Source organism: Delphinus delphis, chromosome X, assembly GCF_949987515.2.
Source record: "Delphinus delphis chromosome X, mDelDel1.2, whole genome shotgun sequence".
In the NCBI taxonomy this organism is placed as follows: domain Eukaryota; kingdom Metazoa; phylum Chordata; class Mammalia; order Artiodactyla; family Delphinidae; genus Delphinus; species Delphinus delphis.
This window is the reverse complement of record NC_082704.1, coordinates 30,073,787-30,217,965: the sequence shown is the minus strand read 5'-3', so window position 1 is coordinate 30,217,965 and position 144,179 is coordinate 30,073,787. Positions and strand designations below refer to the sequence as shown.

The 144,179-nt window shown below is 36.0% G+C and overlaps 1 protein-coding gene, 1 non-coding gene and 1 pseudogene across 2 annotated transcripts; 1 reads left to right on the top strand and 2 right to left on the bottom strand.

Moving 5' to 3' along the window:
• Positions 1-36,844: 36,844 nt before the first annotated feature.
• Positions 36,845-128,538, bottom strand: LRCH2 (leucine rich repeats and calponin homology domain containing 2). Its single transcript, XM_060002925.1, has 20 exons — positions 128,193-128,538; positions 95,577-95,721; positions 92,076-92,202; positions 88,232-88,337; positions 88,012-88,148; positions 82,856-82,989; positions 78,705-78,792; positions 78,292-78,403; positions 77,991-78,088; positions 77,836-77,894; positions 76,084-76,191; positions 70,348-70,413; positions 62,035-62,083; positions 61,840-61,956; positions 52,925-52,969; positions 47,560-47,617; positions 46,686-46,798; positions 46,367-46,504; positions 46,136-46,213; positions 36,845-36,978 (listed from the first exon to the last, which is right to left on the bottom strand). The coding sequence occupies exons 1-20, from the start codon at positions 128,536-128,538 to the stop codon at positions 36,859-36,861; spliced, it is 2,244 nt and encodes a 747-aa protein (XP_059858908.1). The 3' UTR covers positions 36,845-36,858.
• On the bottom strand, positions 49,400-49,528 carry LOC132419082 (small nucleolar RNA SNORA35). The gene has a single exon (XR_009518096.1). It is a non-coding gene; the product is annotated as a small nucleolar RNA SNORA35 (small nucleolar RNA).
• On the top strand, positions 55,797-56,030 carry LOC132418869 (ATP synthase subunit f, mitochondrial pseudogene; annotated as a pseudogene).
• Positions 128,539-144,179: the final 15,641 nt, after the last annotated feature.

The window sequence follows — 144,179 nt, the reverse complement described above, 5'->3', positions numbered from 1 at the left end:
CCCTGTAACATTTATAGTATGTTCATTGAAATAATTTGTTTGAACAACTGGAGGAAACTGTCAGCATTCCAAAGGCAAAACACATTAAAAGGCATTTATTTTAATTTTCAGCACATAGTTAATATTTTTCTCCTCTGTCATCTTCTTTTTTTAGTTTTTCATGATACTAAGCTTCCAAAGTAGTTTATATTTGAAAAATAGTATAGACACATCAGAGCTGTACATGACTTTAAATTTTATATTTATTTTTACATGTGAGTTTCATAGGAAACCATTGAGATAGGAAGAACAGGAAGTATTCACCCCATTTTCTAGATGAGGAAAATAGTGCATTTTCCAAGATCACATAACAAAAAATTGTCTATCTTTTAGCAGAGATCAGGCTGTCTTTTAATGTTGTCTGTATTCCTATATTCTTCTATTTCCATTTAGAAGATATTAATTGAGCACCTAGCACCTAGCACTAAAAAACCAAGAGCTACATACTCTAGATACAAACATAAGACACAGTCCCTCTCCCCTCAAGGAAATTAGTATTTAGTATAGAAAACAGACATGTAAATAAATATTGCTAATACAGTAAGAGGTCTCCAAACTTTGTAGATAATAAAATTCACTGTTTTATTTTGAACACATCCTCTCAGTAGATGTATGTTCATTTATAAATTATACACCTACAGTGTCATAATTAGCTAATATCTTAAGGCAAAAAGCATTTTCAAGGTGAAGTTCACTTTTACTATACAGGATATAAATTCATATATCAAAGTCTTGTTAACTTTGAACACTGTAGGCCAACATTTTAGCAGGTCTTATTAGATCATCATGTTTTTTGGATTTCTTTTGTTTTGTATTTAAACTAATAATGTAGTTTGCAAAGAATGCTGTCAATTTCTTATTCAGTCATTCTTACATTATTAGTAATGTCATCAATATTCTTTGCAGGAATCTTTTAGAGTCATTTTGTGAGGGCTAGTTTAAAATTTGATGATGTGATTGAGAAATCTAACTGGGAACATGTAAACTGCAATATCTTACACGATGCTGAAATTTAATAAATGAGTGTTTTGGTCCATTCCTCTACACTTTTGCTCTGGGATACCTCAGAGATATTATATGACATCACATGTGACCCTCTGTTATCAAACAGACTAAGTGATGACAACATTATTTATATATATATATGCAATTATATATAATAAAAGATTCATTATTTTTTATTAAAATAAATATAAATTGACATTCTTATATGTATACTCAACAACAATGTCCACCTAAAACAACCCCTAGAGTATATTTCTCTAGCTTGACATACCACTGCACCAGTCCATGCGATGGTGAGAAAATGAATTTATAAATTTTGAAGTATTTTCCAACAAGGACTAAAAATGTTTTCTGTTGCTTTCTGATCCCTAACCAGAAAATTGTCTAGCCATGGTGTCTCAAATTCAATCCTCATGCCTTCTAGCTGAGCTTTTACTATATTTACTCTATAATTTTAAAGAACACTTAGGAAGAAAGAGTGTAAGAGATGGCCGTAAACTGGTTACCAGACTAATTAAATGGTTCTATTAATAGGCTAAGATTATCTCATGTGTTATTACTTTATTTAGAGACTAAGTTCCAAGTGACTGTACTTTGCTTTGAATCATATTATATTCTCAAGATTATAAATCTAAACAACAAACATGGTGTATTAAGCCAAACGTATTTAAGGCAGCATGATGTAATGGAAAGAGTTTTGAAGTCAGAGAGGCTTGAATTTAAATTCCAGCTCAGCCATTTAGGAGTTATGTGGCCTTGGGAAAGTAGCTTAATTCTCTGAACCTGTTTCCTCAGGTGTCGAATGGAAGTAGTATCATCTCCCTCATCAGGATTTTTTGTGAGTAAAACATGTCATTCAGTTAAGTGCTCAATAACTGAATATCAATTATCACTTAAAATAAATGAAATTATGTGCAAACGGTGCAAAATTTTCAGCTTAGTGTTGCATGGTAATTATACCTTCTGGGAAAGTTTTCATGAATGGGCTAGTGTAGTGGCTCATTCATTCAACTAATATTTATTGAGTACCAACTCTATGCTCAGCACTGTGCCACACTTTGTGGGGAATACAGTGCTCTCCTACTACAACATAGTAGGGTAGGTTAGACTCCTGTTAACAAATAAACATAAATATGCAATTGCACAAATGCAACAAAGGCTTAATTCTTGTTCACTTAACAATCCAGAGTGGGTATTCAGGTCACCAGGTAATCTTTCTACTTTCAACATATGGTTTCCAATGTTGCTTTGGTTGCCATCATTCTTTTCCATGGAAAGGCAAATAAAACTTGGAAGTGCACATATGGAGGTTCTATGGGCACGTCCTGGAATTGACATATGTAACCTCTGCTCCCATTCCATTGGAGAGAACTTAGTCAGATGGCCTAACCTAACTGCAAGGGAAGCTGGGAAATGTAGACTAGCTGGGTGCACAGGAAGTAGGACAGAACAGACTTTGGTAGACAGTTATCAGTCTGTAGTTGATTTTTGAACAGACATAAGAAAGACAACAATGTCTGTATGTATAGGAAATCAGAGTCTATAGAAAGGATGGGGAAACACACCACTGCTTTTGGAGAAAAGGTTCACAACCAAATCACTGTGTTTACATACCTTCCAATTTATTATACAAGCATACCTTGGAGATATTGCAGGTTTGGTTCCAGACCACCACAGTAAAGCAAATATTGCTTTAAAGCAAGTCACACAAATCTTTAAAATTTCCCAGTGCATATAGAAGTTACATTTACACTGTAGTTTATCAAGTGTGCGATAGCATTATGTCTAAAAAAACAATATACATACCTTAATTTTAAAAATACTTTATTTGCTAAAATGCTAGCCATCAACTCAGCCTTCAGCAAGTCACAATCTTTTTGCTGGTGGAGGGTCTTGCCTTGACGTTGACGGCTGCTGACTGATCAGGGTGGCGACTGCTGAAGGCTGGGGTGGCTGTGGCAGCTTCTTAAAATAAGACAACAATGAAGTTTGCCGCGTTGACTAACTCTTCCTTTCACGAACAATTTCTCTGTAGCATGCAATGCTGTTTGATAGCATCTTACCACAGTAGAACTGCTTTCAAAATTGGAGTCAATCCTCTCAAACCCTGACACTGCTTTATCAACTAAGTTCATGTAATATTCTAAATCCTTTGCTGTCATTTCAACAATCTTCACAGCATCTTCACCAGGAGTAGACTCCATCTCAAGAAACAACTTTCTTGCTCATCCATAAGAAGGAACTCCTCATCTATTAAAGTTTTATCATGAAATTGCTGCAATTCACTCACCTGGCACGTCTAATGCTAAGTCTCTTGCTATTTTCACCATATCTGCAGTTACTTCCCCCACTGAAGTCTTGAACCTCTAAAAGTCATCCATGAGGGTTGGAATCAACTTTACTCAAACTCCTGTTTATGTTGATATTTTGACCTCTTCCCATGACATGAATGTTCCTTTTTTTTTTTTTTTTTTTGCAGTATGTGGGCCTCTCACTGTTGTGGTCTCTCCCGTTGCGAAGCACAGGCCCAGCAGCCATGGCTCATGGGCCCAGCCGCTCCGCGGCATGTGGGATCCTCCCGGACTGGGGCACGAACCCACGTCCCCTGCATCAGCAGGCAGACTCTCAACCACTGCGCCACCAGGGAAGCCCAGGAATGTTCTTAATGGCATCTAGAATGGTGAATCTTGTCCAGAAGGCTTTCAGTTCACTTTGCCCACATCCAACAGAGGGATCATTATGGTAACTATAGCTTTACAAAATGTATTTCTTAAATCAGAAGACTTGAAAGTGAAAATGACTCCTTGTTCCATGGGTTGCAGAATGGTTGTTATGTTAACAGGCATGAAAACAACATTAATCTTACTGTACATCTCCATCAGAGCTTCCGGGTGACCAGGTGTATTTTCAATGAGCTGGAATATTTTGAAAGCAATTTTTTTTCTGAGCAGTAGGTCTCAACAGTGGGCTTAAAATATTCAGTAAACCATGTTGTAAACATGATGTGCTGTCATGCAGGCTTTGCCATTCCATTTATAGAGCACAGGCAGACTAGATTTAGCATAATTCTTAAGGGCCCTAGGATTTTCAGAATGGTAAATGAACACTAGCTTCAATTTAAAGTCACCAGCTGCACTGGCTCCTAACAAGACAGTCAGCCTGTCCTTTGAAGGCAAGCATTGACTTCTCTCTGGCTATGAAAGTCCAAGATGGCATCATCTTCCAATAGAAGGCTGCTTCCTCTACATTGAAAATCTATTGTTTAGTTGAGCCACCTTCATTAATTATTTTAGCTAGATGGTCAGGATAACTTGCTTCAGCTTCTACATCAGTATTTGCTGCTTCACCTTGCACTTTAATGTTATAGAGATGGCTTCTTTCCTTAAGCCTCATGAACCAATCTCTGCTAACTTCAAACTTTTCTTCTGGAGCTTCCTCATCTCCCTCAGCCTTCATAGAATTGAAGAGAGTTAGACCCTTACTCTGGATTAGGTTTTGGCTTAACAGAATGTTGTGACTGGTTTGATCATCTATCCAGCCACTAAAACTTTCTCCATTTCAGCAATAAAGCTGTTTTGCTTTCTTATCACTCATGTGCTCACTGGAGTAGCACTTTCAATTTCCTTCAAGACCTTTTCATTTGCATTCACAACTTGACTGGTGCAGGAGGCCTAGCATTTGGCCTATCTTGGCTTTCAACACACACCTTCCTCACTAAGCTTAATCATTTCTAGCTTTTGATTTAAAGTAAGAGAAATGTGGTGGTCCAGTGGCTAGGACTCTGCACTTTCATTGCCGAGGGCCCAAGTTCGACCCCTGGTCAGGGAACTAAGATCCCACAAACCACGCAGCCAGCAATCAATCAATCAATCAATCAAGTGAGAGAAATGTGACTTCCTTTCACTTGAACACTTAGAGGCCACTGTAGGGTTTTCAATTAGCCTAATTTCAATATTGTTATAGAGAGGAATAGGGAGGCCTGAGGAGAGGCAGAGTAATGGGGGGAATGGCTGGTCAGTGGAGCAGTCAGAACACACACAATGATTATCAAATAAGTTCACCATCTTATATGGGTGAGGTTCATGGCGTCCCCAAACAACTGCAATAGTAACATTAAAGATTACTGATCACAAACCACCATAACAAATGTAATAATAATAAAAAAGTTTGAAATATTGTAAGGATTACCAAAATGTGACACAGAGACACAAAGCGAGCAAATGCTGCTTGAAAAATGGTGCTGATAGACTTGCTTGAAGCAGAGTTGCCACCAAGAAAGAAATGTATGAAAAACACAGTATCAGCAAAATACAGTAAAATGAGTATGTCTGTAGTCCCATCTGTACCTTTACTCATTCAAACTGTCTCTTCCTCTTTTCCACAGGGATCGTAGAAGAACATCATACTAAAACAGATAATTTTCTCATGGCCTGGCAAGGTTTACAATTTTTCTTTTCTTCCCTATTCCATCTTTATGATCAAAGTGGCCTCCAGAAGAATTAAGCCTCTACATATTCTCTTTTCCCTCCCACATTCCCCAAGGCCATCTTGGCTATGTCCTATGTTCCCTAGAGCAACAGGGAGTAGTTTCTATCCCTGCAAATACATACTGTTCCCATGGAAAAGGAGAGAAAAGCTAATGCAAAGGGAATACAGAAAGCGAGAGAGAGAGAAAAGGAGAGAGACACTTGCTAAATAATTTCAGAGTAACTAAAAAAAGCTTATTTTCAAGTCTGTATCACAGATCTGATAGTCGTAGTTCACTGGAAAATAATCCAAAAATAATAACAGATACAAGAAGAGTTTCCTGAAATAGATAAAATCCTCTTTCCCTGAATGCAGTTGTCAAGCAGATGTCCCTTGTGAAAGAGGCTCTTATGTTGATTGGAAGAGCCTTCATTCCGCAGACTGTAATTATAGCTTTCAGTAAAGCTTGCAAACCTGTCCCTCCTGTATGTGTGTGTGTGTGTGTGTTTCTGTGTGTGTGTGTGTACATTTAGGTATTGTCCACTCTCCTCATACACACAACCACCACACTTCACTTTGACTCTTCTGGTGAAAGTAGCAATATCTTCTGGGAATTGAACATGTACAAAACCTAGTGAGACTGGGGTTGCTGGAAGAATGAAGTTCAGGAGGGAAGCAGACATGAAAGTGAGAAGTATGAAAGTTAGGAGCACAAAGTACACCCATATACAATGGTGAAGCAAATTCCATTAAGTCATTAGGAACTCATTATTGGGCCTAGAGAGAATTCTACTCTGTAATAGACTTTTAGTAAAATGCAAATACTTGTGTGAAGGATACTTTTAGATGGGTCCATTATTATCTTAGAGGAAACAGCTGACAAGCTAGCAAAGGGCAAGGTGGTATAGGAAGGAAAATCAAGCTAGGCGGGAAGGGGATGAAAGAGCAAAAGTAGGATGGTGGAAGTGGGGAGAGAGGCTGAACTAGGAGAACAGAAGGTACCAAAGATATGTGCTTGTCTGCTTCATAAATTTGATTAGGTCCATCTCCAGATCTTCTGGTTCCCCCTTTATTTTTCTTTTTCTGCAGATTCCTCATTCTATACTTCATTTCCTAATCACTGTTCTTTAATTCCTAATCCAGAAAAGGTCGATCTAGCAGATTGGAAGATGAAAAATCAGTGTGAAACTTCTGGGCACAAATAGAGGAGGTATACAAGAAGAAAGCCAAGTTATAAACAGGAAAGTATGAAGTACAGGCAAACATGTATTATGGCTTTTTTCCCCATTAGAGTGCTTCAATCTCAGTTTGTTTTCTCACCCCAAGTAACATTCACAATCAAAATTATATTAGACAATCTTTAGACTAGAAAAAACTGGGAGACAGTCCAGAGAAAGAACATTAAATTAAAATACATCTGGGAAGACTGAGTTATAAACCCTGCACATTACCCAACATAACCTAAATTAAACAAAAAGGAAATTGGCAGTGGAACTTCCAAAAGAAGGAACTTGCTTTGAGTTAGAGGGGGGAAAACACCCACGCCTTGAAACTCCTGAGCATCCTAGAAATCTTGAGGTTTTATTTAAAGTTTCATAAATTTATCATTTCCATTTTTAAATGTTTTCAAAATTATCAACCTTTTACAGCTTAAAGATTTCTTATCCTACCTTCCTAGGAATATATGATAAACATTTTTATATACATGTCATGACCTGAAAAATTCCAATAAAAATAGAGATCTTGTTACTAATGTCTTTTCTACCCTTGTTAAAATACTGCACATACTATATTATTCTTGGAAGGCACAGATCATGACCATAATTAAGGAAATGTTCTTCAGAACCCAGTCTTCTTGGACATTGTTTATTAGTGTGCAGTCAGCTGTGTATGCAGCTCCATGTCATAATGTTGGCTTATTTTCTCTTTGTTCATTATTTTTTTCTCCTCTAGGGGATTTATTCTTAGCATCTATTGAAATTAGAGAGTTTAGTGGAATTAAATAATAAATAAAAACAGCTTTGTCAGAAAAACAAAGAAATTTGAGGGAAAAAAACACTTGATTTATCTTGGTTGGGACTAATATAACAAACCCTTGGCTTCTAAGGAAAAAGGAACATTTTATCTAATTAACCCTTGCAAATCTTTCAAAGTTAAGGGTCAATCTGTGGGTTGATTTTCTCATTCGACTGAGAAATTAAATGGCTCAAGTCACTTCATAAAGCATATCAATGAGTAGGTACACAAATCCTTTGAGAACAGGTCTTCCCTAGAGTTTTAATCCAAGTTTGTTCAGATATAATGACTGCCAATGTATAGCCCAGGAAACAATTGATTCCTTCCTAGTTATCTTTAGGTCAAAGGACATATTTTGCTTTCTGCACACCTACTTGGAACTTGTATACATCACTCCAGTTTACTCCCTGTGATCCAAATAGGAATATGGAATAAAATAGAGGAAAAAAGCTTTATAAAAAAGAAGAAAAAATCAACTGAAATTACAACAGAAAATTGTACACTTTAGGTAACTCAAATTCAATATATCTAGAACTTAACTGCCCTATTCCAAATCTGCTTCTCCTACTACCTTCCTTATATTGGTAATGGCATCACCATTAATATGATTCAAGACAGAAAGCCTAGAATATTCTTGACTTCCCCTCCAATGCCAACATGTAGCCACTCATCAACTTCAATTGATTTTGCCCCTAAAATATCTCTCATATCAATTCCTTCCTCTCCTACCCACTGCCACTGACCTAGTCTGTGCCCTCATCATTTCTCACAAAAACCTGTCTGTCAGACTTCTTGCCAATCTTCCCTCTTATTCTGCCACACTGCCATCCACACGTCTCTCTAAAAGCCCAATATGAATATTCCTTTTCTTAGAAACCTTCCTTAGCACCATTACTTACAGAATCATGGCTAAATTCCTTAACATGGAGTTCAGGGTTTTTCATAACCTATCCTAGTCTACCTTTCCAACCTTATCTCCCAGTCACTTGTTTCTATGCATCATATATGCTAGCACTCAGAATTTTTTTCTCTTATATGGTTAGTTGAACCATATAATTTCAGGCCTCTATTTTTGTTTTTGTTTTTTCCCCTCATGATTTTTCTCTCAGCCTGGGATGTCCTCACCACTTTCAACCACTAATAAACCCTAACTCGTCTTGAAAGATCCAACTCTCAAATATCACCTTTGCTCCACAGCTTTCCTTTATTTCCTCCACAACCACCATCCCCACTCTAGGCACACAGAAAAGACTGCTCCCTCGTGTATGTTTCTATAAGCAATTTTCTTACAGTTCTTACCAATTTATATCATATGTGGATTATTTGTGTATACCAGTCATGGCTTATTGCCTGTTTCTCACAACCCTGCTAGGTATATGTCACCATGGTCTATACCAAATGACCCTGTTCACCCTCAAGCTATGGCTGATTAGACCAAAGAGGAAATAGTGCTTTACAATGGACAGATCTGGTGGTCACCACATTAACCTAGTGGTCAAGCTTGACCTCAACAATAATGGAATGGCTTCACATGATATGTAACCTAATGTGATGCTGTGGGAATTATACACACTCTCATGTTATCTTCTTGCTAGATATGTTTCACCTGAAACTCATCATAAGGAAAACTTCAAATAAATCCAGAATGTGTGACATTCTGCAGAACATCTAGCCTGGACTCTTCAAAAGACTTAATGAAATGAAAAAGAGGTAATGGGAGCCTCACATCTACTCTGAATCTTTAGAGCTATGAGCCAGACCCCTTAGAATTCAAGCCAGATAATAACTCCCTCCCTTGAATCCATCAAAGACTCAAATCCTCTCAGAAGTGCAATGGACCTACACCTGCTTGTCACCATCCACTAAGGGAAAGCCAGGATTACTTATAACTATCAACCAGCTTAATCCACACATCTGTCATCTTTGTATGAATATAAGTTCATTCAGCTGTCCATTCTCCTTCTAACAATTATTTTCGCCTGACTGAATCTACCACTGGTCTCTTTAATCTCTTACCTCTCCTTTTAAACCTCCAAAATATTTTAACAAACTGTGATACAATTTAAGCTCCTTCACTGACTGCAATTTCCTTCTCTAACCTTAATTTAAACAGGTTTATCTCTGGATAATACTTCTCTTGCTATACAGCCAGGTAGAGGCTGCTATTTCTCCTACAGTCAGTTTAGCTCTGGGTAAGTGATGGGACCAGTGTTCTCTTCATTTCATATTACTTTTAGAGCCTCACACATCTAGTTGCCTGTGAAAACCCTGGTTTACGCCATCTAGCTCTAACCACACCTTTTTTGGTTGTGGAACTACCAATTCCTGCTAATATTCCTCCATTCAACGAAGATTTGACTTATGGTTAGTTCAGAACACTTTTCCGCTTCAAGTCCTGACATTTTAGGGTATTTCAAATCTATGTTAATGACATATCCATCATTCTGAACTTTCAGTACCTTAATCTCTACCTCCCATGACTTCTACCCCATTTCAGCCATATACTTCCATGGCAACACTCTGGACCTTGTAGTCACCCAGAACTAATTACTTCTGAAATAAATTTGGTCACCATACCATTTGAGAATATTTTCAGGATTCTCACCCTACCAATATCTTTGCTTTTCTTCCCTATCAAATTTAGATTTCATGTTCTATCTATCACTTCAACCTTCTGTTGTCAGTATCCTCAACTCCCATGTTTTGTGGCCTTACACTTGCTTGGTGCACCATTCTATATAAAAGTGATTTTAATCAGATATGTTAATTGTGCTGTCAAAATTTTCTCTATTCTTTAGTCATTTTTGAGGGGTCTTCTTAATGAATCAAACACTAAGAAAGATATATTAAAATACGATGGTAGATTTGTTAATTTTTAAATTTTCTATCTAGAGATTTTGCTTTATATATATTAAGGCTAAGATACTGGGTACACACAAATTTGGACTTACTATACCTTCATGGTAAGTTGAGACTTTTTTTTTTTTTTTTGCCGTATGCGGGCCTCTCACTGTTGTGGCCTTTCCCGTTGCGGAGCGCAGGCTCAGCGGCCATGGCTCACGGGCCTAGCCGCTCTGCGGCACGTGGGATCCTTCCCGACTGGGGCACGAACCCGTGTCCCCTGCATTGGCAGGCGAACTCTCAACCACTGCGCCACCAGGGAAGCCCCAAGTTGAGAATTTTATAATGTGTTAACTGTTGCTAGGACTGTGTCATACTTATTGTCTATTTTGCCTCAGTATAATACATAAGCTCTTTATTGTTAAAAGTTGCCTGCTAACTTTACCATGATTTTATGACCTCAGTGTTCAACATCAGTGTATCTTTTTTTGGAGGGGGGTGGCATGCCGTGCAGCCTGTGGGATCTCAGTTCCCTGATGAACCCGGGCCCTCAGCAGTGAAAGCTCAGAGTCCTAACCACTGGACCACTGGGGAATTCCCTCTCAGTGTATCTTACAGACAGCATATAATTGTCTATCTTTTTTCTTTTATATATTGATTCAATCTGACAATCTGTGCCTTTAACTGGAAATATAGCTTCGTTTACATTTATTGTCTAAAATTATTTTCTACTTTTTGTCTTGCTTTTCTCCATATTTTGTCTTTTAAAATAACAGCATTATTGAGATATAATCACACATGATAAAATCCACCCTTTTAAAGTGTACAGTTTAATAGATTTTAATATAGATACAGAGTTGTGCAGCCATCAATACCATGAATTTTAGAATATATTCATCACCACAAAAAGAAACCCCCACATGCAGTAGTATGTACACCCAACCCCCTTTTTCACCCTGTCAGTCCTACGAAACCATTAACCTATGTTCCATAGGTTTGTCTATCCTGGACATTTCATGTAATTGGAATCATATAACGTATGGTCTTTAGTGACTGCCTTCCTGGCATTTTTTCAAGGTTTATCCATGCTGTGGCCTGAATCAGTTCATCATTCCTTTTCACTGCCTAATAACATTACATTGTATGAATATACAACTTTTTGCTTATTCATTCATCATTTAATAGGCATCTGGGTTGTTTCTGCTTTTTGGTTATTATAAATAATGCTACTATAAACATCCATGTACAAGGTTTTGTTGTGGACACGTTTTCATTTCTCTTGGGCATATACTTAGAAATAGAATTGCTGGGTAATATAGTAATTCTATGTTTAGCCATTTGAGAAACTGTCAGACTATTTTCCAAAGTATCTGCAATATTTTATGTTCCCGTCAGCAATATACGATGGTTCAAATTTCTCCACACCTGCACCAACACGTGTTATTATCTGTCCTTTTGATTATAGCTACCCTAGTGGGTGTGAAGTGGTACCTTATTATGGTTTTGTATTTATAAATGTAAATGTAAATGCAATGTTTTCTATATATCTTATGTCTTTTTGGTTCCTCTATTCCTCAATTACTGTCTTCTTTTCTCTTAAATAGATATTTTGTAGTATACCATTTCATTCCCTTGTTTCTTTTAATCTCTTTTTAGTTATTTTCTTAGTGATGGTCATGAGAGTTACAATTAATATCTAACATTAAGCCAATATAGTTCAGATTAGTACCAACTTAATTTCAGTAGTATTCAAACACTTTGCTCCAATATTTCTCTGCCCCTCCCCCATCTTTTTTTCTATCATTGTCATACAAATTACATCTTTATACATTATAAGCACATGAGTGCAGTTTTCTAATTACTGTTTTACACAGAAGTCTTTTATGTCAGATAGAAGAGTTACAAACAAAATTGCATTTACACTGACTTCTATATTTATCTATGTACTTACCTTTAGGGTGCTCTTTATCTCATGTGGATTCAAGCTCCTATCTAGTGTCCTTTCACTTCAGGTTTTAGTATTTCTTGTAGGGCAGGTCAGCTAGTGACAAATTCTATGTTTTTAATCTCAGAGTATCTTAATTTCTCCTTCACTTTGGAAGAATAATTTTGCTAGTTATAGAATTTTTAATTGAATCTTTCTTTTAGCACTTTGTCATTTCACTGCCTTCTGGCTTCCACTCTTTCTGATGAGAAATCAGCTGTGAATCTTATTAAGCATCCCTTGTACATAATCAGTCACTTTTTTCTTGCTGTGTTCTTTTTTCTTTTTTATGGTCAGACCAATTGGTCTGACTTTATATAATAAACTATTTAATAAAATGAACAATTAAAAAATGAAGCATATGATTCATTCCTTTATAGTTGTTCTTTAGTAAAACAGGCATGTGATATGCTCCCTGGACCTAGAACCATACAGATACTCCTTGGGACCACAAAAGAAGAAATCCTAAAATGCGACTGTGGTCCCTGCTCATAGAATTGCCTGTGTCATTAATAGAAGTCTGGAGAACCAGGATTCCCTTCAGGTCTCCAGGGCAACAGTCCAGGTGACCAATCAACTCCTAGGCCTAGGCTCATTGTTGGAGGTGTAAATGTTGCTATGACTACTGAAACCTTGGTGACTGAACTAAACAAAAAGTAGAGCCTGCTCAGTCTCCTAAGACTACAATAAGCAAGTTTGTAGACATGTCTGTGGGTTAAAGATGGTAAAAGTAGAAGAGGTATGCAGAGTTGGAAAGGGGCTGGGTTGGATGTGTTTCCCTGGATGAGATTTCCAGATCAATTTACCAGAAATGGACAGTTTCCTGAGAGAGGCCCTTGAAGTAACAGAAGGGTAGTAGCAGGAGTGGGAGATTACGTCTGGCACATAGTAGGTATTCAAATTTTGTTGCATACTAACCCCTGAATGTTTCCTTTGATCCATTCTGAAAGGAGTAGGACTTTCTCCCCACCTCGCCTAGGAAATTGGCTACTCCCTGTGTCTAAAGAGAAAGGTCTATGTGTCTCCCACTGTGTTAGGTACTGAGTGAGGTACTGGAGATCAAGGCAGAATAACAGAACTCCCTTTTCTTGCAGAGTTTTCAAAGGGCCCTGGGACTTAAGAAGATGGTGGACAGGTTACCTCTGTTTCTATCCCTTCCCTTAGCCTTCAGCTTGACCTTTTCACCCTCCTGTTCTCCTGAAGTCACCTCTGAGATCTGCTCCATCTTGTTAGGGGCTCCTCAAGAATGCAAACAGGCATGGAGGGAGCAAGAAGCAGCCCTTGTTCTCACAAGCAGAGATCAGCCTCCTAGTGCCCCTCTTGCTATTTTCAAGTTTCCCTCATTGTCTTTTGACAGTTTGACCATGATTTGTCTTGGAGTAGATCTCTTTGAGTTTATCCTACTTAAAGTTTGTTAAGCTTCTTGGGTGTGTAGACCAATGTTTTTGTCAAATTTGGGAGTTTTATGTGTAAGTAAGTGTGTTTGATGGTGTCCCACGGGTTTCTATTCATTTTTTTCATCTTTTTTTTTTCCTGTTCCTCACACTGGATAATCCCAATTGTCCAATCTTCAAGAATTCTGATTATTTTTTCTGCTAGCTCAAATCTGTTTTTGAGCCTGACCCTAATGAAATGCACTTTCCAACTGTGAAATTTCTATTTGGTTCTGTCTTATAAATTCTATCTCTTTATTGATATTCTCTATTTGGTGAACATCATTCTCATACTTCAACTCTTGAGACATGGTTTCCTTTAATTCTTTGAACATATTTATAATTGCTTATTTATATTCATTGAGTAGTATATCAAAATTCAGGGCTTCCTCAGGGATAATTTCTATTGACTACAATTTTTATGTATATGCACCATACTTTCCTGTTTGTGTGTCTTCTAATTTCTTGTTATTGAAAATTGGATGTTTTAAATAATATAATGTGGCAACTCTGGAAATCAGATCTTCCTTCCCCAGGGTTTCTTGTTGATTATTGTTTAGTGACTTCCCTAACTAACTCTAACTAATTCTTTAGAGTCTATATTCTTTGGCTTTTGTGGCCATTGAAGTCTCTGTTCAGATAGCTGAATGGTTAGCTAATGATTGAACAGAGATTACCTCCATCACCTCAAACTAGTAAGCTTCCCACCCTTTGCTGAGGTGCTGTTTGTTGAAAAATGCCTTCAATACTGGCAGTTTACAACCCCGCCTTAGCCTTTATTTCCTGTTTTTTACAGAGCTTCAAGGTCAGTCAGATAAGAGATTAGGGTCTTCTCAGTTCTTTCTTGGGTATTTGCTCAGATGTGCACATGTTCATGGCCACCTAGATCCTCAGGGATATGTCAGAACTTTTCAAAGATCCCTATGGACATTTCATTCCCCAGATTTTTAAGGTTTTTGGCCTGCTGTCTGTTTGCCCCAACTATTAATGGTCCCCTCAGGAGACTGTGATAGACAATTGCCTCTAATTTTTTTTTTAATGAAAAATGTCCTAAGGATAAGGTTTTCCTCATCGAGCAAGCCAACAGTTGGGTCAAACAAAAGCCAGTCCTGATAATGAGGATTTCCCAGGGAACTGCCAAAAAGGTCAAATGCTGACATTTCTCTGGGTATGAGGCTCTTTGGGGAGCTCGAAATCCAATCTTCCCCCTTCTGTGTCTGCTAGGCTACAGTTATTCACAGCTACACATGGTCCTGAGACTGCTGGTTTTTAAGGCTACCCCAGAACTCAGGAAAGGAGGATGGGAATAGGGAAAGTCAAAACTTCACAGTGTTGTTTTACTGAGATTCAGCTGTTTTTTAAAAAATAAATGCTCCTTGGATTTTTACAAGCCTTTGGTAAACTTTCAGAGCTGTGAAAAAGCTAATTTTGACATTTCTGCTGTATTCTTATTTCCTCTGTGAAGGAATGGATTTTCAGAGGTCCTCACTCCACCAATGTGGAAGTGCTTCTCTCATCATCCTTCCATTTTGACTGACTTTCTTTCTCATACAACTTCCTCCTCTTATTTTAGAATATTTTTCTTTAATCTTTTAGCTTTTACTCTAGGCATTTTCTCATGCATGCTTAAAGTCTAAAGTTAAAAAAAAAAACTTACCTTTTCCTGAAAAGACAAGCATCACAGAACATTAGCTCCAATCACACCTCCCTCTCAAGGTATGTTAAGTATGGTCTGGTATTTTAATTTTATCCTATATAGTCTTTAAATTAGCCATTGTTGTTATCATTTAATAGAGTCAATGTTAGTTTTGATTTACCCATATATTCACCTTTACTCTTATTTATCATTTGTTCTTGAATCTCAGATGATCTTGGGTCATTTTCCTTCTGCCCAAAGTGCTTCCTTTAAAGTTTTCATTAATGTGATTCTATGGGTGGTAAACAATATTAGTTGTTACACATCTATAAATATTATTTTGTTCTAGTTTTTAAAAAATGGTCTCACTGACTATACAAATCTAGGTTGATAATGATTTTCTATCAGATACTCAGGATATTATTCTATTGTCTTCTAGCTTTCATTGTTATTTTAGAGAAATAAGCAATCAGCATAGTCACTGATGCTTTGTAGCTCTTTTCACTCTAGGTGCTTCATCTTTTGCTTTCCCTCTGGTATTCTGTATTTTATCACAAGATTTGTATGAGTGGATCTCTATTTACTTTGCTTGAGATTTGCTGGGCTCTTTAATCTAAGAATTGTTGTCTTTTATCCATTTTGGAAAATTTCAGGTTTCATCTACTCAAATGTTCCCTCTCACCCATTTTCTTTCACCACTCCTTTTGGAAACCCCATTACATAGAGCTTAGATCTTTCCCCTTTTATCTTCCATGTCTAAATTTCTCTTTTTCTCACTATGATGAATTCCAGGTAATTTCTTCTTCATTCTCTCTTCAGCTACTTCCAATATGCTCAAAATCTGTTCACTGGGTTTTTAAATTCAGTGATAACTTTATTTCTAGATCATTTTGATACTTTTTGAAAAATCTGCTTAGCCCATTTTATAGTCTTTGGTACTTTACTCATACTGTCAATTTCCATTTTTAATTTCTTCAAACATTTTCAAAAATCTTATTTTATATTCCATGTCCAATAATTCCAATATCTAAAGTATTTTCATGTCTTAGTCTGTTTTCTATTATCTCTGCTGAACCCTTGTTTTCTTGCGGGTTGTTTTTGAAATCTGATTGTGAGCTCATATTCTATAGATCCCTATCTGTGGGAATTTGAGATTGAAGATACACTCCTCTAGAAAAGATACTCTTTTGTTTTGTTCAGTTACCTGGAAACACCAACAATCAGAGTATAATTTAATTAAATTCTATGCTTGAGGTTTTGGGAATATACACAAAAAAATGTGCAATAAGTCACAAGCCCATGCTGGAGATGGTTAATTTGAGGTTATTAATACTTATGAGAGTTTTTTTTTTTCTTTTCCACTCAATGTCAAAGTCAAGCCAGGAAAGTTTCCTCTTCCGTTTTTGTACATCAGACAACCCTTTGAAGCCTCATGCCACATTCTCCTTTTGTTGGCTTTTGGAACGCCAACTTTGAAAAATGTCAAATTTTATCTCCTATCCTTAAGTCCCATGCAACTGTCAAAACAGAAATTTTGTCAGAAACTATCAGGCTGATCTGCACTTACGGACGCCTTATTATCAGCTCAGCAAAGTTTTCAGCAATATATATTTTATTTTATTTTTTGTAGTATGATCCCTTTATAACTTTATTTTGGAGGATGGCTACTTTACCACTTTTTGTTATATATATATATTTAATCCAGCACTTTTAAGGAGGTGGATGGTTCTAATGTTATTTCTCTTATAATAACATAGGAAACAGATATCTTGAAGTACTGTTCTAAACATCTAAATATCATTAAAAATTTTGAATTGCACTGATACCAATATTCCAGACAAAATTCTGATTGTTCTATTTTTGCTTAACAATTTTTTTCATACATAATTGAAATGAATTAAGCTAAGCAAAAGGAGCCTTTCATGGCATACCTAAAATACATAGAAAGTATTTACAAGCACCCTAAAACACTTTAGAAAACACCTACTTACCATTATCTAGATGATTTTAAATCAATCATATCTGTATATCAAGCATTCCTCCACATTTTCATCATAACCAGGAGCCTAGAAACATGCAGGTAAATAGATGGAAAGAAGTGAATGAGAATTACAAAGTATTTTGGTCTAATTTGTCAGTCTGTCTGACTATGCTGAAGACTTGGCAGAAACCAAGCTCGTCCAAAATAGTACTCATTATTAATATCATTGTTACCAAAAATTGTACCTTCAGTGTTTTCAGGATGCTGGGCAATGTACAGAGAGACTAGCAGGCAGCTTCTTGTGGCAGTTTATAGAGCAAATTTAATGTCTTTTTATTGGTCTTACCAGGTAGGCAAGTCAGGGAAAACCTTATTCTTTTTTTTTTTTTTTTCAGTATGTGGGCCTCTCACTACTGTGGCCTCTCCCGTTGTGGAGCACAGGCTCCGGACGCGCAGGCTCAGCGGCCATGGCTCATGGGCCCAGCTGCTCCGCAGCATCTGGGATCTTCCCGGACTGGGGCACGATCCCGTGTCCCCTGCATCGGCAGGCAGACTCTCAACCACTGCGCCACCAGGGAAGCCCCCTTATTCTTAATGTATCTTATTCCTGAAAAAGTTATTTATAAAACTGCTCATGATTATTTTATTTGTGATTAAGAAATGTGCCTAGATCCTCGCTACTCAAAGTCTGTTCCATGGACCATCAGCAACAACCTCACATAAAAGCTTGTTATAAATGCAAAATCTCAGGCTTTTCCACAAACCAACTAAATCAGAATCTTCATTTTAACAAGATTCCCAGGTAATTTTTATGCACATTAAAGTTTGAGAAGCAGTGGCCTAGATGATTCTGGTAGGTTCATAGCTGGTTGACAAACAATACTCATAGTGTTGATTGCTATCAATAGTGAATAAGGTCTCAAGCAGAACACCACATTGATAAAACGCTGAACACCACAATGTATAAACACTTAGATGAAGACATAAATGGTGTGCTTATAAAATTTGGAGGTGATAATTGTTAACGTGTAGATGGCAGAATCAAGACTCAAAAATATTTTGGAAAGGTCTGACAACTAACAAATAAAATATAAAATATATTGAGAAGAAATGTAAAGGTTCAAAAAATTGGACAAATACAGAAGAGGGGACTCTGGTTTAATACTAGTTCATATATAAAATACATAAGCAAGACTTCCAAAGATCATGTCAATGATGGAAAATGAGCACAATTACTACCTTTCTTCCCAAAATTAATTTTAGAGAAGCTATACAGGTAAACACAGAGCCCTCAAAACTAATTTTGAAAATCCTTGAAAATGCCCTGTGAATATGTGAAAGGGACCGAAGTCTGGTACAAAAGTTAGTTGGAGGCAGCAGTGAGGGGAACAGTAAGGAAAAGAAGAGACATCTGTTTTTAGTATTACAGATCTTTGCTATCATTTCCTTCTTTTTCATTTATTTATGAGCTTTTTTATTAACATGTTTATTGTAATATAATTGCTATACAATGGTGTGTCAGTTTCTGCTTTATAACAAAGTGAATCAGCTATATATATACATATATCCCCATATCTCCTCCCTCTTGTGTTTCCCTCCCATCCTCCCTATCCCACCTCTCTAGGTGGGCACAAAGCACCGAGGTGATCTCCCTGTGCTATGCAGCTGCTTCCCACTAGCTATCGATTTTACATTTGGTAGTGTATACATGTCCATGCCACTCTCTCACATCGTCCCAGCTTACACTTCCCCCTCCCTGTGTCCTCAACTCCATTCTCTATGTCTGCGTCTTTATTCCCGTCCTGCCCCTATGTTCTTCAGAAACTTTTTTTTTTTTAAGATTCCATATATATGTGTTAGCATGTGGCATTTGTTTTTTTCTTTCTGACTTACTTCACTCTATATGTCAGACTCTAGGTCCATCCACCTCACTACAAATAACTCAATTGTTTCTTTTTATGGCTCAGTAATATTATTTATATATATATATATATATATATATATATATATATATATATATATATATATGCCACATCTTCTTTATCCATTCATCTGTTGATGGACACTTAGGTTGCTTCCATATCCTGGCTATTCTAAATAGAGCTGCAATGAACATTGTGGTACATGACTCTTTTTGAATTATGGTTTTCTCAGGGTGTATGGCCAGCAGTGGGAATGCTGGTTCCTACGGTAGTTCTATTTTTAGGTTGTAAGGAACCTCCATACTGTTCTCCATAGTGGCGGTATCGATTTATATTCCCACCAACAGTGCAAGAGGGTTCCCTTTTCTCCACACCCTCTCCAGCATTTATTGTTTGTAGATTTTTTTGATGATGGCCATTCTGGCTGGTGTGAGGTGATACCTCATTGTAGCTTTGATTTGCATTTCTCTAATGATTAGTGACGTTGAGCATCCTTTCATGTGTTTGTAGCCAATCTATCTTCTTTGGAGAAATGTCCATTTAGGTCTTCTGCCCATTTTTGGATTGCGTTGTTGGTTTTTCTGATATTGAGCTGCTTGTAAATTTTGGACATTAATCCTTTGTCAGTTGCTTCATTTGCAAATATTTTCTCCCATTCTGAGGGTTGTCTTTTGGTCTTGTTTATGGTTTCTTTTGCTGTGAAAAAGCTTTTAAGTTTCATTAGGTCCCATTTGTTTATTTTTGTTTTTATTTCCATTTCTCCAGGAGGTGGGCCAAAAAGGATCTTGCTGTGATTTATGTCATAGAGTGTTCTGCCCAGGCGTTCCTCTAAGAGTTTTATAGTGTTTGGCCTTGCATTTAGGACTTTAATCCATTTTGAGTTTATTTTTCTGTATGGTGTTAGGGAGTGTTCCAGTTTCATTCTTTTACATGTAGCTGTCCAGTTTTCCCAGCACCACTTATTGAAGAGGCTGCCTTTTCTCCATTGTATATTCTTGCCTCCTTTATCAAAAATAAGTTGACCATATGTGTGTGGGTATATCTCAGGGCTTTCTATCCTGTTCCATTTATCTATATTTCTTTTTTTGTGCCAGTACCATACTGTCTTGACTACTGTAGCTTTGTAATATAGTCTGAAGTCAGGGAGCCTGATTACTTCAGCTCTGCTTTTCTTCCTCAAGATTGCTTTGGCTATGAGGGTTTTTTTGTGTTTCCATATAAATTGTGAAATTTTTCGTTCTAGTTTTGTGAAAAGTGCCATTGGTAGTTTGATAGGGATTGCACTGAACCCATAGATTGCTTTGGGTAGTACAGGCATTTTCACAATGTTGATTCTTCCAACCCAAGAACATGGTATATCTCTGCATCTGTTTGTGTCATCTTTGATTTCTTTCATCACTGTCTTACTGTTTTCCGAGTATAGGTCTTTTACCTCCATATGTAGGTTTATTTCTAGGTATTTTCTTCTTTTTGTTGCAATGGTGAATGGGATTGTTTCCTTAATTTCTCTTTCTGATCTTTCATTGTTAGTGTATAGGAATGCAAGCGATTTCTGTGCATTCATTTTGTATCCTGCCACTTTACCAAATTCATTGATTAGCTCTAGTAGTTTTCTGGTAGCATCTTTAGGATTCTCCATGTACAGTATCCTGTAATCTGCAAACAGTAACAGTTTTACTACTTCTTCTGTGATTTGGATTCCTTTTATTTCTTTTTCATCTCTGATTGCTGTGGCTATAACTTTCAAAACTATGTTGAATAATAGTGCTGAGTGGGCAACCTTGTTTTATTCCTGATCTTAGTAGAAATGGTTTCAGTTTTTCACCATTGAGAATGATGTTGGCTGTGGGTTTGTCATATATGGTCTTTATTATGTTGAGGTAAGTTCTCTCTATACGTACTTTCTGGGGGGTTTTTACCATCAATGGCTGTTGAATTTTGTCAAAATCTCTTTCTGAATCTGTTGAGATTATCATATGCTTTTATCCTTCAATTTGTTAATATGGTGTACCACACTGATTGATTTACTTATATTGAAGAATCCTTGCATTCCTGGGATAAACCCCACTTGATCATGGTGCATGATCCTTTGGATGTGCTGCGTCTATGTTCATCAGTGATATTGGCCTGTGGTTTTCTTTTCTTGTGACATCTTTGTCTGGTTTTGGCATCAGGGGGATGGAGGCCTCATAGAATGAGTTTGGGAGTGTTCCTCCCTCTGCTATATTTTGGAAGAGTTTGAGAAGGATAGGTGTTAGCTCTTCTCTAAATGTTTGATAGATTTTGCCTGTGTAGCCACCTGGTCCTGGGCTTTTGTCTGTTGGAAGATTTTTAATCACAGTTTCAATTTCAGTGCTTGTGATTGGTCTATTTATATTTTCTATTTCTTCCTGGTTCAATCTCAGAAGGTTGTGCTATTCTATGAATTTGCCCATTTCTTCCAGGTCATCCATTTTATTGGCATATAGTTGCATGTAGTAATCTCTCATGATCCTTTGTATTTCTGCAGTGTCAGTTGTTACTTCTCCTTTTTCATTTCTAATACTATTCATTTGAGTCTTCTCCCTTTTTTTCTTGCAGTCTGGCTGATGGTTTATCAATTTTGTTTATCATCTAAAAGAACCAGCTTTTAGTTTTATTGATCTTTGCTATTGTTTCCTTCATCTCTTTTGCATTTATTTCTGATCTGATCTTTATGATTTTTTTCCTTCTGCTAACTTTGGGTTTTTTTTTGTTCTTTCTCTAATTGATTTAGGTGTAGGGTTAGGTTGTTTATTTGTGATGTTTCTTGTTTCTTGAGGTAGGATTGTATTGCTATAAACTTCCCTCTTAGCACTGCTTTTGCTGCATCCCATAGGTTTTGAACTGTCATGTTTTCATTATCATTTGTTTCTAGGTATTTTTTGAGTTCCTCTTTGATTTCCTCAGTGATCTCTTGGTTATTTAGTAGCGTATTGTTTAGCCTCCATGTGTTTGTATTTTTTACATTTCTTTTTCCTGTAATTGACATTTAGTCTCATAGCATTGTGGTCAGAAAAGATACCTGATATGATTTCAATTTTCTGAAAGTTACCAAGGCTTGATTTGTGACTCAAGATATGATCTATCCTGGAGAATGTTCCATCAGCACTTGAGAAGAAAGTGTATTCTGTTGTTTTTGGATGGAATGTCCTATAAATATCAATTAAGTCCATCTTGTTTAATGTATCATTTAAAGCTTGAGTTTCCTTATTTATTTTAATTTTGGTTGATTTGTCCATTGGTGAAAGAGGGGTGTTAAAGTCCCCTACTATGATTGTGTTACTGTTGATTTCCCCTTTTATGTCTGTTAGCATTTGCCTTATGTATTGAGGTGCTCCTATGTTGGATGCATAAATATTTACAATTGTTATATCTTCTTCTTGGATCGATCCTTTGATCATTATGTAGTGTCCTCCTTTGTCTCTTGTAATAGTCTTTAAGTCTATTTTGTCTGATATGAGAATTGCTACTCCAGCTTTCTTCTGATTTCCATTTGCATGGAATATCTCTTTCCATCCCCTCACTTTCAGTCTGTATGTGTCCCTAGGTCTGAAGTGGGTCTCTTGTAGACAGCATATATATGGGTCTTGTTTTTGTATCTATTCAGCCAGTCTTTGTCTTTTGGCAGGAGCATTTAATACATTTACATTTAAGGTAATTATCAATATGTATGTTCCTATTACCATTTTCTTAATTGATTTGGGTTTGTTATTGTAGGTCTTTTCCTTATGTTTCCTGCCTAGAAAAGTGTCTTTAGCATTTGTCATAAAGCTGGTTTGGTGGTGCTGAATTCTCTTAGCTTTTGCTTGTCCATAAAGGTTTTAATTTCTCCGTGAAATCTGAATGAGATCTTGCTGGGTAGAGTAATCTTGGTTGTAGGCTTTTCCCTTTCATCACTTTAACCATGTCCTGCCAATCCCTTCTGGCTTGCAGAGTTTCTGCTGAAAGATCAGGTGTTAACCTTATGGGGATTCCCCTGCATGTTATTTGTTGCTTTCCCCTTGCTGCTTTGAAAGTTTTTTCTTTGATAGTTTGATTAGTATGTGTCTTGGTGTGTTTCTCCTTGGATTTATCATGAATGGGATTCTCTACGCTTCCTGGACTTGATTAACTATTTCCTTTCCCATATTAGGGAAGTTTTCAACTATAATCTCTTCAAAGATTTTCTCAGTCCCTTTCTTTTTCTCTTCTTCTTCTGGAACCCCTATAATTCGAATGTTGGTGCCTTTAATGTTGTCCCAGAGGTCTCTGAGACTGTCCTCAATTCTTTTCATTCTTTTTTCTTTATTCTGCTCTGCAGTAGTTATTTCCACTATTTTACCTTCCAGGTCACTTATCCATTCTTCTGCCTCAGTTATTCTGCTATTGATTCCTTCTAGAGAATTTTTAATTTCCTCTACTGTGTTGTTTATCATTTCTTTTTGCTCTTTAGTTCTTCTAGGTCCTTGTTAAATGTTTCTTGTATTTTCTCCATTCTATTTCCAAGATTTGGGATCATCTTTACTATCATTACTCTGAATTCTTTTTCAGGTAGACTGCCTATTTCCTCTTCACTTGTTTGGTCTGGTTGGTTTTTACCTTGCTCCCTCATCTGCTGTGTGTTTCTCTATCTTCTCATTTTGCTTCACTTACTGTGTTTGGGTTCTCCTTTTCACAGGCTGCAGGTTCGTAGTTCCCATTGTTTTTGTTGTCTGCCCCCAGTGGGTAAGGTTGGTTCAGTCAGTTGTGTAAGCTTCTTGGTGGAGGCAACTGGTGCCTGTGTTCTGGTGGATGAGGCTGGATCTTGTCTTTCTGGTGGGCAGGACCATGTCTGGTGGCGTGTTTTGGGGTGTCTGTGTCCTTATTATGATTTTAGGCAGCCTCTCTGCTAATGGGTGGGGTTGTGTTCCTGTCTTGCTAGTTGTTTGTCATGAGTTGTCCAGCTCTGGAGCTTTTTGGTCATTGAGTGGAGCTGGGTCTTAGCGTTGAGACAGAGACCTCTGGGAAAGCTCTCACCAATTGATATTACATGGGGCCAGGAGGTCTCTGTTGGTCCAATGTCCTGAACTCGGCTCTCCCACTCAGAGGCCCAGGCCTGACACATGGCCAGAGCACCATACCCTGTCAGCCACACAGCTCAGAAGAAACGGGAGGAAAAAAAGAAAGAAAGAAAAAATAGTACAATAAAATAGTTATTAAAATAAAAAATTAAAAAAAACGAGCAACCAAACCATTAAACGAATCCACCAATGATAACAAGCGCTAAAATCTAAACTAAGATCATCATATAAATCAGAAACTAGTCAGTCGCATACAGCAAACCCCAAGTCTACAGTTGCTGACAATGTCCACCACCTCAATTTTGGGATGATTCATTGTCTATTCAGATGCAGGGTACATCAAGTTGATTGTGGAGTTTTAATCCACTGCTTCTGAGGCTGCATGGAGAAATTTCCCTTTCTCTTCTTTGTTTGCACAGCTCCTGGGGTTCACTTTGGTTTTGGCCCCACCTCTGCATGTAGGTCACCCTCTCGCATCTTTTCTTCACCCAGACAGGAGGGGGTTAAAGGAGCAGCTGATTAGGGGACTCTGGATCACTCAGGCTGGTGGGGAGGAAGGGGTATGGAATGTGGGGCAAGCCTGCAGTCGCAAAGGCCAGTATGACACTGCAACAGCCTGAGGCATTCCATGTGTTCTCCCAGGGAAGTTGTCCCTGGATCACGGGACCCTGGCAGTGGTGGGTTGCACAGGCTCCCGGGAGGGGAGGTGTGGATAGTAACCTGTGCTTGCACACAGGATTCTTGGTGGCTGCAGCAGCAGCATTAGCATTTTATGCCTGTCTCTGATGTCCACACTGAGAGCTACAGCTCACGCCCTTCTCTGCAGCCTGTTTAGGTGGTACTCTGAATCCCCTCTCCTCGCGCACCCCCAAAACAATGGTCTCTTGACTCCTAGGCAGTTCCAGACTTTTTCCCGGATTCCCTCCCAGTTAGCTGTGGTGCACTAGCCCCCTTCAGGCTGTGATCATGCAGCCAACCCCAGTCCTCTCCCTGGGATCTGACCTCTGACGTCCGATTGTCAGCTCCCAGCCCCCACCCAGACCAACAGGTGAGCAGACAAGGCTCTCAGGCTGGTGAGTGCCAGTTGGCACCAATCCTCTGTGTGGGAATCTCTCTGCTTTGCCCTCTGCACCCCTGTTCCTGTGTTCTCCTCCATGGCTCTGAAGCTTCCCCCTGCCCACCCCGTCTCTGCCAGTGAAGGGGCTTCCTAGTGTGTGGAAACTTTTCCTCTTTCACAGCTCCCTCCCAGACGTGCAGGTCCCATCCCTATTCTTTTGTCTCTGTTTTTTCTTTTTTCTTTTGCCCTACCCAGGTACATGGGAAGTTTCTTGCCTTTTGGGAGGTCTGAGGTCTTCTGCCAGCGTTCAGTAGGTGTTCTGTAGGAGTTGTTCCAAATGTAGATGTGTTTTTGATGTATGTGTGGGGAGGAAGGTGATCTCCACGTCTTATTCCTCCACCACCTTGAAGGTCCTCCTGTAATTAATCTTCAAACCACCTAGCCATTGGTAGAAAATTTTTCTACCACATTCTGCAAATGATAGAAAATTATTCTAAGCAAGTGCTCCACAGAACATTTGCACATTTAATTTATAGGAAAGGTTAATTGCATTGCTCTGTTAGCATGGCCTGCTTGAGTGCTGAATCCAGGGGGCATAAATGATTTTTAAGTACCTATTTTTACTTTTAAAAAACTAATATTGTTTCAACAAATAGACCTATAGAACAAAATAGAGAGCCCAGAGATAGATACACATATATATGAGAATTTGAAATATGATAAAAGTGGTACCACAAATCAAAGGAAAAATTATGGATTATTTAGAAGGTGGTGTTGAGAAAACATACGCTCAATATGAAGAAAAAAAAAATGACTATTGCCATTGTGTTGCAATCTTAAAGTCTCTGCCTCTCAAGTATGTCCCTGTAGTCAAAACAGATCTACTCTGACGAATAATCTTTCCTTTTCTACAGAAATTGTCTTTATAAAACCATAATAATAATAATAATATGTCCCCAATCACAACACATTTAAAAAGCATGTTAAATATAAGGCGTTTTAAACATAACTACAGTACAAGGCCAAGTAATATTTCTGCTTTGGCACCACTACATGCAATAAGCAAATCAGCCCCCTTACAATCTCACAACTTTTATTACAGCACCTGCAAGCTCTATGTACTACCATCCGTTAATATTTTTGAATAGAGTATCTATTGTCAATTGCTTGTAGAGTATATTATTTTAACGAAGAGAAGTGAACAAAATACTTCTTTGATGCCTTACCAAGCTTCCAAATTAAAAAAAAACCAAACATGTAGATGCATGCTCGATCATATATATCTAATCACAACTTAATCTTGTCATATGATGGATAATCTGTCGGATAGGTCAAGATAGGAGCTCACTCACATTTTTAGTCAAATGACAAAAATTATTAGTAATTATTCCTTTTCTATTTATCATTACTGTGATTACATTTCCCTTGATCTCATTCAGTGAGAGACACCAGTGCCTAATGGAGACTGGGAGCTATTTCTCCTAGGTTTATAAGCCCTATGTTTTAGATTCCAGAATTATCTCTATGAGAAAACTAATCATTCTACCAGTTACAGTTCATTTTATTAACTACTTTAAGTTTAAAGTTGAAATCCTTTAAAACTTTGTGCTAAAGTTTAAAAACCCTAGGAAGATCTGTCATAAGAATTATTTGAATCATTGGAAATTCCAATCTTCGGAAAACATTTTACTCTAAATTCTCGGACATAATTTAGGCAGGATGGGATCAAAGTACCGTTTATCTCATTTCTTAAAGCCTTCTCTCTCCAAGATTACAATTCATCAATTTTCTAAATATCTCCTCAAAATTGTCCTCTCCTCCTCCCTCCTTTCTCTCCCCATCTCTCAAAAATGCTCTTTAAAAAACACAAATGGCCTCCTTTTAACTATTACTTAACTCCCTATTTTCACACAATTGAGGACTTAACTACATAAGAATTTTACATAATTTAATGAAAAACTTTTGACCTGTGAATATATAGATTGGAGCCATCTATGAACTATGCTATATGATCTAGATATAGTTCCCAGGATTTAATATTTCTTCACAGCCTTTATTCTAAAACTATCTTGAAATTGGAATAGGTAAGAATGACCCCATCTCTAAGTAATTTTATGTAGTCTTAGATTATTTTGATATATAATTCATTGACTGAACAAATACTAGGGAAATAATTTTTAACATCATGTATGAGAGTGTGTAAAAAAGGAGCTTAAACTAATGGGGGGGGGGCAGTTGACAAAGGGAGCCTTAAGAAATCCTGCACCTAAATGATGACTTGGGATTTGTCAAGTTCAGTGAGTAGGGAGGAGAGGTTCACGAAGTCATTTCATTTAGTTATCTGGGGATATTAATTGATTTATTCATAACTCAAGTTTATACTGAGTTCCTACTACGTGCCAGGCACTGTGTTACCAGCTAAAGATACAGTAATGAACAAGACATATCAAATAGATCCCTGCCTTAATGAATCTTACAGTCTTATAGGGAAGTATTATTAACACATAAAATAAAATGTCACATTGAGAAGTACTATGAAAGAAATAAACAGCGTGTTATGTTATAAAATAATAAGGGAGAACTTTCTGAGGAGGAGACTTTCAAGCTGAATAATAAGCAGCAGCCATGGGGAAATTGCATTTCAGGCAGCATACAAAGGCCTTGATACACTGGAGAGATCAATAAACAGAAAGGAGACCCATGTGGCTGGAGCATGGGGAGTTGTAAGAAGAGAGGTAGTGGAGTTGATGTTGGAGAGGTAACCCAGGGTTTATTATAAGTGAGATGTTTTAAGTACGGGGATGACATGATAATTTATGGCTTTAATGGGTCACTTGAGTTTGCAATATGGAGTATGAACTGGAGAAGCAAGTGTGGAAGCCAATTAGGAGTCTATTGCAGCAGTCCAGACAAGGCATGATGGTGGCTTGGGCTACAGTCCTGGCAGTGTAGATAGAAAGCATGAGACAAAGTTGATATGTATTCTGAAGAGTAAAAGTGACAAGTCTTATGAATGACTTGAACATGAAAAATAAAGTTAAAAAAATTGACAATGACTCCCTCTTTCTTGTCATAAGCAACTGAATCAATGATATTAACATTTATACTTCTATGGGTATGAATGTGTTTGAGGCCAGGGTGCAGAATAAATAGTTCTTTATTGGTCATTCTAGGATTGAGACATCTGAGATACAGTTAAGTAGGCAATTGAATACATACATATGAAACTCTGTGGAAAGGGTTGAGCTAAAGATAAAAGTTATACGTCTGTAGAACAGTGGTTCTCAACCCTGGCTACAAATGGGAATAACGTGGGAAGCTTTTAAAAATACTAAAGCCCAGGTTCCATCTCCAGAATTTCTGATTTAATTGGTCTGGAATGGGCATTAACATTTTTCAAAAGCTCCCTAGGTGATTCTTTATGCAGTTAGGGCTGAGAAGCATTGACATATAGATAGGAATGGATTAGCTCTCCAAAGGAGAAAGTGTAGACAGAAGGGAGGCACAGGAATGAGACCTAAGGAGCAAAGGTTTTCAAATTGAGATTCATGAGCCATCTACATCATAACCTTTTAGGGTACTGGTTAAAGCTATAGATTCTGGGCCTTCCCTGGTGGCGCAGTGGTTGAGAGTCCACCTGCCAATGCAGGGGACACGGGTTCATGCCCCGGTCCGGGAAGATTCCACATGCCGCGGAGCGGCTGGGCCCGTGAGCCATGGCCGCTGAGCCTGTGCATCCGGAGCCTGTGCTCTGCAACGGGAGAGGCCACAACAGTCAGAGGCCCGTGTACTGCAAAAAAAAAAAATCTATAGATTCTTAGGCTTAATTCAGAGGTGTTAAAAAAGAACTTGGGAGAATGAAGTCCAAGAATCTGCATTTTAACAAGCTTTCAAAGCTATTTTAAAGTACACTAAAGTTTGAGAACCATTCGTCTGGAAGTAGGGCTGGAGTAGCCAGGAGGATAGAAGGCAAACTGGAAGGATATAATGTTATAAAGAGGTGAGAGAGGACAATGTATCAAGGAGGGAGGGGCCAACTATGATGAAAGCAGGTGAAAGATCAAAAGAGATGGGAACAAAGAACTGACGTTATCTTGCAATATGGAAATCATGGTAATTTTGATAAGAGCAATCAACGTCAGTGAAGAGATCAGGTAAGAAGCTAGAATAGGGTGGATTGAAGAATGAGTGAAAGGTGAGGAAGTGGAGACAGCATAGAGTACTCTTCTAAGAGATCTGGGTTTTTAGCCAAGCAGAAAAAAGGTCAGTTGCTGGGAGTATTGTGGGAGTTTTACGGTTGTTTTCAAATGAAACTAGCATATGCTTTTATGTCGATGGTAACAATCAAGGTAGAGGGGCAGAAATCAAAAATGCACGAAGAATTATCAACCAAAAAAGTGAAGTACAAAAGAGGGTTTTTTATCCCAGAGAATATGTGGCCTTTGATAAGTAGAAAGACACATATTCCACTGTAACAGTATTGAATAATCTAATAGGTGTAAGGGCAGCTAAGATTACAAGTGGAAAGATTATAGAGTCCCCAGTTGATGGTTTCTATTTTCTCAATGAAGTATTAAAACAGATTAATCAACTGAGAGACTGTGGGAATAAATTTGAAGAAAGGATATACATTACTTCTGGTTGGCTCACTGAGATAGCATTCCAGCTCAAAACTCAAGTGATCTGTAGGAACTGTATTAAACTCAATTTGTTGCTATGGAAGATAATTAGTAACTCCTGGCTTAAAGCCATCTCTTCTGCTTTATGACGGGTATCTGGAATTTCAACTGAGCAATTGTTAGACTTTAAAATAGATGATACTCATTCATAAAAGAATTTTGGTACCTACCTACAGGTAATCCTGTGGCCAACCAATATAAGGTTTCCATCTGAATTAGGATACAATAATTTCCACAACAAAATCTTTATCTACATGTTTAATATCCAAATGGAGGAAACCTACTTCGCATGAGGTGCTGTGGTAGGCAATCTACACAATTCTCATTTCATCTACTCAACTCTATGCAGTAGCCACACAGACAAATGAAGTTAGCACATACAAAGTTCCACAGCTACTAAAGGAATTGGGAATTAAACGGTCTGTCCTGCAAAGCCTGTGCTCAACACATAACAGAGATTACTACACTTAAGGTTCAGTGAATGCAGTGTTGACTGATCTCCAAAGCCTAAGGAAACAACATTCTTGATATATTCATGTATTTTCTTATCTGGCAGGAGGCTCAGAGCTAAGTTTTGAATAAAATTGTAGTAACTGACTTGAGTCTGGATTTTCTATCTATAATTGTTCTACCATCCTATTCATTACTTGGCTCTTATTCTCTATTAACTGGATACATGACAGTTTTTATTGATTACTTTTATTGCAAACCGTCATATTATTTTTAAGAGTAGGCTGAGGTATAAATCAAATAGTAAGTGATAAACTCTGTCTTTATATTTCTAAGAGTCACAGAAGGCTTAGAAAACAGAACTCTTAAGGCACTCTATATAGAATACTGCGATTGTGAGCCCCTTCAAGGTATAGGTATCTGTCTTATTCATCAGTGCATACCTGGCACCCAGGACACAATGCTTGGCAAGTAATAGATACTGAGTATTTCCTGAGTGATTTAAAACTCAAGTGTTGAGACATGCCACGGTGCCTGTTATTATTTCAAATTTCTCATTAAATTTCTCCAATACAAGAAAAATAACTAAAATTCAAACATGTATATGGACTAATATTTTGTGTAGGACTATACAGAAAATAGATATATACATATACCACAGAAAAAATATAGTCTAAACTACAAAAATAAGCAAGTGAAGGATTCATAACAATTAATTCCTTAGGAGGACTAAAGAACTTTATTTCCTGCAGGTGATGTGGTAAAATAAAGTTTCTTTGATGTTGGATAGAATTAGAATCCTAGATTTTCCACCTATGAAATGGGTAAACTTGGGTAAATCACTTAACCTCTGGTCTAATTTTCCTCATCTGTAAAACTAGGATAATTACAGTACCCATCTCATAGGGTTATTCTGAGAATTACATTACATAATGCTTGAAAACATTCAGTACAATGCTATGCACATAGTTAAGAACTCACTAAATATTAGATCTTACTATTTAGAGTCCTACCTTATCCCTTTATCAACAAAACCTTATTTTATCAAGTCTGGCTAGAAAACACGTGGGTCTAGGCCTAAGGGCAAAACAGGATCATTTGTGGTAGTCTCTTCTTTCATTCCTGTAGATTAACCAGGCTGAAAGTACAGAAGCACTTTTAAAGAGACACTTTGGTTTAAGAAAAGATCTAGCAGAAAGAAAACCATTTCCATTTGCATTTATCACTTGCAACTTTGCCATAGAAAGAAAGAGAAAACAATTTGGAAATAACTGACAAGTCAAATAAATAAAAGATCAGTTAAAGAATTAGATCCCTACTGATATAAATATTACCAATAAGATTTTCAAATAATATCAAAAGCACCTAGAAATGAGTATAGAAAACAGTGAAAAATTTCCTAGTACTTTATAATTTGTTTAAAAAAATACTTTTAACATTTCCATAGGCCAAAATTACCAGAACTTGAGTTATATTTATGTTATATCTACAATAGAACCATAAACATAAAAACATTACATTTAAACTAACATGAATTATTCTAAAACTTAACACAGAGAAAGATTTCAAAGCTAATTGCTTTAGAAATAAATTATTCCAGAAAAATATAAAATTTTAGGAAATACACCATTTTCTACATAGACTATTTTACAAATCTGTGGAATGGATATATTAACTTCCTCCATGCAAATGTGATGTACAATCATTCAAAATAAACAGAATTGCTTTTCAAAGAAACATGATTGTTGGGACCAACTAGCAGAAATGAATATTCAATGACAAATGTAGTACTGAGAGGTAAATTTTAAAAATTAGCTTGCAAAATATGAGCAGGAAAAACGATAAATTTTAATAGGTGGTAACCTCACTGACATCAGCCTTAGCGATGTTTTTGTGGATGTGACTCCAGGTAAGGGAAACAAAAGCAAAAATAAACAAATGAGACTACATCAAACTAAAAAGCTTCCACACAGCAAAGGAAACCATAATCAAAACAAAATGGCAACCTGCTGAATGGGAGAAGATATTTGCAAATCACAAATCTGATAAGGGGTTAATATCCAAAATATATAAAGATCTCATATAACTCAACAACAATAACAAAAAAAAAACTGAATTAAAAATGTGCAGAGGATCTAAATAGACATTTTTCCAAAGGAGACATACAAATGGCCAACAAGTACATGAAAAAATGTTCAACATCACTAATTATTAGGGAAATGCATATCAAAACCACAATGAGATATCACCTGCCTGTTAGAATGGCTATATTGAAAAGACAAGAAATACAAGTATTGGTGAGGATGTGGAGAAAAGGGAATCCTTGTACACTGTTGGTGGGATAGTACATTGATGCAGCCACTATGGAAACAGTATGGAGATTCCTCAAAAAATTAAGAAAAGAACTACCATATGACCCAGCTATTCCACTTCTGGGTATTTATCTAAAGAACACAAAAACACTAACTTGAAAATATATATGCACCCGTATGTTCACTGCAACATTATTTACAATAGCCAATATAAGGAAATAAGCTAAGCACCCATGATGGATGAATGGATAAAGAAGATACGGTTTATATACACAATGAAATACTACTCAGGCATAAAAGAGAAGAAATTCTGCCATTTGCAACAACATGGATGGACCTTGAAGGTATTATGCTAAGTGAAATCTAAAAAACAAACAAACAAAGAAAATAAAACAAAAACAAACTGATAGGTACAGAGATCAGACTAGTGGTTACCAGAGGGGAAGGGGGTTGGGGAAGGGCAAAACAGGTGAAGAGGGTAAACTGTATGGTGATGGATGGTAACTAGGCTTGTGGTGGTGACCACTTTGTAGTGTATATATATAGATGTCGAATTATAATGCTGTATACCTGAAACTTATATAATAAAAGAAAAGAATCACTGCCCTAAGGTATAATTTTAATTACTACTTTATAAATTATACAGCATTACTTTGTATTTCTTTGCAATAGAAGTGACTGAGATATCTGAACAACAAAGTTCTAGAAAATTCAATTTGCTAACTAAAAAATCTATTTCTCTTTATGTACATACCTAATGCATTTCTCATCTACTTAGGTAGCTACTTGATGCATATTAATGGAGCACAGTAAAAATCAATCTATTCCTAACTTTAAATGACAGGAAATGCAGAGACTCCATACAGGATTAACCCAAGGAGGAACACACCGAGACACAAAGTAATCAAATTGACAAAAATTAAAGATAAAGAAAAAACCTGAAAAGTAACAAGGGAAAAGCAACAAATAACATACAAGGGAATCCCCATAAGGTTATCAACTGATTTTTCAGCAGAAACTCTGCAGGCCAGAAGGGAGTGTCCTACCTTTTATTTTATGTAAAGGTTTATCTGACATTTATGTTATATCCAATCTATCTTAAGGTGACATCATTTTGTGAAGATATCTGAGGAAATCATTGTTTTTTTAAAGAAAACATTGTCTACTAAAAATATGATGTAAAGAAAATCTAGACTCAACTTACTTTGAATATCCTCTTGAAGTCTATTTTTCCATACTAGAGAACATAGACACAAGCTATCAAATACCTACAAAAAATGAATGCTGTGATGTTAAGAGAAGAGGTAGAAAGGGAGAAAAGAAATCTCAGACTTTAATTTTTTTGTTCAACTTTATCCACAGTTTGCATCAGTAATATACATTTAGTGTTCCATTTATTTTTAAATGCATCAGAAAATCAATCATAATAGATCTGTGACCAATACAAACATTTCTGAATTCTTCAAAAAATTCAGTTAGAAAAGTCAATAAACTAGCATTCTGTAAAGATAATTATGAAACAAATGGTAATGTATTTTTACTCCTTATTTCAATTCTAACATATCTGACATCACCTCTTTCTTGTGTGATACAGGAATAAAATTTAGCAGAAGCAGCTATCTACTGCATGTTTTAGGTCCTAATAAAATATTTTAGTTTGATTATTTAACCTTCTTCAAATCACAAATCCAATTCAAATAATGATAATTATTCTTAATTCAATAACTGATGAAGTAAATATATAATAACCATAAAGACCATTTAGAATAACTTTACACTTACTCAAAAATACTAAAAGAAATACATCAGAGCCTTGGTATAATGTGTGCTTGGGGACTATGCTGTGAAACTGCCATAGAGGTGATGTTGCCTTTTGCCACTACAGTAAATAAACTGCCATGGTATGGACCTCAGATAGACCCATCTTAAATGGAATTCTGCTTTGCAGTAAAGAATGCTACAAAGGTTCTGGTGTATTTTCTCTTTAAAGTAATAACTAATTGACAAGTAAGTGAAATGCAATAAGGAAATGGCCTATAATTTCACTAATATTTCAATGATATGAAACATGAAGATACTTGTAAAATAATTAACATCTAGATTGATTAACAAGAGGAATTCTACAGCATGATAACTATGAAAGCAGTATGAATGATTGCTGTAGCTTTTAATGATCGCTTTATTTGTAACACTGTCAAATTTTTACATTAAAAACTAACAACTAAGGTATTTGTCATTTCTTACCTTTATTACCCAAGTTTTCACTAGAGAGATTGATTATGTCAATGCCGTTTTTTAAGATCCAACTGAAAAATAATAACTAATTAGCTCAAATATTTAAAGTAATAAATTACTAATAATTTAATTTTTAAACCTTTTAGTCATAAGAAGCTTTAATTCTTTAAAAGCTTCAATTTGACCCTTGGGGAATGTAAAGAACACATCTGTATCCTAAAGCCAAAACTTAATCATATGGCTTCATGCCGATTGATCAAAAAAGTAGAGTTGTTCCTAAACCAACCCTTACTATACCATTTGGCACAATGGTTTTTACCTTTTATATATACCTTTGAAATACCCAGGCCAACATTTTTAGTAAGTTGCATCCATATTAAGAGGTAACAAGTGCAAATAATCACATATTTAACATATGATACTTGCTTGACTACTACAAAAGTAATTATAATTATACTAAGGTTTTTCTATAGCAAACTGAGTTATTCATCACAGTAATGGTTTTGAAAAATTCCTGCACTACTACCAACGCAAATTTATCCATCTCTAAATTAAACAAGGACTTTATGTAACAGTATACTTATGAAAAGATTTATAGAATGGTTTGTGTTTATTTCAACATCATGTTGAGGATCAATTCAGATTTACAGGTTCCACAAATGGACATATTTTCTAATAAAAACCTATTCCTCAATTGCTGCTCTCTGAATCTGAATGTAACCAAAGGCAGCACACTGATGTAATAACGTTCCTGAAAGTCAAGATATAAATCCAAACTTTGGCAGTTTTATCAAAATGTCCTTGACAATTAATTACTCTGCTAATTTGCAAAAACCCTACTGCTTTGTGTAACATTTTCAATACAGAAATAAAATACTCTTCAAATAATACATTTTAAAAGATGATTAAGTTCTGCAAAATTAAATAGCATAAATTAAGCATATTAACATTGTTTTTCTGACAACATGAAATAACCAATTTACGAAAACTGCAATGGACTAAATAAAAAACACAAATGTCACAATGTGAGGCACATTTATCCTCACATATTACTGAACTTACAAAATCTACTAAAATATTTTAAAATTCCATTGATTCCATTAATACATAAAAAGAAATTGCAAAAATGCTTAAGACTATATAAGAGTCATCAATTACACAGGCACTTCACATGTAAACAATCTACAGTACAACTGAAAATATTTTGGCACCAACCTATAATACTAAAAGAATTTAATATAAAGCCAGAGTTCTATAATTTCTACTCACTTTTTTCTAGAAAACTAAGACCAAAGATTGAAGAAATTATGTATAAACTAGAATTACAAGCATATTAAATAACTCAAATATAGAATTGTTTTAAATTGGTAAAAAATGATTACCTTATCCACATGTTCACCAGTATGCTATGATAAAAAAAATTAAACCTAATGTGATTATTGAATTGAAACCACATTTTAAATTTAGTATTAATCTGATTATTGAAAAATAATCAAGGTTATCAGCTGACTTAGTAAAAAGAGAATTTGAATTTATCAAAAACTCTTAAGTTGATCCAGTTTTCCCCCAAAAGAAGTTTGGGCAATGCAAAATTGAATTTTAATGTTTTAACATAATATTTATTAAACCTAAGGCTTGATGTAATAAAATTATTTTTGATTAGACATCCTTATTCATAAATTTGAGATATTTGAAATCACTTCAAATGAAACTAGACACTTATGATTTTTAAATGTTATAATCAAGCCGTAGAAAGCTGAGATGCCTTGGTTGTAGGTAATTCAAGAAGAGCCTGAACTGTGACACCAACTTTCACAAGACCTCTTTCTTCCAAAATATGATGAGGCAAACAGAGTCTTTCCTGAAAAAAAAAAACAAATGATATCTGAACATTTGCTTTTTAATAGTGTAGCAAAACCTGAAAAAGTCAGAACTGGGTTTTTAAAACATGCTTTTTATGAAACTTCAAGTTAAAAGTACACAATTCTAATTAGATTAAAATCTAATTTTAAAATGTCTGTTTCAATACATTTTTATGGTATGGAATTCTATTTTACAGGTTGTATTTTGACCTGAAGTTGATCTGATACACACAATAAGCAAATATTTTAAAGTGAGACAGTGGTGCTAAATGTTCCCTAAGCTTTCATGCTACAGCAGAAAGAGCACTACATTTCCAGCCAAGGGATCTAAGGGCCATATGAAGTACTAAAGGTACTAAAATTCCCTGAGACTCTGTTTCTTCAACCTGAAAATGGAACTGTGTGAGAAACAAACAGAGCAGTCTATATACGGAACCACTTTGTAAACTGTTCAGTCCTATACAAAACTAGCCACTCTGGTTCTTTCTATCAGTTCTGAGGTTCCATGGTCTGTGATGTATACAGCACTTCAGTACTTTTTATTGTCTTAAGGTTACTTCCCTCCAGCTTCTAGTGATGTGTTGCTTCTTAGTTCCAATAGTCTAGAGTTTAATAAATAACAAATGTCTTCTCTTCTAAGTCATCACGTGTGTCATTTGATATTCACAACTCTATGAGAAAGAGGGTTCAGAGACAACTTTGCATTAGGTTTCATTAGCCTTCACCGATCCTCTTCTAACAATCTTAATGTTTCCAACGGTTCTGTCTTCACCCTCTTCTCTTTTCAAACTATATCCTCTCCTTGGTATTCTCAAAGCCTCATCAAAACTACAAGGGTTTTAACTGAAGGTCTGCATGCATGTGCACAACAAATAAATTTGGTAGCATTTTTGAAGAAACAATGCATTCTACTGCTTCAGGTGGGACACTCGCTCATCTCAGGAAAATAAGAATGGATACACTGGGTGGCAAACAGACCATCTACAGGTCCCATCTGGTCCATAATTTGTTTTAGTTAGCTACCACAGTGTTTTAAAAATCTAGAAACATTACTTTTTTTTTTGCAGTACATGAGCCTCTCACTGTTGTGGCCTCTCCCGTTGCGGAGCACAGGCTCCGGACGCGCAGGCTCAGCGGCCATGGCTCACGGGCCTAGCCACTCCGCGGCATGTGGGATCTTCCCGGACCGGGGCATGAACCCGTGTCCCCTGCATCGGCAGGCGGACTCTCAACCACTGCGTCACCAGGGAAGCCCACTTTTTTTTTTTAATTCAGTGTTTCTAGAAACATTGGAAGCCTTGGCAAGACAGGGCCCTTATTCCCAAATAGTAACAACTATATTTTCCATCCTGGTAACTTTCAAATCTTTATTTCCTGCCAAGATCTCTCTATTGAGCTCCAGATACAAATGTCAACTTGATACAGCCAAATGGATATCCAACAGACAAATCAAAATCAATATGTCCACAACAGAACTACTTCTTACTAAATTAACTTCTCCTCTGTATTCTATACCTCAGCGAGTAATACACTATTCAATCTCTCTCAACATAAACCTGGGAATCATAGTAGTCTCTTTCCTCCTTACTCCCGTAAGTCAATCACCAAATACTACTGATAATATCTCATTTATCAAGAGTTCTCAAAAACTATCTTCTCACTCCATTTTCACTGCAACATTTGTTGCCCTCCTAATATTTTGCTTATTTATTCAAAAAATCACTAAAATATATATTAGAAAAGAAAAACAGGTGTCACATCAATGACCTCAACTCTCATCTTAGAAACTAGAAAAAGAAAAGCAAAGTAAACCAATGGTAAGCATAAAGAAGGAAATAATGAAGATGAGAGAGGAAAACAATAAAATTAAAAAACAGAAAATAATAGCAAAAAAAAAATCAATGAAACCAAACATTAGTTCATTGAGAAAATTTTTTCAAATTCATAAATCCCTAGCTAGATTAATCACAAAAAAGAGAGAAAATACAAGAATTAACAATATCAGGAATAAAAGAAGTGACACCACAAGAGAGTCTACAAATACTAAAATGATAATAAGGGGGACATTATAAACAACATTATAACAATAAGTTTGACAAACTACATGAAATGGACAAATTCTTTGAAAGATACAGTATACCAAAGCTCATACAAGAACAAACAGAAAAATAGAATAGCCCTATATCTAATAAAGAAATTGAATTGTAGTTAAATACTTTCCCACAAAGAAAACCCCTTGCCTAGATGGCTTCAAGGTTCAATAATGAATTTGACTAAATAAAGAAATAATAGCAATTCTACCCAAAATCTTCAAGAAAAGTGAACAGCAGGGAATACTTCCTAACATGTTCCATGAGGTCAGCATTCCTGGACACCAAAACCAGGCAAAACCATTAAAAGAAAGAAAACAGAAGACTAATAACCCCACTAACATAGATGCAAAAGGGCTAAACAAAATTTTAGCAAATTGAATCCAACAATATAAAAATAACAACAACAAAATCCATCATGACCAAGTAGGGTTTATCCCAGCAGTCCAGGTTTGAGTTAATATCTGAAAATCAACCAATGTAATTCACAATGCTGTGAAAGAAAAAATATGTTAGCAGATGTAGAAAAAGCACTTGACACAACAACATCCATTTGTGGTAAGAACTCTCAGAAAACTAGAATCATATTTCTCATAAGGAACCTGTATCTGGAATATATACAGAAGTTAATAATAAAAAGGAGACTAATTCAATTAACAAATGAGCACAGGATTTGAAAAGACATTTCTCCAAAGAATATATACAAATAGTCAATAGGCACACAAAAAGATGCCCAACATCATTAATCATTAAGGAAATGCTAATCAAAACCACAATGGGGCTTCCCTGGTAGTCCAGCGGTTAATACTCCGTGCTCCCAATGCAGGGGGCCCGGGTTCGATCCCCGGTCAGGGAACTAGATCCTGCATGCTGCAACTAAGACCTGGTGCAGCCAAATAAATAAATAAATATTTTTTAAAAAAACCCACAATGAGACCACTTCAGACCCACTAGTATGACTAGAATCAAAAAGGTAGACAAGGGCTTCCCTGGTGGCGCAGTGGTTGCGAGTCCGCCTGCCAATGCAGGGGACACGGGTTCGTGCCCCGGTCCAGGAAAATCCCACATGCCACGGAGCGGCTGGGGCCGTGAGCCATGGCCGCTGAACCTGCGTGTCCAGAGCCTGTGCTCCGCAACGGGAGAGACCACAACAGTGAGAGGCCCGTGTACCGCAAAAAAAAAAAAAAAAAGGTAGACAATAATAATTGTTGGTGAGGATTCAGAGAAATTAGAACCCTCATACATTGCTGGTGGTAATGTAAATCAGAAAATAACTTAGAAGTTCCTCAGAAAGGTAAACATAGAGCTACCATATAATCCAGCATAGAGCAACCATATAAACTACCATATTACGTAGTTAACTAAGAGAATTAAAACATTTTCAAACAAAAACGTGTTCATGAATGTGCATAGCAGCATTATTCATAATAAACAATGAGTGGAAACAGCCCTAATATCCATCAACTGATGAATGGTAAACAAACTGTGGTATATACATAGAGCCCTAAAAAATGAGGTAGAGCCATATTTCAGAGATAGAGACTCCAGTTCTAGATCACCAAAATAAAGCAAATATTACAATAAAGTAAGTCACATGAACTTCTGTTTCCTAGTGAATACAAAAGTTATGTTTACATTATACTGCAATCTATTAGTGTGCAATAACACTGTCTTAAAACAAACCTTAATTATAAAATACTTTCTTGCTAAAAAATTCTAATCATCATCTGACAATGCAGGGTTGCCACAAACCTTCAATTCGTAAAAAATGCAGTATCTGTGAAGCACAATAAAGTGAAGTGCAATAAAACTGGGTATGTCTGTACTGCTTTATGCTACAACATGGATGAACCTTGAGAGTATTATGCTAAATGAAAGAAGCCAGACACAAAAGACCCCATAACATATGATGTCATGAATATGTGATGTCCAGAATAGGAAAATTCATAGAGGTAGAACAGGAGAGGGACTGTTAACACGTAAGAGGTTTCTTTCTGGGGTGATAAAAATATTCTACACTTAGGGAATGTGAATTGGCATAGCCACTATGGAGAACAGTATGGAGGTTCCTTAAAAAACTACAAATAGAAATACCATATGACCCAGCAATCCTACTACTAGGCATATACCCTGAGAAAGCCATAATTCAAAAAGAGTCATGTACCAAAATGTTCATTGCAGCTCTGTTTACAATAGCCAGGAGATGGAAGCAACCTAAGTGTCCATCATCATATGAATGGATAAAGAAGATGTGGCACATATATACAATGGAATATCACTCAGCCATAAAAAGAAACGAAATTGAGTTATTTGTAGTGAGGTGGATGGACCTAGAGTCTGTCATACAGAGTGAAGTAAGTCAGAAAGAGAAAGACAAATACCGTATGCTAACACATATATATGGAATCTAAGAAAAAAAAATGTCATGAAGAACCAAGGGGTAAGATGGGAATAAAGACACAGACCTACTAGAGAATGGACTTGAGGATATGGGGAGGGGGAAGGGTAAGCTGTGACAAAGTGAGAGAGTGGCATGGACATATATACACTACCAAATGTAAAATAGATAGCTAGTGGGAAGGAGCCGCATAGCACAAGGAGATCAGCTCGGTGCTTTGTGACCACCTAGAGGGGTGGGATAGGAAGGGTGGGAGGGAGGGAGACGCAAGAGGCAAGATATGTGGGAACATATGTATAACTGATTCGTTTTGTTATAAAGCAGAAACTAACACACCATTGTAAAGCAATTATACTCCAATAAAGATGTTAAACAAAAAAATGAGCTTGTGAAAAAACTAGAACTCAGGCCCACCAGACCTACTGAATCACAATCTGCACTTTTACAATCTCCCCAGTGTACCTGTGTACCCATGAATAGTTGAAAGGTACATTTCTACCTCCACATGTCTTTTCTGTCTGAGAAATAAACACATTTTATCCAGTTTCATATAAATAAAACACTCAAAAATGCAAAAAGCAAAAAAATATTCTACACTTAGACTGCTGCCCAACTCTGTGAATATACTAAAAATCATTGAATTATATACTTTAAATGGGTGAATTTTATGGTATGTTAATTATATCTCAATAATAATGTTTAAAAAAAATGTGTGTAACCAATCCCAGGCCTAAAAAAAGATAACTTCAATCCATACTTTTCAACACATATAAAAATTAACTGGACCTGCACAGAAGGGGAGAGGTGGCACATCCAGACAGGGGCCTCAGGAGTGTGGAGTTCTGGAGTTTCATACCATGTTGATGACAGGCTCTTAGTGCCCCAGCCACGCCTCAGGTCCGTGCCTCTGAGGTGGGAGAGCCAAGTTCAGGACACTGGTCTACAAGAGACCTCCCAGCTCCACGTAATATCAAACGGCGAAAATCTCCCAGAGGTCTCCATCTCAACACCAAGACCCAGCTTCACTCAACGACCAGCAAGCTACAGTGCTGGACACCCTATGCCAAACAACTAGCAAGACAGGCACAACCCCACTCATTAGCAGAGAGGCTTCCTAAAATCATAATAAGGCCACAGACACCCCAAAACACACCACCAGACATGGACCTGCCCACCAGAAAGACAAGATCCAGCCTCATCCACCAGAACAGAGGCACTAGTCCTGTCCACCAGGAAGCCTACACAACCCACTGAACCAACCTTAGCCACTGGGGACAGACACCAAAAAAAACGGGAACTATGAACCTACAGCCTGCAAAAAGGAGACTCCAAACACAGTAAGATAAGCAAAACGAGAAGACAGAAAAACACACAGCCGATGAAGGAGCAAGATAAAAACCCACCAGACCTAACAAATGAAGAGGAAATAGGCAGTCTACCTGAAAAAGAATTGAGAATAACGATAGTAAAGATGGTGCAAAATCTTGGAAATAGAACAGACAAAATGCAAGAAACATTTAACAGGGACCTAGAAGAACTAAAGAGCAAACAAACAGTGATGAAAAACACAATAAATGAAATTAAAAATTCTCTAGAAGGGATCAACAGCAGAATAACTGAGGCAGAAGAATGGATAAGTGACCTGGAAGATAAAACAGTGGAAATAACTACTACAGAGCAAAATAAAGAAAAAAGAATGAAAGGAATTGAGGACAGTCTCAGAGACCTCTGGGACAACATTATAGGCACCAACATTCGAATTACAGGCGTCCCAGAAGAAGAGGAGAAAAACAAAGGGACTGAGAAAATCTTTGAAGAGATTATAGTTGAAAACTTCCTTAATATGGGAAAGGAAATAGTTAATCAAGTCGAGGAAGCACAGAGAGTCCCATTCAGGATAAATCCAAGGAGAAACACACCAAGACACATATTAATCAAACTATCAAAAATTAAATACAAAGAAAACATATTAAAAGCAGCAACAGAAAAGCAACAAATAACACACAAGGGAATCCCCATAACGTTAACAGCTGATCTTTCAGCAGAAACTCTGCAAGCCAGAAGGGCGTGGCAGGACATATTTAAAGTGATGAAGGAGGAAAATCTAGAACCAAGATTACTCTACACAGCAAGGATCTCATTCAGATTTGATGGAGAAATTAAAACCTTTAGAGACAAGCAAAAGCTAAGAGAATTCAGCACCACCAAACCAGCAAAACAACAAATGCTAGAGGAACTTCTCTAGGCAGGAAACACAAGAGAAAGAAAAGACCTACAATAACAAACCCAAAACAATTAAGAAAATGGTAATAGGAACATACATATCAATAATTACCTTAAATGTCAATGGACTAAATGCTCCCACCAAAAGACATAGACTGGTTGAATGGATACAAAAACAAGACCCGTATATATGTTGTCTACAAGAGACCCACTTCAGACCTAGGGACACATACAGACGGACAGTGAGGGTATGGAAAAGATATTCCATGCAAATGGAAATCAGAAGAAAGCTGGAGTAGCAATTCTCATATCAGACAAAATAGACTTTAAAACAAAGACTATTACAAGAGACAAAGAAGGACACTACATAATGATCAAGGGATCGATCCAAGAAGAAGATATAACAATTGTAAATATTTATGCATCCAACATAGGAGCACCTCAATACATAAGGCAAATGCTAACAGACATAAAAGGGGAAATCGATAGTAACACAATCATAGTGGGGGACTTTAACACCCCACTTTCACCAATGGACAGATCATCCAAAATGAAAATAAATAAGGAAACACAAGCTTTATTTGGTACATTAAACAAGATGGACTTAATTGATATTTATAGGACATTCCATCCAAAAACAACAAAATACACACTCTTTTCAAGTGCTCACAGAACATTCTCCAGGACAGATCATATCTTGGGTCACATATCAAGCCTTGGTAAATTTAAGAAAATCGAAATCGTGTCAAGTATCTTTTCTGACCACAACGCTATGAGACTAGATATCAATTACAGGAAAAAATCTGTAAAAAATACAAACACTTGGAGGCTAAACAATACACTACTTAATAACCAAGAGATCACTGAAGAAATCAAAGAGGAACTCAAAAAACACCTAGAAACAAATGACAATGGAAACACAACCACCCAACACCTATGGGATGCAGCAAAAGCAGTTGTAAGAGGGAAGTTTAGGGTAATACAATCCTACCTTAAGAAACAAGAAATATCTCAAATAAACAACCTAACCTTACACCTAAAGCAATTAGAGAAAGAAGAACAAAAAACCCCAAAGTTAGCAGAAGGAAAGAAATAAAAATCAGATCAGAAATAAATGAAAAAGAAATGAAGGAAACAATACCAAAGATCAATAAAACTAAAAGCTGGTTCTTTGAGAAGACAAACAAAATTGATAAACCATTAGCCAGACTCATCAAGAAAAAAAGGGAGAAGACTCAAATCAATAGAATTAGAAATGAAAACGAGGACGTAAAAACTGACACTGCAGAAATACAAAGGATCATGAGAGATTACTATAAGCAACTATATGCCAATAAAATGGACAACCTGGAAGAAATGGACAAATTCTTAGAAATGCACAACCTGCCAAGACTGAACCAGGAAGAAATAGAAAATATGAAGAGACCAATCACAAGCACTGAAATTGAAACTGTGATTAAAAATCTTCCAACAGGGCTTCCCTGGTGGTGCAGTGGTTGAGAGTCTGCCTGCCAATGCAGGTGACACGGGTTCGTGCCCCGGTCCAGGAAGATCCCACGTGCCATGGAGTGGCTAGGCCCGTGAGCCATGGCCGCTGAGCCTGCGCGTCCGGAGCCTGTGCTCCGCAATGGGAGAGGCCACAACAGTGAGAGGCCCGCGTACCGCAAAAAAAAAAAAAAAAAAATCTTCCAACAAACAAAAGCCCAGGACCAGATGGCTTCACAGGCGAATTCTATCAAACATTTAGAGAAGAGCTAACACCTATCCTTCTCAAACTCTTCCAAAATATAGCAGAGGGAGGAACACTCCCAAACTCATTCTATGAGGCCACCATCACCCTGATACCAAAACCAGACAAAGATGTCACAAAGGAAGAAAACTACAGGCCAATATCACTGATGAACATAGATGCAAAAATCCTCCACAAAATACTAGCAAACTGAATGCAACAGCACATTAAAAGGATCATACACCATGATCAAGTGGGGTTTATCCTAGGAATGCGAGGATTCTTCAATATACGCAAATCAATCAATGTGATACACCATATTAACAAATTGAAGGAGAAAAACTATATGATCATCTCAATAGATGGAGAGAAAGCTTTCGACAAAATTCAACACCGATTTATGATAAAAACCCTGCAGAAAGTAGGCATAGAGGGAACTTTCCTCAACATAATAAAGGCCATATATGACAAACCCACAGCCAACATCACCCTCAATGGTGAAAAACTGAAACTATTTCTACAATTACTTTAAAAGCAGCTTAAAATCATTCATTAGATAGCTGTTACAGTTGAAGCTGGGACTCAGTAGAAGGTACCAAGGGAAGGTATTCATTTTCATGTTCAGAAAGCATTACTCATTCCTACTGTGAAGAAGAATCCAGTTTGCATGCAATAAATTAATAATTAAATGATCATTTTGTTAGAAAAATAATTACCTGTGAGACACCCAGCTTTTTACAAGCATCAAGAAAATTTTCTACATTTCTTCGACATTTTGCCATGCTAAGTTTAGGCTGTAAAGTAAGAAAAAAAGGTATATTTTCAGGTATATTTATACAAAATTAATAAAAACTGAAAATTAAATTTATTGAAGTATATTATTTAAAGATTGTTTCAAGAAGCTCTATCTTCCTTTAGAGAACTAACAAATTGCAGACAAAACTTACCACTGCTGGTGATGGCACATGAATACTAGCTACAGAGCGTGGCCTTATGTGATTGGCTAAATGGCAAAGAACAACCCCATCCATCAGTGCAGCTCCAATGTCATCAGGCAAAATTACTTTTAACCTGGATTCGAGATTCTACAAAAGAAACGGGTATAAATCACAGATATTCTATCTAAACATATATGTTATATATTTATGCAACTAATCATTATGTAATCTAAAATTTTAAAGAGTACTGAAAATAAAATATACCTTGTTAATTTTCCACATTAAACCCATTTCTATAAAGGAGACCTGAAAGGTCAATATGACTTACATTGCGAAGTTGTCGTATTTGCTCTCGTTCTTCCCGTAGATGTTCCATCTTTCTTCTCATTGTAAAACCTGGATCTGCTGCCCCATATTCCTGACGAGATGAGCGGCTAAAAGCTATAAAACAGAAATTTCCTAGCTTATTACAAAGCTAACAGGAAGGATCAACCATCGGTGGGGAAAGAGACATGATAAAAAGAACCAGAACAAAATGACATAAAACACTATTATTATTAACAAATTCTAAATATTTTTTACAGAATATAACTGAAATCTGCTTATTTGCATAATTGAAAGTAACAGGGAAGACAAGTGTAACAATTTCTACCACCTATACATGTTCTTACTTAAACATATATTATTAGAAACTTATGATCCAGGTTAAGAATTATTACTGAACACAAATCAGCCTTTATTATCTTTAAAGAAAAAGGAAATTATTCTTGAAGGTCAATACAGTTATTCACGAATAAAAACTATAATTCAATACCTTGCCAAGTAACATGGATCCATTTTCTTTTGGGCTTGCCAAATGCGAAAAGATCCCTTTTTAAAACCACAATATAATGGAGTGCTATAATTTCAAACAGTGTTTGGTCTGCTGGCAGAGTGGTCATTCTAATAGCAGTCACAGTAGAGTAGAAATAAGACTGCAGTATATCTAAGGCAAAAAGCTGAGGTTTCAGGAGCTTGAAAGTAAAGAGGAAGAAAGAAATGGGGAATGGGAATTGGAAAGACAAATAAGGTTAAGAGAAAATTACTTTTAGGAGAGGGGAAAGAATCTATGTGTACTTAAAACTATGGAATCAATCCCATTTAAGCTGAGAAACTCGTTTCATATATAGTCAATAAATTTTATTTGCAGAATATATATTTACCTGATCTAGGCTTCAAGCCAAAGGGACCATGTGAAAAAGCATCAGTTCTATCATAATCCTAAAAACAAAAAACAAATAAAACCTCTTTTCTTTCAAAATAATCAAGGTAGTTATTCATATCCATTCCAATTTTGAGAAGTATTTTTTTCCATGATTAGTGTAGTAGAGAAAGGTAAACTGCATTTCAATTCAAATTGATATATTTCACTTTTAAAAGGTCTATAAATATTTGCTAATTGACTTCTCCCTCATAGTATAAGGAAAATGAAAATTATTGAAGCATATAAAATAGATATTTTTTGAATGAAGAACCAGATTAAAGTCTCCCCCAAAATGAAAAAAAGCTTCAATGAAAAGATAAGTGAAATTAGTAAAACTTACTCAGTGCCTACTGTGGACTTGACCCTTAGTGGATAATCTGAGGCAAATATACACATTCATACTAATAGGGGCTGCAGAGTGATAGATAATAAAGTATTATTTCTTCTATCTGAATGCACATTGTTTCAAAGTGCTTTCACACAGTAGTGTGCTTTGGAAAGAACTGTGGTATATTTTAAAAATCTGAACTTAGAGTCAGAAAGTTTAGGCTAAGCCTTGAGCAAAACATATAATTTCTCTGTAACTGTTCCTTCATCTTTAAAATGGGATGTTGTAAAGATTAAGTGAGATAACTAAAAGAAAACACTTTGTAAATTATAAGATGGAAAGATAATGTAATTTTAGCAGCATCTTATTTAATCTGTACAACAACTGAAGTAGCCAGAGTTTGGGCTTCAGTCACTTCTCTACCATTTATCGACTGGAGTCTTTAGGAAAAGTTATCAGTCTCTGCAGCTGTAAAATAATGAGGATACTACCCAGCTCATGGGACTGCTCTTAGGTTTAAATGTATAGGCAAGCACTTTGTTAATAGTAAAGCACTATACTAATTGTTTTTATCATTTTCCTTTCACAGATGAAACTAAAACAATCAGAATTCTGTTGACTCTCTTAATTTTCTGATTAACATATGATAAGCAATTCAAGTTGAAAGTCAGTTGAGCTACTAAAATACATGCTCACCACCCTATCCCTCTACAAGTCTCAGTTTGTCTTGATTACTTTGGTTAAGGTGTTATGAATTTCCAGACAAAATTTTCACTTATCCAAATGTAAGGAAAAATGTATTATAAAAGCAATATAATTTATTTGAGAAAACTGGCACTGATACTCTCCCCGTGAGCACAGATCATAAAATCATAAAGTACCTAGTTAAATAAGGCAGCACTTACATTTGTTATAACTGAAAGTAAAAAAAGGATTTACAAAAGCATGTGACAAAGACTAATTTTAGGATATCCTAATTTAAATTATTTTCTAAAAGAATGCAAACCATTTTCCTGCCATATAAATAATTTAGAAACATATTTATAAAATTAATGTCCACGTCCATTTAACAGTTTTATAATGCAACTCACCCAAAACAATAGACAAAGAATCCTGGCTTTTTAAAAAATTAACATCACCTATATAAGATGAAATACTGGCTAATTAACCAAAGTTATATGGTGAATTTGGATCATCCAAACGTTCAGACAAAGTTCTGAATTCACCAAATAAACACATAATCATCTATTTACTAATGCCAATACACTTTTAGAATACTAAAGTAATCTGAAGTAGAAGAGATACTGTTTAGAATTTTTTAAATTTATCTCTTATTGTGAAGCAATAGGTTTAACTAAATTAGAAGAGTTAATCATTCAAACCACCAAAGTATTTGATTGAGATCTCAGAAACTCTAACTTTCATCTACCCCTTCTCCCCATGCTCCTCCTTAGGTCTAAGATACTAGGAAAGGTGTACCCTCCTGTCGATAGGAACAACCCACTACAGGGATGTTTCTCGTGGAAAAAGGAAGTTTTTCTTGCATTGCTTTCAGACCTAACTGGTTATGAGAAAAACCAAAGGCCATTGCACAATGCTGAAGTACTTTTTTCAAATTTAAAATCTGAAAGCTGTTCTTATCATTGATTTCAAAATATGGATGAATTATAAAACCTAAAAAAATGTATAAAGTGAATTATTTTCTGTGATCTATAGGCATTTTTCAATAACTAATTTAAGTGATATTGATTACGAATATTTGTTCAAAAATATAGTGTTCTTAGAATTTTTTATAGGCTAGGTTTGTATAAATTAACCTACTATGGATTTTTAAATATGGGTGAATAAATTACACTTAAAAAAAAGAAAGATGAGGTTAGAGAGAAGAGACAAAGAAACCTATGTAAACACATTTAAAAACAGAACTTGTACCTCAGATGATACTGGAGATTGTGGTGACATATTAGCATTATCACTGTCTTGCTAAAATATAAAAACAAGAAGATGAAAGATGAAATTAAAATATGAATGATGATTTAGACATATAAAAGGAAAACTGAAAAATTTTTGATTAACTACTAAAGGAAGAATCTGGAAAATGCCATCTACCACCTTGCCAAAGTGTGGTCTGTGGACCAGTAGCATCAGCATCCTCTGGGAGCTTGTTAGAAATGCAGAATCTCAGGCCCCACCCAAGACCTACTGAATCAGAATCTGTATTTCAGGTGATTCATAAGCCCTTTAAAGTTTTAGAAGTAGTATCTACTTACATCAAATATTTTCTTATAAATATATTTCCTTTAAATATCACAAATGAAAAACCTTTCTATAGAAAATAGCCATGTGTTAAGATTAATTCCTGATGGGAAATGGCAACAATATGTTACAATCTGAGACAGGTACATGGAAGCATGCAAAAATTCCATCACGCCAAATAATAACATTTACCTGGAAAATTATGTGTATCTAACATAGGCTTAGAAATAATGACAAAGAATTAATTGAATTGCATAAAATACTACTAAATGGTCCATGTTTTTTCAATGATTACTACTAAACAAATACAAAATTCTTAACATTTAATCTTGAATATGCATACCACAGACGACATGTATTCATCATCAACAAATGATTACTATCTACTATATGTCAGACACTGGTGCTAGACACTGGGAACACTGAAATTTGGTAAAATATCATCCACTCAAGGATCTCTCAGTCTAGGGGGAAAACAGATTCATTTACATGGGTAGTACAACCTTCTCAGTATAAGGATAGAGCTATGCATGATATATTATGAGGCACAGATAAGGGGCACTTGGGGAAACAGTGGGGGTGGTGGATAAAATCAAGTTTCCTGAGAAACTAAAAAACTGAGTAGATGTTTAACAATATTCCAAGATGAGAGGACAACAAGGACAAAGGCACAGAAGTAATAACAGCCACGACATGGAAGCAACCTAAATGTCCATTGACAGATGAATGGATAAAGAAGATGTGGCATATATATACAATGGAATATTACTCAGCCATAAAAAGAAATGAAATTGAGTTATCTGTACTGAGGTGGATGGACCTAGAGTCTGTCATACAGAGTGAAGTAAGTCAGAAAGAGAAAGACAAATACCATATGCTAACACATATATATGGAATATAAGAAAAAAAATGTCATGAGGAACACTCTTGCACTGTTGGTGGGAATGTATATTGATACAGCCACTGTGGAGAACAGTATGGAGGTTCCTTAAAAAACTACACATAGAACTACCATATGATCCAGCAATCCCACTACTGGGCATATACCCTGAGAAAACCATAATTCAAAAATCATATGTACCCCAATGTTCATTGCAGCACTATTTACAATAGCCCAGAGATGGAAACAACCTAAGTGTCCATCATCAGATGAATGGATAAAGAAGATGTGACACATATATACAATGGAATATTACTCAGCCATAAAAAGAAACGAAATTGAGATATTTGTAGTGAGGTGGATGGACCTAGAATCTGTCATACAGAGTGAAGTAAGTCAGAAAGAGAAAAACAAATGCCGTATGTTAACACGTATATATGGAATAAAAAAAAATGTTTCTTTAGAACCTAGAGGCAGGACAGGAATAAAGATGCAGACGTAGAGAATGGACTTGAGGACATAGGGAAGGGGAAGGGGAGGCTGGGATGAAGTGAGAGAGTAGCACTGACATATATACACTACCAAATGTAAAATGGATAGCTAGTGAGAAGCTGCTGTACAGCACAGGGAGATCAGCTTGGTGCTTTGTGCCCACCTAGAGGGGTGGGATAGGGAGGGTGGGAGGGAGGCCCAAGAGGGAGGGGATATGGGGATATATGTATATGTATAGCTGATTCACTTTGTTGTACAGCAGAAATTAACACAACATTGTAAAGCAATTATACTCCAATAAAAATGTTTTAAAAAAAGCAATAAATGTAAGGATGAGTGCAGAAAACCTTGTAATTCCACATTTTTGGACAGTATGGTGAAAGGAAGGCAAATTGTGAGTTGAGGCTGATTTGGTAAGCAGGAGCTTAATGAAGAAGGACCTTGAATTTACCTTCTAAGTGATGAGGAGACAGTGAAGGTTTCTAAGCAAGGGAATGGCCTGATCATATTTGTGTTCTTTGAAACAGTCATTTGCAGCAGAGAGGTGAATGGACTGGAGAGAGGGAGAAGATCAAGGATGCTATTGCAGTAATACAGGCAAGAAATGAGGAGGGCCTGTGCCAGAGCAGAAATGCAGGTGGGGAATGTATTCAGAATATTTCTGTATCAAAAAAAAAAGGTTTTGGTAACTGATTAGATATTGAAGCAGGCAGGATCAAAGTGGATATAATATATAAAGGGACAGGGAAAATATCCAAGCTGAACTTCTAGCTCAGGTACAACAAACGTTTTTTTGGTGATTCCATTTCCTAAAATTAAAGGAGTTTTCAGAAACCCTGCCAAGTATCCAACATCAAATGAATTACCAATCCTTCCAAACAAAAATACACAAAGCTTAAGTATTCATGGTGATGAGACTGTATCATTTCAAAAATGCCAGGCTGCTGTACAGCTTAAAATGATGAGGTAGAAAAATTTATAGTAATGCACAAACAGTAGAAATCTGATTTTAAGTGTTGAAATAGTATACAGAGCTGTGAAAAGAGATTAACAAATTCCAAAGGAAAAATCTCAATTGACCACCAGGTTGATTTAAGAAGATAAAATATAGGAAAATGTAAAAATTTTAAATTAATTAGTTTCAAGATGAATGTTAATAAAATTCTAAAGCTGAACTACAAGGGACAGATGGAAATTACATGATTAAATTAATAATTGTCTAACAATGCTCAGTTTTTATTATTGGAAAAAACTTGTGCATTAAATCAATAACAAACTGAAAGATGAATTATATTTTACTCTGATTGAGCCAACTACATGTGAAAGTAAATATTTTAAACAATTGCTAATATTACCCTGTTTTCTCACCTCATCGTTTTCATTGCCACTTGAACTCTTCCTTGATGATTTATACTGAAAAATATTTAAATCACATTATTTTATTTTTCCTTGAACAAATAAATTCTCTAACTAGTAAATTATATATGAGGTTTATTCACATTTTGGTACTTTTATTAAATTATCTAAATTATATATAAAATGTAAATTATATGTAAAGATAAATAAACTGTTTAATTACATAACCAGTTTAAACAGTCCTACTACTTACTAATAGCTAACACAAAACAGTACTTTCTATGTGCAAGGCATTGTTCTAAGTACATACATCAAGTAACATTTCCTTCCTAAACCAATCCATTTCCCATTCATTCAGGTTTGCTATCTGAGTGCTGTCTTAAATCCTCCTTTTTCTTAATCCACTATTTACAAAACATCAAGAAGTCAATTCTTTCTGTAATCTCTCTCAGACTTACTTCTTCTGAATTCTCTCAAATATTATTCTGTTCTAGGCCCCACTATCTCACGCCTAGCCTGTAATCTCACCAGTCAAAAATGTCATCCATTTTTAAGAAACCTACTGATGTTAGGTTAAAAAAATACTATATTAAGTGGATATATTGACCATACAATAACAGTAACAGTGATAATAACACTTATACCAGTGCTTACTATACACCGCACACTGATTGAAGTGTGTTACATGTATGAACCCATTTAATATTCTTAACCCTGAGGTAAATAGTATTGGGTTGGCCAAAAGGTTCATTCAGTTTTTTCTGTAAGATGGCTCTAGCAGCACTTAGTTGTCTTTAACTTCATTCAAAACAGTTTTGTTAGATTGTATGTGACAGCTGTCATATCAGCTTGCATTTTAAAAAAGACTTATCAAAATTGGTAAATTTTTGTATAGCCATTTTAATATTAAAGATGAAACAGGGCTTCCCTGGTAGCACAGTGGTTGAGAGTCCGCCTGCCGATGCAGGGGACACGGGTTCATGCCCTGGTCCGAGAAGATCCCACATGCCGCAGAGCGGCTGGGCCCGTGAGCCATGGCCGCCGAGCCTGTGCGTCTGGAGCCTGTGCTCCGCAACGGGAGAGGCTACAACAGTGAGAGGCCCGTATACCGCAAAAAAAAAAAAAAAACAAAAAGATGGAACAAAAGAGCAACATTTTCAGCATATTATGCTTTGTTATTTCAAGAAAGGTAAAAACGCAACCAAAATGCATAAAAAGGTTTGTGCAGTGTATGGACAAGGTGCTGTGACTGATCGAACGTGTCAAAAGTGGTTTGTGAAGTTTTGTGCTGGAGATTTCTTGCTGGACTATGCTCCACAGTCGGGTAGGCCAATTGGAGTTGATAGCCATCAAATTGAGACATTAACCGAGAACACTCAACGTTATACCACGCAGGAGATAGCTGACATACTCAAAATATCCAAATCAAGTGTTGAAAATCATTTGCACCAACTTGGTTATGTTAATCGCTTTGATGTTTGGGTTCCACGTAAGTTAAGTGAAAAAAACCTTCTTGACCGTATTTCTGCAGGCGATTCTCTACTTAAACGTAACGAAAATGTTTTGTTTTTAAAACAAATTGTGACAGGAGATAAAAAGTGGATACTGTATAATAATGTGGAATGGAAGAGATCGTGGGGCAAGCAAAATGAAACACCACCAACCATGCCAAAGGCTGGTCTTCAACCAAAGAAGGTGATGTTGTGTATATGGTGGGACTGGAAGGGAGTCCTCTATTATGAGCTCCTTCCGGAAAACCAAACGATTAATTCCAACAAGTACTGCTCCCACTTAGACCAACTGAAAGCAGCACTCAATGAAAAGCGTCCAGAATTAGTCAACAGAAAACGCATAATCTTCCATCAGGATAACGCAAGACCCCATGTTTCTTTGATGACCAGGCGAAAACTGTTACAGCTTGGCTGGGAAGTTCTGATTCATCCGCCATATTCAGACATTGCACCTTTGGGTTTCCATTTATTTAGGTCTTTACAAAATTCTCTTAACGAAAAAAATTTCAAATCCCTGGAAAACTGTAAAAGGCACCTGGAACAGTTCTTTGCTCAAAAAGACAAAAAGTTCTGGGACGATGGAATTATGAAGTTGCCTGAAAAATTGGAAAAAGTAGTGGAACAAAAGAGTGAATATGTTGTTCAATAAAGTTCTTGGTGAAAATGAAAACTGTGTCTTTTTTTTAAAATTAAAAACCAAAGGCACTTTTCGGCCAACCCAGTATTATCTCCATTTTATACTAAGGCACAGAGGTAATATGCTTAATATCACAAATTCTAGAATGTAAAACAGTGCTTGTTTTTAGGAGCAGGAATCAAGGAAATACAGTTATGACAACCACTAAAGTTCTTCTGATTCCTCCTCGCCAGTAATTATCCTGCAAATCAGTGGCAGATTGACCTTTTCAAAATACTACGTGCAACTCATGACTCTTCTGTTGAAAAAACCTAACTTTCAGATTATGTCCAAATTTCTCTGCCTGGCATTCAAGGTTCTAGTTAATAGCCCCCTTTACTTACGCAGCATTATCTTCCATAACTCTTGGAAAAATAGATAACCTACCTGATAGCTCAACCACAAACTGGAGGATGAGCAGCATTAGGGATGACAAATACAAGACCTAAATTCCTCCACTGTCTCTCCTATGACTTATGACAACTATCACTAATCTACCAAGGTGCTCTTTACAGCTGATTCCAGACATAGCCTCAATATACTTTCAATCCAATGTTCCAGATAGCCACTGAATAGAGTTGACATGTGTGAATAAACCTATTTGCCATCCTTAGGCACAATGTCACTGACGACACTTGTTCTTGTTCTACTTCAACAAAAAAGTGACATTTAGACAGTTGGACACCAGGACCCCAAGATGGCATCAGGCATACTAGTGAAGGCGAAGAAACTCATGGATGTCAAAACAGGGGAGCTGCCCAAGCTTGATACTGATGCAGGATTTCACCCCTAAAGGCACTGCTGGAGAGCTTCAAAGAGGTTACTATGAGTATTACAAGTATTTCACTGGACTTTCCATGCTTATGTGCTTTTCAACTACTGCCTTTCTTACAAGGAACTCAAACATGAGCAGTTATGCAAGTACCACTGAAAAGGAGGAGCAGTCTGCATTCCTGACCATGACCTTCTTTGCCCAGCAGCCCTGATCTTTGCTGAGTCCTTTCATATCCTAATTGAGAATTAACATCTGAAAAAAGATGACTGGTAGGGACTTCCCTGGTGGTGCAGTGGTTAAGAATTCGCCTGCCAGTGCAGGGGACACGGGTTCGAGCCCTGGTCCGGGAAGATCCCACATGCCACGGAGCAACTAAGCCCGTGTGCCACAACCACTGAGCCTACACTCTAGAGCCCACGAGCCACAACTACTGAGCCCATGTGCCACAACTACTGAAGCCCAGGCACCAATAGCTCATGTTCTGCAATGAGAAGCCACCTCAGTGAGTAGCCCCCACTCGCCACAACTAGAGAAAGCCCGTGCATAGCAACGAAGACCCAACACAGCCAAAAATAAATAAATAAAATAAATAAATTTATTTAAAAAAAAGATGACTGGTAGAAAAACAAAAAAACAAAAGAATGACATTTTAGTGAATAATAAGCTAATATTTATTAGTGTATACTCTGTGGCAAGTGCTGTTCTAAGCACTTTATATTATTAAATAATTCAGTAGTTATAATAATCCTATGAAGGAAGATACTATTAGAGTCATCTGAAGATAAAAAAAAAAGTAATAAGCTCAGCAAGATTAGATAATTTGCCAAAGTCACTCAGTTAGTAGATATCTAAGTAAGGACTGGAACCAAAGTGGTTTGATTTCTGAGGTCAAAGCTCTTAACTACTATGCTATACTCTCATCCCTAAATCTTAAATGATTAGTAGGGATTTTTCAGGAATAAAAGAATGGGCATGCTCAGAAGAAGGAAAGCACAAAGGAATAAAAAAGCTCAGCCTATGTAAAAAAGAGTAGCTAGTAATGAGTGAATTGTGGCAGGTAATAAAACTTAAAGATGTAGGTAAGGATGGCCGTGAAGTTTTTTAAAAGTCCAAATTTTATGTAAGTTATAATGGGGAGCCCATAAAGAATTTTAAGCCAGGGATTTCTCTAAGGACTGTGAAACTAGAGAAAGGGGGACCATTAAGAAGTTATTACAAATGCCCAGACAAGAAAGAATGAGGGTTCCAACAAAAGCAAGGGCAGTAGATATGGAGATGAGGTAATGAATTGGAGAAAGATGCATAATTAGCATCCTGATGACCAATAAGGTAAGAAGAAAGAAAGAAAGCAAAATCAAGGAGGACTGACGTATAGAGCTTAGAGAACTGGGTGGGTAATACTACTACTAACTAAAATAAAGAACAGAGAGGAGGAGCAAGTTCCATGGTGGTGCGGCAGGAGGGGGAGACATATTGATTTGAAATACATGGCATCCAGACAATTAGAAATACAGGTACAGAGAACAGGAAAAAAAAGTTATGAGATGTAACTTTAGACCCAGGAGAATACGAGACATCTGGAATCATAAAAGCTTCAGAGAGAGTAACAAAAGATGAGACCCCTAAAAACAAGCAGAAGAAAAATCAGAAGAAAAGTTAGCCAGGAGCATCAAAAAGAAAAAAGAAGAATCAAGGAAGGAAAATGAGGCAGAAACCAAGCAAGGAGTTTTGAGAAGAAAGATGTGGTCATCACTGTCAAATGCTACACTAGATTTTGCCATTAGTAGGTACATGTTAGGCTCTAGTGAGGGGCTATTTCCATGGAGAAATGGAGGTAAAAGACAGACTGCAGTGGGTTAAGGAGTGATCAGAAACTGCAGATCTAGAAATGGCAAGTTTGGCCCTAGAAGAAAACAAAGAGATAAGGCAACAGCTGAAAGGGGAATCAGGGATAATGGTAGAGGTCTGAGCACATTTATAAGATGGAAGGTAAAGAGAAAGGACATAGAAGAGTGAACGGATAATTGATAAAGGAAAGAAACAGAGGATGATACAGTCGAGAACTTAGATAATGAGACTTGTATTATTATTACTCAACTGCTATTCTAATTTAAAATATCCATTATACATGAAAACTTAGGAAGATACTTAGTTTTACATTACTGCACATATTTAAAGGTCCTAAAATCCAAATCAGAATATATACATAGATTTTTAAATATTCTATAAGTCCAACTTCTTACTAATTCAACTCAGCTGTCAGTTAACATTAGTTGGAATAACTGAAGTTTTATTATATCTAAATTCAAATACTACAATAAAGGCCTGTTCAGAAACACAAAGATCAGTTCATCTCTGAAGCTTATATTAATTTCACAGAAGGGACAGTACTTGTGCACAAACTCTGACTCAGAACAAATCAGGTTATTTCAGAAGCCCAGTTGGCTTCCCTATTCCGGTATAAAATTAACCATGGTCAGAGAAAATATACAAAAATATTTTCCTTGGGGTTAGCCATTAAGTTAAAATATTGTACTATATTTATGAAATCAGATATGTATTTTAAGAGTCATTATAATGTTTTATCACAAAAGTAGTGAGATACATTTGATGACAAATATATATGGCATTTAAATAAATCAAATAAGCCTTAAAACTAATTTGGTATAGTTATTCTGATTTTTTTAAACTTTATTTAGAAATGAATCATCAAATGCATTTAGAAATTTGTGTTGTCATTCTTACAAGAAATTAAAGCTACTAATTTACATTGAACATTGTCGAAAAAAGGTTAGATTTTCATACTTTGTTGTATATCTTATTCAAATGATATTAATAAATTTCTGTAAAAGATTTTTGTAAGGAACGGCACCAAAAACAGAGGAGAGCTTAAACAAGCTTTATTTGGGAACGCTCCCGGGCGAGGTTCACTGGTCCGAGAGAAAGGGGCCAGAGAAGTCGCGCCCAGGTGTGGGCACGAACAAAATTTATAGGGGCGGACGCAGGGGAGGTGCTTGCTGTGTGAAGCAGCCCTTTTTTGGTAATCTCTCGGGTGTTGTGGCAATGTCAGGTATCGGTTGCATCAGCCTCAGAGCCGTTGGTTCCACCCCTCGGGGAGCGGGAAGACCGGGGCCGAGTGGTGTGGCAATGTCAGGTGTCGGTTGCATCAGCCACTTTGGCGGGGGTTCCGTCTGGCTCCCTGGGCCCTTCCCCGGACCTGCTGGCCTTACAATTTTTAATAAAGCAATGTATTTTCTGGAATACTTTCACTCTGAGAAATTCAGTGATTTTACTTCAGCAACAATGACATTAAATTTTATTTACTAGAATAGTAATCTACACAAGAGCGGCTGGGAGTCTAAAAGAGTTAATATAACTCTCCTACAATGATTTACTTATATAATCTAACCTAAATTATCTTCTTACTCACATACTCTGGCCACTTATGTTGAAACTTTTTAAAATTTAGTTTCAGGGGCTTACCTGAAAAACATACCTCCCAAAATCAGTCCTAGCAACTATGAAACTGGAGAGCTAGATTTCACACACACACACACACACACACACACACACACACACACACACACTTACTTTCAATAAATCTTCTAAATAACAGCATCATGAATAATTTACCATGGGACACAAACAAAGAAATCCTGTGGTTCAGTCATTTATATATGTTAGGATAAAGTTGCACAAAAGGTCTGTATGTTTCATAACAAAGCAAAGCTAAAGGAGCCATCACTGAGTGAGCTTAGTGATAATCTGATATATATCTCTAGAGTAGTATACTTCAACTATAAATCCAAATTAAGTTCAATACTATTATCTTATGAATAAGCCTTTTTATTCTTGAGATAAGTGATTAAGAGAAATTTCTTTTTGAAAGAAAGACACTTCATAGATAATATTTTAATCATGAAAATACTGGCAAATCTGAATAACCATTTTGACTTCACTTAGAGAGTAGTATCTCAGTTTTATAATTTTTTTTTAACACCTTTGGAAAAAACTGTTGACTTTATTTTTTTACAGTGTCCTAACACTGACATCTTCTGACTATTGAGGAGAACTACATGTCTCCTTAAAATATTTCCCAGTTACTGAAGCTTATCTTTGCACCTACTTTATTAACTATAGTAGAAATTAACATTTGTTGAATGATGATTATGGACTCTTCAGATATTATCTCCTTTGATCTCTTAGCAACTTAAAAAATAGCAATATTATGGAAGGTATACTTAAGCCATAAAAAATAAAATATTTATCAACAAATGATACTATTAAATCAAATAACTATTTTTTAAAGGTTCACTGAGGCTTCTATTAAGACTTTACTGAGAAGTTTACTTGAGTTACAATAAAATATTTAAAAGACAATAAAACTGTATTTATCTGAAAGTGTGTTCATTTGATATTAGGCTATCCACAGCAGATCAACAGGCAGCATAGCATAGGTTCTCGGTTCAAGTCTTGACTCAGCTGCTTATTAGCTAAGTGGCTTGGAGCATTTTACTTAGCCTCTTTGTGCCTTAATTTCCCCATCTATAAAATAGGAATGACAATAAATGCACTTACTTCTTACTAAGTGCCATGCAAGTATTTTGAAAAACAGTCAGAATTTGTATGCTTTTACTATATTAATAGATCAAATAAATATCAAATCTCTTTTATTAGTTAGAAATACTAAAATTTCTACCACATCATCAGTTATTCATCAAGTTTTATCTGTTAACAAATTTTCTTTAGTGAGTTTGTTCAAGTGCCATAAACTAAAAGAGGGGACTTACAAATTAATAAATGCCAGAATGCAAATATAACTGAAGATTTGTAAAGGGTACTGACCAGGATTCTGCTAAGAATGTCTTTCCTTTTTTCCCTATGTCTTTTATTTCTTCATTATCTCTCATATTGACCAGGTAACATAAGGCTCATTAAAAGGATTCAGTAATTATTTGTTGAAGGAGTAAACTTATCACAGACTAAGACATATAACATTTTTGCTTTGGTCATATGATACTACTTCCAAATGTATGTTACACTCCCGTAATAAGGAAACTGATCAATGTGCATAGAGACACACTTTTACCAAACTGAGAAAAGCATGAAATATAATCCTATTTATTAGTGATATAAACTTCAAATTACCTATAATTTAACCTAGAACTATGTATTTATGTATTTATTATTAGATAAAAATTAGGTTTTGGGAAACAGAAAAGGTCCACAAAAACAATAAAATTTGCTATGCATAGAGCAGGAGCTTGGTTGCACTGAGTCAGAAATTCCAATAACAAATTCTAACTAGTATTGAAGATTACTCCAGTTCTAATGACTGGCCACTACAAATACAGCAGACCTTAATCACAAATTAGACAATATTACAATATTTACAAAGGTGTACACAATGAAATTTCATTAAAACCCTTCTAACTAGAAATTTGAGATAATTCAGATGGTCTGAGCTTTTAATTTATCTAAGATAAAATGCCATCCTAAGAAATATATTAAGGTAATAAGAAAAGAAAATGGGGGAAAATGCTTTCAGGCATTTTTAGAATCATGTAAATAGCATTTATTTACATAGAAACAGTTAAATGCTAATTGTAAAAATGTGTCAACTCTTTACTGAAACAGATCCAATGAAAGACCTTTTTTGGGCAATTCTTTTAAAATACTATTACATATTGCTACAACTAGCAGTGTAGCAAACATTCATGTTTCTTGTAAAGTATCTGGCAAATCACAATTCACACTGATCTACTCTTAATTATTTTGAATTACTGAAATTTTATGGAAATAACTGGCTCATATATGTATACCACATACATGTAGGAAATCAAGATAAAATAACACATCTACTATACCTAACTAGAGAGTTATATTCTGTCATATTAATGTAAAACAAAATGGATAAAGTCAAAACTAATAATTACAGAGTAAATTTTAAAACTTAATAAAGTACCTTGAAATATTCTTTTCTAATCTGTTTGCTCCGCCTCCTTTCTTCACTCTGCCAGATTATAGGCTGAGATTCTGGCCACTGTTGTTCATCTATTTGATCCTTTTGACTTTCTAAGGGCTGTAATAAAATAATTTCTTTTAACTAAATAAATGAGAACAAAATATTAGATATAACAGTAATTTAATTTCTTCTTACCTGCCATGTGAGGGGTGATAATGGTGAATTAACTTCATCTGCTGAGACACTAAAAAATTAAAGATGCCTTAATATGTATATCTTAAGACATAGTCAAAACACAGGATATTTATTATATTAAAATAATTACCAAAAACTAAAAAAATAATAATAATTTCTTTAGATGATCTGTATGAAACTTCAAGTGGCCTAATATACATATAATTGTGGTTCCAGAATAATATAACTCAGGTGACAGAAAAGATATTTAAAGATAAATAAAGACCACAAATTTTCAAATTTCATGAAAACAATAAACCCACAAACTTGAGAAGCTCAATGAACTCCAAGCAAAAGAAATATGAAGAAAACTACAACAATAATCATAATCAAATTAAAAGCAAATGATAAAGAGAAAATGTAAAAAGCAGCCAGAGAAAAAAGACACAATAGGTCCAGTGAAACGAATACTGACAACAGAGTTCTCACAGGAAACAACGCAATCCAGAAGACAGTAGAAAAACCTCTTTAAGGTACCAAAAGAAAACAAAAGTATCAACGTAGAATTTTATACTAGCAAAGATATCTTTCAAATATGAAGGTGAAATAAAGACTTTTTTAAAAATTTTGGCTGTGCTGCACAGCTTGTGGGATCTGAGTTCTCTGACCAGGGATTGAACCCAGGGGCACAGCACTGAAAGCGCCAAGTCCTAACCACTGGATCACCAGGGAACCCCAAAGACTTTTTTAAACATTACAGAAACTGAAAGGATTCAACATCAGAACAGCAGTAAAAGTAATGTTAAAATATCTCTTTCAGGTAGAAGGAAAATGATATACATGGAAATACAGAGCTATACAAAGGAACAAAGGGCACTGGAGATGGTAACTAAAGGGGTAAAGATAAAAGACATTATTCGGATTATTTAAATCTCTTTAAAGAAACAATTGACTATTTAGAGCCAGAATAATAACAATGTAATATGTAACACAGAAGTAAAATGTATGGCAACAATACCACAAAGGCCAGGAGGGAAGAAACGGAAGTATACTCTTGTAAGGTTCTTATAGGACATATAAAATGACATAATAGCACTTGAAGGTAGACTGTGATAAGCTAAATATTATACTTTAAACCCAGAACAATCACTAACATAACAACAAGTTGTAGCTAAATAAGCCCACAAAGGAGATAAATAGGAATTTTAAAATTTAATTCTAAAGACAGGAGAAAAAGAGGAAAAATGGCTACAAAGAATGGATAAGATAAAAATTAAACACACAATAGTACAGCAGATTTAAATCCATGAATACCAATAGTTTCAATTAAATATTAACAATCTGAACACCACAATTAAAAGTCAGATTGTCAGATTTGATAGAAAAGGAAGATACTACCATATGCTAACAAGAAACCCACTTTCTCCATAAAGACACAAATAGGTTAAAAATAAAAGGAAGAAGAAAGATATATCATGTTGACACTAATCAAAAGAAAGCTGAGGGGCTTCCCTGGTGGCGCAGTGGTTGAGAGTCCACCTGCCGATGCAGGGGACGCGGGTTCGTGTCCCGGTCTGGGAAGATCCCACATGCCGTGGAGCGGCTGGGCCCGTGAGCCATGGCCGCTGAGCCTGCGCGTCCCGAGCCTGTGCTCCACAACAGGAGAGGCCACAGCAGTGAGAGGCCCGCGTACCACAAAAAAAAAAAAAAAAAAAAAAAAAAGAAAGCTGAGGTGACTATATAATATCAAAAAAGTACACTTCAGAGCAAAGAATATAACCAAGAATATTTAAAAAGTCATTTTATAATGACAAAGGTGTAAATTCACCAAAAGGACATTACAATCCTAAACATTTATGCATCTAATAACAGCTTCAGAATATATAAAGGAAAAATGAAAGAACTTTAAAGAGAAAGACAAATCCACAATTAGTGTTGGAGATTTCAAATAGTCTTCTCTTAATAACTGATAAAACCAACATTGTAGTGCGCCCAGGTGGTGCTGGGGTGGTAAAGACAAGAAATGAACAAATAAAGAAGTATATATTGAGAATGTCAGATGGTAAAAAAGTATATATTTACAATGTCAGACGGAATTAAGTTCTGTGGAGAAAAATAAAGCAGGGTCTGGGAAAAGGGACAAAGGAGTGGAGGAGACATGCTCTTTTATATAAGTTGTTCAGGTAATCCCTTGCTGATGAAGTGAAATCTGAGCAGAAATGTGAAGACAGGGGAATAAGCCATATGGTTATCTGAGAGGAAATCATTCCAGGCAGAGGCAAAAGCTTTGAAGGGGTGGGAAATGCTTGGAGTATTGGGAGTCAGCAAGGAGGCCAGTATAACTAGAGAAGGGCTAAACAGCAGGAAGAGCGTAGGAAGAGGAATACAGTAGGGAGCCAAATGATGTAGAGGTTCACAAGTCCTTAAAGGACTCTAGTTTTTACTCTGAATGAAATGGGAGGTCATTAGAGAATTCTGAAGAATGACATGATCTGATTTACATTTTTAAAATACCAATCTGATATATTTTTTTGAAAACAGACTAAAGGAAAGCAAGGACAGAAAGGAGACCTGTTACCAGGCTGTTATAACTGAAATAAGAGATTGCTAGGGCTAGGGTGGTAGGCATGGAGGTGGTAAGACATGATTAGATTCTGGGCATATTTTGAAGGCAGAGTCAACAAGATTTGCTAAAGGATTAGTTATGGGGTGTGAAAGAAAATTACAAGTTAAGGATGACTCTGAGGTTTTTGAGCTGAGCAACTAGAAAGATGGAGTTGACATTTTCTGAAATGGGGAAAAAGGCAGGAAGAGCAAGTTTAGAGGTACAAAGAGAAAGATTAAGAGTGTTATTTTGGAAAGTTAAGTTTCATATGCCTATCATACATCCAAGTGGAGGTGCTGAGTAGGTAACAGGTAATACAACTCTGCAGTGTGTACGTGTATGTACATACATACACACATGTACATGCAAATGTTCATGCACATATATAGAAAATTGGTTTAAAGGGGAAAATACCAAAATATTAAGACTTCTCATCTCTGGGGAGTAGGATAAAAGATGATATTTATTTTTTCTTTGTGATAAAATTTTCCTATTGTTTTTAACAATAAAGCTACATTATTCTTATAATCAGGAAAAAACTAAAAGATTTTTCATTTTTTTTAAAGAAGAAATTGGTGATTGTTCTGAAAATGAGAAAAGTGGAAGTAATAATTCTGTAAAAAAAAAAAAAAAAAAGGCCAGGATTGAATATCACAGTTTTGAAGTTTGGGTAGCTGGGGCTTTCTCAAGAGAATGTTATAAACCTGGTGAGAAAGCTTAAGACAGAAATGAAAGGAACTGAGAAAGAAGGTAATAACAGAAAGTTCAAGGACAACAAAATATGTAAGATAAAGAATCAGTATTCAAAAAGGGAGAGAGTGGGTTAAATCCAGTTAAATGAAATTTGACAGAGATGAATATTTCTAGACTTGGGTATGAAAAGTTATCTTATGCCTGAACTGAATTCTAAAAGCCTAAGTGAAAAATGGAAGAAGAAAGGGTAATCCCAGCAGAGATACCAGGATATAGAACACAGACATGTGAAACTATTTTGTAATAAAGAAAGGAGTACTACTATTCCTAGCCAGAAAAGGTGCCAGTGGAACAGTACATTGGATGAGGCTCTCAAGCTAGGCAGAAATTCACTTCAATCTGGTGGGTTAAGCCAAACGTTTTAAGCTTTATCCTAAAAGTTAGAAAGAACCATTAGAAGATAATAAATGGGAGTCACATAGTCAGGCTTGTGTTTTAGAACCATCACTCTTATACCACCAGTACAGAAAACAGATTTAAAGGTAGGCCAAATTCAAGAAAGGAGGTATGTCTGGGGCCTGTTGCAGTGATCCAGGTGGAAAAGACGGGGGCTGAACCAACACAACCGTAATAGGAATGGAGAGATTGGGACAGACGCAAATAATGTTAAGACGCTATAGTTTTCTGTGACTGAATGGATTGGGAAGGGTGCATAAGAGAAAGGAATTTCCAATTATTCCAAAGTTGACTATATAAATAGTGGCACATTCACTCAGGCAAACTATACAAGATAATAAACAGATTTGGGAAAAGTAAGTCCAGTTTAGACTGTGAGGTAGTTAGGAAAACATATCAGTGAAATGTATGCATCTGGAGCAAGCAAAGTGCTCTTGTTGCCATATATTAAGACTTGGGGTTCTGGAGCCAGACAACCTGGTTTTAAATCCTCACTGTACCATTTACCAGCTGTGTGACCTTGAACAAGCTAAGGTAATTTCTGAGTCTCAGTTTCTCACCTATAAAATGGGGATGACAATAGTAACAATAACTCAGAGTTATTGTTTTTCATAGAGTTATTATGAGGATTAAATTACATCATACATCTAAAGCACTAAAAATGGTATACATATTAACAAGCATTCAACAAATGTTAATTCTCTCTGTGTGTTCTTCTGTACCTACGCCCTAGCCTTGGACTTTTTTACTTCCAGAGGAATGACTCAGGAGTTGAGTCTGATGCAAATTTTCAAACCACCAAAAAGAATAAATAGAAACTTTTGATGTCTTCTAGTTCTCTGGAATTCATATAAGTGGATTAGACTACATATTCATATAGAAGAATTTAATAAAACCCGATTGAAAGGAAATAAAAATGACCCAAAACCGATGGGATACAACAAAAGCAGTTCTAAGAGGGTAGTTTAGAGCAATACAATCCTACCTCAAGAAACGAGAAAAATCTCAAATAAACAACGTAACCTTACACCAAAAGCAACTATAGAAAGAACAAACAAAATCCAAAGTTAGTAGAAGGAGAGAAATCATAAACATCAGAGGAGAAAAAAATGAAACAGAAATGAAGAAAATAATAGCAAAGATCAATAAAACTAAAAGCTGGTTCTTTGAGCTGGTTCTTCTTTAAACAAAATTGATAAATCTTTAGCCAGATTCATTAAGAAAAAAAGGGAGAGGACTCAAATCAGTAAAAGTGGAAATGAAAATGGAGAAGTTACAACTGACACCACAGAAATACAAATGATCGTAAGAGAGTACTACAAGCAACTATATGCCAACTAAATGGACAACCTGAAGGAAATGGAAAAATTCTTAGAAAATTACAACCTTCCAAGACTGAAGAAATAGAAAATATGAACAGACCAATCACAAGTAATGAAATTGAAACTGTGGTTAAAAATCTTCCAACAAACAAAAGTCCAGGACCATGGTTTCACAGGTGAATTCTATCAAACATGTAGAGAACAGTGAACACCTATCCTTCTCAAACTCTTCCAAAAAACTGCAGAGGGTGGAACACTCCCAAACTCATTCTACAAGGCTACCATCACCCTGATACCAAAACCAGACAAATATATCACACAAAAAAGAAAACTACAGGCCAATATCACTGATGAACACAGGCGCAAAAATCCTCCACAAAACACTTGCAAACAGAATCCAACAACACATTAAAAGGATCATACACCATGATCAAGTGGGATTTATTCCAGGGATGGAAGGATTCTTCAATATATGAAAATCAATCAATGTGATACACCATATTAAAAAATTAAAGAATAAAACCATATGATCATCTCAATAGATGCAGAAAAAGCTTTTGACAAAATTCAACACCCATTTAAGATAAAAACTCTCCAGAAAGTGGGCATAGAGGGAATCTACCTCAACATAATAAAGGCCATATATGACAAACCCACAGCAAACATTATTCTCAATGGTGAAAAACTGAAAGCATTTCCTCTAAGATCAGAAACAAGGCAAGGATGTCAACTCTTCCCACTATTATTCAACATAGTTTTGGAAGTCCTAGCCAAGGCAATCAGAGAAAAAGAAATAAAAGGAATCCAAATTGGAAAAGAAGAAGTAAAACTGTCACTGCAGATGACATAATACCATACATAGAAAATCCTAAAGATGCCACAAGAAAACTAGAGTTAATCAATGAATTTGGTAAAGTTGTAGGATACAAAATTAATAAACAGAAATCTCCTGCATTCCTATACACTAACAACAAAGGACAGAAAGAGAAATTAAGGAAACAATCCCATTTACCACTGCAACAAAAAGAATAAAATACCTAGGAATAAACCTACATAAGGAGACAAAAGACGTGTATGCAGAAAACTATAAGACTGAAAGAAATCAAAGACGACACAAACAGGTGGAGAGATATACCATGTTCTTGGATTGGAAGAATCAACATTGTGAAAATGACTATACTGCCCAAATCAATCTACAGATTCAATGCAATCCGTATCAAATTACCAATGGCATTTTTCACAGGACTGGGACAAAAAATTTTACAATTTGTATTGGAGCCACAAAAGACCCCGAACAGCCAAAGCAATATTGAGAAAGAAAAACGGAGCTGCAGGAATCAGGCTCCTGGACTTCAGACTATCCTACAAAGCTACAGTAATTAAGACAGTATGGTACTGGCACAAAAATGGAAATACAGATCAATGGAACAGGATAGAAAGCCCACAGATAAACCCATGCACATAAGGTCACCTTATTTTTGATAAAGGAGGCAAGAATATACAATGGAGAAAAGACAGCCTCTTCAATAAGTGGTGCTGAGAAAACTGGACAGGTACATGTAAAAGAATGAAGTTAGAACACTCTCTAACACCATACACAAAAATAAATTCAAAATGGATTAAAGTCCTAAATGTAAGGCCAGACACTATAAAACTCTTAGAGGAAAACCTAGGCAGAACACTCTATGACATAAATCACAGCACAGCAAGATCCTTTTTGACCCACCTCCTAGACAAATGGAAATAAGAACAAAAATAAACAAATGGGACCTAATGAAACTTAAAATCTTTTGCACAGCAAAGGAAACCATAAACAAGATGAAAAGACAACCCTCAGAATGGGAGAAAATATTAGCAAATGAAGCAACTGACAAAGGATTAATCTCCAAAATATACAAGCAGCTCATGCAGCTCAATATCAAAAAAACAAACAACCCAATCCCAAAATGGGCAGAAGACCTAAATAGACATTTCTCCAAGGAAGATATACAGATTGCCAACCAACACATGAAAGGATGCTCAACATCACTAATCATTAGAGAAATGCAAATCAAAACTACAATGAGGTATCACCTCATACCAGTCAGAATGGCCATGATCAAAAAATCTACAGTAAATGCTGGAGAGGGTGTGGAGAAAAGGGAATCCTCTTGCACTGTTGGTGGGAATGTGAATTGTTACAGCCAGCCGCTATGGTGAACAGTATGGATGTTCTTTAAAAGACTAAAAATAGAACTACCATATGATCCAGCAATCCCACTCCTGGGCATACCCAGAGAAAACCATAATTCAAAAAGACACATGCACCCCAATGTTCATTGAAACACTATTTACAATAGCCACGTCATGGATGCAACTTAAATGCCCATCGACAGATGAACGAATAAAGATGTCGTACATATACACAATGGAATATTACTCAGCCATAAAAAGGAATAAAATTGGGTCATTTGTAGAGACATGGATGGACCTAGAGAGTGTCATACAGAGTGAAGCTAGAAAGAGAAAAGCAAAGACAGTATAGCAACGCATATATGTGGAGTCTAGAAATATGGTATAGATGATCTTATTTGCAAAGCAGAAATAGAGACACAGACATAGAGAACAAATGTATGGATACCCAGGGGGAAAGGGGTGGGGTGCGAGGAATTGGGAGACTGGGATTGACAAATATACATTATTGATACTATGTATAAAATAGACAACTGATGGGAACATACTGTATAGCACAGGGAACTCTACCTAATGCACTGAGGTAACCTAAATGGAAGGGAAGTCCAAAAGGGAGGGGATATCTGTATGTGTATGGCTGATTCATTTTGTTGTGCCTTGGAGGCTAAAACAACAGTGTAAAGCAACCATACTCCAATAAAAATTAATTAAAAAAAAGAAAAAAGTGAACAATACATAGAGAATAAACACAATCAATGATGAAGAAACACATTATTCTTGACAGTAACAGTAATACGATATATGTTTGCTAAATGGATAAATGAATCTGTCATCAAGACAAAATGCAGGTATGAGTACAAAAAGATCAAATCAGCATTTTTGGATTTGTTTAAATCAAAAGTCAATTAAACCTGTGCTGTATAACACATTTCTTTAAAAAAAAAAAGCACACTTCTTCTCTAAATTATCTAGTTATATTAAATTGATATCAATTATTCAATTAAAGCCCACATATAGGAACATTACTGTTAAAGGATCAACTTTCATTATAAAATATTAACTATAAGTACTAAGATATTTTTATACCTCTTTTCGCATTCCACAGTTTGTTTTGGCTTGTTTCTTGTGACAGAAGTTGAATGATTAAGAATCCTAGAAGTAAATCAACACATTAATTCCATAGTATATTAAAGAGAATAGTGTATATACATGATATAAAAGATGTCCATAAATAACTGCATCTGGTCCATGAAGATCTTTGCTAGAAAACAATATTTAAATGTTATTTCGATCAGATGCTCATAAGCGCACTGGCTATTATGAAGGAATGAAGTTCACCAACTCTTCCATGCATCTTCTCTTATAAACCCTTTCTCAAGGCTTGGATATCTTCAAGCCATGCTATTTCCCTGTGCATATCTAACTTTTGGCTGAGACAGAAGATAAAGAGATGCAGATTGTTTAGGTACCATCACAACTGATTTAGTTTTCCCAGGATAGCAAATGACAGGATCATGCTGATGTAATATCATTTTGCCTAATGCCAATAAAACTTAATTCAAAATGCAAAGCCAGTGCTAAAGTTCAATTCTTTAAAAAAAACTCCACAAGTTTATTAAACTTTTAATAACCAAATGAAACAGTCTTCGAAGAAAACCAAAAAAAAAAAAGAAAAATAAAGAATGATAAACCACTGTATGAGAGAACTATTTGTCCATAATTTTATGTAATTCTAAGTGTTAATCTCAAAGTCAAAAGTAATGAATTATTAACTATCTTTCTTTAATATAAGTAACATATTTAAGAGTTCTTAATATTTACCCATTTACTATAGATATAAATGTTATCTTAATTTTTAAGTTTAGTTTTATAAGGAGTAGAATATCTGCCTTTTATTCAAAATAATATCATCAGATGTCAACTATCAAAAGAATACACAGGAGAAAAGAAATTCCAAATTAAAGCTACATATTAACTATTAAAACACATAATGAAATAAATATAAGTGGGTAATTCCAGAAAGATGGTTAACATAAAGAAACCAATTTCCATTACCCCAGTTTCCTCACTAGCTTAGATCTAGTAGAGCCTCAACAGGAAGAAGTCCCAGTGAGGGGCAAAGGTCAACTATCACAAGCAAAGCAGTGTAGCTTTGCACCAAACAATTTCGAGATTACTGACACCTTTGTGTGGGCAGGCACTAAAATTGTACTGAATCCCCAAATACAGAAGAATTTAGATAATAAATTATCTAAGACTATGAGGAAAAATTACATCATTAAAGAGTGATTTTTAAAAAAGGAAGTAAATCCTAAGAGTTCTCTTCACAAGGAAAAATTTTTTTTCTATTTCTTTAGTTCTGTATCTATATGAGATGATGGATGTTCACTAAACTGCTTGTGATAATCACTTCATGATGTATGTAAGTCAAATCATTATACCAAACACCTTAAACTTATACAATGCTGTATGTCAACTGTATCTCAATAAAACTGAAAGAGAAAAATATCTTAATTTAAAAAGGAGATATAGCAGTGTGAAATATCTGGGGGGGCAATGTCAGAATTATTCCCTGGGAAGGGGAGGTCAAACTACAGTGCCCTTCACTGCAGTAAGTTCTGAATTCTCCCCATACCATACTCACTAGTGTTGTGATTATTTATGTGTATAAGTCATATTGGAGCAGAAAGAAAAAAAGTTGAGAACTACTTACCTATAAAATATATTTTACGTACTTGAAAATTCTCCTATGAAAAATTTTGTGTATAATCAATATTTAATATTTTACTCTGTGATACTCAAAGTTAAAATAAGTGTCTGTTTTATCTGAATACCTCTTCTAGATTATTAAGACACTTCCCCAATCCAGGTACCAGTACTGAGTTTTAAGTAAAAGACTATTTAATTCTATATAATTCAGCTGCATCAACCTGGCCCCTTAATACTTAAGGCGTCCACAAACTCTAGATACCTTGATGCACGTCCTGCTGCTCTGGTCCTCTGGAAGAGTTTTTCACTGAATGATGCTCTATAACATAAAGGTCTCCGTCTGTATTCACATTTCACGTACATCAACCAAACCAAAAGATGGAAGAAGTAAGATGTTTTGGGAGAGGATAGGGAAGTCATTAGTAAAGCAAGCAGAAAAGAAAGAATGGATAGATTTTAAGGGTTGAGAGAACTACCTGATTAGTTATAACAAGCTGGAGATTAACATGATGCTCCTCAAATTAGAGTTCACGTGATCAGAAAAAAAAAAACACATGAAAAGGTAATGTACATAATTTCTATAATTCTAAACCAAAATAATAAACTGCTCAAAATCTGATTTTGCTTTCCATGATCCTTAATTAATTATACTTCAATATAACTTTTCATAATTACTTTTTTAAATTTAGCTATATCACATAGCACTCAGAAGCACATGTTTGTACAGTAAGTAAAAATTCTCAGGACACACCTAAAAGCAAATAAAATAATTATTAAAAGTAAAGACGTAATAGAAAATACTACAGAATAAGTTAGAAGGAATGAACATGCAATGGGAACCAGTCAACTGAAGCTATTCATTGCTTGCATGTATTATAATCCTTTCTTTAGGATTATAATCAAACAAATTTTAAGAAGCCAGTTAAACATCTACTTAATCAGCCATGTAATAAGAAAATCAGTATAAGAAGAGCAGTAGCCACTTCTCTAATGTTAACATACATAAGTAGAGTTGGTGGAAATTTGAAGAATTGGCTAAGTAATTTACAGAGCAACATTATTTTAAAATAATGAATTTTTAAGACAATAGTTTTTTATTTAGCTTCCCAAATTATAGTGAAGATAAAATTATGATTTGTGGAGATAAAATTATGATTTGTGGAACAGCTATTTTAATATAGACAAAGTCATTGATTCAGGGGGACTTCAATACACTCAAACACCAGTAGAAATAATCCAATAGTTTGACAAAGGGGATAAAGATTAGTTTTTAAAAATTTAACAATAAACTGTCAATACAAAGTAGTTTAATCTATGCATCTCAGACAAAGAAGGGGCAGTCTTCTAAATAACTAGGCTTCAGACTTTGAACACTCATGAGTTATCTACTTGATGGTTTATTTGGTGATCCTTTTCCCCACCCTTTTTGATCATTAATTCTGTGTGATATCTTCTTGTTACTTTCCTAGGACAGTTTCATCCACCGAGTACTAGTATAAACCTTCTTTAAGAATCACAGATATTTTAAAAAACAGTGCAAACTAAACAAGTGGCAAAGCTGCTCTAAGAAAATCATCACTAAACTCAACATAAGCAATTTTTAAATTGCCTCTAATTTTGGAGTACAAGCATGGCTTCTTTTAGCTGAGAGTTAACACTGCATTTACCTTTGACTAGTAGCTAGCTAAAGAGCAGTTAAATAGTAAGCATACAGTCAAAGTAGGAGTCTTAAGTGGTACTTCCTGATATACAAAGATAATCTTACCCCAGATAAACTATTTTAAATCAAGACTAACAATAAACAAAGAAAAACATTACAATGATTATGTTAAAACTTAAAAAGAAATTTTACAACTCCTGGTTGACTTGCAATTTTAAATAGCATTTCAGATTCTTCATTAATAAAGTTGGAATCTAAAACAATACAGTGTGAAAGGGAAAAACTACAACCAGAGAAGGTATACAAACTCACATCCTCTAAGGCATATATTCTTATACAAGATTACTTTTGACTTTTTGGACTCACTCAAATTTTAGTATTGTAACAGTAAACAAAAAATTTTAATTATCTACATCTAAGACATATAAGCAATAGCAACATATTTTAGAAGGAAGGATGAGATCATTTAATGGAGAAAACAAATTCAGCATAAAAAAATTCTGGGATCTAATTTAAATTGTCTACAGATTACAAATTTTAAAAGTAAAATGTACTCCTTACTTTATGAACAGATATTATAAAATTTTAATGCCTTCAAAAATTAGACATATTTATAACATTAATGTCACTGTATATTAATATTTAATCCAAAAAGCTCTTATGTTTGTATGCACTAACATCTGAAAAGGAGGATGAAGTAGAGAAACAGCTCAGAGAGAGAGGAATTAATTTTGTATAAATCTCAAAAAATAACAGAAATTATGTAGAGAGAACAAATTAACTAAATTAATGGTTCCTATTAGCTTTAAATTTGTTGATCTCATTTTCAAGCAATTATTTAACCAGTAACAGTATTACTGAGTACCTACTATGTACAGTGCTAGGCGCTGTTTTGTTCTGATTACAAAACTATCACAAAAACAAGACCTATGAAACATCATTTGATGTTGTATCTAGGCTAGAAAGAATAATTTGTCAGAGGGATAGATGAAAAACTAATACAATAGGAGAAAATTGAAAATATAGAAATGTTATATGTGGCAATGTTAAAATCTAAAATTATGCACTCAAATGCTATTCTTAACACAATGAGAGAAATGGATATTGTTGTGGGTTCTTATAAAATCAGTATTCTCTGTCCATAATGATAAATGCAATTTTTTCACCTGCTAGGTAGAGGAGGTAGAAACTCAACTATTTTTTAAGCTACACAGAGCAGGTGGTGGCTTGCTTCATCAAACCTCTTAAACCAATGGGGAGATCAATACTTTAATTATACTGAAGGGGGAAAACACACACAACCTCATAAGTAGCCAATTTTTAAAAAGCCCAGTTAAAAATGAATCATAGGAAAAGATTAGAAGATAAGATTCACAGAAAAGGGTGACAGAAAGTTATGGCAGAAGAAAAACGTCAATTGAGAGTGAGGATACATTAGATATAGATATAGAAGGGATAAAGATGAGTGATATTTTCTAGTATGGTTTTCAATTCTATAAATGCAGTAGCAGTGCAAAAAAAAGATACTGAGTGATTATTTTTTAAAAATAGTGGCCCCTAAAACCACACATCTGTCATTGAATAAGTTTTAATAGTAATTATTTTTCAAAGCATCTTTGAAATGCCAGTATACTTTTTTAAGCTTCCCAAAACATGGTCATGTGATCCATAAACATTTATTGCTTTGAATAAGTAAAATGCTTAGTAGTTATCCATGTTAAGTGCACCAAAATTATTCTTTTAATTTTCTCAAAACAAAAAAAATCTCAGATCTGCTTTATTATTTCAAAACTATAAATTCAGTACTCTCAGTACATGAAGATGGCAATAAAGCTGACCCTCAGCAGCACATAGAACTTTTTCTGTATTAAAAATGGACCTGCACTGATTTTACACTCATTAACACAATGTCCTCCTCATTGCCAATAACACGCATTTGGAGAAAGCCCAGCCAGAGGGAGAAATGCTCCTTGACCAAGAAACAGACTAAAGTGAACCTGTGACTCTCAAATCGTCACACTGATTTAATCAACGATTATATAATTCAGTTCAATTTTAAGGAGTTTACACATATCCCAAGTAACTCAAAATCTGATAAAAAGCACACTATATACTTGTGACACGTACTTGGAAAAAAATGCTCATAACATATTTAATGCTACTGTGAGCTAAGGTGAATATCAACAATTATTATTATTTAGCACCAGGAATAAAAAAGAGATATCAAAGCAATAATTAAATATAATGACTAGATGAGTATAAAGTATTCTGTTAATTGTATATGTAACTTTCTATTTCTCTCCTAAGAATTTCCTATTGTCTTTTAGTAGTTAGTCCCTTGAAATAGATCTTAAGATGGTCCTATTATTTACTGTTTATTTGATAATCTTTAAATACTCAGATTTAATGATTATAAAAGTTGCCCACTTAAATCTCATTATTGAAAAAGATACCTGTTCTTCTGCTCTTGCTGCAATAACTGAGCAGCTATTTTCCTCAAATCCGTTACTTCTTTCAAACCATCATCTTCTTCCTCGGCAAGTAATTGCTCTTTCCCAAGTCTGAAAGGTGACACAAACACGGTTATCCAAAAAGTAAGGCAGATGATATTTTATGCCAGCTTCCAAATGTAGAAACCATTTTTTATTTTTAATAGCATGTGAAAGCTAAAGCCCTATAACGTCCTTGTATTTAAAATGTTAAAATAAGAAATAAAGAATATTTAAGGAATATAAAAACATATCTATCCTCTCAATAGGCAACGTGGCATACTGGTTATATTAATATAATTAATGGCTAAAAGGTAAACTGCACCACCATTTTGTAATTTCTGAAATGTGTAATGGCCATAGTAATTTAACAATGCATATTCTCCATCTTGAGTGTAATAAAGACCACAGAGCTCTATTTGGCCTATCTTTAGAGATAGAAAATGTTATGAAAATCTCTCATTTTATCAAGCCACTCTACTCTTATCAGTTTATTCATTTTGATTTTCAAAATCTCTATGTAAGATGTTTAAGTAGTAGAAATGCAAAATAGATTGACAGACTGGCAATTTGCCAAAAAACACTCATTAAAATATATAGTTTTATCATTCAAACAGAACAAAGAAATTTTAAAATTGTCCTCCAAAGTCTAGTAATTTTACCCCAAAGGTATTTCATTTAAAAAATGGTACCAAGCCTAAGACTCTGTATCTTTACCATATCTTGCATGCCACTGGAGACTCAAGTATAGGCAACTGTCCTCATGAGATAAGGTGAGAAAGTAAGAGATGAACGAAATATAGAGTACAAGACAAAGCACTGTATCTCCCTATGGGGTACCAGAGATGATTAATTAATGACTGTTAAAAAGTTACCAATGAGGTCATTTGGGGGAAGCACAATGCAGAGAAAAGAGAAAAACTTGGGGATCAGAGAGAGAGAGCTAGGTTCACACCCGAGGTTCTAGTGGACACTAGCTAAGTAGTTCTAGACAAGAAACTTCAGTCTCCGAGCTTCACCTTCCTCATCTGTAAAAATGTGGACAATATCGATCCCACAGGATTTAGTGAAGATTAAGAAACATGGCAAAGCACATAGCACAGATCCTGGTATATGGTAGGTATTCAACAAATGCTCCTTCCTTCCTGCAGCTATGAAGTAACTTGAAGGAGTGACTGAAAAATGTGGTAGGTCATATTCCATCATTTCATAAGATAAATGATACAGAAAAGATCCAAAGTACAATTATTTTAATAAAATAGAGAAGTAAATACCCTTAAAATTACCATAACCAGTCTGATGAAACAGAAAGTGTATTAGACCAAGAGTCAGAACACCTGAGTTCCAGACATTTGAAACTCCAAGCCTCAGTATCCTTATTGGTTAAATTATGCCAATACCATCTGTTTTAAAGAGTTGTTAGATAGCTCAAATGAGGCAATGTATGGGAAGGTACAGTATTCTTCAGTAATAATAATGGGTGATATTATAATTACACTTATAGGGGAAAACAGAGTATATACTACACTCAACTTATATGTTCAGTATAATTTTCAGTTTAATTGAGGAATGCAGACAGATGAAATATTCACAAATTAACTATCTGAACTTAACAGGTAAATGAACAAAAAAAATATTCGTTCAAGTAGAAATATCTAAAGAATATTTCAAGTATTAGTAAGTAACATTTCAATTTGAGAATTAGTGTGTGCTTACCTTTTTTCATCTCCCAATTCTTCATTTTTCTGAGATTTTTCAGGGCCTTTTTCTTTTCCCTTATATAAAAGAAAGTTATCATTTTAAAATGTATTGTTCACTTTTGTGAGATTAAGGAGAACATGTTATTAATACTTGTTCAAAGTTTGCTTTACCTTAAGGAAAGTGACAAATGATCCAATAGGTGCATCTCCCTGTTCAGGAACTGCTACATCATCTGTGTTGGGGTCAGTAAAATCATACACCTCCTGGTCTAAGTATAGATTAATATTTATTAGAAAATATGAATAGTAAACAGTATTCTCTGACACTGCAGTGCTTAGAAAAAAGTATATTTTCCCAATAAAAGAGTTGGCCAAAGATACTATAATTTTTAAAGGCCATTTTAAATAAAATATTCATTTTTAATAAGAGCTATGTACATGATATAAAAATAGCAGACACCATATGAATTACCTTTCTGAGAATCAGGTTTACTTCCTACTGAGTGACTGTCATTTCTTGATGTCTGCTCTCTATTTGATTCCGAGACTTGAGAATGAAGGCTGATTGTGTCGTCATCTGATGGCTGAACAGAATAAGCAAAAAGTAAAAATGAGGCGTTTTAAACATATGATAAGGATTAAGTTGCTTTAATATCACATCTTAAGTATAGAACATCTGATTTAAATCTCCAGTTTTCAAACCAAAAATTAATATGAGGTTTACTGTTCTGCTTTTTAAAATGTGCATGTCTTTTTTTCATTTGAAGTCATAAAATGCATGATGATCTTATTTTTAAGCAAAAGAAATCAAGTGTGTGCAAGTGTCTATTTCAAAGCTCTAATAAAATTTTAAAATAAAACAGTTCAGCAATAGAGAAGACTCACTTCCGTTGTAGACAATCGTTTCTCTCCATTATCACTTCCAATTCCAGAGTCAGGGCCATGATTTTTATTTGGATAAAAATCTTCCATACTATGGAAATACAAATTCTAAGGGCAGTTAGGGTTTTCTTCTTAAATAGATAATACATAATTGACCTAAAATTTCCCTAGATAATACAGTCTTACACATTTTTGATATGTAGGATCCTTAAAGACATGAGGAGAAAAATATCAGATCATACAAAACACTTTATTCATGTCCCTCATGTAATATTTTTCTTTCATGTGCTCTGTTGTAAAAACTTAACAATAGCTTATTATTTCTCCTGAGAGATTCAGAAAAGCAGACAGCCCTGCTAGAAAATCATCTTGATAAAGACCTATTTTTATCAGTTTGACAAATTTCACCACAGAATGCTGAAATGTTTTTTAACTTTAATTCATAGAGTTTTTTCTTCATTATCTTTAAAAATATATTTTAGATTTGTAAATAAGGCCCATTTAGTAATTAAGAAAACAGAAAAAAGGCAAAAAAAAGTCTGTGACTCATTGAATAAGCAATTGTTTTGGTGTGAGGATAGAGCTGTCCTTGCAAATTTCTGAATTACAGTATGCCACCCAGGTTGCAAAATATTTTTCACTTTAATTTGCAAATTTACTATACACTCTACAGTGACCACTGATTATGTGCCAAGAATTGGGCTAGGTGCTTTAAAGGTAATACCTTATACATTCCTTGTGAAAACTCTAGCAGGTTAGTGGTGCTTTTTCATTTTATGGAAGAGGAAAGTGAGGCCAGGAGGGGTTGAAAAAATTGCCCAATGACACGCAACTTGCAAATGGCAGTCTAAATTTGTTCCCAAGATTATCTAACACTAAAGTCCCTAATCTTAATCACTATGCTATACTCCCTCCCCAAATACTGATTTTATACTTTTCAAAAGTATATCAACAAACTTAGGGAAGCAATTACCAAGTGTCAAGGCACTATGCTGAACACCTGAGATGAGATGAATTTTAAAATGTTTGGCTTCAAAGGGCTCTCAGCCCAGAGGGGAAGGGAGTATGTTTATATGTTTTGAAGAATATGACAAAGGTAAATATAAAGTGCTGTGAGAAAAGAGAGATTAACTAATTCTCCTTGGTAAGGTTAGGAAAGGCCTCATCCAAGAAAGTGGCATTTGAGATGAATCTTGAAGGATGAAAAGAGGCAACAATTGCTAGCATTTGTTGAGCGTCTACATTGTGTTAGATACTATGCCAGGTACACATCATATTTTATTTATAATCCTTACATTATACAATTTACGCATTATTTCTTTTTACAAATGAAGATAATACAGCTTATAAAAGTTAACTTCCCAAGGGGAAAAATTATGACATTTACTGAATATTATTCATTGAACTAGTTGCCAAGCACACATTTAATTCTCACAACAAGCTTATGAAGTGTGTATTGCTAACATTTTAAATAAAGAAACAGGCTCAGAGAGATTAAATAATTTACACAGCCCACACAGGAATTAAGAGAGAGGTTAAACCATGATTAGAACTGAAATCCATCTGACTGCACTGCACAATAATGCATCCATGTACTATACTAAAATACATTGGTGTATTCGTAATAGACGATAATGATAATAATAAGCTATTTGTTGAGGAATTATTATGGATAAGACATTGTGTTAAGTACTCTATATACATTATTTCATTTAATCCTGACAGCATCCATATGGTTATTTCCCTTTTCATATATAATAAAGCTGAGAACCAGAGATATCATGACACAAGGACATACAGTTATTAAGGGTCGGAGAAGAGCTTCACAGGCATATTATGTCTGACTCCAAAAGCTGATGATAAGTATAGCTACTGTAATGCCTATGTAAAATAAAGAGTTTACAAAATAGTCAAGGCACAGAAAGTAGTAAGAACCATATAGCCAAGAACATGAGTGTGAAACTCAAAGTACGAGAACTGTGAGTGAGAGATAAGCACACTCAAAAGCCAACTTATAAATAAACTCTATTGACCTGCACTGTCCAATACAGTAGCCACCAGTCATATATGGCTATTGAGCATCTGAAATGTGACTAGTCCAAATTGAGACATGCTATAAATGTAAAATACATACTAGATTTCAAAGATTTAAAAGGAAGAAAAAGAATGTGAAATAACTTACTAATTTTTTACATTTAATTATAAGTTGAAATGACATGATATATTGGGTTAAGTAACATACATTATTAAAATTAATTTCACCTGCTTATTACTTTTAAGTGGGCTACAAGAAAATTTAAAATTACTTACGTGGCTCACATTGCCTTTCTATTGGACGGCACTGCTAGAGAACATCTCCAAAATATATCTCAATTCTGTCCACTCCTTTTAATCTCTACTGCAATAACCCTATTCAAGACCCCTTGATCTCTTGGCAGTACCACAACAACCTAACTAGTCCCTGTACTTCTACTCTTGTATACTTCCAATGTATTCTCTCTGTAAGAGCCAAAATAGTTTTTTTTTAACATAATTCAGATCATGTTATTCTCCTGTTTATAACTGTCCAATGACTTCCCACTGTACTTTAAATAAAATTCAAACTCCTTACCACAGCCTCCAAAGCCCCCACATGACTTCAGCCCTGACTACCTCTCCAAAATCAACTTGTACCACAATGCTGGCCTCCTTTCAGCTTTTTAACACAGCAAGTTTCTTCCTAACTTAACGCCTTTGCACATGGCATTATTTCTGCCTGAAATGCTCTTCCCCCCACTCTTGCCACAGCTAGCTTGCTTTTCTCCTTCCACGTCTTGACTTAAAACCTCACCTTCTCAGAGACATTCCCTGACCACACTCCTGAAACCTGTTCCTTTCTTTCAAAGCAGTCACCACAATTTGAAATTATATGTGTGTGTGTGTGTGTGTGTTCTTGCTTTATTTACTGACTGACATCCTCCACTAGAATGTGAGCTTCATGAGAGCCAAGGCCAATGTGTATATAATTAAATAAAAGATACCCTGAACCTGCCGGTAGGCATTCAACTGATATTTATTATTTATTTATTTATTTATTTATTTATTTATTTTTGCGGTACGCGGGCTTCTCACTGTTATGGCCTCTCCCGTTGCAGAGCACAGGCTCCGGACACGCAGGCTCAAGCGGCTATGGCTCACGGGCCCAGCCGCTCCGCGGCATGTGGGATCTTCCCGGACCGGGGCATGAACCCGTGTCCCCTGCATCGGCAGGCGGACTCTCAACCACTGCACCACCAGGGAAGCCCCAACTGATATTTTTAAAATAAATAAATGACTAATACAATGAATGCTGTTACTAAAGTAATTTTTAAATAAACATAAAGCATACTAATAGAGATTAGTATATGAATTAATTCTAATTTTTATAGAATTGTTTGGTCTACTATCTTTTATAATATTAAACAAAATAATCTTTGGGAACTAAATTTAATGTTCTGATATTTAATTCTACTGAGGCAACAAAAATATTCAAGAAAAAGTCCTATTTGTGAATTCAAGAACTTGCACTGTTAACAACAGTATACTCTCATCCAACTCCAAATTATTTTCCATGCTACTAGACGGAATTATGTTTTCATGAAATTGTTCAGACCAATCTACATCTCGAAAGGATGAATTAAAAACAAAATATCAAATCTAACATTTCAAAATCTCATGAGTAGAAAAACACCAATATCATAGAGAACATCAATGGTAACTCAACTTTGATCCAGACATAAAGAATATGAAGGTGAAAGGTATCCCGAAATGTCTTGCTCTTCCACTAACCTCAGTTCAAAGTCAAATTCTACTTGTTATTTGAAACGTACAACAGAGTGATCACAGGAGTAAATTAACAGTTGTCAAGTGCTGAGAAATTAGTGTTTCTGTACTATAATGTCAAATCTTTACATTTTACTACTAAAAGCTTTAATAATAAATTTTTGAGAAAATTCCAAATGTATTCTAGTATACCAAAAGTTCATTCTATGATGGTGATATTTCACTTCAGCCAATTATTTAACACTGGGCCAATCAGTCTAAGTATATTCAGTATACCTGAGATTAATAAATATCTTTTATATAGAAAGAAGACACAATCATCATGAAATGAGACTGTCAGAATATTACATTACCTGTCTGTGAGAGGTTGGGAGGGCATTCTTTTACTCAATGATGGAAGATCCAGAGAATCTGGTTTCTTATCCATTCTGCAACATGCTTGGATATTTAAGTATTTAAATATGTGTACTTTACCTTTTAAACATATCTGTCAGTAAATAACAAAGATTTAATTATATAGGTCCAAATATAAATGTCATCTACCAATTTATTGATAAATTTTAATAATCTCAAATTATTCGGAGACATAACAATCATGAGAGATACTTTGCATATTTAAATAATTTGTACTTCTGACACTAGGTGAAAAAAATCTGACAACACTGATACCAACTAAAATTCTATTGCGGTCTCTGTTCTTATTAGAAAAAATAAGTTAATTTTTCTGTATTTCACTGGGTTTTTTGTTAAAAGCACAATGTACAAACCACTAAACAATATAAAATTTATAATTCATGAAAGTTGCCTTTATTCGAAAAAAATGAAAAGAAATATATTCATTGTAGTGGTGAGAACAGAAAATAATAATCCATGTAATTCTTTAAAGTAATCTCATCAGAATCACTAAGTCATTTGGGCTAAACACTGGAAGAAAGCTAATCAAAAGAATGCAAATATAGGAAAAATGAATTTGTTGAAAGGTGTGACGGTAGGCCAGTTAGAATAAAATAAAGCTTTAAATGGTCAATTCAACTAAGACAATATCCTGAAAAGTTATTTTCATTGGTGATAAAGAAAAGGAATAATGAAGGGAAAAATACTATGTGAAAGAAAATATTCTATATAAAAAAGATAGACAATGCACAGTAGGGAAACAGTAAGTCAGCTTTACAAAGGTTAACTACAGTCACCATAAGTGTTATCGAATAAATATTTCTCAAAAATTAGAATAAAAAATGTTTTGTTTTACGGGCACACATAACCTAGCAACACACAAAACAATGAACAAAGAAAACAGTAAGAAAAGTACATTAGAATGTAATTATCATTCCACGTAGAAAGGATAAACCTAACAGATACCAGATCTGACCTGACCACTGAAAAACTTCATTTAAGAGGAAAATTTAAAACATCTGAGCTATTAGAATATAAATACATTACCAATTAAAATGTATCCTATTATCTGTCCAAATTATTTTTAAAAATTATCTATTTCCAAATTAAATGATGGCAAATTACTTTACTTTCTTTTGTAAATTTAATTTATATCATAATAATTCATGTACATAGTTTTAAAAATCAAAGTGAATTACAAAACTGATAACAAAAACTTAATCCCCCATTCCACCCCTTTCAATCTCTAAGACCCAGTCCTCACATTCAACTCTTTCAGTTGGTTTCTGCTTTTTACCTTCATATTTATAAATAACATGGGTCTAATGCTATTTTTTTATTTTTCAATTATATATTTTATTTATTGAGGTCTTACTAAGGAAGATGAGGACTTAGATTCCTTACGTTACCACTACCACTGAGGCATGAGATAGATGGGCTCCTGGCTGAGCAGCTGGAACCTGTCCCCTGTGGACAGATATTCCAAGATAAAGATAATGGCAGGAGCAAGGAGGAGCTGAGTCCTGCTTGGATGAAAGATAAAGAGACCATGTATTTCTCATTCTTGAGGTCAAGGAGACCTCCCCAACTACACATGCGCAGAAAGGTTCCTCAGAGGTCAGAGAAGGGAGGGGGCGCCAGACCATAATATGTTTGGTTAACTTCCCAGAAATCCTTGCACTGGAATCCATCTGGCTGAAAGAGGCATGCGCACACAGGAGAGGACCCTGAGTTAAACCAAATATGGACTCAGAGCCAGGCAAAGTGAGATGATTGGCCAGAGGAAACCCGGAAGAACTGCCCTATATAAGTGATTTGAATCACCTCTCTGGTGCCCTCCTGCTCATTAAGGAGGACGCCCACACCCTTTCTCTCCAGGTGTGTATCTCAGCTTTGCTTCTGTCTTAACAGTTTCTCTGTGTGCTCTCCCACTTGTGCTGTGTCTCTAAACTTTGTACCTGTTTTTACAGTTTTTGCCTCCTTGAAACATTCTTGCTTTCAAACGTGGCAAGAGCCAGGGAAACTTTGTTTCTAGCCTCTAGCCCCTGGTGGTCTAGTGGCTAGGATTCCTGGTTTTCACCCAGTCTACCCAGGTTCAATTCCTGGGCAGGGAATTAAGATCTCACCTCAAGCCATCGCTCACTGCTGTCTCCACAAGATCACCACCACTATCACATATCATCAAACCACCTTCCTTCCATCCCCAATCCCTACCAACTCATATAAACATACTTCCTCCCTCTTCAGAAGCATAACATAGTGGTTAGAGCATGGATTCTGGAGTCAGACTACCTTGGTCTGAAACCAGGCTCCACCATATGCTAGCCGTGTGACCTTGGACAAGTCACTAAACATCTATGCCTCTGTTTCCTCCTATATAAAATGAGGTATAATGACAGTACCTGTTTTATAGGGTTGCTATAAGAAATGAATTAATGCATGTAAAGCATTTTCAACAGTGCCTGGAGCATGGTAAGTGCCATATAAATCTCTGCTATTATTATAACTATGTCACAATTTTTCATTAAATCAAAATCCAGTATGTACAATATTATGACCAAGAAAATATTCACAGATGAGCTACACAGGTTAGTTAGATTACACTTCCTTTCTCCTGTAAGTTTTTTTTTCCCTAAAATGACTACTTGTCCCATTTTTTTCCTCTGCATAATTTTCTGTATGCCTATTACTAATTCATTCCTGACTCTGACAGAACTGTAAAACATCGCTCCATATTGACAAACACATCAAGTCAGGTATCAATTTCTTTCTTCTTTTTCTATTTTCTTTTTGGAGACAACCCCCCTATTCCAAACTGACTTGTTGCTCTCTAGGTCTATGCATACCTGTTTATCTTGGACATGAATTCTTTCTTAATTTACTCCCTCATTTTGATATAGTATATCCTCTGCTAGCTTCCTAGTAAAGGGTGCAGGAGAGCTAAAATTTCTGAGATCTTTCATGTTTGAAACTTTTTTCTATCTTACATTTAACTGATAGTTTGACTTTATAAAGTTGGAGATATTTCCTCAGTCTTTGAAGGCATCATTCTAACATCTTCTAGCTTCCCATGCTGCTGCTGAGAAGTCATTCTGATTACCACCGCTATGAATGTGACCCATTTTGTTTCAATGGAAGCCTTTCAGTGTTTTTGGTCTTTCATGTTAGAAATTATTTCTGCAATATCTAGTGATCCATTGCTGTCTGTTCATTTTCAAAGTGAAACAATAAGAAGTCAAATGGAAGCTCTATGTATGAGGGAGAAGTTTGTCAACGGTGAGCCTCACTGTCTAGATTTCAGACAGTGACTGCACACTTCTTCAGGGGCCTGCCAACGATCAGTATATCTATAGGTCTTTTCTCCTAGTTCAGTCAGTTTACCAAGAGAGAAATCCACCAACTCTGCCTGAGATATATAAGAGAGGCTGCAAGTATTCTGGGAGCCAAGCAAGAGACATCTACTGGAGAGTCCCAGCATTCAGTATGTAAGCATTCACTGTTTCCAGTATGGGGTCTCACCCCTACCCACAGCTGTACCTGGAGCCCCTGACTCTGGTTGAGTCTCTCTATAGCTGTGCTGTCCAATACAGTAGTCACTAGCCACATGTGGCTATTTAAATTTAAATTTAATCTAGATAAAACTAAAAATGTAATTCTTCAGTCACACTATGTACTCTCAAGTGCTCATTAGCCACTTGTGGCTACCACACTGCAGGTTTAGAACATTTCCATCATCACAGAAAGTTCTAATAGACAGTGCTGCTCTAAAGAGTAAACTCCAGGCTTATATTGAGGCAAGGAACTATACTCATTTGGCTGCTGAGCTGAGGAGGAGAATCTGAGAGAATCCACCTACTCCTCAGAGTAAACCCTAGGCTTCTGCTAAGGCAAGGGAGGGGAAGTCATGTAGCTGTGGAGCTAAGGACAAGAATCAGAGTGTCAACCTAGACCTGTAGTATCAAATATGTTAACCACTAGTCATGTAAACCTATTTAACTTTCAATTAATCAAAATGAAATTAAATTGAAAATTTGGTTCCTTAGTCGCACTAGCCATATTTCAAGTACTCAATAGCAGGTGGCTATGGTATTAGACATCACATGTTATAGAACACTCCAATCATTCAGAAAGTTTACTGGATATCAAAGCCTTAGATATTCTACAGCCCTTCATGTTTTCAGTCTTTCATACCTATATTTGTAGTTACATGATTCCTTCAATAATCACAAAAGAAACAGTCAAGCCATTCCCAGGTTTAACACAGTAAAATCAACTTGCTTCTTGTTGCCTTCTCCCACAGCAGACACAGTTTCAGCTTTCCCCGTCCTGCTAGGGCAGCTACTACCAGGACCCCAGCCAGCCTAAAAAGGCACCTCCTTTGCAATGAGTGGAATGCACCTTTGTAGGAAGAAAAAGGCAACCTGTCTTCTGGATGTATACAAACCCAGTGCCAGGGCATGTAGGTTAGAAATAGAGTGCAGGCTGGCATTTCACTACCATGTGCCTCCTCAGCCAGATACTCTTGTGCCGTGTAAGTAGAGATCCTAGTTACCACTATTTCACTTATTTTCCATTTTCCAACATTCTGTTGCCATCTCTCCCCTGCTGTCCTCTTCTGTCTCGTTCTTTGTCCTCGTGGGTTTACAGCTTAGTGGATTCCTATGCTATCATTTTAGTGGATTCCATGTGGATTTAATTCTCAAACTAAAAGTATGAATTAAAACTTTTCCACTTGTATATTTTTCTTTCTGTTATGATTCCACCTATCAGTGCTAAAAATGTATTCCAATCAATCACACAACAAATCTCAAGTAGATATATACCTGAGTAGGACAGAGGTAGAAACTCCATAGTCTATCCTTTTAAAATAACATAGACAACCAGAATTATCAGTTCACAAGCAGAAAGTTGATATCTGGGTGATCCAAATCCTAATCTCTAGAAAGTACGCTAAACCTCCTGCCAAAGTGAAAAAGTCACTTCTCAGAAAAACTCTTTGAGACAATACCTCAAAAACAAATTGACTCTTAATTCTGATGCTTTTTGATTTACCAGTAACAGATATAATTCTTAATAAAAATAGAAGAAACAAGTATCATTGTTTAAAATTACAAACCTGCGCTGGTGGTACTTGCAATGGATTGTTATCCAAAATTATTACTTGTAAATGATGCAGCTTCCTGTAACAAACTGGAATTTCGGTCACTTTATTACAAGAGAAATCCAGCTTGACTAAGGGAAGATCTCCTAATTCTGTTCAGGAATAAAAAATAATTAAATTAAATTCTACATAGGTACTCTCTTATTCACGTGAGTAAGAACAGTGAGCATCTTACCATCTGGCAATACATGAAGATTATTTCTTCTTATATTTAGCTCTCTAAGTGATTGTAATTTTCCCATTTGTTGGGGAAGAACCTGAATCTCATTGCAGCTAATATCCTAAGGAAAACAAGAAAATAAAATTATAACAAACTAACAGAGAAATAGAGATGTATTTCAACTTTTAAATTAAAGCACATGGCTAATAGCTAGTAAAAGTCACCTCTAATGTCATTTCTCTAAACATTGATTATCAGGCAGATTTCCATTTATATTACATCGAGAAATCAACTCAGCACAGTTAACATACATTTTTCTGTGCAAAAATGTAAGGTTACAACTTAGTACTACATAAGTAGTACATAAGTCAGCCTTTTGAAAATCTCAACTAAAGACCACTCTTACCAACTAAAAACAGAAGTAAGGATGATCCAGGTGCTCTTCATTCATAGGTAAAAATGAAAGACAACTATCAATCATTGTGATAATTTGTCAATTATAGTAGTTGTTTTGAGATACTTGGTTGGGCAGAAGCTGAGAAAGTCAAGGATTTACAGATGTGAGCTGAAGAACCAAAGACCATGGTCAGAATCGATTTAACTAAACCTATTTCTCAAAGGGATACAAAACATGAGGGATTACAAGCTCAAAATTTTGTGGCTCACGTCATAACCAAAAGGCATTCTAGGAGATCTAATCAGAAATATCTCAGGGTTAGGTTAAAATGCAAACCCCAATTTAAAAGTAAACAATACCACCTTTCCATAATATGAGGATAAAGGCACAGCTTAAATTATTTACTTGTGGTCCCTCTCCCTCCCCTTTCTTACTATCACATCAAAAAAAAGGGAAGAAAAATCTGCAACAAGATCTCAGGCAGCAGTCATTCCAGACACACTGCAAATGAAATTCATGTTGTACTGCAACTGCCCCCAATTTCCAACTTTCTGGAACTGACATTAGCTTGGAGGGAGAGGAGTGGCACATACATATATTGTTTTATCAAAAGTAAAAAAGGCAGGAGGGTAAATTCAAAAGAAGATAAAGAATATTAAATAATATCTAATCATCTAACCCACAGATGATTTAAAAAATGTATCCTACATAATTCTTTCCAACTATATCTAAGGCATCTTCATTCAACAACAAATATTTATCAAATACAAACTGTTAGGCACTGTTGTAGGTGCTGGGGACACATCAATGAATAAAACAAACAAAAATTCCTGCCTTCGCAGCTCCTTATGGAACTTGCATTCTAACAAGGGGAGTAGATTATACAATATGCTAGAAGGTGATAAGTGCTATGGAAGAAAAAAACAGAGCAGGGTAAAGGAAAATGGCAGTACTAGTAATAGTGGGGAGGGATATTAGCAATTTAGACTGTTTCATAAAGAAGCTGATATTTGAGCAACATTATCAGAGGTGAGAGTATGAGCCATGCCAATACATAAGAAAGGAATATTCCAGACAGAAGGAACAATAAATGTAAAGGCTCTTAGGCAAAGCATGTGTGACATGTACTAAGAACAGCAAGGAATCCCATGTAGCTAGAGGGAAGTGGGCAAGGGGAAAGCTAGGATGGAGGGAGGGGTAAGACTTCGGCTTTTACTCAGAGACATGGGCAGGTACCAGAAACTTTTAAACAGAGGTATGACATGATCTCACTTATGTTTTGACAGGATCACCTTAGCTGTTGTGTTGAAGATAGGCTATTGTCCAAATGATGAATAATAAAATTTTGGGAAAATGCCCATTAAAGCAAATACTATGGCTTCCTCCCGAAGGTGCCTAATACTGAAGATTTCCATACAAAAAAATCCATAAGAATTTGATAGGTAGCTGCCACTTCCCAGAAGAAATAAACCCAGGCACAGGATACTGACCCACTCACCAATGGGTACTCTACAAAATACTCTGCTGGGGATTGAAGGCCTGAGAGTATTTCCTAGATCTAATGACAGAACTTGACTATAGCTGGCTACCACACTCTTATGGAATAGTGTCCTGGGAAAACATTCCAATGACAGGTAATACCCACAAATTCACTGTGTGATTTAAAACTGTCAATTAGCCAGCCTAATGCAACCTACCCACCATTACTAATTTTGAGAGTTTAAAGCACAATAATTTTATAGTGCCTACTAAAATAATGGTTAATATTTTTTCACATTCTATTTAAATAAAAATACTACACTAAATCTAAAAATCCTAAATATTTTTGAAATTTCATTTATCCAAAAACTATCTCATGTAATACAATTTAGAACATAGGGCCAAAAACTGAATGAAAAAGAAATTACAGAGCCACAGAATCTTAAAGTAGAATATATATATAAAATCTTTAAAAACGTTAACAGTGTGCAGGGCAAAGAAAGTAATGGGTCCCTTGTAATATGAATTTGTTAGACCACAAGTTAGATCACATCTTCTGTTCATTTGTGAGTGTAACATTAAAAGAGACCTTAATAAAAGGGAGCATTACCAGTATAGACATAGCTAAAGATAAAAAGTAATAAAAAATAGAAATATAGAAAATATGAAAAGGAATAAAATAAAGATGTTTAAGCTACAGAAAAACAGGTCTTAGAGTTTGGTAAAATGGAGAGCAGACATACAACAGATTACAAATATCCGAAGGGAAGAAAAGTTGTCATTATCTATATACTTCTTCACATGGTAGTCCCAGGACCAATGGATAAAAGTGATGGGGCATGTATCTTAATTCAAAGTAAGAAAGATAACAAAGTTCTGCAAAAGAGAATTAGGGCTGCCTCAGATACACACACGCGAAGATTTGTCCACCATTGAAAATATACAACTAGATGTGTCAGGGATTCCTGTGTTAGGAAGTGGTTATATCTGATCACTTATAAGATCTCTTACAATATTAAAATTCTGTGGTTCTACAACATAACAAGACTAAGTTCAAGGAAGTTTCTTTGCATTACAATTGCACACGTAGGTATTCTCTAATGAATAAAAAAGAAAAGACATTCCTGAAATTTCTCTTCCTTACATTCTATTTGCACATTAATTTCCCATTATAAAACTGTATATACATTCCTCAAGAAAACTTTTGGCCCTCCACACATTAAAAAGTCATATTTATGAACACTTTTTAAAAGAATCTATGTATTGGGAAAGCATTACTCAAGATCAAACAGAAAATAAAAATAAACAGCATGGTATATTGTATGAGGTAGAAGTAACAGAAAAATGTGAAAACAGCTCAGTGCTTTGAAGATTTGATTATGTTTCTCTCAGAGTTCAATGTCCTTTAATACCTACAATGGTACGTTCAAAGTAATTACTTTAAATTATTCCTATGTTTCTATAATCAATTATATCAATTTCTATAATCAATTATATAAATGTCCTCTTTCCATTTATCTTGGTTCCATTTATCTTGGTGTCATAAAATCACACAAGGATATAGGAGAGGAAGGTCATTTTATTAATTCTACTGTTTGTAGGCACTGTACTCTCCTCTCTCTGACGCTTTCATAGAAGCCCTGTAAAACCTTAAAAAAAAAACCCACCTTATCTCTTCCTGGTCTAAGACCTCTACTGTCCACAAGATGGTTAGACAAATGCTTATTTGTTTGAAAGCATTTAAGACTTGTAATCAAGCCTTCTAACCTCACTAGGACTGAGGAACAACCAGGCTTTTATTGTAGCTGTGAGCTAAAATCAGACATAAGCAATGGTATCTCAAAATTTCACTAAAGTGAACTTAGGCATATATCAAGTTATTTTTTTTAATTACAGTGAAATTCCATAAAGGAATTAATCTTCAGAAATATAAAGGTATGTATTATGCATATTATATACAATCGATGCAACTATTTTACTCACCAATTCCATTAAATCTTTTAACTTCCCGATTTCTTCTGGAATGGATACCAGTTTATTATTACTGAGGACCAAAACTTTAAGGGGAAGATCAAATAGGTATTTTGGCAATGTTGATAAAAGATTTCGACTGAAAAGAATAAGAAAGTCTCATTATGAGAAATATGTCTGAAACTTGACATGTTATGTTGAAAAAGAACAGATCACCTCAAAAGTAAATTTTCACTAAATAGTAACTATCATTTAATGAGTGCTTACTTTGTAACAGGCTAAAATCTTTACATGCACTATCTCACTTAATCCTCATAGTAACCCCACAAGACTATTATCTCCATTATACAAGTAAAAATGAAGGTTAAAATTGCTTAAGTGACTTGCCCAGGCACGACAGACTGCAAAGCCTGTGCTGTTACCTATGATATTGTCCTACACACCACCAGCCCTCAAAACCTAGAATTATTCTTCTGAGCTAGAAATTGCTAGAACCTTGCTCTCTGGCATAATTTCACTATATTCAATACCTCTACACCCCTAGGGAAAGGCTCCAAGGATAAATTTGCATGTGCTGTGTTCAAATTTATGAAAGAATGAATAGAATTATATCTTTAAAAACATGTAGTAACCCTAACCCATTCGCTTTTGTTATGGGTTTATGGTAGAACAGTCTACTAGCACCTTTATCTCAGTTCAAAGTTGATACAACATTCCTGTCTCTGTGCATACATTTAAATATAAGGACAACTAACATTTATTGAGTGCTTACTATGCGGCAGGCCATGTTCAGAGCACCTCACATGAATTAACTTGACTAACCCTCAAAACAACCTACTTTAGGAAGATAGACACTTTCATGATGCCCATTTTACAGATGAAGAAAAAGTCTAAAAGAGATTAAGTAAACTGCTCAAAGTCACAGAGCTGGTAAGTGGAAGAGTCAGGATTCAAATCCAGGCAATTTGGCTCTGGGTCCCTTACCCTCAAACTAATTTTGGTCAAATTTACATGCCAATGCAGACTGACCCAAACAATCCCTGCTGTAGACTGTTTGTGTCCTCCCCATTCAAAACTATAATGTTGAAACCTAATCCCCAATGTGATGGTATTTGGAGGTGGGGCCTTAGGGAGGTGGATCAGTGGCCTTAAAAAGAGATCCCAGAGAGCTCCCTTGCTCTTTACGCCATGTGAGGACTCAGCTAGAAGCCAGCCATCTATATGAACCAGGAAGCAAGTCTTCTCCAGACACGAATCTGCTGGCACTTTGAACTTGAACTTCCCAGCCCCCAGAACTGTGAAAAATAAATTTCTGTTGTTTATAAGCCACCCAGTCTATGGTATTCTGTTACAGCACCACGAGAACAGACTAAGACAATGCTACTACCAAAATATATAAAGTGCATCATTATATTTACATACTACCAAGCATTCATTAGCAATTTGCTATTATTTTTCCTGCTTTTCAAAGTGATATTTATAGACTTGTACCTAGCATTTTGTGTAACATGCAGGCAACAAAAGCCCAATGTTACCCCATTGGGGGGACTTCAAGACCTTTCACCTCATTTTATGCCCGCAGAAGATGTCCAGAAACACTAGACTAGCTTCAATCACATGGCACAGACTTTAATAAAAAAGGATAATGCCCCAAGACCAGCAATCCTAGCGGACTGGTGGAATGTCAAATATGCCAGGTGCTTGTCACAACCCTTGCACTTTAAGGATCAAGTAGGATGCTTGGGAAAGTGGTCTGTCTAGAGCACACAGGGATCTTCCTGAGGATTCCACTGAAAAGGAGAGTAGAATCCAGGAAGAAAGAAAGAGCTAAAAAATTATCTTACAAGTTTCTCAAGATCTTCTCACCAAAATAAAAACTAAACAGGAAAAAGAATGGCACATACAAACTCATTCTAATCTCCCTCACACCAAGAAAGTTTAAAAATTGGCTTCTTTTCTTCCCTTAAGAAGCAGGTTTATCGAGTTAGCAGTCAGCTTTCCATTTCTTTATACACAGCTAATAAGTCATCAATCTTCACTTTTTTGCCACACGTTTTAGAGATAGTCAAAGGAAGTCAGTCACTAGAACAAATGTTATTTTAATACAGTGTATTCAAAAATTTCTCCAACTGTAAACAAAAACCAGGAGTCAACTTTTAGAGATCAAAACAGGAAAGAATCACAGAAAGTTTTAGCAGAACTATTCTAAGATCTACCATACATGTTAATACAGAAATGCAATTCAATTTTGACAAATCACTTTTTCCATAAAAGAACAAAATAAAAAAAAGACAAAAAACTTAAAAATACCTCACTTTCCTCAAACCTTTCCCAAGCGAGGCCAAGGAGATTATGTACCCAATTAGAGAAAGGAACAACCCAAATGACCAACCTCTATGAAAGGAAATTCCTCTCACACATTTTAAGGTGTAAAATGGTTTCAGTTAAAGTATTATATTCAGTTATAGTATGTACTGACAGGTTACACCACTGGGGGAGACATAAATAATATATCACAGAGAGAAAGAAATGCTATTATTTATGTATATTAATTATATTTACTATTTCCCTATATGAGAATTTAGACAAGTAACTTTGTTAAGGAAGGGGGAAGAAATTATTCCTTATAACTAGAAACATAAAAGAAAAATAAGAAAAAGATTCTAAAGTTAAGTCACAATATACCAGTTTCCATTCAATGTCACTCATTTGATAGGGCAATTTTTTCTTATACTTATTCAATGTTCACTGTATTATAAATATAGGGTAATAGCTAAGAATGAGAGTTCTATAGCCATACTGCTGCTTTGATTTGAATCTTGGCTCTACCACTTGCGATATATATAATTTTGGGCAAATAGTTAACCTCTCTCTGTGCTTCAGTTTCCTCATCTGCAGTGCAGGGATAATTAACCACGTATCTCAAAATGCTGTTGTGAAGATGTGATGAGGTAATATGGGTAAAGTATTTGTAACACTGCTTGGCACACAGTAAGCACTTATTATTAACATCAATTACCCGCTTCCTAACCTTCCAACACTCCCATGCCAATCTATCCATCCTTGAAGTAGCAACAAGAAGTCACGAGAGTGAAAAATATAAATCAAGAACTGTTTCTTTATAATGTTCCACTTTAACTGAGGATGCATATAAATAAATCTGTGTTGTGGTGCTATGATTTCAGTAAAATATTTCTGATCTAAAGCCTTGGTACTCAAAGTGATGTAAGGACCAGCAGGCATGGGCATTACCAGGGAGCTGTTAGAAATGCTGGCCCCAATGCAGACCTATGGAATCAGAATCTGCATCTGATTCCTGTGCACAGTAAAGTTTGAGAAGCACTGCTGTCAAGAACAAGACCAAAAGCCTATAATGTGGATATATAAAAAATATAAATAAGATACTCCTGAGATATAGGCTACATAGCCAAACCAAATACATTCCTTTTCAACTAAAAAGAATCAGAACTGTAATAAAAAACAAAATCTACCCCCCCAAAATTGTTTCCTTACCTAATATTAAGGTATGTTAACATCTGTAGGTTTTTAATGGCTTCAGGAATGGTTTTGATGCAATTATGATATAAATTTAACGTTTCAAGAGGTGCAAATAACCAGACATCAGAAGGAATTTCTGTAAAACGATTTCTTGAAAGATCTGAAAAATAAAAGTAATGTTTGAGTGTCAAACATACACCTGTATTTATGGAATTAACAGAACTATTTTCACACTTGCTGAATCACTTAGAATCCAAGCAACTATTTCAAATATTGACCTCATGGAAAGTCTGTTCATTAACAAACCGTACTTTATATACTTCACTATCTTTAAACATTATCTTTTGAAGTATCAGTGAGGAATTCTCTCTGATATTTAAAAACACGAAAAAAACCTCCCCTGATCCCACATCAGCCTCCATCCACCTCTGCCTCCTTTATAGCCAAATTTACATAAATCTACAACATAACTGTCTAATTTACCATGGACTTCTCAACCCACTGTAATTTGCTTTCTATTCATTCTCATGCCCACCAAGGTCACCAACAGCCTCCATTATCAACCACCAGTCAGCCATCTGGAAATATTTCTCTTCCCTTGGCTTGGAAGACTACATTTCTGGATCATTTCCTATTATCTCCCTGGCTACTTCTTAGTCTCTTGCTAGATTCTTCTCTACCCATACTGTGAATATTAGTGTTCCTAAGGGCTGTGACATAAGGTACTCTTTCCTTAAGATATATACTCTATTAGGTGATTTTATCCAAAACCGGGGTTAGTATTCATATATTGACAAATTTCAAATTAAATATATGTTTGAACACCTATGTTCTAATCTTTAGGACTTCCTCTGGATATCTCTCAGGCACCTCAAACTCTCCAAGTGTAAAATCGGAACTGAAGATCTTCTTCCACATATCTCTTTCTCTCATCTTAGATAATGTCACCAATATCCTGCTCACGAGCTGCTCAAACCACAAACTTGTTCGCCCTTGATTCCTTCCTCTCCTAAATTATTCCAGGTACACACAAATATACTTCTATGCATTTAAGTTTTCATAAAAATAAAATCATGGAATTATTATAACTATTATACCTCTATTGAGAGTTTATTTGTTAAATGAAAATTTGAAAAATATTTAGGATATCATGTGGCAGGTTGAAAAAAAATACCCTAAAAGCATTTCTCAACCAAAGTACGATTGACCTTTTGGGCTGTATAACTATTTGTTGTAAGAGGCTATCCTGGGCATGGTAGGATATTTAGCAGCATCCCTGACAACTACCTACTAGATGCTAGTAACACCCTCTAGTCATGAAAGCCAAAAAATGTCCCCTGGAGTACAAACCCTCCTACCCCTGTTGAGGACCACTGCCTGAACAACTATCAAATTAGCTATCTTACAGTAGGAATATACTTTGCTTACACAACTTCATTATACTTATTTGGTTAAAAACATAAGACTATCATTCACCTCTGTCAAGAAGAACATCTATAGTGTATTTTAGCCCACTGTACCTCACTTAGCATATGGTATGCCCTCATAAGAACAGCTTCCTACCAACACTCAACTTCCTCACTCTGAGGGATGAGACCTACATATTTAGCAGTATAATAAATTCCCTATTCAGAATATTAATATACATGTATTAATATGTTTTTATGTATGTGTGTATACACACACACTCACCTAATGCAAAACTTCATAATTGGCGAAAGAAAACTTTAGTTATGATTATATAATATAAAGATTAATTTGGATTCTTCTTCCTCCCACCATAAGATTCTGAATAACTAAATAAAAGGATAGACAGAATTATTAGAAACCAAATTCTGAACTTTCATTTTCCTGGCTCACCTCCTCTGAGCACCCAAGCATCGTGCAGTTCTATTTAGGGGGAAAAATTAAGTCTTTTTTTTTTTTTTTTTTTTTAGTTTAGAATGTTTCTTTTACAGTTGACTTTTACCTCTTATTCTTGTAACTTCAGAATCCTGGGAGTTGGGCTTCCCTGGTGGTGCAGTGGTTAAGAATCCGCCTGCCAATGCAGGGGGCACAGGTTCGAGCCCTGGTCCGGGAAGATCCCACATGCTGTGGAGCAACTAAGCCCGTGTGCCACAACTATTGAGCCTGTGCTCTAGAGCCCACAAGCCACGACTACTAAGCCCACGCACCACAACTACTGAAGCCCGCGCACCTAGAGCCCGTGCTCCACAATAAGAGAAGCCAACGCAATAAGCCCGTGCACTGCAACAAAGAGTAGCACCCACTCACTGCAATGAGAGAAAGCCCATGTGCAGCAATGAAGACCAAACACAGCCAAAAAAAAAAAAAAAAACACCAAAAGAATCCTGGGAGTTGGGAGTTGAAAATTACTGATTACAGTTAATTTGAAATACTAAAAACAAAATTATGCCCAGTTTGTTATTCTGTATATCTAGTAAGTACTCATAAATAATACACTGGCCCTAGAAACAGATGATGGTAGCTTGCATTGAGACTCCAAGAATAGGGATTAAAAAAAGTAGATAGAATTTGAAATATATTTGATATTAGTACTTCCAAGAATTGGGCAAGTGATTGTTTATGTGGGATAAATAAGAGGTAGTAATCGAGGATGGCACCCAGAATTCTGGCCTAGGCAACTAAATGATGCTACTTAATAGATGAGTGAGAAGTGGAACAGGATTTTTGTTCTTGTTTTTGCTGGTAGGGTTTTGTTTTGTTTTTTGAAACAGAGGTTAGAATCAAGGGTTCAATTTTATATTTGTACAAACTGAGATAACTGAAAGATATCCCACAGGGGACTGTGAAATGGACAGTTAATCAGATCATTCTGGATCTCAGACATGAGGTCTGGGATGGATATATTAAACTGAAAGTTGTGGGAATATGGTTAGTAGTCTAAAATCATAGAAATGGAAGACATCACCTAAAATCAGAGTACTGAGTCAGAAAGGAAGTTCAAGACTGGGCCATCCAGAAGACCAAGACTTATAAGTTGAGCAGTAAAAACACAACAAGCAGAGAAGACTGAAAATAATAGTCAAGAGAAAACACAAAAATCACAATAAAGAGAGTGTTCAAAGAAGTAACCAGAGAAAAAGACAAAATATCAGTATTAATAATTTAAATAATATCAGGATATTATTTTAATAATTTATATATTATTGTATGATGCTTCATGTTCTTTCCCCTCCAAAAGCAAGATTATTTAGTTAAATTACAACATAGCTACAATGCTGAAGCCTGTGGAACAAAAACCACATTCACAGAAAGACAGACAAGATGAAAAGGCAGAGGGCTATGTACCAGATGAAGGAACAAGATAAAATCCCAGAAAAACAACTAAATGAAGTGGAGATAGGCAACCTCCCAGAAAAAGAATTCACAATAATGATAGTGAAGATGACCCAGGACCTCGGAAAAAGAATGAAGGCAAAGATCGAGAAGATGCAAGAAATGTTTAACAAAGACCTACAAGAATTAAAGAACAAACAAACACAGATGAACAATAAAATAACTGAAATGAAAACTACACTAGAAGGAATCAACAGCAGAATAACTGAGGCAGAAGAACAGATAAGTGACCTAGAAGACACAATGGTAGAATTCATTGCTGTGGAACAGAATAAAGAAAAAACAATGAAAAGAACTGAAGACAGCCTAAGAGACCTCTGGGACAACATTAAACGCAGCAACATTTGCACTACAGGGGTCCCAAAGGAGAAGAGAGAGAGAAAGGACCCAAGAAAATATTTGAAGAGATTATACTCGACAACTTCCCTAACATGGGAAAGGAAATAGCCACCTAATTCCAGGAAGTGCAGAGAGACCCATACAGGATAAACCCAAGGGGAAACACACTGAGACACATAGTAATCAAATTGGCAAAAATTAAAGACAAAGAAAAATTATTGAAAGCAGCAAGGGAAAAACGACAAATAACATACAAGGGAACTCCCATAAGGTTAACAGCTGATTTCTCAGCAGAAACTCTACAAGCCGGAAGGGAGTGGCATGATACACTTAAAGTGATGAAAGGGAAGAACCTACAACCAAGATTACTCTACCTAGCAAGGATCTCATTCACATTCGATAGAGAAATCAAAAGCTTTCCAGATAAGCAAAATCTAAGAGAATTCAACACCACCAAACCAGCTCTACAACAAATGCTAAAGGAACTTCTCTAAGTGGGAAACACAAGAGGAGAAAGGGACCTACAAAAACAAACCCAAAACAATTAAGAAAATGGTAATAGGAACATACATATCAATAATTACCTTAAACGTGAATGGATTAAATGCTCCAACCAAAAGACACAGGCTTGCTGAATGGATACAAAAACAAGACCCATATATATGCTGTCTACAAGAGACCCACTTCAGACATAAGGACACATACAGAGTGAAAGTGAGGGGAATGGAAAAAGATATTCCATGCAAATGGAAATCAAAAGAACGCTGGAGTAGCAATACTCATATCAGATAAAATAGACTTACAAATAAAGAATGTTACAAGAGACAAGGAAGGACACTATATAACAACCAAAGGATCAATCCAAGAAGAAGATATAACAATTATAAATATATATGCACCCAACAAAGGAGCATCTCAGGGCTTCCCTGGTGGCGCAGTGGTTGAGAGTCTGCCTGGCGATGCAGGGGACATGGGTTCGTGCCCAAGTCCATGAAGATCCCACATGCCGCGGAGCAGCTGGGCCCGTGAGCCATGGCCGCTGAACCTGCGCGTCCAGAGTCTGCGCGTCCGGGGCCTGTGCTCCACAACGGTAGAGGCCACAACAGTGAGAGGTCCGTGTACCACAAAAAAAAAAAAAAAAAAAAAAAAAAAGGAGCATCTCAATACGTAAGGCAAATGCTAACAGCTATAAAAGAGGAAATCGACGGTAACACAACAATAGTGGGGGACTTTAACACCTCACTTACACCAAAGGACAGATCATCCAAACAGAAAATTAATAAGGAAACACAAGCTTTAAATGACACAATAGACCAGATAGATTTAATTAATATTTATAAGACATTCCATCCAAAAACAGCAGATTACACTTTCTTCTGAAGTGCACACAGAACATTCTCCAGGATAGATCACATCTTGGGTCACAAATCAAGCCTCAGTAAATTTAAGAAAATTGAAATCATATCAAGCATCTTTTCTGACCACAATGTTATGAGATTAGAAATCAATTACATGGGAAAAAAATGTAAAAAACACAAACACATGGAAGCTAAACAATACGTTACTAAATACCCAAGAGATCACTGAAGAAATCAAAGAGGAAATCAAAGAATATCTAGAGACAAATGACAATGAAAACACGACAGTCCAAAACCTATGGGATGCAGCAAAAGCAGTTCTAAGAGGGAAGTTTATAGCAATACAATCCTACCTCAAGAAACAAGAAAAATCTCAAATAAACAATCTAACCTTACATCTAAAGGAACTAGAGAAAGAAAAACAAAAAAACCCAAAGTTAGTAGAAGGAAAGAAATCATAAAGATCAGAGCAGAAATAAATGAAATAGAAACAAAGAAAACAATAGCAAAGATCAATAAAACTAAAAGCTGGTCCATTGAGAAGATTAAAAAAATTGATAAACCATTAGCCAGACTCATCAAGAAAAAGAAGGAGAGGACGCAAATCAATAAAATTAGAGCTGAAAAAGGAGAAGTTACAACAGATAATGCAGAAATACAAAGCATCCTAAGAGACTACTACAAGCAACTCTATGCCAATAAAATGGACAACCTGGAAGAAATGGACAAATTCTTAGAAAGGTATAGCCTTCCATGACTGAACCAGGAAGAAATAGAAAATATGAATGGACCAATCACAAGTAATGAAATTGAAACTGTGGTTACAAATCTTCCAACAAACAAAAGTCCAAGACCAGATGGCATCACAGGTGAATTCTATCAAACATTTAGAGGAGAGTTAACACCTGTCCTTCTCAAACTCTTCCAAAAAACTGCAGAGGAAGGAACACTCCCAAACTCATTTTACGAAGCCACCATCACCCTGATACCAAAACCAGACAAAGATACTACAAAAAAAGAAAATTACAGACCAATATCACTCATGAATATAGATGCAAAAATACCCAACAAAATACTAGCAAACAGAATCCAACAACACACTGAAAGGATCATACACCATGATCAAATGGGATTTATCCCAGGGATGCAAGGATTCTTCAATATACGCAAATCAATCAATGTGACACACCATATTAACAAATTGAAGAAGCAAAACCATATGATCATCTCAATAGATGCAGAAAAAGCTTTTCACAAAATTCAACTCCCATTTATGATAAAAACTCTTCAGAAAGTAGGCATAGAGGGAAGCTACCTCAACATAATAAAGGCCATATACGACAAACCCACAGCAAACATTATTCTCAATGGTGAAAAACTGAAAGCATTTCCTCTAAGATCAGGAACAAGGCAAGGATGTCCGCTCTCACCACTATTATTCAACATAGTTTTGGAAGTCCTAGCCAAGGCAATCAGAGAAGAAAATGAAATAAAAGGAATACAAATTGGAAAAGAAGTAGTAAAACTGTCACTGTTTGCAGATGACATGATACTATACATAGGGAATCCTAACGATGTCCCCAGAACACTACTAGAGCTAATCAATGAATTTGGTAAAGTTGCAGGATACAAAATTAATGCACAGAAATCTCTTGCATTCCTATACACTAATGACGAAAAATCTGAAACAGAAATTAAGGAAACACTCCCATTTACCACTGCAACAAAAAGAATAAAATACCTAGGAATAAACCTACCTAGGGAGACAAAAGATCTGTATGCAGAAAACTATAAGACACTGATGAAAGAAATTAAAGATGATACAAACAAATGGAGAGATATACCATGTTCTTGGATTGGAAGAATCAATATTGTGAAAATGACTATACTACCCAAAGCAATCTACAGATTCAATGCAATTCCTATCAAATTACCAATAGCATTTTTTACAGAACTAGAACAAAAAATCTTAAAATCTGTATGGAGACACAAAAGACCCCGAATAGCCAAAGCAGTCTTGAGGGAAAGAAACGGAGCTGGAGGAATCAGACTCCCTGACTTCAGACTACACTACAAAGCTATAGTAATCAAGATAATATGGTACTGGCACAAAAACAGAAACATAGATCAATGGAACAGGATAGAAAGCCCAGAGATAAACCCACGCACCTATGGTCAACTAATCTATGACAAAGGAGGCAAGGATATACAAAGGAGAAAAGACAGTCTCTTCAATAAGTGGTGCTGGGAAAACTGGACAGCTACATGTAAAAGAATGAAATTAGAACATTCCCTAGCACCATACACAAAAATGAACTCAAAATTGATTAGAGACCTAAATGTAAGACCGGACACTATAAAACTCTTAGAGGAAAACATAGGAGGAACACTCTTTGACATAAATCACAGCAAGATCTTTTTTGATCCACCTCCTAGAGTAATGGAAATAAAAACAAAAATAAACAAATGGGACCTAATGAAACTTCAAAGCTTTTGCAGAGCAAAGGAAACTACAAACCAGACGAAAAGACAACCCTCCGAATGGGAGAAAATATTTGCAAACGAATCAATGGACAAAGGATTAATCTCCAAAGTATATAAACAGCTCATGCAGCTCAGTATTAAAAAAACAAACAACCCAATCCAAAAATGGGCAGAAGACCTAAATAGACATTTCTCCAAAGAAGACATACAGATGGCCAAGAAGCACATGAAAAGCTGCTCAACATAACTAATCATTAGAGAAATGCAAATCAAAACTACAATGAGATATCACCTCACACCAGTTAGAATGGGTATCCTCAGAAAATCTACAAACAACAAATGCTGGAGAGGGTCTGGAGAAAAGGGAACCCTCTTGCACTGTTGGTGGGAATGTAAATTGATACAGCCACTATGGAGAACAGTATGGAGGTTCCTTAAAAAGCTAAAAATAGAATTATCATATGACCCAGCAATCCCACTACTGGGCATATACCCAGGGAAAACCATAATTCAAAAAGACACATGCACCCCAATATTCGTTGAAGCACTATTTACAATAGCCAGGACATGGAAGCAATCTAAATGCCCATCGACAGATGAACGGATGAAGAAGATGTGGTACATATATACAATGGAATATTACTCAGCCATAAAAAGGAACGGAATTGGGTCATTTGTAGAGATGTGGATGAATCTGGAGACTGTCATACAGAGTGAAGTAAGTCAGAAAGAGAAAAACAAGTATCATATATTAATGCATATATGTGGAACCTAGAAAATGGTACAGATGAACCGGTTTGCAAGCCAGAAATAGAGACACAGATGTAGAGAACAAATGTATGGACACCAAGGGAGGAAAGTGGCGGGGGGTGGGGTGGGGTGGGGTGATGAATTGGGAGATTGGGATTGACATGTATACAGTGATGTGTATAAAATAGATAACTAATAAGAACCTACTGTATAAAAAAATAAAAAATAATAATATTATGAGTTCCCTTAGGGAATTTAATTAAATTCATAAACTATTTTCTGAATGAGGTAGTATATTTATTTAGTAAATACCACTTAAAATTACAATTAATTATTATTCTAATTTAATTGAGTAAAGCATAATGAAGTTAAAATTAAAACTGAAGCCATTACAAAGCCTCTAATTAAGGAAATCTTGTTCTAGGCTTTTTCAGATTTTAAATATGTATAAACATCTTTTCTAAGAATTGGGTAAACAGAAAAAGAGTGGCAAAAGAAAAATACAACCATAGAGGCAAAGATAAGCAATAACACAAAACTGTATTTTAATTTCTTGATCTCACACTAACAGCATCTCATATTTTCCTTCAAAAAAGTGAAAATTAACGTTTACATAGATATAATGGATAAAATTTAACTCTGATTTAAATTTTTATCTTGTGATGTACAATTAAACCATAAGGAAGTTTTTATAACATTAAAAATCATTTAATGAACACGTGCACTGGGGCAACTAGAATAACATGACTAAAAAAGAACATATTCATACTCAAGAAGTACATGCAAAATTGGTATTTTATTTAATATGGTTCCATCTAAAGATGGAAAACAAACTGTTAATTTACTCCTTATGGGGAGATTCATTTCACAACAGCTTTAAAGTCTGCCTTCTTAGGGGACAAGTAGGACTTGGGAAAAGACAATTATAAAGATGTTTCACCTTTCCCACACACACAAAAAAGGAAATTAAAATTTGCTCCTTATCTTCCTGCAGTAAGCTGAATGGTGCCCCTCAAAGATATCAGGTCCTAATTCCTGGAACCTGTGAATGTTGGCTTATAGGGTAAAAATTTTTGCAGATATAATTAAGTATCCTGCAATGGATATTATCCTGCATCACCCAGCTGGGCCCTAAATGCCATCACATGTATCTTTATAGGAGGAAGACAGAGGGAAATGAGACAGACACATTGAGGAAAAGGCCATGTGAAGATGGAGGCAGGCATTGGAGTGATGTGGCTTAGGAATGCCAGCAGTCACCAGAAGCTGGAAGAGGCAAGGAATGGATTCTCTGCTAGAGCCTCCAGAGGATTTACGGTCCTGCTGAAACCTTGATTTTAGCTTCAAAAGACTTATTTTGGACTTCTGGTCTCAAGAACTATAAGAGAATAAATTTCTGTTGTTTCAAACCACCAAGTTTGTAGTCACTAGTTACAGCAGCCACAGAAAATAAACAGATTTCTCAAAAATCAGAATTAATGAAAGAATGCCTGCAAAAAATTTTTTAATTAAATAGTTGTACATTTTTTTTCTTAAACAGTAAGGTGATATCTCAGTATCCTTGAGGATAAGTGCCTTTATAACCACTGAACTAGTTTTCTTTTGTCTTGGTTTTTATTATAAAATCATATCAAGCAGTATTGGCAATAACTCAACAGTAGACAGACTGCTGTGTACTGTTTCCTGCCTCCTTCAAATCGCTCCTTGTAAAACGGCTGGGAGCCTGTTAGACGTTAATAGATCATTTTAAATAATCTGATCTAAATTATGTTCTGTATCACTCTTGAGCTTCAGAGGTCAAAGAAGCTAGAGAAGGGAAGAGAGGAGTCAGATGGAATGAAAATCTGTTTGCTGCCTCCCAGGCTGCAGCCACAAGAGCCACAGACGGGTCCATCTGTCACCCAGTGCATTTCTTGGCCCACCAGCTAGCATTTCTGCCAAAATATAGAAAATGACTTTCAGAAAGTATACTATTATACTGTACTAATTATAGTTTTATTTTACTCAGTGTTCAAAAGGCTGTATGACTTTTGTCACACATTGTTAAAACGAACTAAGATACATGAGTCTTCTCTGGGTGATAATAATATAGATTGCTATAGTCCCTCTTATTTTAAAAAAATGCCAGATTATGTTTGAAAATCTGTCACATTTTCACCTATGGAAAAACTTCTAACAATGATGTGTGTTTTAGAAAACACTCATCAGTAACAGAGATAGAGAATTTTCTGCTTAAAGAAACATGACAGTTAAGGAGAGAAATAATTTGAAGTCAGAGCTTTAAATTCACATCAACAATAACCTAAGTGGAACTGAAGCAACTGTCTCATGTGTGCGCGTGTGTGCGCGCACACGCACCCTCCACATATGTTAGGTCAGAAGGCTATAGGCTTTGCATAATCATTTCTAATCCTCATAACAACCTTATGAGGTAGCCACTATTCCTCATTATACATATGAATCAAAGACATATTGAATGGCATGACTATAATGTTAAAAAACTAGTAATAACTGACAGCAGAGGGGTTCCAAACTCAGATATGACTTCTAAGTCCATGTTCTATGTGTGCTTTTCCACTCCTCCAACACACTATTGTGACTTCCTGTCCCAGATTTCAAATATTCTGTTCCACTGGAACCACAAAGCAGGGTCAGAGAAATTCTAAATCTCCTAACTACATTCATATCCTAGATTTCTTCTTGCAATAAGAAGCAGAACATATATCTTACTTCAAGTCCCAATTTTTAGTTAAGAAAATAATGAACACCATTATAAAGCTCTCAGCTGTTCCCAATTTACCATTTCAGGACTGTTTAGTCTGAGCCAAAACATAGCTTTCTTGGCTCCTTAAAGAATGGACCCTTATTAATTTTTCAATATTTTAACCAACTCAATAAACAAAGATTAAAAAGAAAATGAAAAAGTAAAGGAGTTTCTTCAAAAGATTCGTAACATTTTATAGGCTGAGTACCTGTCAAGAACTCTAAAGGATCTGAGACTTTAGCCTACTTGTCAGCCAACAAGCTAGCCTACCACAGTTGAATGGAGGCTGGCAGAAGGCATGAGACTCCTGCGTGTCAGAGGACTTTATTACTCACAGCACGGCAAGTGGCATGAGCAGCAAGTCTGTATCAGTTCCTCTTGCCCACCAAATCTCACAGGGGCAACATATATGGGTATAGATGGATACCTGCACATACAATACATCACATTAAAGGAGAGAAAGTCTAAGCTGAGGGAACCCAAATCTTTTATAATAGACAGTACACATGCCTGTACTTTGTTCGAAGGGAGACATTATTTTACTGGATAATAAGCATGATTGTCCTTTCTTCCAAAAGATAGTCCTGAACAAAGGGCAGTTAGTGCCTCACTCCCAAGATATGCCGAAACATGAGACCCACGGAAAATTATCTCCCAAGGTGTACATTCCTTATTGATCAAGGATCAGAAGTTGCAGCCTCACCACAGAAAATACACAAGGTAAAATAATTAAATATCATAAGCATCAAATTCTCTGTGGTTCTGCCCTTAGAGTCTGGGACAGAGGCAGGCAAATCCTGATTCTCACCTTCCAAGTCTCATTCTTATTTCCCAGGCAGCATTCTGACTTGACTCATAGGTTGTGCCACTCATTCAAAATTCCATTAAGCACCATGAATTAGGTACTACGTGTTAGGGTAGCTTAAAAGCCAGTCAGACACCAAGTCTAAGCAATCCCAATTATTGTTCCACCCTAGCACCAAATATTATCGGCTCAGATAATAACACTTCAGTGAAAGGAACTATGAAAAAAAAAATCACCCCCACTTAGTTCAACTAAAAGTATGATTTTTTACAAAGCTGTTGTGATGGGACCAATACTTCATAATCCTTGGGGTGTATCTCACAGTTTACAGAAGTCCTACAGACTGAAAAATGAGGTATAACTGTTATTTAGTAGATGAGCACTAGACTGTATCTGAATTACATTCTAATTCTACTGATGATTACCTATAAAAGATCGCCAAAATCACTTAATTACTACTACTCATTATCTCAGAGCTACTGAAAATGAGTAAACATTCTGTAACAACCTAAAATCCTTAGAGGAAGTTAAGTAAAAGAAACGACAGGAAAATTATCAATTTGTACCTAATGATATATAATGTTCATAAAGATCTAAAATAAAATGATGGAAATTGACAATTATATTCAGTTCTTATTACACGGAAAATATATGCTAGAATTATGTCTTTAGGAGAGTGCATAAAATCAACTAACTAAAATACTTATTTCCTAACATGAAAATGAAAAAATTTTTCTGTGCTCTTCAGTAACTGATATTACTCAAATGTGAGCAGTTACAGCACGTAAAATCTGATTAATACGCTCTCAAATACTAATGCTTCCTTACCTACTTTTCCATCTAAAAGAAGTGTTAGGACTAGAAACAAAAGCAACAAGAAAACAGGAGGCACCACAGCTGTCTGTCAATGCAAGAATGGAGAGTGTCTTTGAAGTATTAGACTCTGATGTTGGAACCTGATGGGAAATGACAACCCCATGGCTCTGGCATCTGCTTTCAACAGATGCCCTCAGCAAAGACAGGTGATTTCTTGATTCAGTATTCCCTAGAAGGGTATTGTGCTGTCATTCAGGAAAAGATAATGAAAAGTCAGTCTATAACATTAAAGCCTTGTTGAATAAGATGTACAGCTCAAGAATTTCTAAGCTACTCCATGATGTTAAAATATTAACCATAAGTACAGTGGAGAGGGAAAAAAAGTATGAAGTAGATATTATAAAAAGTGAAGAAAAAAATGCTTTAAAGCCAACAGTTATGAGAAACAATAACAAGCAGACCTTAGTGACCTGCAGCAACCAATAATGGAAGGCTCCTTTTGAGCACAGGCACTTTGAGAAGCAAGGGGGCAAACAAAAACAGATGCTGCAAGGAGAAACCACAGCTGCTAACCAGAGGGTAGATTATATGCATGCTCAGTGAGAAAAGGACTGTGAGTCATACAACTATTAAGCCACGTGGAAGGACAAGACTTTATTTTTTTTAAGGGGGGAGGGGCAGCTCTATGCACAGTTGTCTGTAGGAAATTCTACAAAGTGTTTCAATTTCACCAAGAAATAATGCAGTATAATGACATTCAAACATCAAAGTGATATTTGAGAATGACACTATACTTCAACCCCTATAAAATTTATTAGACTATAAATTTGGCATTTTGAATTCATGTAGTATTATTTATTAAGTGGTTCTTGAAAAACTTTTATTTTCAAAAGACAAATGTTAGAGCCTCATCACATAACTTTCACTAAAATAAATTCCAGATGGAAGAAAAAGATAAACATGAAAAATGAATCATAAAAAACTAGCAAAACATTCTAGTGAATAGTCACTCAATTCTAGAATGAGGGATGGACTTTCAAAGCATCAAATAAAGAAATAATTCACAAATGAAAAGATTTCTAGATTTAGCTACATAAAAAGGAAAACTGCAGTCTATCAAAAAGCAAAATGATAACAACAACTCATAGATAAAGCCTGGCCCAAGGACATAAACAGATTCAAAAATGAAAAGTATCAATGACCAAGATGTATATGAAAATATATTCAACCTCACTGTTAATTAAAAGAAATGTAAAGAATAAGACACTATAATTCACCCATCAAATTTTAAAGTTTTCAAAGATATTACCCAATGTTGGCAAGGCTAGTTTGAATTGGGCACTTCCCCATATACCACTGATGGAAATTCAAAATGAGGTAACCTGTCTAGAAGGAAATTTGCCAATATGAATCAAGAGCCTTAAAAATGTTCATACCCATTGATCCAAGAATTCAATCTCTAGCAATTTTTAAAACCAAATAAAGATGCATAAAAAACGATGTACATTTCAGTTATTTAATAGAGTAGGAAATTAGAAACAACTTCAATGTCCAACAATAGGTAAAGGCTAAATAAAATACAGTATACCCTCAAAGTGAAATATCCCGCAACCTTTAAAAATAATATTATAGACTTGATTCCTTAATATGGAAATAAGAATGCTCAGAGGGTAAAAACTAGAACACTCAAAATATTAAACTATATACACAGTATGAGCCAATTGTTTCCTTTTAAAATGTACATTTTATACACTCAGTATATACACATACAAAGACCGACAGGTATGTATGTACAAGGTGATGAGTGTGGGGGTATGAAGGAAATACACCAAAATGTTAATGCTTACTCAAGGTTGGTAGAATAAGGAGCGTTTTGTATTTTCTTCTTTATGCTTTTAATATTCTAAATTTTCTACAATAAGCAAACATGCTTCTGTTATAAGGAAACACTATTAATATTATACTACTTTAAAAGTATTATATTTCAGAATGTAAACTGAATTCTAACCATATATATTCCATTCATAAGAATGATGTATCCAGACAGCTATAGGTTAATTATAAGTTGGTATTATATACAATTATTTTGTTTTTATGGGGCACATCTTGGCCCGCTACCAAACATCATCACTGTGCTGTCATGTTTTATTGCTAATCCAATATTATATGTCATAATTTTTAAAATGCAAATTACTATGAAAGTATGCAAGTTTTAATGTCAAAAATCATGCTTTCATGTAAATTATTTTCATAAAGGAAACCCCCAAAACTATACAATTTGAATTGTTATAATTAGTCTGATAATGAAGTAAGCGATAACAAAACATGTCACCTTGACCATCTTTAAGATATCTGAACTGATGCATGATTAATCTAACGTTGATGTACTTTCTGCCTAGGTCAATGTCAACTAGTCACTGAAAATCAAATGGATCTGTTTATACAGGAGGCCCTCCTTATCTACAGATGGGGAACCCACAGATATGGAGGGCCAATTGTACTAGGCCATTTTACATAAGGGACTTGAGCATCTGTGGATTTTGGTATTCGCTGGGGTCCTAGAACCAATCCCCCATGGATACTGAGGGACAAGCACACAGTATACTTTTTATTTGCATTAATTATGCTACCTTAGTACATTTCTACTGCATGAGAAAGGAAAGTCTACTGTAACATAAGAACAGTCTATGTCAAACTGACTTCCCAATATAACTCTAGTAGGCTTTGGATTCCAAAACAAAAGCAGTCCTGGAGGAGGGTAAAAAAAAACAACAAAACAAAACAAAACAAAAAAACCCAAGTGCAAGCTACTATGCTAAACAAAACTAACTGCTTCATCTTTGATGTATCCAGATTAAGACAAATTTTACAGCCGGTGTACTGTGCCCCTTAAAAAAATACTGTATTGGGCTTCCCTGGTGGCGCAGTGGTTGAGAGTCCTCCTGCCGATGCAGGGGACACGGGTTCGTGCCCTGGTCTGGGAGGATCCCACATGCCGCAGAGCGGCTGGGCCCGTGAGCCATGGCCGCTGAGCCTGCGCGTCCAGAGCCTGTGCTCCGCAACGGTAGAGGCCACAGCAGTGAGAGGCCCGCGTACCGAAAAAAAAAACAACAACTATTTACGGAGCAAGGATCATCCTTACTTGAGCTATTTAACAAGGCACTAAATATTGGATGCTGAAATTAAAAGCAAGTTACAGTAAACTAATTACAAAGAAATGACAAATTCCACAAACCAGGCCAAAGAAAACCCCATTAGTATATCTTAAATGTTCAAGTGGCTCCTACACAGCAGCACACTGGCAGCTACCAATAAGACCAAATGGATTCAGACAGTTTATTACTAACACAGACAGAGAAAGCATGATCTGTATGGTGTCACTTCCCCATGTCCCTAGTCCCACAGGACAAAACCAAACTGGAGGGAAGGACCAAATAACAGACAACATGCACAGAGGGTTGCTCTGTCATGGAGAAGCCAACTCTAGACTGCAGCTTTGCAATTTTATACTCACAACTGTATCTGAAAGAATGTCCCATGTCTCACCAGAATGAGGGAAAGAGATAATAAACTGCCTTGAGGCAGCCTCCCACAAGATAGGGAGGTGGACACAAAATGACCTTATGTCATCTATCTTGCCATGTACCAGGGAGGATCAGAGAGTCTTTCCCCAAGATTTGAGTCAGACTGTGGTTCAGCCTTGCCTATGTGGAGATGTGCAAGATCACCAAGATACCATGGCAAAGCCATTCCTCTAGTTTATAGTCATACAAATAGAATAAGAAGTCAGTACATAAAATTATCATGCTCGTCCCATAATTTTAAGTTTAGAAATTTGACAAGCATTTACTATCAACTGTTGCAGAGAGACACTGCAGTCAACCAAACACTATAGGGTATTTTTGTATAGAAAGTGTTATCTGCCCTCAAAGAGTTTAAACTCCTCTTGAGGGAAGCAATGTAAAGCTAAGAGCACAACTGCACCTGGCTATGTACTGATATTAAATAGTAACTTAAACAACTAACAATAGAGGAATGATTAAATCAAATATGGTGCATACATACAATAGACTATTAGGCAGTCGTTAAAAATCATGTTATAAAGCATTTTTCTTCAGTGGAACAGTGGCATAAACAAAACTCTCAGAAGAACAATTTGGAAGAAAAGTATACAACAGACTATAATGGAAAGACTTTTAAGGCAACAACATTACATAAATTAATGTTGAGAAAACATTCAGTCATGAGTTGATGAGGTTTTTTACAAGAGAAGCAGTGAAAATATATACAGCAATTATTTCTGAGAGCTTATGGCAAATGGAGGACAGTAGACCAATGTAAGAAGAGAAAACTAGACCAAGACACATGAAAATAATTTTAAACAATTTAGAGCTATACTACTGGAAAATCTGCTAAACCCAAGCCAAAATAGGCATTCATCTCACAATTTTTCCTGGACTTCATCTACAAATATGATTTTCAAGATGGGATTAGTTAAAACAACAGATTAATGCTCAAAACATTTTATAATAATTTTAATGCCAAACGTTATTTAATGTCATAAACATTACTTACAAATCAATTTTATTAATTAACCTAAATATTTAAAAGCAGTCAACTATTCTAAAATAAAAACATATTCAGTGATACAATATAACAATATATAAAAACTATAGCTAATTTGCAACTGTTAAAGTTTAATAATCATATCTCTGCTTATGAAGCAATTAATAAGCTGTTATTTCTTTTTGCTTTCTGATAGCTTTTCTTTTTTTAAATAATATAACAAAACAATAAAAACAAAAATCAGAGACAGTAAGAAGTCCAATCTGACTGAAGAACAGGTACATACATGAGAAGTATTTGGAAAACATGGTGGAAAAGGAAAGAGACAAACTGTGGAGGGACCTGAAAAGGCACCCAGGGTAAGAAGCAGGCTAAATTGAACAAATGTGCTAAACATCTACTGTGTACCACACACTATACTAAATGTTGGAATGGCAACAAAGCAACTATACTCAAAACCTCCAAAATCAATAAAAAGAGAAATGTAAACAAATACCATATTTCTTTGATCTTACAATGCACATTTTCGTCTAATGTTAACATTTCTAAAATCCATGTATGTGCTTATTGTGGTAGTGTTTCTCTTTTTCTGGAAAAGTTATTAAATTGATAATGAATGTTACAATAGGGGAAATATATTAATTGCAATAAAGGATCACAGCAGCTACATTAGAGGGATAGAGTAATCCCTATATGTAGAGGATGCAGGAAAGGGAAAAGGTAATAAAGAAAGGCCTGATCTTGGATACAAAAGATCAACAGGAGTTCACAAGGCAGAAAAGAGGGAGAAGAAGGACATCAACAGTAAGGGCAAAAATAACATGAAAACATGGAATAGCATGATACTTTCAAGGAACAGCATGGAATTTGGCAGGCTGGAATGTAGAGTTTTGGGACACTATGAGACTAAACTGAAAAGCAGGTAGGCCAGGAATGCAAGAAGGATATAACAGCTAAAAGCCTATCAATGTAATATACCATATTAATGCAATAAAAGACAAAAAACTAGATATAAAAAGGAATTTCTTCAACCTGAAAAAGGGCATCTATGAAAAACACCAGAGCTAATATCATATTTAATGGTGAAAGACTGAATGCATTCCTCCTAAATTCAGGAATAAGACAAGAATGTCCACTCTCACCATATCCACTCAACACTGTACTAGAAGTTCTAGCCAGGATGATTAGGCAAGAAACTGAAATAAAAGGCATCCAGATTCGAAAGGAAGTATAACTATCTCTATTTGCAGATGACATGATCGTACATACAGAAAATGCTAATGAATCCATTAAAAGACTATTAGAATGAAGAAACAAGTTCAGCAAGGTTGCAAGATAAAAGACCACTATGTAAAAGTCAATTATAGGGACTTCCCTGGTGGTCCAGTGGTAAAGAATCCGCCTTCCAATGCAGGGGACACAGGTTCAATCCCTGGTCAGGGAACTAAGATCCCACATGCTGTGGGGCAACTAAGCCTGTGTGCCACAACTACTGAGCTTGTGTGCCTCAACTAGAGAGCCTGCATGCCGCAAAGTACAGAGCCCATGCATTCTGGAGCCCACGACACAACTAGAGAAGAGGAAACCCACACGCCACAACTAGAGAGAAGCCTGTGTGCTGCAACAAAGAGCCCGTGCACCGCAACGAGCACTGCAATGAAAGATCCCACGTGCCACAATGAAGATCCCACATGCCACAACGAACACCTGACACAGCCAACTAAATAGATAAATAAATAAATACTAAAAATAATAATAATAAATAAAGTCTACTAAAAAAAACGTCAATTATATTTGGGTCCAGTGGTTAGGACTCCGTACTTTCACTGCCTAGGGCCCAGGTTCAATCCCTGGTCAGGGAACTAAGATTCCACAAGCCACGTGGTGCAGCCACAAAAAAAAAAACAAAAAAAAACGTATTTCAATAAACTAGCAATGAATATCCCAAAAATGAAATTAAGAAAAAATTCTATTTTTTCTATATGATAGTATGTCAGAAAATAAAGACTGAGGAAAACAACAAAATATCATTGAAAGAAACTAAAGATACAAATAAATCAAAAGACATCCCATATTCATGGACTGGAAAACTTAATATTGTTAAGATGGTAAAATTTCCCCAAATTGACCTACAGATTCAACACGACCCCTATCAAAATCCCAAACTGCATTTTCTGAAGAAATTGACAAGCTGATCCTAAAATTCATATTGGTCTCGAAACAGCCAAAGCAATCTTGAAAAAGAACAATGTTGGAAGAAGACTCACACCTCCTGATTACAAAACTTAATACAGAGCTACAGAAATCAAGATAGAGTGGTACCAGGATAAGAACAGATATACAGGGCTTCCCTGGTGGCGCAGTGGTTGAGAGTCTGCCTGCCGATGCAGGGGACACGGCTTTGTGCCCCGGTCCGGGAAGATCCCACATGCCGCAGAGCAGCTAGGCCCGTGAGCCATGGCCGCTGAGCCTGCGCGTCTGGAGCCTGTGCTCCACAACAGGAAGGAAAGGCCACAACAGTGAGAGGCCCGCGTACCGCAAAAAAAAAAAAAAAAAAAAAGAACAGATATACAAATCAATGGAATAGAATTGAGAGTCCAGAAATAAATGTTCACATTTATGGTCAGTTGATTTTCGACAAGGGTAACAAGAAAACTGGATGAGGAAAGAAAGGTATTTTCCGGAAATGGTGCTGGGACAACTAGATATACATATGCAAAAGAACAAAGTTGGACCCTGATCTCACACCATACATAAAGAACTCAAGATGGACAGATAGCCAAGAGGCACATGAAAAGATGTTCAACATCACTAATTATTAGAGAAATGCAAATCAAAACTATAATGAGGTATCACCTCACACCAGTCAGAATGGCCATCATCAAAAAATCTATAAACAACAAATGCTGGAGAGGGTGTGGAGAAAAGGGAACCCTCTTGCACTGTTGGTGGGAATGTAAATTGGCAAAGCCATTATGGATAACAGTATGGAGGTTCCTTAAAAAACTAAAAATAGAACTACCATATGACCCAGTAATCCCACTCCTGTGCATATATCCAGAGAAAACCATAATTCGAAAGGATACATGCATCCCAATGTTCATTGCAGCACTACTTGCAATAGCCAGGACATGGAAGCAACCTAAATGTCCATCAATGGAGGAATGGATAAAGAAGATGTGGTATATATATACCATGGAATATTATTCAGCCATAAAAAAGAATGAAATAATGCCATCTGTAGCAACATAGAGGGACCTAGAGATTGTTATACTGAGTCAGACAGAGAAAGACAGAGAAAGTCAGACAGAGAAAGACAAATATCATATGATATCGCTTATATGTGGAATCTAAAAAAATGATACAAATGAAACTATTTACAAAACAGAAAGAGTCACAGATGTAGAAAACCAACTTATGGCTACCAAGGGGAAAGGGGGGAGATAAACTGGGGGATTGGGATTGACATATACACACTACTACATATAAAAGATAACTAATAAGAACCTACTGTATAGCACAGGGAACTCTATTAGGTGCTCTGTAATGACCTATATGGGAATGGAGTCTAGAAGAGAGTGGATATATGTATATGCACGGCTGATTCAGTTTGCTGTACAGCAGAAACTAACACAACGTTGTAAATCAACTATACTCCAATAAAAAAAATGAATTTAAAAAAAAAGTACCGGGCTTCCCTGGTGGTGCAGTGGTTGAGAGTTGGCCTGCCGATGCAGGGGACGTGGGTTCGTGCCCCGGTCCAGGAAGATCCCACATGACGCGGAGCGGTTGGGCCTGTGAGCCACGGCCGCTGAGCCTGCACGTCCGGAGCCTGTGCTCCGCAACGGGAGAGGCCACAACAGTGAGAGGCCCGCGTACCGAAAAACAAAAAAGTACCAACACACCTGAGGGGTAAAATACAGTATTTACTGGTAAGAAAAAAGTTATAATTGAAAAACAAACAAACAAACAAAAGAACTCAAGATGGATAATATGTCTAATGTAAGTGCTAAAACTATAAAACCAAAAGAAAACAAAAGAGTAAGTCTTCATAACCCTGGGTTAGGCAATGGCTCCTTAGATATGACACAGAAAGCACAAGCAACATAAGAAAAAAAAAGATAAAATGGGCTTCATCAAAATTTTCAAATTTTGTGTTTCAAAGCAGACGACCCACAGACTAGGAAAGAAAAATTTGCAAGCTATATACTTGGGTAAGGGTTTTATGTATAGAAGAAAAAGAAAAAAAAATTCTTATAACTCAGTAATAAGGAAAAGACAACCCAATTAGAAAGTGGACAGAATCTAAACAGACATTCCCTTAGGAAGATATACAAATGGACAATAAACACATGAAAGGAGGTCAACATCATTAGTCATTCGCAAAATGCAAATCAAAACCATAATGAGATTATACTTCACACTTACTAGGATGACTGTAAACAGAAATACAGATAGCAACAAGTGTTGTTGAAGATATGAAGAAACTGGAATCCTCATACACTGCTACTGGAAATGTAATATGGTGCAGCCACTTTGGAAAACAATTTAGCATTTCCTCAAAATGTCAAACGTAGAATTAACATATGATCCAAGACGCAAGAGGGAAGAGATATGGGAACATATGTATATGTATAACTGATTCACTTTGTTATAAAGCAGAAACTAACACACCATTGTAAAGCAATTATACCCCAATAAAGATGTTAAAAAAAAAAAAACATATGATCCAGCAATTCTACTCCTACATGTATAAGAGAAATGAAAACATACATCTACCCAACTTTTACATAATATTCATAGCAATATTATTTATAATAGCCAAAGAATGGAAACAACCCAACTGTCCATCAACTGATGAATGGACAAACAAAATGTACAATAGAATATTATTCAGATATAAAACGGAATGAAGTACTGATATATGCTACAACATAAATGAATTTTAAAACATGATAAACGAAAGAAGACTATCACAAAGGGCCACATACTGTAAGAATCTATTTATAGAAAATGTTCAGAATCAACAAATCTATAAATACAAAAAGTAAGTTAGAGGTTGCCTAGGTCTGGATTGGTGGCGGGGTGGGGGGATATGCTAATGGGTATGGGGTTTCTTTTTGAAGTGATAAAAATATCCCAAAATTAGACTGCAGTGATGAGTGTACAACTAACAACCAATAAACTATATACTTTAAATGAGTGAATTTTTGGCATGTGAATTATATCTCAGTAAAATGTTAAAAAGAAAAGAAGTAGGCAGGGATATATCTGGAAAAAGATGGTCCATGTACTAAAACACAAAATAGGACCTCTACCTCACACTATACATAAAAATCAACTCCACATTGATGAGGAACTGAAACACCAAAAACAAACCTTTAAAACCTTTAGTAAAAAAATACATGAATATATTTTACACATTCTTAAACAAGACACAAAAAATAGTGACTATAAAAGACTGATAAATTTGACTGTATTAAAATGTAGAACATTTGTTCAGCAAATGACTCCTTAAAAAGCAAAAAAGACAAGTTACAAACTAGGAGAAAATACAATATACAAAACTGACAAATGATTAGTATAGTATTAGTATTTGGGGCAAAATAAATTATTTCACAGTACAGGAAACATATATGGCCAAGTAGGTAAGACATTTGAAGATATGTTAATGAAACTGGTGATCAGGGAAATATAAACCAAGAAAGGTATCACCTCGAACCAGTCAGAATGGCCACCATCAAAAAGTCTACAAGCAATAAATGCTGGAGAGGGTGTGGAGAAAATGGAGCCCTCTTGCACTGTTGGTGGGAATGTAAATTGATACAGCCACTATGGAGAACAGTATGGAGGTTCCTTAAGAAACTAAAAACAGAACTACCATATGACCCAGCAATCCCGCTACTGGGTATATACCCTAAGAAAACCATAATTCAAAAAGAGTCATGTACCACAATGTTCACTGCAGCTCTGTTTACAGTAGCCAGGACATGGAAGCAACCTAAGTGTCCATCAACAGATGAATGGATAAAGATGTATATACAATGGAATATTACTCAGTCTTAAAAAAGAATGAAATAATGCCATTTGCAGCCACATGGATGGATCTAGATTATCATACTAAATGAAGTAAATTAGACAGAGAAAGACAAATGTTATATGATATCACTTATATGTGGAATCTTTTAAAAACGACACAAATGACCTTATTTATAAAACAGAAACAGACTCACAGATATAGAAGACAAACTTATGGTTACCAAAGGAGAAAGGAGGGGGGAGGGATAAATTAGGAGTTTGGGATTAACAGATACTATATATAAAATAGATAAACAACAAGGACTTACTGTATAGCACTGGGAACTATATTCAATATCTTGTAATAACCTATAATGGAAAAGAATCTGAAAAAAATATATATATACACACACATACACACATATATATAAATAACTGAGTCACTTTGCTGTACACCTGAAACTAACACAGCATTGTAAATCAACTATACTTCAATTAAAAAAATAGTTTCATACTACAAAAAAAAAAGACGTCATTGAACTACCATTTTAAACTCGTTTGGGGGAATTCCCTAGCAGTCCAGTGGTTAGGATTCCGCGCTTCCACTGCAGGGGGTGCGGGTTCAATTCCTGGTCGGTCAACTAAGATCTCGCATGTCTCAGTGCAGCCAAAAAAATTAAAAATAATAAACTCGTTTGGCCAAAACGTTTAAATCTGACAATACTATGTGTTGGAGGAGATACGAATTCACAGGATCTCTTACAGAGGTTGATGGAAAGGTAAACTGTAAACCAGTTGGCATTATCTCCTTAATTTGAACATTAACATACCATACAATCCAGCTATTCCACTCCCAAGAATAAACACAAGAGAAATTCTTGCACGTGCACAACAGAAGACATGTATAATAACGCTTACAGCAGCACTGCTCACAAGAGCAAAAATATGTTAACAACCCAAATGGCCAGGAGTGAGACAGTGGATAAACTATACTATAGTCACACAATGAAAGATAATGGAGCCACCAAAAAGAATGAACTACAGGGACTTCCCTGGAGGCGCAGTGGTTAAGAATCCGCCTGCCAATGCAGGGGACACAGGTTCAAGCCCTGGTCCGGGAAGATGCCACATGCCGTGGAGCAACTTAAGCCCGTGCGCCACAACTACTGAAGCCTGCACACCTAGAGACCGTGCTCCACAACAAGAGAAGCCACCGCAATGAGAAACCCGCACACCGCAATGAAGAGTAGCCCCCACTCGCCACAACCAGAGAAAAGCCTGTGTGCGGCAACGAAGACCCAACGCAGCCATAAATAAAATAAATAAATATATAATTTTTAAAAAAACAGAATGAACTACAGCTTCATACAACAATTTGGATGAATCTGAGCAACTTAATATTAAGTAATGTAATATAAAAATTACCAGTTATATAAAGCAGAGTTGTGTATTAGCTTTTTCACATTTTTGTAAAGTTCAAAACAAGGAATAAGCAACGTATTATTAAGGAGCTGGCTTACTGGATCGAAGGTGTTTTAGTAGCAACAAGTGACAATCAGATTTGCATATTAGAGTGCTCCAGCTACAGTGTGAAAGACTAATTGGACTTGAAGCAAACTGAACATGAGGCAGAGAGATCATTTGGGAAAACTGTTGATAGGTCCAGTTAAAGGTGAGGAGAGGAGGACCTGAACAACAACAATGGCAGTGAGAACAGACAGGAAGGAAACAGATCTGAAAGCTATTCAAACAGTTATGATCAAGAGGTCTTAGGTCCTAACCAGATATAGAGGGTGAGGGACAGTGAAGAGTCAAGAATAATTCCCAACTTTCTGGTCTGGGAGATCAGGGGGCCTAGGGTCAATAACAAAAGTTGATCTTTTTTTGACATTTTGAGTTTGAAGAGACTCTAGGAAGTCAATATTCATATAGTATCCTCTTTTTATGATTAAGTATAAAATCTGATCCTTCCCCCTTCAAAGCCCATCCTCCATCTCCATTATAAAGCCCCCTCTGATGTTCTACCAACACAATCATGTCACCGCTCCCTCTTCAAACTTGCACATCACTCTGTTTTCACTTAAGACATTTATCTTACTCTAGCCCAGCACTGCTCAATCTCTATCACCACTGACATTTTGGACCAGGTAACTCTCTGTTGTGTGGGCAGTCTTGTTCATTGTAGGATGCTTAGCAGCATCCCTGGCTTCTACCCACTAGATATCAGTAGTATCCCCAAGTTGTGACAGTCAAAAATGTCCCCGGACATTACCAAATATCTCCTGGGGGCAAGTTCCCCCACTCCTTGAAACCTTGATCTAGCCTATATAATAGATACCTGAGTACTTATTTTATAGCACTAGGAAATCATAAGTTCCTTAAAGGCAGCAACTTTATCACCCTGTCCATTTATATAAAATAGATATGACAAATCCATTCTTACATACTAATCAAGGTAAATTAAGGAGATAGCTATGTTCAATTTACTATTTTTAATGTATAAATATCTTTAAAAGTAATTGATTTCTCATTGACACAGACATCCCCAACCAATTAGCTCAAAGTATTAAGGATTTATATATTGTAATTACTTTTTTAAGAGGGGAAAATTTCTATGCTGCACATTCTAGAGTCTCTCAGGGACATAATAATGTAGAGAAGTCATTTCTGAATGAAATCCAGATACACAAATGCTCTAGAATTGGTTAGTATCAATAGAGTTCAAATAAAAATTTATGGCACAGTTATTTTATTTCTGTTTCTTGTCACCTTGAATCCCTAATATTATACATAAAATTCCACTGAAAGGAACTTAAACAGTTAATTTAAAAGTGACAACAATCTCTGTCACAAATTATAAGAGTACACAGATTAACAACGTCCACAAATAGGGAAGAACTTACTTTCTTATTTGGAAAAAAAACTTTAAAAAAATTTTGCGGTCAAAAAATATATGAGACAATATCCATTGTTTAATTATCCATTACAGTCCATTGACTAGTATTCTGTAAGTGGAATGCTATCAATTTATAATTTATTTGAAACAGGAGAAATGTAAAGATTAAAAGTTAGACCTTTAGCAGACTGAATACACTAGTTTAAAGTGAGACTAAACACAAATTTAAATTATTGTTATAAAACTCACTTGTACAGTTTTCTTTTATTACATTAAATGGTTCCCTGGAGTATAAGGTATTTTTTCCTATAAAAGGGAAGCAGAGAAAACTTTCTGAAACTTTTCAGAAAACTGATTATAAGAGTGTTACAATGCTTCAAGAACTACCTAAATACACACAAAGTGTAGAGAAAAGAAAAAGGTTTCCCCTTCTACATCATGATGATGAACAGCCTCTGTACGATGGGGGTGGGCATCATACAGTTTAAGTATCCCTTAGAGTGTACTGCTGGGATAGACTAGGAGAGTGATATGCCCTTTTGCAAAGTTTCACTGTATGCCTTGGAACTTAAATATCACCTCCCAGGAAATCAATATGCTCTAAGTATTCAATTATTTTTATTTGTGAAGTGTCCTTAACATCATCTCTCATGCTGTCAATGAGGTTCTGGATCTTGTACATCTTTATGCTTTTGATGATAAATAAATGCTTCAGAGTTTATGTTACAAATAATCTAAATCAAAATATTAAATTTTAAACTTAATCAAGTGTCACTATAACCCCAATTCAAAAATATCCCAATCAACCATTTCTGTTCTTTTACCTGTCATGCAGTATATATAATTTTTTTCATAAAACATCGTAAGCTCATATTGTTCAAAAGCAACTAATTTAGCTGCTTAACACAGTCCTAATTCTAAACTATGGCTTACTCTCCATAATGACTCCTTAAAGCATTTTGCTCTATTGAGTACTTATTCCTATGCTTGTAACTTTGTTCTCCCAGATAACACTGCCTCACTTAAGATTAAAATTTAAGACAATAATCTCCCCAGACATCTACCTTCCCCTTCACCTTAGCAAAAGTCAGGTAACTCCTCCCTTCCATTGCTAACAAATTTCCACCCACTCCATGAAGATCCCCCCTCCCCCTCTTGCATTTTAACACTGAACTCTCTACTAGTTCCCTCCTTTCAGCCTCCAAGTATGTTTGAGAAAATATAGAGTGAACCTGCAGTTAACATCTGCCCTTAACATGCAATGTCATTCTCAACTCCGTATCAGTGCAATTTCTCCCCTGACAGTCTGCAACTGTCCCTCCTGCTTAATCATAACTTGATCCCATACTGATCATTTACCTCAAGATTCAGCTATATCTAACTCTATAGGAAACTTTCTCAAACTTTCTCAAACTAACTTAACCCCCAATAAAATTAAGCCTCATGCCCCAGTTCCATATCACTTAATTGTACAGTTTATTAAAACATACAATTTTGAACATTATATATTATAACTCTTTTCTAATTGTTACATATATTACTGTACACATTCACCTAGTTTGTAAACCCTTCGAGGATCATGTTTCCAAAGTTAGAGTTCAATAAAAGCTTGCTTAATGAATCTATTCTAAAACCAACAGAGGGGCATGAAGACAAGCTATGCAAATACCATGCACAAAACAAAACACACTGCACCACAAACAAAAACTATATAATCTATGAAACTAAATAAGCATTCATCTTTCAGATTAAATAACCTATTTATTAGCACAGTGTTTATTTTAATAGTAGCTTTGTTATAAGAAGAGAAAGTGTTGCAATGGAAATAACACTGGAATAGTGCTAGAGTTGGAAAACCTAGCCTCTGACCCACACTCTGCCATACACTAGCCATTTAACTTCCGGCAAATCACTTAACCTCTCTCAACAACAAAGAGTAATTACTATGCACTCTACAAAGCTCAAAGGGTTATTATTAGGATACAATAGGGTAATATATATTAAAGTGCTCAGAATTTATAAAGAGCTGTATAAATCGTATTATTTTAATGATAAACGTACCCTCCAATTTAAGATAACATTTTATTTTAAAGTGTGAACTTGCAAAAGAAAGAAATTAAGGGGCAACTATTTATGCTATAGAAGAATTCATCACTGAATAAAATAAATCACTGCAAGGTTCAGCAATTCAAATTCAATCTGAAGCAATTAAAATATGAGTCAACCGTCAAAAGTGTCCTTCACATTCAATTTTTCAGTAAGATATTTATTACATAAAGCAAGGCAGATACTTGAATCAGGCCACAAAATCACAAGGTTATTCCACTGAATGCACTAAGATGGCCTTCACCTATGTTACAAAATCAGATGCTGCACAGTTTAACTGGCTCCATTTTACAAGCCGATACAATGCACCATGCCCCACAGTTGAAGAGGTGAACCAGCACATGTAGGAAATACTAGAGTTGACTCCAGGTTTACAGGAAAACACGTGATTAACCAGGACACAGCACAATCTGATGTATGTAAAGAATTCCTAAATCTGTTTCACAGACCTATTGTTTATGGACATAAAGAAGTATGAAGAAGCAGAGGGAGCAGCTGCAAGTAGACTGAGACTTATTTGTAGCACTGGTGACAAAGTCAAATATGAAAAGTTTCAGGATTTGTTTGGGTAGCCGTTAAAATCACTTCCAAGCTCTCTTAAAGTCAACAAATTATCACAGTATCCAGACAGACTTTTTAAAGTTCTAGGCAATTTCCCTTTGTCTTGCCAAATCTACCCACAGACCAGCAAAGATAAGACATTACAACCAGAGTTAGCTACTTTCCTGAAATGGGTAACCAACTTTCTGATCCCTATTTTTATGTTTTTATATGGGTGAGGATTTTAATCAAGAAGTATCTGGAGGGACTTCCCTGGCCGTCCAGTGGTTAAGACTCCACGGGAACTAAGATCCCACATGCCGCGTGGCCAAAAAAAAAAAAAAAAGTATCTGCAAGGTATATCAATTCAAAGAAGGTCACAAGCACAAACCACCAAATGGAGATTCAAGTAAATTGGCAAACTCTCCCTTTTAAATGTTAATTGCCTGGAAAGGCTGCCATAATTATTTAGCGTTGAGCTCCATCCCAGCAAAGGAAGAGGAGTGAGGTTGAAGACGGAAAAAGAAATAAGGAGGGCGGCAGGAGAGAGGGGACAGGTGAAGAAGAACAGACACCAGAAATACAAAGAGAAATAAAAAGGTACCAAAGATAAACTTTGCCATCAGCAACCTATTATCCACTTTCCCTCACAGGAAGACTATTAATAGACAAAACAAGATTTTGCTGCTACATATTCTAGGGGCATTCTTTTCTTAACGCAAATTTATCCAACAGTAGGGAACTGGAGAAATTATAGTTTCCTGGTAAGTTTCTAGTCACTACAGACATAATATGATGAAAAAAATGGGTCTGCTTTACTCAAGTCTATCAAAAAGAATACTGAACTAGAACGTGAACACTTGGTTCCTAGCTTTGGTTTTGACCCTCTTGACAAGTAGCTTTAGGTTAGTCACCAAACTTTTATCAATGTTCTCATTCACTCAAACAATAAATATATCTTGAGTGCCTAAAAACTGAGCTATTTTAGAGTTTCCCAACCCTGACTGCACATTAGAATCACCTGGGAATTCTTAAAAAACAAAACAAACCAACAAACAAAAAAACCCTCTCTTTGCCCCTGAGACTGATTAAATTGGTCTAGGGTGGGGCCCAGGCATAGGTTTAAAAAATAAAACACACTCCCTTGTGATTTTAACATGCAGGCAAGGTGGTAAACCACAGGTCTATTTCATCTTATGTATATGTAAGGAACAGCAAAATAATGTGAAAAGCCCTCTCCCTTCCTTTGAAATTTATCAATTTCCCCTTCTAATCCAATTTTGTTTCAACCTAGGTTCTCACCACCTCACACCTAGATTAACAAATAGCTTTCTACCTATTTTCCCTTCTTTCAATCTCTTCCCAACCCAATAAACCACTGCTGTCTAATCAATTTGGTACTGAAACAGTATCCCACTGAGAGTCATTTTAAGTATAATATCAACAAACAGAACTGTTTTCATCAAGCAGAGAATATACTGTATATACATATTTGTATGTCTGTATGTATATGTGTATGTATGTACGGCATGTATGTATAATCTCAAACGTGCTCTGTTTGTCTTCAGTTCCATTTATATATAATGGATACTAGTCTCTTTACATATAAGATTATTGTCCCTAACTAGTTCATGGCTGAATTTGGTCAAAAATGAATGGCAAATGAGTCACTCACAGATTTCTCATTTAAATTTTGAAGTGTTCCCACAAGGAACATATATTCAATTTTTAAAAAAGTAAAATGCGGTGGAATTATCTCAAAAAGTCCTCTGTTACTGTAGGCACTGATAAAGTTTATGATGAATGAATTTTACCAAGAACAAATATGGTTCTGGTTTGTGTTAAAACTTGCCTCAGAAAACAAACTGAAGCCTTAAAAGCCAGTGGTTATAACCACATAAGATGATATTCATATTTATGAAAAATATTATTAAGTACAATATAAGCAATATATAATGAGAAAACTGAACAAGTATATGACTCTTTCCCTGCCTTTAAGGAGCTCTCCATCTTCTCAGGGAAAGCAAAACATAAAAAGAAAATAAAGCCAGCACTAGCAGGTAAGTGGTAAAGACTATAAGTACCACAGGAATTCAAAGAAACAGGAGACTACTGTGGACTAAGGGAGTTGGAGACAGCATCTTGGAAAAGCTGGAGCTTGAACAAAATTAAATAGGTGGAGAAAAGAAGGAAATCTCGTGCATGTGGATGACCTTCTACAAAGATAAGGCAAATATTCATAAACTATATTTGAGGGACAGAGAGCTGACCTAGTTGGAACAGAGGGTTCTATGTAGGAGCATTTGAAGAGTTACGGTTGCAATAATAAATTGGAGCCAGGCAGTGAAAGCCCTGAATGCCAAGAGAGGATGCTTCAACTTTGTCCTATAGATAAAGAAATCTTTTATAGGTAACAAGTAAAACAACATATCTCTATAATGATGCAGTCTGAAACCATTTTTCTTCATGCCTTTGAAGAACATACCAAGTAGTATAATATCTTGCCAATGTATCATGAATATGTGAACATATTGTTTGTTCAGAGTGAAGGAGTAAATACTCAAACATGCTTTCCAAAATACAAAATCACTGATCAATTACACATTTCTAGTTCTTAGGATAATTCCTAAGAGAATAATTGGGTAGAAGGCTTCAATTTTAGGTTTTCCTCCTCTCCCCACCCTCACCCAAACACACACCTTGATCTAATATCTAGAAACGTAATACAATGAAACAGTGTTATTCTGAAAATAAGAGGTCTTTTATTGCTTCTCATTATGAGTGAATTTACTTACTATATTGCTTCAAAATCACTAAATCTATTAAAATCAATCTGTCCATGATTTCTTTCAGCAAAGCAAATAAAAACAGACACATAAATAACAAATTTAAAGATTACAAAAAGTAAAAAATCCTTCATCAAACCAAAACACACCTAAAATAATCGGCATTGGCTTATAAGGCAGAGGGGAAAGAGAGTGTGTTCATAACAAAAAATGCCATCCACAACAAAGAGTACCAGAGAGTATATGAAGAACATTACAATAGCCAACTTCTTGTCCAAAATGATAAACCATTAACCCACAACTCCAAGAAGAATGGAGTTAATTTTGTTTCTCAAAAATGCCCTTAAAATTTCTGGTTATATCTGCAATAAAAATTAAGACTCCAACATAACTCAGAACAAGGACTCTTTCCCCTAGTAAACCAGACACATAAGTGATTGATGATTTAATTTTCCACTGCAGCAAATACTAATTTAACCACCACTATCTCAACACCAGGAAAATGACAAATCTCAGTCTTTAAAGGCATATGTGACAAGAAGGCAAGAATATTCTAGGATGATTAAAACACACACAAAATAAAAACACAGAAAAACCGTGGCAATACTGCTGCTGTACTAGGAAAAGGGATATACCATTCTTGCAGGCACGTATGGCTTTAAAGAATATGTATAGATTATGATGTTATGTATTGCCTTTTTTTCCTCCGGGAAAGATGGGAACATCCACGAGAGTTAGCAGTGCATTCAGGAAGGTGTCAATACCTCCCTTACTGGGGAAACTCGCTTTAACAATAATGCTCTTTCACCCCTCACATCCCACCCGATTTCCATACACCCTTCAGTCAGCATTCCCGCCCCCGCCCCCACCTTTCCCTGCTCTTCCCCTCACATTCAGAACTGGCTGCTCTGACTTTGTCAGTCTCGCCGCCCCCGCGCACCCGCCCAGACCAGCAGAGTCCAACAACGCAGCCACGCAGCCACCCACTCCCCCCACCTCCTCCTTCTCAGCCCAGCTTCCCCTCCCCCTCCCCGTCCTGTCACCTGCTTGGGTGGTGTCCGTCAGGTCGTAGCCGCTGCCCGGGAAGTCTCGGAGTTTCCTACCACTGAGGCTCAGGATGCCGGAGTTGCCCGCCTCCTCCAGGGCCCGGTCCAGGCTCCTCACGGTGTGTTGAGGCTGTAGGCTCCCCGGGTTCCACTGCGGCCCGTTGGGGAACGGCTGACCGAAAAGAGTCGGTACCGGGATGGGCACCACCAGGGTCCCGCCGCCGCCGCCTCCCACTCCGGCTCCGCCACCTCCCCCTCCGGCCGCGCCACAGCCACCGCTACTTCCACCTCCACCACAACCGCCGCCCCCACTGTTACCACCACCTCCCTGACTCGCCGCCATGTTCCTGGGAGAGAGAATAGCCCCCGACAATACTCTCAGCTTGTGCCGCGAGTGTAGGGGGTTCTTAGGACGCATGCGCAGGCTGGGGGCGGGGTGGGGGGGCGAGGTAGAGGGTGGGAAGGAACTAGGGGGCGGGCTGGGAGGAGGTGTTGGGGATGAAGAGGCGCTGTTCAAACGCGCAGAATGCTTGCTTTAAGAAACGTGTGATCAGAGGAAGGATGCTGAATCCCGGTTCCGCTGCTTTGGGTACCAAAATCTTGCGAAGCGACACCAGCTTGACTGTAAGTCATTTGGCGATATGCCCCCAAATCTCCGTGTTGCTTCACCTTTTGCGTCTGCAAAACAAAGGTAAATATATTAGATAGAGATGAAAGGGATTCATTTCAGAATATTTTGAAACAGCGTTTAGAAGGACTATCAGGGACCTGACTGAAATGCTTACGGCAAATGCCTCAGGAATCCTTTAGCAGTGTTAACACGGAGAGAAACTTTGGGGAGGAAAATGGGTGCAGAATTGAGTTTTAAGCCTATATGAATTTTGCCATAATTCAGAATTCCAAAATAGGAAAAGACTTTTAAAGTGTTTTCAAGGAAGCCTCTCGTTTCAGTGCGTGTGGGTCTCAGCCAAACTGCTGCCTTCCAAAACTTGGAAAAGTTCTCGGCATTCTGTCCTCTAAGTCTTTGAAGTTGTGCCAAGATCTCCAAAATATCTCGAGTTTCTTCTCATCATGTCAGCATGGCTGATGTAAAACTCTTTGATCATCAAACAACCTTAAAGTTTATTTTTGAAATACAGGTTTTGGTTTTAGGTAGAATTCTGAAGATTTAACACTGTGGATATGAAGCTAATCAATCTTGCATTTTAGGAGTTCATTCTTAGAACATGAACGCAACCACACAGGCCACTGCCATCCCTCCACTCCCACTCAGAGTTATTCAAATGTTTTTCACTAATAGAAAAGTTACACAAGAAAACTATCAGAATGCTTGGTCATATTCAGTTATCATTAATTTGAGTATCCTGCGCATCTCTTTTACATCCATTTCAGTTTAAGCAATCTGTCAACAGTCTCATTTTCTTGGAGAAAGCTCCACAAAAATTTCTGCTTTGGAAAAAAAGTACGGGAAAGAATTACAACTTGTCTAAAATGCTTTGTAGCCGTATAGGTTAACTAAGATAATTATGTTGCAAGAAATTACATTTGCCATATGCATGACCCACAGAAGGAACAGAACTGAGAATCAGACCTCCACAATGAATTAGCAAGTGAAATCAAATTATTTAAACCCACTGGTGTCAGAAGAGAAAGTTGTACCTTATATCTCATCTTTCTTACATCGCAAATCAAATCAGGTATTAATTGAGAACTTCCAGAAGTTCTCAATTCAAGAGGGGTGGAAAGGGAAACTAAATTTATTAGGTAGAGAAAAGATTAGGAAAAGAATGTTTAATAACTAGCCAGTAAAAAATTTAGTAATTATTTAAAACAACGTATTGGACTCCAGGAAAAGTATGTCCTCTGGATCAGGACACCTGTCAAGTGAAAAAGGCCATGTACAACCAAATTTAAGAAGGAAAGTAATCTTTCAAAGAATTTAAAAGATAATCTAAGTAGGAAAAATAGGAAGCCTACAAAATAGGTTAGATATACATGAAAATCTGACAAAATAACACATTCTAGAGCTCTTTGACAAGAACACCAAGGCCATAAGGAGTGTTAAAAGATAAACTGAGGCATATTAAAATTTTAAGAGTTTGAGCATTTATCTATTGGAATTGGGCAGTACCAAACAGGAAGTGGTTAAGAGTACTCACCAACAGGAGCCAAGGGAAAGACTTATATAAAGAAAGTGAGGAAGCAAAAAAAAGAAATTATTTGATTGGCTGTAGCTTAAAGCCTAGTTGGCTATTTGTGATTGGTTGTCCTTAGAATTTTGATTTCCTAACCTTGAGGCTTTTATAGGCTTAGATTTTGGTTTGCTTATGTAGGCCACCATGGCATTAGAGCCATCTCAGTCTAATGGTCTTCTTGTTTAATTAATTTAGCAGGAGGTAAAAGGTTTAGAAGAAAGAGCATGAAATTTAGAAATTTGTTCCAACCCTTTAACTGCCAGTGTAATACTCAGAAAAGTGACCTAAAATCTCTGTACTTCAGTTTCCTCATAGGGAACACTGGAAAATAACAATCATACTTATAATAATAATAATAATAATAATAATATATAAATAGTGCTTACTATTTACCAGGAACTGTTCTAATTGCTTTATATAAAGTCATTCAATCTTCATAACAATCCTGTAAAATAGGTACTATTATTCTTCCATTTTACGGATGAAGAAAAATAGCATATACCTCACATAGGATTGTTGTAAGAATAAATACGATCACATACGTAAAGTGACACTGCAATACCTGGCATTCATTCATTTAGTAAACATTTATTGAGTGATTACTCTGTGCAAGGAACTATTCTCTGTGCAAGTAACAGTATAGAATTAGGTGCTCAATAAATGTTAATTTCTCTACTACACCCGTGAATCCCTCATGAAAGAAAATAAAATAATAAAAAATATACAAAATGGAGAAAGCCAAGGAAGAAATCAGTTAATTCCTTGGTAATTGTGGGCAGAAAGATATTTGACATATTGCATAAATTTTTTGTTTCAGTCTATACGAGAGGATATTTTTACAGTGATTACCACTTTGATGTTATTCTCTATGTGAACACATTGGTAATTGGTTAAATTACAGACAATACTCAGAATTATCCAAGCCAAACTTAAAAATTGAATGTTGACAAATCACCAGGACTAGATGACATGTATCAAAGATTATAGAAGGAAAACAAGGGGTTTTGAACAAAATATTCAGCCTCTATTAAATAAAGCATTGGCCAACTACAAACGTGATTTGTATTCAAGAGAACTCTAGAGGGGACTTCTGAAATTCCAGGTCAGTTTATAGTCAGTGCTATCCCAAGCAAATTGGTAGTTACTCAACATTTTTTTTTTTTTTTGCGGTACGCGGGCCTCTCACTGTTGTGGCTTCTCCCGTTGCGGAGCACAGGCTCTGGACGCGCAAGCTCAGCGGCCATGGCTCACGGGCCTAGCCGCCCCGCAGCATGTGGGATCTTCCCGGACCGGGGCACAAACCCACGTCCCCTGCATCGGCAGGCGGACTCTCAACCACTGCGCCACCAGGAAAGCCCCTACTCAACATTTTTAAATAATATAGAGAAGTAAAGTCACAGTCCAAAGCTCCAAATTCTTCTATTAGAGATCAAGATTATTGGGATAGACTACAGGATGTTCTTGCCAGCCTATAAATAAATCAAAAGTGAGATATGTTTTATCTCAGAATCTAGAACAAGGCAACGAACTTGGGGATTAACTAGATCAAACTATAATATGAATTTTTTTTTAATCCTGAGCAGGATCCAGGAAAAAAGCCATGGGAGTCTCTGCAGTTTGTTTCCTGAAAGCATCAGTATTTCACATCAGTTAAATACTAACCTCGGGGGTGTGGAGGGGGGGGACAATGAAATGTTGAGTATCATCAAGACATATACCAGAAACCCTGAAAAATATTAATTTACATCTTACTGAACTATTCCACAGCTGCTGCTGGAATGTGATGTGAAGTTCTGCTCACTCCACTCTCAGCACAAGTCCTGAATTAGAGAAAGCCCTAAGAAGTACACCTAAAATGATTAGAGAAATGATGGAAGGAGAAATTTACTTGGCCTTCATCTCTCTGGTAACTTGATCTTCAGTCCCTTCCAAAATCCCTGTTCTGGCATGGAACCTTCAGAGTAGTATATATTAACTTATTTTAGCATAATTTATAGCACACTATATATGACATCCCTGATCCTCCTTCCCCTGTCTTTTTTTTTTCTTTTTTCTTTTTTTAGGCCACACCCAGTGATCAAACCCAGGCCCCGGCAGTGGAAGCCTGGAATCCTAACTATTGGACCACCAGGGAATTCCCCCTTTGCATTGCTTTAACCAATCCTAACAAACTCATTAATCCCAAAGTTAATATTTATTAACTCAAGAGGGATTTGGACAAATGTATGAATGATAACTATTACTTAAAAGAAGCTATTACATGCCTAATCTTCAATGTTGATGACAATAAGCACTATTATGTTCTCTCTTGGTTAGAATCCCTGCTATGATACTTACAAGATGCAAGATAGGTCGTTAAAGCTCTCAAACTCTCAGATTTCTCATCTATAAACAAGGGATCATAACATTATTAGCTATCTCATAAGATTGTAGCGAGGATTACATGAGATATTTACATAAAACACATAGTATATTATAACAGTTTGTTTTTTCTAGGTTCACTTTACCAATAGAACACTGAGCTGAGTGAACCATGAATTATCAGCATAGCAGTTCTTAAATTCCTCTGTACTATTGTGCTACCAGCACTAATAGACATTTTCCTCTGTGCTGCTCTTGAACTTACATCCTTATTGACTCACCCCATGTTTCTGCCTCTCCTAACTCTTGTGTTTTCACTATATGATCCAGTAACTTGATTCCAATTCTTGCTTACTGTCTCTAATGCAATCCCAGCTTTTGACCTCTGTGTTTCTAGTATGTTTACCTGATATCATGAAATCCATTTAAATATCTGTTCCAAATCCTTCTTAAAAAATATATCTTAGATGTTTTGCTTTGTGTAAGCAACACAGGTCTGTTAAAAGTCCTGAAGAGCTTTTATTACAGTAGTATGTAAAAGATACAGATTGCTGAATTTTGCTTAGTTTACCTTGGCCAAAGGAAAGTAAATAAAACATGACATAAAATTATTAAACCTGTTATGTCCAGTTAGAAAATATAAGGTTGAGGAAGAGTTTTTAGTCTTCTTTAGTATTACATTGGAAAGTCTCCTCTTTATAGGTAAACATGGAAACATGCCATATGCCTTTTGGGCAAGCTTGTCTTACAATAATTATTTTCCTCTTCTTGCAGTATGTGAGAGAAAATGATCAAATAGGGCCTTTTCAAGCAAAATCCAAATTCCTAAAAGGAAAACCTAGGCAACTATCGTGTTACCTCTAAGCAGGCTATACCTGTGAGAGAAGAAAAAAAATCCAATGTTAATGGCATTTCAGTAAAGCCTGTTAAAGGAATTACCGTATCAAGATAGATTAAAACCCCAGGAGAAAAGATAAATCCCAAAACGGTTTAGATTCTGTATTTCCTTAAACGGAATGAAATAGAAACATTTGGACCAAAATCTGTGTCTAAAACGGAGGTTGGAATGAAATGATGAAGAATCAAGTTGGGCATCTACCAAAGTCTATATTTGTTTTCCTTAATTTTTGCTTAAATTTTGCTTCAAATCTTCATCACTATATATGGCAAAGTGTGGTTGTTACAGGTTTATGGGTTTTTGTTTCTCTCAATCAAATAAACGTATGATGTAAATCTCCGTGGGACTGTGATTGAAATGACTCTGAGCCTGGTGGCAGTGTACCCAGATTATAAGGTTTTTTTTTGATTGATGATGAAATTTCTTTTAAAGACTGAATCTGTAAACCTGAAGCTCTCAAGTGATAACTGGATCACATGTGACCCTAAAATCCAATGCTTCTCTCTGTGTGGCAACAAGACTATTTCTTCTTAACCATGGTCATGAACATGACCCCAGTTAGCCTATTTGTGAGTTGTCAGAAGGAAGGGTCAAAGCTCTGTTCCCTAAACAAGAGAGTGTGATCAAATATTGCAGGATATTTTAGATGTGTTTTGCTTTGGTGAGGCAGTCAGAAATTTCAACATCCACTTACATTATAAGTTTAGGTTGGCAATGCTGACCGTCAAGAAGATATTTACATCTGCTTAAGTACTTTGTCTACAATTATGGTATGATTCCACAAAGTAGGAGAAAATATATTGGTTGAGATGACCTCATGTTTCACACTTCCAGGCATTAACAGGCATATTAATGTAGGAAACTAACATACTTTGCCACTCTTTTGTGGTTTTAAAAGTCTCTTTATTAAAACAGCTAACCAGGGCTTCCCTGGTGGCGCAGTGGTTGAGGGTCCGCCTGCCGATGCAGGGCACACGGGTTCGTGCCCCGGTCTGGGAAGATCCCACATGCCGCAGAGCGGCTGGGCCTGTGAGCCATGGCCACTGAGCCTGTGCGTCCGGAGCCTGTGCTCCGCAACAGGAGAGGCCACAACAGTGAGAGGCCCGCGTACCGCAAAAAAAAAAAAAAAAAAAAAAAAAACAGCTAACCATAGTCATTAAATAATGGAGTAGATAATTCTAAGGTACTAATTAGTAAACAATTAGGTTATCCTTGATAACTTCATCCAGTTCTTCCATTTTGTATTTCTTAAACATTCCTTAATAAAATCATCTTAAATACGTACCTCTACTTAGAATAAATCCTTTTTTTCCAGGACACATACATAAAGCTCCAGAGAACTTTAAAATTTCCTTAGCTGGCTATGACTTCTCCTACTGGTCATAGGCAGTAGACTTTTGATAAGTTGCCAAAACCAAAGATATAAACACACCGTACTGTTTGACTACTAGCATCGTCTCCACTGCCATAACCTTAACTCAAGTCACTATTTTCTCTGGACTACTACAGTAGCCTCCTAACTGGATTTTCTGCTTCCACCCCTCTACCACTTAATAATTATGTGGCCTTGGGCAAGTACCTTAGCTTCTTTGTGCCTCCATTTTCTCATCTGAAAAATAGGGATAATACTACCTACCTTATAGGGATATTGTGAGGATTAGAATTACTTAATACATGTCTAGTACATAGTAAGAACTTAAAGAACTTTAGCTGGTATCATTGTCATTATCGTTATCATTAACATACTCCACTGGCTAATAATATCTAGCAGTGAAAGGTAAATTATCTCTCTTAATTGCACAAGAGTCCTGTGCAGCGGACATTATTATTATCCCCATTTTATTTGTGAGGAAACTATGGTCCAGAGAAATTAAGTAACTTGTTCAAGGTCTCAGTTGAGAAATGGCACAGTAAAAATTTGAATAGAAGTATGCCTGAGTGCTAAACCAAGGCTCTTAATCACTGTAACTTCTGGCAGTAATCTATCTGACTTAGTATCTTTTCTCAGTCCAAAAATTCTTAGCTGCTAACTCCCTCTAAACTATCTCCATAAAACAGTGATTACCAGTTGCTAAGTGCTGCCTGTTTAGCTTACATAAAATCATTAAATTTATTCATTAACACCTTTCATCGACTTTCAAATCAACCTACTTTTTTTTTAATTGGAGTATAGTTGATTTACAATGTTTCAGGTGTACAGCAAAGTGATTGAGTTTTATACATATACATACATATGTATATATATATATTCTTTTTCAGACTCTTTTCCATTATACAAGATATTGAATATAGTTCCCTGTGCTATACAGTAGGTCCTTACTGTTTAACTATTTTGTATATACTAGTGTGTATCTGTTAATCCCAAACTCCTAATTTATCCATCCCCCTTCCCTTTCCCCTTTGGTAACCATAAAGTTGTTTTCTATGCCTGTGAGTCTATTTCTGTTTTGTAAATCACTTCATTTGTATCATTTTTTTAGATTCCGCATACAAGTGATATCATATATTTATCTTTCTCTGACTTACTTCACTTAGTATGATAATTTCTAAGTTCACCCATGTTGCTGCAAATGTCATTATTTCATTCTTTTTTATGGCGGAGTAATATTCCATCATATATATATATATATATATATATATATATATATATATATATATACACCACATCTTCTTTATTCATCTGTCGATGGACATTTACATTTCTTCCATGTTTTGGCTATTGTAAATAGTGCTTCTATGAACATTGGGGTGTATGTATCTTTTCCAATTATAGTTTTGTCCAGATATATGCCCAGGAGTGGGATTGCTGGATCATATGAACTCTATTTTTGGTTTCTTAAGGAACATCCATACTGTTTTCTATAGTGACTGCACCAATTTACATTCCTACCAACAGCGTAGGAGGGTTCCCTTTTCTCCACACCGTCTCCAGCATTTATTATTTGTAGACTTTTTGATGATGGCCTATTTTCTTATATGGACTTATATTTACTGGCTTCTTTTTCAAAATACCGTAAACCCAAATTATTACAATGGCATTTTTAAAGGTTTTTTTCTCATTATGAAAATTTACCCATAGTCCCAATTCACAAAGACAGCCAAAGGGATGTATTTAGTGATAAGATTTTTACGTATTTGTTTCCAGGCTTTCCTACTGGCACAAATTTTTATTTTATTCATTATTTATTTCATTTATAAATATTTATAACATTTATTTATTTTATAAAATCATATAAGCATTTTTATCATTACATACTCTTTACAGATATTATAACTGTATACTATATATTATATAGTACTCTATATTATATAACCACATACTACTTGATATGTACATCTGTTATGGGATAATTAGATTCTTACCAATATTCCTTTATTATACATAAGCTTTCTATTAATATTATTATTAATAAAACACTTTTCTTATTTATTATTTCCTTATATTAAATTCCAAGAAATTCATGTATTCAATCATAGGGTAGAAATATCTTAATTCTCTTAATAAACATTGCCAATTGCTTCCCAAAAGGTTTGTACTAATTTACATTGTCAGTAATAATATAAGTAAGAATTTTCTTTTTGGCTGCACCACAAAGCTTGTGGAATCTTAGTTCCCAGACCAGCGATTGAACCCGCACCCTCAACAGTGAAAGCACAGAGTTCTAATCACGGGATCACCAGGGAATTACTTAAGTAAGAATATTTTTGCCAGTATTAAGGACGTTCAGTTCTTAAATATCATTACTATATTATATATGACACAAAAGAGAATGTTGGTTCTTCTACTTTAGGCCAACGTGGCCTGAAGGAACCAGACTTACCCTCCCACCTGAAACAACCAAAAATTTGGACAATGTATATAGAACTATGGCTTTCAAAACACTGAATATCAGTCAACAAAAACAGTAATAACTGGGGTATGAGACACAAAAGAAGTAAGACCTGCAAATGCCCAATCTTAGTGCTTTGAGAGAGTTTCCAGAAACTTCTTCAGCTAGAAAAAAGAGTATCTATGAAACACCTACAGCTAACAATAATCCTGATGGTGGAGGACTGAATACTTTCTCTCTAAGATCAGGAACAAGACAAGGGTGTCCACTCTCACTAATTCATTGAACATTTTACTAAAGTTTCCAGACAAAATGAGAAGGCAAGAGAGAAAGAAAGAAAGAAAGAGAGAGAAAGGAGAGAAAAGAGGGAAGGGGGAGGTAGGAGGGTGGGAGGGAAGTGGGGAAGGAAGGAGGAAGGGAAGCAGGCAGGCAGGCAAGGATCCAGATTGGAAAGGAGTCTTTATTCACAGATATGATCATCTGTGTAGAAAATAAATGGAATCTATAATAACGCTACAAGAACAAATAAGTGAGTTTGGCAAAGTTGCAGGATAGAAAATCTGATAAAGATGTGAAGACCTGTACACTGAAAACTACAGACCATTGCTAAAAGAAATTAAATAAGACATAAATAAATGGAGAGATATATCATCTTCATGGGCTGGAAGACAATATCGTTATGATGCCAGTTTTCCCCAAAGCCTCAGCAGGTCTTTTTTGGAGAAATTGACAAGCTAGTTTTTTTTTTTGCATGTGAAAATGCAAAACATCTAGAATAGTGGAAAAAGTTGGAAAAAGAAAACAAAGTTGGAAGACTAAGACTATGAAAACTCAAGACTTACTACAAAGCTACACTAATCAAGACAGTGTGGTACTGGTGTGAAGATAGAGAAATAGATCAATAGCACAGAATAGAAAATCCAGAAATAAACTCCTACTTATGGACAAATGACTTTTGACAAATGTGTAAAGACAAGTCAGTGGAAAAAAGACAATTTCAACAAATACTGCTAGCACAATTGAATATCCATATGCAAAAATACAAAGTTGGGGGCTTCCCTGGTGGCGCAGTGGTTGAGAGTCCGCCTGCCGATGCAGGGGACATGGGTTCGTGCCCCGGTCTGGGAAGATCCCACATGCTGCAGAGCGGCTAGGCCCGTGAGCCATGGCCGCTGAGCCTGCGCGTCCGGAGTCTGTGCTCCGCAACGGGAGAGGCCACAGCAGTGAGAGGCCCGTGCACCACAAAAGAAAAAAAAAAATACAAAGTTGGATCCATACCTCACATCACATATAAAAATTTACCAGTAGTATGTCATAGACTTATGCAAAACCTAAAACTTAAAACATAGGAGGAAATATTTCTGGCTTTGATTTAGACAAAGATTTCTCAAATATGACACCAATAGCACAATCCATAAAAGAAAAAAATGATAAATTGGACTTCATCAAAATTATAAACCTTTGCTATTTGAAAGACACTGTTAATGGAATGAAAAGACAAACCACAGAATGAGAGAAAATATTTTCAAACCATATGTAAGATAAAGACTTGCATTTACACCATGTATATAACTCTCCAGGGTAATAAGAGTCATAAGTAATAAAAAGAAAGCAAACATCCAAAAAAAATGAGCAAAAGATTTGAACACTTCACCAAAGAAAATATCTGGATGGCCAACAAGCACATGAAAAGATGTTCAACATCATTAGTCATTACTGAATGAAAAATAAAACTATGAGACACTACTACACATCTATTAGAATTGTTAATATTAAAAAAAAAATTAACCATACCAAGTGTTGACAAGGATGTGGAAAAACTGGAACCCTCATACTCTGCTGTTGGAAATGTAAAAATGGTAAAACCACTTTGGAAACAGTATGGCAATTTCTTGAAGTGTTCAACATACACCTACCATATGATTCAGCTATTCCACTCCTAGGTATTTACTCAAGAGAAAAGAAAGCTCATATATGTACAAAGACTTACACATGAATGTTAATAGAATATTTATTTGGAGTAGCCAAAAACTGAAAACAACCCAAATGTACATCAATAGGAGAATGGACAAACAAATTGGATTATGTCCATACAATGGAATACCTTTTAGTTATAAACAGAATGAACTATTGATACAACATAACAATGTGGATGAATCTCAGAATAAATATGCTGAATGAAAAAAGCCAGAAAAAAAAGAGTACATAATGTATGATTCCATTTACATAAAACTCAAAAAGTGCAAACTAATCTATATGGACAGAAACCAGATTAGTGGTTTCCTGGGGGCATGTAGAGGTTGGGAGCATGGGAAGAGAAATCACAAAGGGGCACAAGAAAACTCTTGGAGATGATAGGTGTATTCACTATCTTAATCGTGGTGATGGTTGCATGGGTATATATATATGCCAGAATTTATCAAATTGACACTTTCCATATGTGCAGTTTTTTGTATGTCAATTAAACCTCTATAAAAATGTTAAAATTGACAAATTATTCATTGTAAAATGAACATGGAAAAGATTTTTTAAGATTAAAATTTCAGTAAAATAAAAATTAATGCAAAAAATATTTAAAGGCTTTGATAGCAGTTAATATAAATTGATCAAAGAAGTAAATTGGATGAGCTGAGTTTACTCCTAATATGCTTTCTTGACAAAAATAGTGGAATGTAATTCTGAATCAAATATTTGTACAGAGCTTCCCTGGTGGCGCAGTGGTTGAGAATCTGCCTGCTAATGCAGGGGACACGGGTTTGGGCCCTAGTCTGGGAGGATCCCACATGCCGCGGAGCAACTAGGCCCATGAGCCACAGCTGCTGAGCCTGCGCATCTGGAGCCTGTGCTCCGCAACAAGAGAGGCTGTGATAGTGAGAGGCCCGCGCATCGCGATGAAGAGTGGACCCCGCTTGCCACAACTGGGGAGAGCCCTCGCACAGAAGCGAAGACCCAACACAGCAAAAATAAATTAATTAATTAATAAAAGGCTGCATTATAGTCCATCTTATGGAAGAACTAGTTTATAAAAATATATATATATATATTTGTACATAATTAGGAAATCAACATGTCCTTAGAGTCCAAATATCTACTGTATCAAAATGGCCCAAAATGTTAGAATAAAAATGGCCTAGCCCCAATGATAATTGAGGTAATTGTGAATTATATCCCCTCGATGAGTTTGCAATGTAGTTGTAGAAGAAAGACTTGCATATAATAAATAGTTAAATAAAAATTAAATTAGAGAATATGTGATCCCATTTATACCTGTACGGGGAAATCAGAGAATAGAGTTAAGGAAATCTTTATGGAGGGGTTGGAACTTGATCTGAGCCTTGAAGAATGATGACCTAGACAGAGCAGAGGGATAAGACATCTCAGGAAGGGACAAACACAGAAATGAGCACATGGTGTTTTAGGAACAGTATTCAGCGTGGCCTGACCAGAGCAAAGGGGGCATGTTGGGGAGAATAGAAAATAAGCTTGCATAGGTAAGATGGAACTGGGTTATGGTTGGTTTTGAAGTCAGAAAGAAGTGATTAGATTGGATTCATTAGATAGATTTCTCAGAGAGGATCTGGCATCATCATATATTCCATGAGTTTAAGCAGAGGGCAACTGGAGTGGGGGAGATTAACTGTTACGTTAGACTAAAGTAGAGGTATTAGAAATGTTTAGGAGACAAATTTAAGAGAGATTTTATAGGAGGACTCAACAGGACTTGGAGATATATTAGACCTTTATTCCCTCACATCACTAGTTCTATTCCTTGACATTTGATTGATATCTAGAGTTAATTTAACGTTTACATCTCCTTTCACAACTATATTCAAGAATAATTACATAGTCACATTTATGTAATCTAAGCCTGGGATCTTTTCTCTTCTTATTCAAGCATAATATATCATCTAATTCTTCCGGACTAATTTATTCAGTATTAATAATTCTGAGTTCACTTTCATTAATGTATAATTGTGTTCTATCATAACCTTATTTCATAATCTGATACACAGTTTATTCTGATTTTCTTTGTACACAAGATTCATTTTTAAATGGATATATCAATCCTTATCTTTATAAAGTTTGTTTAGTATTTTAAACTTAATTCTCTGTGATTCAGCATTATGCACTAATAATTTACTATTTATTCTAGTTATTTCTTCTTACTGTTCTTGTACACTTCTGAACTGAATATTATCATCAGTTGCATTCCATATGGTCTTCTGGACTCTTCCTTTGCAAAATAAACATTTCTGGCACAGAAAGCTTCTTTTTTTGTGAGATTGCTTAGAGGGTATTTGTGCTTTGGGAGAGAGGAAAAAGAGACAGCTGGCAGAGCCTCTCTCCCTCATTCTGACCCTAACTTTCTTTATTCCCACTGCACAATTTAGCCTAGAGCAGGATAAACCACATGAGTTATTAACCCCCAACAGGCTAAGCATCCAATCTCCAGCAAATGGTTACCTTGAAAGTTGAGCAGAAAAGAGTATTTTTTGAAAATAACACTTTCAGAAGAAATTTTCAACAAATATCTTATCTGAAATAAACTTTAATGATGCTGCATCACACCATCCCATTACCCTCTTTCTACTACCACCACATCAACCACTTTGACCTCAAGGTCAAACTCAGTCTTGGATCAAAACAAAACAAGAACAACAACAAAACTCTTCTTCGACAGTCTCAAACTCAAGCCCATCTCTTTCCTGCAATCCCCGATGCATCCCCTTTGTTCAGACCCTAGTCATCTCTCTCTTGGACTGTTACAACAGCTACCTAACTAGTCTCCCTGCTTCTGGCCTTGCCTCTGGTCCTTTCTATTCTCCACACTGCTGCCAGAGTGACTTATCAAAAATGGTCACTTACGGGCTTCCCTGGTGGCGCAGTGGTTAAGAATCCACCTGCCAGTGCAGGGGACACGGGTTCAAGCCCTGGTCCAGGAAGATCCCACATGCTGCGGAGCAACTAAGCCCATGCGCCACAACTTCTGAGCCTGTGCTCTAGAGCCCGCGAGCCACAACTACTGAGCCCACGTGCCACAACTACTGAAGCCTACGCACCTAGAGCCCGAGCTCTGCAACAGAAGAAGCCACCACAATGAGTAGCCCCTGATTGCCGCAACTAGAGAAAGGCCACGCGCAGCAACGAAGACCCAACGCAGCCAAAAATAAATAAATAAAATAAATTTATTAAAAAAAAAAGGTCACTTACCAGCTTCCCTACTGCCTACAGAAGAAAGTCCAGCTCCCTTAGTATGGCATATAGGGCCTTTCATGATTTGGTTCCTGCCTATTTCTCCAGTCTCATCTCTCACCACTCACTTGCTTTCTACTTTATGCTCTAGTCTAGCCATTCTAAATCATTTACATTTCCTGCCATACACCATGCTGTTCCTCTTGACATAAATGACCTCCCCAAACTCTTTCCTCTGAGTAATTCTTCTCATCCTTCAGGATTCAGTTTAGGCATCACTTTTCCAAAAAGCTTTTCTTCAACTTCTCATCTGTTGCCTTCCCTCCAGTTCACTGTGTTCTCAAAGCACTCTGTGCTTCTCTCTATCATATCAGTTATTACACATTATCACCTTTTTGTCTTGTTTCCTTTCACTCAGATGTGAACTCCTAAAAGGCAGGGACTGTGTCAAATTCATATGTGTGTTCTGGCACATAGTAGATACTCAAAAATATTTATTCCAGAATAGAGAAATGCAAAGATGACTACCATATAAGTCTTAGGATAAACACCTTATATTTGACTCCTGGGTACCACATAAAAGAGTGTGATCCCAACACCTTTTGAGGCACACACATATGTGTATGAGAATTGAAATCATTTAATCTTAACATCTGTAATAGAATGATCCTTTTTTTCTCAGAATCATGTTCTAAACTCGCCTCTTTCCACATCATAGTTGGGATCGGCTCTCTATCCTTGCATTTAACACAAAGTTGCCATGTTTCAACGATTTGTTATTTTCAGTCCTGGGTACATTCTCAGACTCCAGCCTTGTGAGCAACTAAATTCCACTGCTTACTGCCCTAAGGCCGATTCCAAGAAAGGTTTTCTGGCTCATAAATTTTTCCTGCTGTTTGGAGTAGAGGGCACAGAGCCTGGGTGTCATAACAGAAAGTGCTAATCTGTACACCGGGTGTATCGAAGCATGTAAATCCAATTCATAACATTATATGACACTTTTATGAGGTTAAAAGTATCTTGCCAGACCTATTCAAATTGTATGCATGTGGGAGACTTGTGCTCATAGCTATTTTTAGAGTTTTAGATAATCTTCAACAAATATGCCAAGGTACCCTCAGTAGTCTGTTAGAGATCAAAAATGTTTCCAAAGAAGTGTGCCAAGGTCCAACTCCTTCTGATTACAGAATGCTGATTCTTATTGTAGGCTAAGCAGGTCTACCAGCTTTCTAATAAGGAGCAAAACAGACTGCTTATCTGCTGACTTCAGAGAGAGTATCAGTAGGTGACAGTGAGCAACAGCTCTTATACGTGACTGGCAGTAGGAAATCTCATGTGCTGTCAGAGAGGGAAACTGGAGTTTTTGAGGAGTCAGTGTGCCACCTTTGGTGGAAATACTATATATTGCTACCCCTCTTAAAGATATGCCTTCGTCTACTGTCATCTTATCCCATTCCCTCTTTCTTTCTTTTCTGTGACTTTGGGTCATCCTTTCCGTGTAATTCAT

What these genes read in the sequence shown, in the direction of transcription:
- LRCH2 (XM_060002925.1), bottom strand. Translation starts at nt 128,538, where the DNA reads ATGGCGGCGAGTCAGGGAGGTGGTGGTAACAGTGGGGGCGGCGGTTGT. An exon ending in TCTTCATGTATTGCCAGATG is followed by an intron (nt 88,149 to 88,231) that starts GTAAGATGCTCA and finishes ATTCCTGAACAG; the next exon opens with AATTAGGAGATCTTCCCTTA. An exon ending in ATGTGCCATCACCAGCAGTG is followed by an intron (nt 46,214 to 46,366) that starts GTAAGTTTTGTC and finishes CTTACTTTACAG; the next exon opens with CCTAAACTTAGCATGGCAAA.